Here is a 137108-nt window from a genome sequence, read left to right as displayed (position 1 = left end):
GAGACCAGAAGACACATGCACACACTCCCCATCTCTTGCCAAGTGATGCCTTGTACCACGTTGGGACTCTGCCAGCAAGAAGGCCATCATGAGATGTGGGTCCTTGAACCTACACCTCCAAAATTTTTCTTTATAACTCACCCAGTCTGTCCTGTTGTGTTACTGGCAACAGAATACATAATACCTGGATACATGAAAGGTCAGGTAGTACAGCTCTAGGAGAATAGCTCTGCCATGACACCATGGTGACCTTCCACATTTCCATACAGGCAAAGTGTGTTAGTCTGCTTGCCATCCCTATGACAAAACACCTGAGAAAATCAGCTTGTAAGGTCAGGCGTGATGGTGTGTAATTACACCTGTAGTCCCAGCACTCAGGAGGTGGAGGCAGCCTGAGATCCTGTCTCAAAAAACAACAAAAAATAGTTTATGAGGAGGAAAGGTTTATTTGGGCTCATTGTTTCAAAGGTTTCAGTTCACGGTCACTTGATCTTGTTTCGTATGGACCTGTGGCAAGGAAATACAAAACAGGGCAGGAGTGTGTGGCAGAGGGAGCCTGTTCACCTCATGGCAGCCAGGAAGTAAAGAGAAAGACAAGAACCCATGGTCCCAATGTTCCTTCAAGGCCACATCTCCAATGACCAACCTAACTTCCTTCCACTAAGCCTCACTCTTAAAGGGTCTGTCACCTCTCAATAGTACCATGGGCTGGGTACCAAGCCTTTAACACCTGGGCTTTGGGGGACGCTTATCCACAGCACAGCACAAAGGCTTCATCTGAGTCTTGACAGAACATCCTGCAGTTTCTCCTGAGCCTGGCAAGACAAGAAAGAAGGCTGGTGAGAAGCCACCATGAAGCATTCTCTCACCTGCTTCTCTGCCTTGTGGGAGAAGGCCACAGGTCATGGGCCACCTCACATCCATGTCCCCAGCTTCTATTGAGCACAAGACTTTGCTTCAGGCTTCTGTGTACATCTACAGAACTTCTTGGCTACAGTTTAGAATTGGCTATTTGATGGCAGAGCATTTTAAGGGTATCTTGAAAAGAAAAAAGAATTTGGGAATTAATTATATGTAAGAATAAATATATTTAGTAGAATGATTAAAAGATCAAAGAACTCTGGGAATTTAGAGCAAAACTTCAAAGAAAGAGATGATGAGAAAGAAAATTAGAGAACCTATCCATAAATTCAATTTCTGAAGTTCCAGAAAGAAAACTACTTCTTCTTCCCTCCCCCCTCAAAAAAATACAGGGCAGTCAAACAAAAATCAGGATTTTTGTTTTGTTTTTGTGATAGAGTCCTGCTGAGAAGCCCAGGCTGGTCTGGAACTCACAGTCCTCTTGCCTCTACCTCCAAAGCGCTGGGATTACAGGGATGTACCGCCACTCCTGACTATAAGCAATGTCCTTATTTTTGTTTTCATTTTTGAAAGGGTCTCTGTATGAAGCTCAGGCTGGCCTGGAACTTACTGTGTAGCCCAGCTGACCTCAAACTCTGAATCCTGCCTCAGTTTCCTGAGTGATGGGATTACAAGTTTATACCACCATGCCCAGCAAAAATGTTTTTTAAAAAACTGAGGAAAAGTGTTTCCAGGCAACAAATGAAAAATGAGAGCATATACAATAAAACTACAGGATGAAGTCAAACCCTAACCCTGAATTGATGCTTCAGTTGATTCTTGTAGCCTTGACAGTGATTTCCTGGGGTTTGCACACTCTGGTATCTTCTGTAAATAGGCGTTCCCAATAGCAAGAGGCTGGCTATGAGATGCTAGCTATCCACTGGTAGTCTCTTATAGGTTAGCTTAAAAGGCTAAGTTTTGTTGAAAAACAAAACTTACTTAGCCCATGAGTCCCTTGGTCCACTCCCTGGCAGGGCCACCACGTACAACTGTGTAGGCCACATACAGCAGGATTCCAGGAAATGCCATCCACCTAGACCCTGGCGATGCACAACGAAGCGACGCTTCTTACCAGATTTCACCCCTTCACTAACTCAAGTTCTTTTTTATCCACTCAGAGATAAAAGTTCTTTTTTATCCACTCAAGAGTTGTTTTGTTTTTGCTTTTCTTTTTTATTTTATGGAACTCAGGGCTTCCCTTGCTAGGAAGGAGCTCTACCACTTGAGCCTCACACTCCAGCTTTTAAGTTTTCAGATAGGAACTTGTGGTTTTTTTGCCTGGGACCAGCCTCAGACTATATTCCTCCTTCCTATGTCTCCAACATAGCTAGTATGTCAGGAGCTCAGCTTATTGGGTGAGATGAGGTCCTGCTAATTTTTTGCCTGGGCTGACCTCAAACCATGATCCTCCTATCTCTGCCTCCTGATTAGCTCAGATTACAGGTGTGAACCACTGCAACTGGCCAAGAGTTTATCTGCAAGAGATGAGATTGGGCTGCATTACATGGCTGCTGTATTCCAGTTCTATCCCTCACTATGCATCATTCCTAAGTATCCATGGGTGACTGGTTCCAGGACTCCCTTGCCTACCAAAATCTGCACATGCTCAAGTCCCTTATATAACACATCCTCCTGTATACTTTAAGTCACTTCTAGATGATTTATAGTACCCAGATCTATGTAAATAGCTGTTACTATAGTGTATTGTTTAGGGAAAAATGGTAAGAAAAAAAGTGTGTACATGTTCAGTACAGATGCAATTTAAAAAAAATTTCCCATCTGCAGTTGGTTAAATCTGCAGTTGCAGAGCCTGCAGGTACAGAGCACCAACTTCATATAAATGAATTCTACAGGAAGAGTAGCAGCTGCACTGCTGTCTAGAAGTCCTCTTCCTGGGGCACTTGATTTGGTTCCCAACAGGGCTGTGACCTTGGGACCCACAGACAGCATGGTATTCAGGCTACACTCAAAGGAGTCTCTCCTCATGGAACATGAGACCATCTGTGGAATTTCTGAGAGGCACGATGAGTCTGACACATTTGTATTTCCTCTAGTTAATGCCTTTGTTTCCGGTTTTGGGTAAATCAAAAAGGAAGAATTAGTCATAAGCCTCTGCTTGCCACTTCTATGATTTTTGCTTCACCCATTCATAAAAATCATTTCTAAGACTCTCCCAGAGAAGAGGCCGAAGCCTTTACCACCTGTCAGCAGCTTAAAGGACAGTTTGTCACACAGTAGCTAAAAGTCTAGGCTCTGAAAGATAAAGCATGTATCTTTTCAGCTTTCCCAAGCTCAAGTCTGGTCCTTATAGTTCCACTGAGTTTCTGGGAGCCCGGTTATCTAAACTCAGTGTCCTCGCTAGCAAAAAGGGTGGGTCACTCTATCCTCTGGACCATGGGAACCTGACCTCTCTACAGCTGAATTCTGGTTGCTTGTACAGCCTTATAAGTCTTCCCCTACACAAAGGGCCAATAGCCCCAGACGTGACTGGGAGCCTCTCTTGTCTTCTGTATCAAGTCATTTACACTCCTCTGAACAAAGTTCAAGTCCTGTGTCCTCTATTTTCCCTAGCCCCCACAGCCTGGGGTTATCTCTGAATTCTGACCTTCAAGGTCATCATTCTCAGAATCATTCCACAGACAGCTCATGAATCACAAGAGCACGTCCTGTGTTATCTGGAACCTTACTGACTTGGCTGCCTCAGGGCCTCACCTGTGACTTCCACCAAGATGAATGCAGTCTTTCTGCCTGTAACTGTTGGCAAATTAGAAAAATGTCATCTTAGGTCTGGAAGTGAAAACCAGCTCTGATGTCAGTCAATATTTCATGGATGGATATATTTGTTTATTACTAGTCTCAAATTTTAAAATTGTAGTAGAGTCCTGCTTTGCAAGTCTGAAGCCCTGAGTTCAAACACCAGTCCTACCAAAAAAAAATTTTGTAAGTTGTAAAACTGATTTTAATATATAAAAATAAATAGGTAGGTTGCTTCATGTACACATGAGCTCTGGAAACTGGCTCCACAGCAACTTTCTGTGAGTGCCTGTGCCTTATATACCACCACAAGCACACCTGTGGCTGTGCCCTAGAGTTGTAGTCACCTTGCACACACCCAGCCCTTAACCCTGGCTCTATGGCCAATCTACAAGTACCTGTGCTGCACATTCCAGCACTGTCAGAGCAGCAGGCACAACCTGCGTTGGACACTGTCACCAGTGCTGCACGAGGAGCACCTGTGCCCTAGACACTTTTGCCACTGCAACAGCAAGTGCACCCGCACCTCAGATCTCAGCCACAGTCACTCCACATATCCCGATGCCCCAGACCCTGGCTCCACAGCCACTCCACACACACCTATGTAGTAGACACAGAAACCCGAACAACTGTAACTAGCACAGACACATGTGTTCTGAGAAGTCTTTCAACCATATCAGCATGGTGACATTTTTTTCTTTGTCCTCCGCCCCCTCCCAAGCTCCAATTGTTTTTTTGGGAGATCAGGGGCATTGAGATAGGGGCTTACAACGTGGCTCAGGCTGGCCTCAAACTCATGATCCTTCTGCCTAAGACTTCCGAGTACTGGGATTAGAGGCATGCACCACCACACCTGGCTCCCAAGCTCCTATTTTTTTTTTTTTTTTGGTGGTACTGGGATTTGAATCCAGGGTCTTTCCCTTACTAGGCAGATACTCTACTACTTGAGCCACCTCCTGGCCCTTTTTGCTTTAGCTATTTTTCAGGAAGGGTCTTGCTTTATATCTGGACCAGCCTGGACTGTGATCCTCCTATTTATGCTTCCCATGTAGCTGGGATGACAGCCCGGAGTCACCACACCCTGCTTTTTCTGGTGGAGATGGAGGGTCTCATGAACTTTTTCCCTAGGCTGGCATCAAACAGCCATCCTCCTGATCTCCACCTCCTGAGTAGCAATAATTACATGCTTGAGACACTGAGCCAGACTAAGCTCCTGTTCGTAAATGCAGCTGGAGTCCCAGACACACACTGCACGCAGGTGCTCCCCAGGACAGAACCACCTTTCACGTACAGAACGCTGCTGTCCACAATATGCAATGGTGAAAATACATGTGCTGTAAGTTTTGCGACATTATTACTAGTATTTCTCTACAATTTGACAGGACCTCTGATATATCACACAGAGCACGAATCTCTTCAGTGATTTTACTCGGCCTGGACATGAGTGCCTTTGCCCAAGGCCAGCAGAGTCACAGTCTGCGTCCAAATCCTACAGAGCTGGGTCCCTTGTCCTACATCATATGTCAGTCGGCAGGATTTTGTTTCTTATTTTTCTAGTTATTTCTTTCCTCTTTGACAGTTTAAAGTTTTGCATTGTTAATAGACACTTACTTTTTAACCTCCTGTCCATGAAATATATAAGGCCCCTGTGTTTAATATTTTTCTTTACATCCTTAGCCACTCCTTGGTATGTTTCCAACATGTGTCTACAATTTGCACATCACTTGACTAAACTATTCATTCTTTCAGTGACACCTGACTTCCATTAAAACCAATTCCTTGGAGTGGATCAGTTGTCTTTCAAGGTAATTAAACTCACCTGACTATTTACAGATGTCAAACACAAGAATAGACCCCCAAAAACTGAACATATAAACTTATCATGCCATACCTAAAGAAAGGAGATTATTCCTCTAACTAAAACAATACTTAGGCATATTTTATGGACTTTAAATTTTGTAACTGAACTTTCACCAAAGTAGAACTGGGAAACAATTGAGAAAAAGATGATGTACATTCAGAGGTTATCTCATTTTTATACAACTTTACCACAAAGGCATATCACATAGGCTCAACTCCAAGTTCTTTTGGTTTAGATCTACCTAATAATCTCTATTATTAACAGTGTACATGCTTAGTACCTGACAACTCTTGTTAAATGGTACAAAATATTTACTACAATTTGACAACCCCTTAGGGGCTATTTTGGCTAAAGAAAGATCACTGGGTGACCCCTGATGACTGGCATTTGACTTGTGACACAGGATCTGTTATCTTGGTGAAGTAAAGCCTGCCTTCAGAATAATCCTCAGTATCACCCAGAGTCTGCTTTGCTAAATTAACTCTCCATGTTGGAGAAAGATGTCTTTGAATAATTTGATTCAAGGAGAGAAACTGGACTTTGAGTTCAAAGGTTTTAACCAATCATGAGTAATTTTGGGCTATTTCCTTCTGCTACCATGCCTCTTCCTTCCATACTTTGTAACAATGTCACTAAGGCCACAGAACTCTCTACCTGATTGGTTCATGAAATTAGACACGCAGTGGTTGTACAACCACTGTACAAGATATGACATAGGCTTTTAAGGGTGGAAAAGTGTACTTCCATTCCAAAAGACTCTCTGGAATACTTACTTAACCTTACCAAAAATCTGAGGGAAACAAACAAACACATCAAGGTATTTGGGGTGGGGGGGTTGTTTTGTTTTGCTAGTGCTCTGGTTCTGCATGCTCTTCAGATTAAGATTGGGACCTGCTCTTTTAGTTTAATTTGTATAAACTTGGCTGTTGAATTAGAAGCAGACTACACACTGTGATCATTATTATTCTCCTAGTAATTGTCTGTAGTATGGTGTTCAGAAGCGGCATCCCCAGTCTCCTAAATTCTACTGTACAGCCACTGTCTCGTCAGATGATCCAGCACTGACCTGCTAGTGAAGGAATATGAAGAGCAGACCTTTGTCCAACTGCGGATTATGTGCTCCAAACTATCTGTAGATCATTGCAACCTGGATGATGGTGAGCATCTGAATTTCATGGAATAATGTCTCACAGTTGACCTAACCTGCACTTGGCCAAAAACGAGGAGTGAAAAGCTCTCTGAAACATAAAGAGTCAACTCAAAGTAAGAAGGAAAAAGCTTGCCTTGCACCTTGCTGTTAATTGAGCTGCGATGAGACATATAGTTTTTTTTTTTTTTCTTTTTAGCGGTACTGGGGTTTGTACTCAGGGCTTCACGGTTGCTATGTAGGCGCTCTATCACTTGAGCCACACCTCCAGTCCACATAAAGACAATTCCAAAGTTAACAGGAAACACTGTTTCTCACAAAGTCAAGTAGCAGCTGTAAAACGCCACAATGACACCCTACTCCTTTCAGTGACTATTGCTTTTTTTATCAATGGTGTTCCCAGACTCACTCTGCTTTTCTATTACTGGGGATGGGGATTCCCAATTGCTGAGCTGCCCTTGCCATGACACAGGTAGGGCTGCATCCGCGCGCTCGCCCTGCAAAAACTCAAAACTTCAGTCCCGCCTTTCCATCCTCCCTGATAACTAAAGTCCTGCACACAGGTCAAGCTTCCCACGGGCTTCCTACACAGCCCTCATAGTCCCAATTCTTTTCTTTTCCTCCTGTCCCCACTCGCACGCTAGTCTACAATTCTCCACCATCTCAGCACGGCCTTTCCCATCTCCCCTTTGGGCAGTCTGGCTCACTCAGGTGCGTCCCATTTCTAGAGGATGGGAGGTAGAAGAGGAGTTCAGGGGTCACAGGGAAGCCCGAGTCTCAGCGGCAGGTGCGTTCTTCGGACCAGGTGAGATATGCTTGGGGCCCCGTCCAGGGCCTGACTAGCCAGAGAATCGTACGTTTCCTGACAGGGAAGTGAAGAGCGAATTCCAGCCGAGCGTTCTATGGAGTGGGCGGGGCTTGCGAGACGCTCTACGTGAGAGGCGGGGCAAGTGGTTCGGTCTACGAGGTGGGCGGGGGCGCTCTGAGTGGTAGGTGGGACTGCAGAACGTTCTATGTGATGAGTGGAGAGTGTGAGGGGCGTTCTACATGGTAGGTGGGTCGTGAGGGTGTTCTACGTGATGGGCGTGGCGTACAGGCGTTCTACGTGGTGGGTGGGGCGGGTGAAGAGCGACTGGTACAAGTGGTGCGCCCAGTGGGCGGGGCCGTTCTGGGGGTGGGGTGGGGGGGAGCTGGTACAGTGTGAACGCGCTCGTGTGTCGTCGCTCAGCCTTCAGGAGCTCAAATTGTGCCAAAGGCCCGGACCTCTGACGTTTGTGGTCACCTTGTCCTTTATGTCTCCGTGCCACCGTTTGCTCTTTTGTAACATAGCAGTGGGGATGGTAGCTACCTGAGCTCGGGTACAGAGCAACCAAGGGTTCCAACAAGGCTGTGAACCCACTAAAAAGGAGTGATGGATTTTCTACCGCGAGAAAGGGCTATCCTGCTGGAGGGAGATAGGCTTGTGGTGACAGACATAACAGTTACCACCGCTCCATAATATATATGGACAGGGATATAAACTTCCTTGCCCCTAGTCTCTTTTTAAGTAAATCTTTAGCTGCATTAGCCCAAGTGTTGGCATCTCCAGTACCTCAAGGGAGGGGCTAGAAGAGTGACATCTGCAACAGAACAATTGAATGTCACAACAGCCAAGGCATGCTAGCTGCTTGTAAAGACCACTCCTCCAACAGTGTATAGGGAGCAGACGGCCTAAAGTGGCTGATATACTGCCATGTGGTCCCCAGGGATAAGGATGTCCTCTCCTCTCAGAATCCTCCACATCACACGTGGAACTCCACACACGAGGTCAGGGTAGCCCACTCTCCCTCCAGGGGCCCGCACTGCTCCCCTCTTTGTGTTCAGGCCCCCAGGCCTCACAGTGTTGTGCACTGCCTAGTGGGTTCCCAGATCTATGGCTGACCTTCCTGGGGCAGCTGGCCACAGAAGTCAGTCTTTATGAGGTAATTTCATTTAATTCAAGTACTGATGTTGGCTGTCTACTTGGTCAGGCTGGTGAGGCACAGGAGGAGACCACAAAATATACAGTGTAACACAGCACAGAGCAATGCCATGTCAAACTGTGGCAGTGTCATTCCGGATTCTGAGCCCCACCACTGAAGGCCTTCCACAATCGATCTGCCAATTGATTATCTTACTGTGTAGACCCCACACCAGTTCCTTGATCATCGCCCAAATCCCATCCATACTGCACTGCCTAGTAAGTTTGAGGTTTTGAGGACATGATCATGAGGCATCAGTATTATACAACAAGCTGTGATTTTGGCAGTGCTGGGACAGGTCACATGAGAGAGCAAGCCCTCAGTGCAGAGACCTCCTGAGAAAGTAGCATGGGGTCATCGCCCAGAAAGGCAAGTCTGCAACTGAACTTGGGGTTAAAGGGTAATTACAGGTTACATGTCTAGGCTATTCTTCCCTCACAGTGTTTCATTATGGGCTTTTGTTGTTAATCAACTGATAATCTCCATGTAGATTTGCTTCTGGATTGTTTATTCTGATCTGCTTATCTGTTTGTCTGTTCTTGCACCAGTACTTCACTGTCCTCTTTAGATCTTTGTATTTTTTTCATAGAGTTTTGTAATTTTCTCTACAGAGGTCTTACACATATTTTAAATTTATTCCTATAGGTTTTTTTAATGCTATAGTAAATAGTATCATTTAAAATTTTTCCCTCTTTTCTTAACCTTTTATTCGGGAGCAGACTGTTTTAAGGGGGAAATTAAAGGTAGTCAATCAGCAGGCTTACCTGGGTGGCCTTTGAGTCCAAGATGCAAATATTGGTCCAATTTCTGGATTCCAAAGAGATCCTTCCATTGACATGTTAATAGTGTCCTGTTTCTATGACCGTAGATTCTGGCAGGACATGAAGCCATAGACAGGAAGCAAAACGAAAGCTTGTCATACTGTTGTGGGAATCTCAAGCTGAGTTACCGGTCACTGAGGCAGTTTAGCAGGAAGCAACGCTTTATTGTGCCAGCACAGAAACCCAGCAGACTCGTGTCCAAACGCTGAGCCCTGAGAACAAAGGGGTCTCATCTTATATACCCTTGCAAGCAGGTTACAGAAGCAAAAAGCAAGGTCTAATCCATATATGGTTATATTCGATTCTATAGGCTATTTACCCTAGAGCTACGAGACTTTCCCCCTCCCCAGTGCTACGGGACCCTCTCCACGTTCAGATTCCTCAGGTTTTATCTCTCTGCTATGCCATCCCTACCTCCCTGCTACTTTATCAGAACTCAGGCCTAGTCGGTTTTCTTCCGATCCTCCTCCCTGCTACAATAAATTCATAAATTAGCTAGGATTTTCTAGTATTCTCAATATACACAAATGCAACTGTATATATAGTTTTGTATGTTGACACTTCATCCAGTAATCTTGCCAGATTCACTCATAAATTCTAACATCATCTAAAGATACTTTAAGGTCTTTTGACATTCACGAAAAATATCATGTGCAAGTGATGGTGGCTTTATTTCTCCTCTCCTGTCCTTTATACCTTTGACTTACTTTGTCTTAATTGTTGCATTGGCTAACACCTCTAATTCAATCCTGGGTAGAAATGATGATGGTGATAGCAGACGTGATTTTCTTGCTGTTGATATAAGGGGAACTCACTCATTCTCTGTTGACTACCATGTCTGCTGTAGGTTTTACGTAGATGCCTTTTGCCAGATTAAGGGAGCTCTCATCTATTTCTTCTTTGCTAAGTTTTTAACATGAATGGAAATGCCTCTCCCATTCCCTTCATTCTGGTTGGTTTATAATTTTTTAAATATTATTTTAATGGCAGTGTATTTATATCTTATGAGAGGAGGGTTAAGTGCTCCTGGCCAATTTATCTTTTGAACTGGAAACCTTAGACAGATTATTTACTTAAAATCACTTCTACATGTATAATAATATTCCTTTATTCCTAATGTTATTCCAGGGTCTCATGCTTGCTAGGCAGGTGCTCTACCACTTAAGCCACTCCATCAGCCAATTCCTTCTATTTTTAATCAAATGCCTTTAACCTGCATGCTTTTGTCCTAGTGATTTTGTTAAATGGAACTTTGTATTTTTGTTCAATTTGTTAATATCTCACTTTATCTTTAGTATTTTTACATTATTGGGACCTATTCTGCTGTTGTGTTAAATTTTTTTTGGTTTCTTTCTAAATTCCATTTATAATCTTGGCATTAAACATGTGCCTCTTCCTTTTGATTAAAAAGTCTTGGCCACATCCTATATATTTTGATATGTAATGTGTACTGATTATTGTTCATTTCTACTATGTTCAGAATTTTATTGTTTTCTTTGACATAAAAATAGTTTAGGAGGGCAGAATTTTTCCATTTCTAATTTTACTGCATTGCACCTAAACAAAATATCCCTGTGATTTGCTGCTGGAACTTTGTGATTTTCTATTCAGTCCCCTATAATTGTAAATGTTACTTCTGTGTGTTCATCATTATATTTAAATACATATATGTAACCTAGATCCATGTATCATACATATACCAAGCTTAAAAAGTGTATATTTAAGTTAGTCATCACATTTTGTCTGGCTGCTCCAAGACAGAAGTGTTCATTTCTGAAGTAAAGAAATCAATTTGAAATTGAAAAGCTATCAGGTTTTTTTTATATTTATTTATTTATTTTTGTGGTACTGGGGCTTGAACTCCTGGCCTACACCTTGAGCCAATCCACCAGTGCCTTTTTGTGATGGGTTTTTTCAAGATAGGGTATCGTGAACTCATAAATTATATGCCTGGGCTGGCTTCAAACCTCGATCTTCCTGATCTCTGCCTCCTGAGTAGCTAGGATTACAGGTGGGAGCCACCGGCACCTGGCCTATCACTTTACTCGTTTTTTTTTTTTTTAACAGCTCTATAGACTTTAAATCTACGGTGTTAGGGGCATACAAATGCATTTCCATCATGTCTTTTATTTTCATCAATATAAAATGTCCTTCTTTGCCCTGCTTAATGTTTGCCTTCAAGTTTTATATTCACTCATTTGTCAGCATTTACCCAATTTTTAGTTTACTTTCAAAATTATGAATTTTTTCAACAAACCAAAAATGTAGAGAAGAATACTTGGGCACTGTTCCAGACTGCATGTTTGTGTTATCCCTAAGTCCCCCAAATTCACATGTTGAAACCCTAACATTTAGGCTGTGAGGCTTTTCAGTAATTTGGATTGGATGAGGTCATTATGTGCCCCGGCCTGTGTGGGTATGCTGCGTGAGCCTGACTAAGAGCGACGGGGGAACAAGAAATAAAACACACACAAACACACAGACATACAACATAAAACATAAAAGCTGGGGACGGGAGGGCTGCACGTTCCTGGTAGGAAACGTGAGCGTCTACCTGAGCCAGACTGTTTATTTTATAGGTCAGTACAAGGAAAAGACTCAGGTAAAAATCAAGCTTCAACAATTCTTGATGCAAGGTGAAAGGAATGAGTTTTGGTGGGCTAATTTTCCTAAGGCTATAGAAGCTTAATTACAACACAGCAGTTCTGGAACCATCAAGGCACACAGGACACCTTATCTAAGGGATTGATGAATCTGGCATCAGGGAGTCTCCTAACAGTTCTGGTACTTTATCTAGTTTTGCATCAGGGGGCTGGTATGTGGACACAGCAGGTTGTGTTCTTCAAGGAGATGTGAGAACAAAGGTCAAGACACCAGGTACTGGGAAAAATATGGTGGAAGAGGCTGTGCAAACTCCATTATTCCCAGTTCAGGGTCATGCCTGGTCCCCAACAATGATGCTGGAGCCCTATGATGGGATTATTGTCCTTGTAAGAACAGAAAAATGATGAAACTGAGCTGGTTCAGTTTGGTAGGTGCAGATACCAGAAGATACCATCTGCACACCAAGAAGCCAGCCCTTACCAGACATCAGATCTGCTGGTGCTTTGACTTCAGACTTGCCAGTCTCCCGTGCTGTGAGCGATAAATATTTATTGTTTTAGCCACCCAGTCTATGACACAATAGTGCCCCTTATCTGCAAGAAATGAGTTCCAAGACCCAGTCAATAGCCAAAACCACAGAAAGTAGCAGACCCTATGATTTACTGCCTTGTCCATCCATCCTCTCTAAGCACTTATAAAGCATTGTAGCCATGGCTTTTGCAGCATCACTAGCAGGAATTTCTTAGCAACCTCGACCTAATAATGGTTTATTTTTCTTGTCAAGAGCTTCCAGCTTTTCACATAAAGGAAGTATTGTATGGCTTTCCTTTGGCATATCTGAATTGCCAGCATCACCACTCTTACACTTGGGGGCCATTATTAAGTAAAATAAGGGCTACTTGAACACAAGCATTGCAATACTGTGACAGCTAATCTGATAACTGGGATGGCTACTATGTGTCCAACAGGCAAGTAGCGGATGCAGTGAAGATATGATATATAAAGGGATTATTCATGGGACTGAGTGAGACTTCGTTATGCTACTCAGAATGGTGCACAATTTAAAACTCATCAAGTGGTTTTTTGGGGTATTTTCAGTTTAATATTTTCAGGCCACAGCTGAACACAAGTAACACAAATAGTAGAAAGCAAAACCATGGATGAGGGGGAACTACTGTATTCTGTTATAGCAGGCCAAGCTGACTAAGGTTCTCTCAGGCTAGTATAGACACACATACTTCCTTGGATTCATCTTTGTATTATGTATGTCATTTTCCATCCTTGCTCCCTACTTTTTTGCATACTCATAATGAAGGTTCTCTGCTCTCCTTGGATGCTAAAGGCAGAGGCAATACTACAGTCAGAGCCCTGGCAGAGGAGGTGGTACACAGGCCCAAACATGTAGCCCGAGCCCAAGGGTTGGTGGCGGAGCCTTATACTAAGTCCAGAATACATCCTGTCTTCAGTGTCAGCACCACTTTGCCATGTACTCTTACAAGATCCCCTGAAAGTAACGTGACACCATGCAGCAAGGGCTGTCTTCTCACAAGAATAGAACCTGACCAGGGACCTGTCTGTATGTCCCTGGCCGCAGCTAGTGTCAGGCTCTGGAGAGAGCTTAGGAAACTTGAGGCTGGTCCTCACTTGTGGGATCTAAGGGCAGCACAGAGGACAGCCTTGACTCTTCCGGGTAGCACGTGCTGTAGTCAGGCTTGGTCATCTGCTCTGACAAACTTTTTTTTTTTTTTTTCTGAGATAGAGTCTGGCTTTGTAGCCCAGGCTGGCCTAGAAATCGGGATTCTTCAGCCTCCAGAGTGCTGGGATTATAGATGTGTACCACCACGCCTCACAATCTTGGTGTTTTAATTACTTGGTGCCTCAGCAACTTTGTGATATCTACAAATACCGTCTTTCACATCTTTTTGAGTTGTTCTCACTGGCAGCATTAGTGTGCTAAAAGCTGCTGTGTCTTCACCAAAAAGCATCAGTTTCTCTTAAGATTTATGCTTCCCTCCCCCAATGTATGACAAGAACCAGATGGGATGCAGGCATCCCTTTTTTGTATGAGGGAGAAAAAAGAAGTTCTCGTGTGTCTTTTCCTCATCACTCAGGTCTGACCACTTCAGACGGAGCCATCCCATGTTATTGCAGGATCAGTGGCACTGGGCGATAAGATGGCTTTCAAGTGCTACATGCGATAGTTGGGACTCCCAAATTCCCAGAGAACAGGAGGCTGTGAGTCTCCATATGCCATTTCTATACACAGTCCTCAGGTGCTGCCACTCCTGCTTGGTGAAGTCCTCAGTCTGATCCTCAAATGTCACAGTTTCTTGAGACAATGCATGATGGCAGCAGCCAGCCTTGAGTGGTGAGAAAAAGGCACATGGGAGCCCCTTGCTGACAGTGTTGGAGGGGCAGAAGGAAGGTCCCTTTCCCTGTAGACCCTGGAGGAGGTGTTTGTTCTCTCACCTCCCCAGCAAAATGGCCAGTATCCTACTACTTGAATTACACTATTCCTACATCAACCACCAGTTGGGGATAATCAGTATTGTTCCACTGAACACACAAAAAAACCCTGTCACTCTGCAGGAGGTTAATTGGTGAGCAACAACTGAGGGAAGCAAGTCATGGTCATGGGCTATGTGCATCGTCAGTCTCGAGTTTCTTGTTCAAACCTCAGGTCTCATCCTCAACTTAGTGAGGCTGATGCAGAGACAGACAGAGGTAGAGGTGGAGGCAGAGGCAGGGTCTCTGAACACTGCCTAACAGCGGACTATGGAAATGTGGTCCTTCACCCTGTCTGCACCTTATCCTAAGCATGTTAACTTATCCTGTTTCCTCTGCTTCTTGGTGGTTTTTAGTTTTTTTAAAAATATTTTGTGTTTTTAGGTTGGCTTAATAAGCCATGTGATTTGAGCATTTTAATTTGGTCTGTGAGTCTTTTTGTTCTGGGACCTCTAGGGTAGCTTGTCTGGTAGGTAACATACTGGAGACTTTGTCACCATTCAGGGAATTCCTCACACATTAACAGCCACCACAGGATGAAGTGAGAAGGGAACATTCATAGTTTGGTGATTTTACATAAATAATCATAAAATATAATGATATAATTGGTTAAAATTAGTCCAGGACTAATCTGAGTAGTTATAGGCCAGTCAACGTTCACAGGGCTGATCTTAGAGATCCCAAGTAGTCTTAAGGGCTCTAAGGTTTTAAAAGGTTGACGAAGGATTGTAACTTTAGAAGTTTTAGCTAACTTGAAAAAGAACTCTATAGTTGAAAGGCTGGTTTCTCACCAATCTAATATTTATGGTAATGTCATAAAACTCAACAACTCACGTCTTAGCAAGTTGATGTATGTTGTGATCTAGAGAGAATGAGGTGAAATCTATATTTGAACTCTGTGTGTGTGTATGTGTTGTGGAGGGGGTGGAAGATTACTTAAGCAAATGGGGGATCGTGGAACTCTACAAAAGAAGTTATTTTCACACATTAGTATCGTTGTTTTACCTTTGAATGACTGTGCTAACTATAAATCATGTATGGGCTGGCAGAGTGGCTCCAGTGGCAGAGCACCTGCATAGCAAGTGTAAGGCCTTGAGTTCAAACCCCAGTACCACCAAAAAAAAATACACCATATAAATCAGGCCAGTTTGTTCAATTAGGCAACATTTAGTTAGCCAAGTCCAAGTTATTGTTTGTACTTAACATATAGGGCTGGAGGAGTGCCTGCCTAGCAAGTGTAAAGCCGAGTTCAAACCACAGTACTGCCAAAAAAAGTAGTAAATCTGAATTTCCTTAATTTCCTTGAGCACTGTGTCGAGAGAACAGGCTGTTCCTGGTCATATACACAAGTGGTCAAAGTAGGGTCCCTAGGGCAGCTCCTCTTTGGATAGAAACCCTAGCAGCCACCTCCCCCACTTAGTCCGCCCAACTCCCATTTCCACCACAAGGTCCTGTGTCACTGGTTCTGAGACCCTATAACCTCTAATGCTACAGATCCTTGCCACTTACCCCAGAGAGTACCCACTATCCTACCCATTCAAGCATGGTCCTTTCACCTTGATGGCCCATTCCTGTCACTCTTCAGTCACAGCATGTTGTGTTTTTCCACTCACCTATGCTATAGACTCAACTACATCCTGCACTATCATTCACACCACACCTCACCTCCCGCCCACTCTCCCCACAGTGTCTAAGTTTGCACATGTTCAACTGCCAACCAGTACCTTGCTCCACTGGAGATCCCATTTACCCTCCTCTTCCTCCTCCACCCCCAGACCGCTTGCATCACCCCTTTCACCTACACTTGCTCCCTCATTACCCTTTTTCTCCCCTAGAACTCCACTCCAGCACATTGACTCGAATCATGCAGTTCATCCTCATCCCTTCCTCTCCAGTCTGTGCCTCACTCACCTCCATTTGCCCACTTGTGGCCCACAGGTTGCCATCTGTGTCCTAAGAAGCAGGAGTCCAAGATCCACAGGAAATGGACTGCACTGTAACCTTTAATGGCCCTGAACCCCTAGAAAGTCTCTATCTGTGGAAAATCAAATGGGTGTTGTTAGGGGACAAATGTTAGGGTACCTTTGAGGCTTGCAGCCCACTCAGCCTGAAACCGGCCATGGCTAACATGACCCAAGCCACCACTTACTGGAACTAAGGGAGGTGGGACGGTTTCTGGGAACAGGGACTGTTTCTGGTTAATCTTGCCAGAACGGTATGTGAGTCAATGAGTTAAGACACCTGGTGTTTACCAAATTCCTGATAAATAATCTTCAAGTAATCTTGCCCCACCACCAGGATGTGGGGTGATATCAGAAATATGTGACCCCAGGGACAATAAAAATTGCTGTGTTACCGTGACTAATGTCTAAAAAATATAAAAGCAGCCTGAACTTTGTATTCGGGGTCCTCGTTGAAACCCGCTGTGTCGGGCGGATACCCGCACCCCAGCTGGCTAGAAATAAACCTCGCTTTGTGGCTTACATTATCGTGAGTGTCTTTTGTTCCTCTGAGGGGTGGTCAACTTCGGACCCCAACAGGTGTATCCAGTTCCTTTGGGCACTCCCTGCAGACTGCACCAAGAACAAGCCAGCCAGTCCCACATTTCCCCTCCCCGGAGAGGCACTGAAAGGACATGTCTGACTTAAGAGTTCATTTTAAAAAATGAACCTATGGGCCAGGCACCAGTGGCTCATGCCTGTAGTCCTGGCTACTCAGGAGGCAGAGATCAGAAGGATTGAGTTTCGAAGCCAGTCAGGGCAAATAGTTTGCAAGAGTCTATCTTGAGAAAAACCCTTCACAAAAAGGGCTAGCAGAGCGGCTCAAGGTGAAGGCCCTGAGTTTAAACCCCAGTACCGAAAAAATAAAAAAACTGAACCTATGGTTTTCTTTCAGGATAATTCAGAAATAAAAAGAGGCCTGAGAGGGGACAGATAGTGTCACCTACCATTTTGATAAATGCAAATCCTGTTCAGCTCCAGGTTTTTTCAGAGCTTGAGTTGCCCACTTCCACCAAAGATGGCCCCAGTGAGTAACCATGCAAGACTAGGGTCACACAGTAACCTACAAGAAGGACCTCTTGTTATGCAGTAAATATCCTGTTATGTGGTTTGTGGCTGTGGCTCATCAGACCGTGGGTCTCAATCTTGTCTCTTACCTTGGAAAATGTATCACCAGTAGTGTGACCTTGAGAGGGAGATACTGTAGGTTCATGTTTTATATCTCTTGTAAAAAGTGTGTATGTATGAATGGAGTAAGTTGAATCACCTTAACATATGGAAAAACATTGGTGGGCTTTAACAAAGGATCTTCTCACTAATGTCACTGTGCTCCCTAAATAAGAATATGTTCTAGTCTCAGTTAAGTGTAAGTAATGTGGTTACAGCTGATATAAGAATCACTTTGGGGAAATAATGCCTATTGACCAAATATGTTGTTTTGTCTGCCTGGTTATTCAATTTATTCACTTGAAAAAATTAAACTCCCAAATTGAGCATATCTACATTACATGTTATGAAGTGCTATATCTGGACATTGACTTTATTGTAACAGAAATAAAGTATGCTTTTGAAAGTTTTATTTGTTTTCTGAAAAGGTAGCACAGCTACATAGTACAATTTTCAAAAGCTATGAAAGGATACACAAATGTCTCCATCCCAGTTCCATCCCCCAGATACTCACTGCCCCTCTCCCTTCCCCAGCGTAATCAGGGATACCAGCTTCTTGTGTCTCTTTCCAGAAAAAGTTTATGCATATACAGTCAATGAGGTACTTACCATATTCCCCTTTTATGTACACAGGACAGCATGTTATACTATGCTGCTCCATCTAATAACTTGGAGATTATCCCATGTCACTGTAGAAATAATACCCAACTTCTTTTTATTCTTTTTGACTAACTAGATGTTTGTTGTATGAATATATCAATGTTTGGGGAAGCAGAACTCTGGTGCTGTCGTTTGGACAGCTTACCATCTTGTTTTCACAAACAGTGCATCAGGAACGCCTCTGTGTTCATGTTATCTACATGTGAGTATATACATACCTAGAAGTTAAAGTCCTGACTCAAAATCCATTTTGTACTTTTGAGTACTTCTAAATGATTCTCTTTGAATGAGAAGAGTTGTTCCTGGACTTCCTATTTGCTGGAGATTCACATGAGGGGAAGATATCAGAGCCACATTCTAGGCACATCACAATTTTTCTAGCGACTGAGATCCTCCCCAAACATCTGTTAGTTCTTTCAGGCTTTACTTCTTCCAAGTCAGTAAATAATGGAAGCTCTGTCCCTTCTCTCCACCCCCTAACCTCTCCCCAACGGTTCTTCCTATCCATACAATTATGCTATTATGGTTAGTTTGTGTGATTCCTTGTTGAGGCCACTTCCTGTTTCTCCTCAGACCTTACATGGTCTAGGAAACCTCCTATCTTCCCGTGCACTCATCGTTGTCACAACTGCCCATGGTCCTGCTCAAGTGTGTCTTGACCCTCGGCTGAGAGTCCTTATCCACGCTGCCTTGCATCTCCAGTGCTGAGCATGCTGTGAAATCTCCACTGGTTTTTGACTGCCTCTGCCTCTGTCAAACCTCTGGCTGGAGGTATCTCCTAACTTTGTTAGTTTTGCATTTGGGCAAAAACTGAGAAGGTAAAAAGAAAGGCTGGCTTTATACCCCATGTTTAAAAGAGAAGTTAGAACCCACTCTTTAACATGTTAAATTGACACATCTTTCTAGGATACGTAACTACTGTTGCTTTCTTCCCTAATGAGTGGTGAGCTTTGACTTGCGGGGGTGGCCTCTCCCAAGAACCTTCTTTCCTGTATGAGTCCTCTGATGTACAATAAGGTTGGATTTCTGGGTAAAGGCTTTTCCACATTCTGTACACTTATAGGGCTTCTCTCCAGTGTGAGTTCTCTGATGTACAGTGAATGTGGATTTTTCCCTGAAGGCTTTACCACACTCTGTGCATGCATAGGGCTTCTCTCCTGTGTGCGTTCTCTGATGGATTATAAGCTGTGACTTCTGACTGAAAGCTTTCCAGCACACAGGACATTCATAGGGCTTCTCTCCTGTGTGAATTCTCTGATGGATAATGAGCTTTGACTTTTCTCGGAAGGCTTTGCCACACTCATTACATTTATAGGGTTTTTCTTCTGTATGAGTTCTTTGATGTATGATGAGATAGGACTTCTGGGAAAACGCCTTTTCACATTCATTGCACTCATAGGGCTTCTCTCCTGTGTGGCCTCTTTGATGTAGCATGAGGTAGGATTTCTGAGAGAAGGCCTTCTCACATTCGTTACACTCAAAGGGTTTCTCTCCTGAATGCGTTCTCTGATGCACACCCAGGTTTGACTTTTGGGTAAAGGTTTTTCCACACACATCACATTCATAGGGTTTCTCTCCAGTATGAGTCCTCTGGTGCACAATAAGGGTTGACTTCTCGTTAAAAGACTTTCCACATTCAGTACATTTGTGAGGCTTCTCTCCCGTGTGAGTTCTTTGGTGTATAATGAGGGTTGACTTATCACTGAACGTTTTCTTGCATTCATTACATTCATGGGGCTTCTTTCCTGTGTGAGTACTATGGTGTATAATTAGATCAAGTTTCTGTATGAAAGATTCCCCACATTTAGTGCACTCATAGGTTTTCTCTCCTGTGTGGGTTTTCTGATGAACAATGAGGTTGGACTTCTGAGTGAAGGCTTTTCCACATTCATTACATTCATAAGGTTTCTCTCCTGTATGAGTCCTGTAGTGGATGATGACAGTTGACTTTTCTCTGAAGGCTTTGCCACATTCAGGACACTCAAAGGGTCTCTCTCCTGTATGAGTTCTGAGGTGTATAATGAGCTGAGATTTTTGGCTAAAGGCTTTTCCACATTCAGTACATCCAAAGGGTTTCTCTCCTGTATGAGTTCTCCAATGGACAATGAGGTGTGACTTCTTACTGAAGGTTTTCCGACATGCGGTGCACTCAAAGGGTTTTTCTCCATTTTTAATTCTCTGATGAAGGCTAAGACCTTTCTTTCGCCTGAGGGCTGTCCCAGATTCTTTATATCCATAGGGTTTCATTATAAGATTTGTTTTTTCAAACTCACTGTGGAAGAATAATTTTGCACATCCATTATCAAGTTTCTTTTCTACACAGCTTCTACTAAATAAGTCTAAGTTATCTACCATATTATGTCCAAAGGATTCAAATTTATAGGGTCTTTGTATTGGAAGAACAAGGCTTGTGCTCAAATGAAGTGTGTTCCCAAATTCATTAGAGTAATGGCCACTCTTGGTGGTAATTATGTTCTTGTCAGGGAATCCAACTTGCTTCAACAGATATTTATCTTGGTCATCATCCTGAAGCTTCCTGTCAATCTGTTCATCAATTTGGCAAAGTTCTGGAAAGAAGTACAATAAGTCATCTTTATAGTTTGATTTTAGGGAATGGACCTTCTTTAGAAATGATCTGCTATATGAAAGATGACACCATGATATTTTATCAGAGTCCCTGGAGAGGGTTTTTTAGTAAACTCCAATATACTGCCTTTTGTGCTCCCAAGAATAATCTTACCCAGATATCTTGGGCTCTTACATCTACTTTTACCTCACCTCTGGGGACCTTACCACCCTTAATTCCCAGTTATCATATGAACTTTTAAAATGTACATAACTTCTACTATACTTCCACCTAGGGAGAAATGAAACAAGTCTTACAACAACCCTGAATCCACATTCTCAGTGAGTGACAGAAAAATGTAGAATAATTAACCTGACAAAAACAACACTCTAAAAATCTTTGCCCAGTCTGGGTTCACAATGTATCTACCCAAACTTGCACTCACAGTTCTTCACAACCACCATCTCTGCTCCTGTCTACACTATTTCCTGTAGAAACCAGGCCTCTTATTAACTCCAAACCTTTCTCATACTGTTATCCACATAACTCTGTCCTCTATATTTTGCTATTTTCAGAATCTAAGTAACTTTCAAAAGGCAGTTCTGTCATTTCTATAAAGCTTACTCTGTCCTTCTTTATATAAATTTTAATATTTTATTATTGGGCTATCGGTCCCACTCATTTTAGACAGTTAAAACTGCAAAGCCTTGTCTGACTCATGCCTGTAGTCCTAGCTACTCAGGAGGCAGATATCAGAAGGATCATAGTCCAGCCCAGGCAAAAGGTTTTTGAGACCCCAACTCAACCGATAAAAGCTGGGCATAGTGGCATGCACCTGTCATTCCAGTTACACAGGAAGTGTAAATAGGAGGATTACAGTCCAGGCCAGCAAGGAAATAAAAATGTGAGACCCTATTAGATAAATAAAGCAAAAAGAGCTGAGGCATGGCTCAAGCAGTAGAGTGCCTGCCTAGCAAGGGTGAAGCCCTGAGTTCAAACTCCAGTACCACCAAAAAAAAAAAACCCCAAACTGCAAAGCCTTGCCTTCCTAATTTCACCTTTTAATATCTTTGAATCCAGTTGCACCTTATCATTAATGGCATGTCATAGATTAATTGGTGGCAATATTTCTTTATTTTTGTTTCTTAACTGTACTATTTCTTTCTTTATTGGTATATCTTAAAATCAGTGGTATTTTGAAGTCAATAAAATATGGTAAATATTTTTGGCACATATATAGAATTTTTAATCCTGTTTTCTAGTTTACTTTCCAATTTCCCCATGAAACTTTATGTGAAAGTATCAAGCAGGGGGGAAAGTTGAAAGAAGAGTACAATAGCTACTCATATTACCACTTAGATTCCATATGGCACTTTGCCATAACAGTACTGAATTTTTCAATGGATCATACAGCTGGTTTCCCCTCCCTGTGACTTCCTCTCTCTGAAGAGCAAAGTATTAGTTCTTAGGGATAAACACAGAATCACAGGAAGAGCACCTACATAATGCACTTAGAGGGCCCCAATCTCTCTACTCAAGGTCTGCTGGATGTGAACCTTCGGGGTGGGCAGGAGAAGAATGGCCTATATGGCTATAGTCAAGGGCTGTCTAGCCTCGGAGCATATCCTGGCTCCACCATTCACTTGATCTGTGACCCCAGGCAAATGAGATAATCTATTTGTATCACTTTCCCACCTATCAAACCAAAATCATTAACAGTGCTCACCTAAGTGGATGATGAGAGGATTCGCTTACCTATATATGGCACCTTGCTAGTGGTTTCAAATGTCCTCTACAACAACTGCTATTGTCATTGTGATGGAACGCTACTACCTTACTATAAAAAGAAATACAGAGTACCAATAGACACTTAACAGGTTCTTAAATGTTAAGTAAAAAAAGAAGGCAAATAAAACTGCATGGGGGGGGCTAACATTTTTCTAAGGAAATGCATTTAAGTACATTCAGAGAGACTCATAATGTAAAAAGACATAAAGGAGGACAAATTTTTAAATTTCACTAAACGCTTCCTGTGGGGGAAGGGAAAAAGAGAGTGGGATGCAGAGGAAAAGAAGCCAACCTGCTCTGAAGATACCTTGTCTTCCTAGATTTGACTTCAGAACCAAGTAAATATTTAGTAATTTTTTATAATTATAAAGAAAAACTGAATACACTCCTAAAGGTTGGGGCATGGTGCAAGTGGTAGAGCGCATACCTGTAAGCACAGGTGCTGAGTTCAAGCATCAGTACAACCAAAAAAAAAAAAACTCAAATAAGAATACCCTAATGAGAAATAACCTTTTGTTTGTATTTCCTAACAGCCACACTGAAAATTCTCAATTGTCAATGATGCCAACATGATTACCTCAGTTGATTAACTCACTATATACATGTAACAGTCTTAGAACTAACACCAACAATACTACCACTTGGTGTAAAATTAACACATTAAAAACTTGTAAATCCAGGATTAGAGGTGAGGCTCAAGTGGTACACCTGCCTAGTAAGTTTGAAATCCTGAGTTCAAATCTCAGTACCAAAACAAAACAAAACAAAACAAAACACCTTTAAGTCCAGAATTCAATTTGGAAACATCTATTTAAGTACATAAGGCATCTTTCCTTTAATTTTTTTTTGTGGTACTGGGTTTGAACTCAGGGCCTCATGCTTGTTAGGCAGGCATTCTGCCACTTGAGTCACTCCACCAGCCCTTTTATGTTATGGATATTTTCTAGATAGGGTCTCATGAACTATTTGCCTGGGGCTGGCTTTGAACCATGATCCTCCTGATCTCTGCCTCCTGAGTAGCTAGGATTACAGCAAGAACCACTGGTGTCTGGCTCTTTAAAAGAATTGTGCATAGTTCCCAACATCATCAATGAAAATGCCTAGGAATGCTTCCCTAACATCCAAGTTGTGGATGTTAAACATTATTTAAAACATTATTTCCCACCAAAGAGAACCAGGGATCCCTGGAGAAAATGGCCAATTCCAGATCTGAGACAGAAAATCCACAAAATGACCCTTAACTTGTAACATCAGCAAGGATGCTACCAAAGACTCTAGAGCCAACTTGAGTTTCCACTGGTCAAAGATGTCTTAAGGATTAAGAGATAAAAATGTTTGGCTGGGCTGGGAGTATGGTTCAAGTGGTAGAGAACCTGCAAAGAAAGCAGAGGGCCCTGAATTCAAAGCTAGTACTGCCAAAAGCAAATGTCTGGCCAGATATGGTGGTGCACATCTGTAATCCCAGCGCTCTGAAGGTTAAGGCAGTAGCATTGTGAGTTGTTCAAGGCCAGCTTGGGCAACATAATAAGACATGAAATGTTTGAATCCACAAGCCCATAAATGATACACAAAAAGGACATAAATTATTGGTCATCTTCATATGATGCTACAAAACAAACTCATTATTTGAAAACTGGTACATAAGCAAAACCTTCATCTGACTTTTTTGTATAATGATGACCAAAGAACAGATGAGTGGCAATTTCTCTTTACAGAAATATTCTAGCTAATCAAAAAAGAGGAAATAACAGAATTAAAATATAACCATTTTGTAGCCATTAATGAATTAATGGATCTAAGCAGTCATCAGCAATGACTAGTAACATAGGACAGAGAGCCAACCATGCACTGCATACCTCCTGGTGGAAGTAACTAAGAAGGAACAAAGAAAAATGAAAAAGCATTCTGAATCTGCCAGCTTCTAGATCTTACCCCAGCTTACGAGACAATGGGACAGAGAACTCTGTTAAAATACCATCATAGAAGGGCTGGTGGAGTGGCTCAAGTAGAGCACCTAGCAAGCATGAGGCCCTGAATTCAAACCCCCATACCACCAAAAGAAAGAAAAAGAATAAAAAATACCTTCACAAGGATGTTGCTGGGTGACAGTGGCTCATGCCTGTAATCTTAGCTACTCAAGAGGCAGAAATCAGGAGGATAGCAGTTTGAAGCCAGCCTGGGCAAATAGTTCACAAGACCCTATCTCAAAAAAACCAATCATAAAAAAGGGGCTGGTGGAGTGGCACAAAGTGTAGGCTGAGTTCAAGCCCCAGTACTGCAAAATAAAAAATAAATCACCATAAGGTATTTAACAGCACAATCTGGAATGCAGAAAACTCAAGGACAAATGACTCAGTTACCTTTTTAAAAAAGAGCTACAAGGGAGAGGGAGAGGTGAAGGGGACTCATTCATAGATAACAGACAAGAATCTAGGTAGCTATGAGCACACCTAGCACCCAGATCTTAGCCTCCCAAGTAGCTAGAATTACAGGTGTGAGCCACTGGTGCCCAGAATTTTGTTGTTGTTGTTTTGAAACAGGTCTATGTAGCCCAGGGTGGCCTCAAACTCTCCTTCCTTCTGCCTCAACTTCCCCAGTGCAGGGATTACAGGTGTCCACCACCACATCCAGCTGGGTGAAAGTTTTTGAGAAACAAGATAGTCACATAATTTGGAAATTCCTCAAAATAGTCAATATACAATTGCCACATGGTACATTTCCAATACTATGTATCTACCCAAAAGAAAGGAGAACATCCACCACCACAAAAACTTGTAACTTGAATGTACATGGTAGTATCATTCCCAATAGCTAAAAGTGGAAACCACCTAAACATCCATCAGCAGATGAGTGAATAGCAAAATGTGGTCTAGCTGTATAGCAGAATATTGTTCTCCATAAAAAGGAATAAAACACTGACACACAATACAACATGGATCAGCGTGGATGACCCTGGAAAACATGCCAAGTGAAAGAAATCAGACAGAAAAGGCCATAGTTTGTATGATTCCATTCACATGAAAAGTCCAAAACAGGCAAAAGCACAGAGTCAGAAAGCAGATGAGTACTCACAGGGAATGGAGAAACAGGGATGGGGAATGATTGCTATAAGTAGGGGTTTCTTTTGGGGGCAATGAGAATGTTCTAGAGCTACATAGTAATGATGGTTGCACAACTCTGAATATACCATAACCACTGAGTTAAAAGGCTGAATATTATGGTAGTACATTACATCTCAATAAAGATATTTTTAAAGAGATAATCAAGGAACTAAGAGTATAGCTCAAAAGAAAATCAAGATGGTTGAGGAGAAAAAATCTGACAAAAATATCTACGCTGAAGAAGAAGAATATTCTCAGAATTTAATCTGGAAATACAGCATGAGAGTCCAGGCTTGTGACTAATGTGAGCCTGGCATCAGGTGAGAATCATGGAAGCGGTAGGACCAGGGAGTGGTAACATTTAAAAGACATATACAGCCAGATACCGATGGCTCATGCCTATAATCCTAGCTACTCAGGAGCCAGAGATCAGGAGGACTGGAGTTCGAAGCCAGCCTGGGTAAATAGGTCGTGACACCCTATCTTGAAAAACCAATCACAAAAAAAGGATGGTAGAGTGGTTCAAAGTGAAGGCCCTGAGTGGAAGCCCCAGTACTGACAAAAAAAAAAGAGACACATACAGGATGAAAGGAATTGTGTGGAAATTTGCCACAGAGTGCTAATTTAAGGGGAGTTATCTGGTGGGGGTTGGAGGAAGAGTCAGTTTTAAGTCTGTGGTGTTCTTGACACGCTCCTTCAACAGCGAGCCAAAGGGTCACAACCTTTTCCCTTGCTTAATAGTCTGGGACCTCCCATGCTCAGAGCCTGGGTCAATTCCACATACCTGGAAAGCTCCACATTGGGATTTTTTCATCTGCTGGGTCCAGTTCTTCCACCTCCAGCTTGAGGATGAGGTCTGGTTTAGTAATCTGCTGCCCTGGTAATGAGAAATGGACACACCACCTTGGTCTTCAGAGCCCCTTGCAGTTTAGTGGTAGTACAAGGAGCCTATTGCTTGACACAATGGTAAAATCAAACAATTTAACTGGGGCTTGGGGATTTTTTTCAGGAGAGAAAAAGGGGAAATTGAGGAAGAAAAGGCCCTCCATTGGGTGCAATGATCAGCAACAGCAAAATTACCTGAGGAAGCCATCTTACCCACACAGACCAGGTTGCTATAGGTCTCGAGCATCACGTCTCTGTACAGGGTCCTCTGTGGAGGATTCAGGTACTGCCATTCCTCCTGGGTGAAATCCACAGCCACATCCTCAAATGTCACTAGTCCCTGTAATGGCACATTCCTTTTATTCTAAAATGCTAACCACTGGGCCATGAAGATAGAATGTGGGAGAACTTCTGATTGGGCTCCCAGCTCATCATGAAGACTCAAAATGAAGGAGATGTCTCCTTCATATCAAATTAGTGAACTACTTTGTCGGGGAAATCACAAATCATGAGAAAAAAAAACTATTCCATTAAGTAATAGAATATTTAAGATGTCATATTAGCACAAGGACAGACAGTCCAGTGGAACAACAGAGAATCCAAATGTGTATAGACACCTGATTTAGGACAATGTTGTCACAATGAAGCAGTGGAGAGAGGAGGATCTTTGCAATAAACGTGGACAGACTATTGGATACTTATATGGGAACATCGAAATTGAACCCCTCTCACCATACACAAAAATAAGCTACAGGTCAATTGTAAGTCTAATGTAAGAACTAACACAATGAAGTGTCTATAAAGTAACTATAAAGCAAGGGCCCCCCCCCCAGGTTCCCTTGCTTTCTGTGTCCTGAATGAAAACCTGAGTGCCTTGATTGCTCTGACCCAACAGCAGGTTTTTCTCTGCGGACTTGAGCCCAAGCCCGGGCCTTGAACATTCCACGTTGTTTAGGTTGTTGCCCAGAACACTGAAAGCAAATGGCCCTGACCTTGGGCCCAAATTCCTTAAGTCTGCATGTAAACTCCCCCTCACTGTGAACACACCTATTAGCACACCCCTTTCTTTCACTAGCCCTTGTAAAGGCTTCACAGCCCACTCCGTGTTCCCCCATAAATGCTTAGGGTGGATCATCTGATATTTAGTGCTTCTTTCTTTGGAATCAAAACTGGTCCTCCCTCCAGGCGATCCCAGGCACTCCCGTGTGGGAGGTTCCCCTGCCACCATTTTGGGTGCAACTGTAGTTGTGGGTTCAGCAAGACAAAACAATAATATAGGAAATGGTTTCATAAGCTTAGGATACGGGACAAATTCTAAAACAAGATATGAAAAGCACTCCTTATAAAGGAAAAGACCCATGTTGCAAGATTAAAATTATGACAGTAAGCCAGGCACTAGTGGCTCATGCCTGTAATCCTACCTACTCAGGAGGCAGAGATCAAGAGGATCTAGGTTTGAAGGCAACCCAGGCAAATAGTTTGTGAGACCCTATCTCGAAAAAACCCATCACAAAAAAAGGGCTGTTGGAGTAGCTCAAGGTGTAGGCCCTAAGTTCAAACCCCAGTACCGCACTAAATAAACAAATAAATAAATACATAAATGTATGACAGTGGAAAAGCAAGTCTCAGATGGGAAAATGATCCTCTGTACTCATGAGTGATAAAGGCCTCTTATCAGAAATCTGTAAAATGAGTCAGCAAGAAACACAACACAGAAGAATGGACAAGAGAAGTAAGCAGGTACTTTATATCAAAAAGGAAAACTAAATGACCTATGAAAATAAGAAAATGTACTCAATCTCAGCTGTCAGGTGAACTGAAATGTACTCAATCTCATTAGCACTTAGGTAAATGAAAATGTAATCCACACTGAGATATGACTATGTAGCTATAATTAAGCTAAATAAGACTAATAATATACCATAATGTACTAAACTGGAAACTCCCACACCATTAAGAGGAATGAAACCTGGTATAGTTGCTTAGAGGAACACTTGGCATTATTTGATGAAGTTACTGACTTGCATATGCCATGACCAAGGGACAACAGAAGTCCAGAATTTACTGTGACCTGATCTCCCAAGGTTCAGGAAAACTGCTCAGGGCAGATGGTCTCTGCACATGCCCAGCTCCCCACTCTCACCATGGTGGAGTGACCCCTGGAAAGCAACTCACCCTGTGTTTTATACCTGGGGGGCCAAATGAACCACTGATGGATATTTTGTTTTTAGGGGGTACTGGAACAAAGCCCAAACTATTCTGGCTAGCTCCCCCTTATCTCAGGACATTACATTCCCAGCATATTCTACAGTTATACTAACAACTAAAAGTGAAGGCTGAGGAATACAGCTTAGTGGCAAAACACTTGCCTAGCATGTTCAAGGCTCTGGGTTTGATTTCCAGCACACACACAAAAATGTATTTTGGGTGGCGCATGCCTATAATCCCAGCACTGGGGAGGTCAGCCTGGGTTACATAGCATGACCCTGTTTAAAAACAAACAAAAAAACTACAAGTGAGAAAGAAGTGAGAGCTGTCCTGAGCCATCCAGAATACAACAGATAAGTATACTGATGAGCAAAAGAAGCCAAAAACAGAACATGTTCTATGTTTCTATTTATATATAGTAAGAATGGGCAAGGCTAATCCATGATTTTAGAAGGCAGGATAGTGATTACTTTTGTGGCGGCAGTGATTTACAGAGAGGGCATGGAGGGGATTCTGAGGTCCTGATTATGTTCTATATCTGCCTTACACAATACCTACAGAACGTGTACACATTGTGTAATTCATAAAGCTGTATACTTATAAAATGGTGCACTTTATGTATGCTATACTTAAATGTACTTTATATCTATATTCATAAAATTAATTTTCAACAATTCTGGGGATGTAGCTCAGAGGTAGAGTACTTGCATAGCATGCAAAAGATTCCAGGTTTGATCCCTAACACTGAAAATAAAACTGTTTTCAACAAGAGTACAGAGACAATTCAATAAAAAATGAGAGTTCCTATTTCAACAAGTGGTTCTAAAACAATTAGATATTCAAAAAAAAAAAAAAAAAACTCCAGACAGTACTTCCAACATATATAAAATTAACTCAAAACAGATCTCAGATGAGAATGTAAAATCTAAGCCTATACTATTTCTTGAAGCAAATATGGGAGAAAGTCTTTTAAACCTTGGTTTAGTCAAATATTTCATAGATGTGACACCAAAATTCAAGACACTGTTAAAGATTCAAAAGTCAAGCTATAGAATGGAAGTAAATATTTACAAATCAAATACTGGGCAAAAGGGTATGCACTGAGGATATTTTAAAAAAACTGCCAAAACTAAAAAGTAAAGCAAAAAAAGACACTGCACCAAAGAAGATACACAAATGGCAAATAAATACATAAAAGGCTCAACATCATTAGCCATGAGAAAACCACAAATTAAAATCACAATGAGCTACCACTCACACCTATTAGAATTGAGGGGAGGGGGTGCCTAATGATGCTGGAGTGCTGTTCCCAATTTTGTGTCCTGGCGAAGTCCTTGCAGGACCAGGAGTTGAGTTAAGGCAAGCACAGTTTATTGAAAGGACCCTGATGGGTGGGACTTAGTGAAAGGGCTAAGCCAAACAATGGCTGAAGTCTAGATGATGATATAGGGTACTACCTAGCTTAGGTCCAACTATTCTACTTTGAAACTATAGTTGTGATTGGTTAGTCAGCTGAACTCGGCCACCTGTCCATCTCTCTCTTTATCGAACTAAGCATACCAAGAAGGTCTGGTCAGCTCGTCCTGGCCTTCGGATCCACTACCCACATTGTGTAGCTGCATTCTGTTATTTTGGTGAGGGGCTTGTTATTTCTTGAGAAGCCAGTTGTTTCCCACGTCTCTTTAGATTCTGCTTTTAAAGTGCCTCTCTAATCCAACATGGAGTCACCTCTGTCATTGCTCCTCTTACACTAATGCCAAATGTTGATGTGTAGGTGGGGCAACTGGCCTTTTCCATTATTGGTAGGAAAGCGAAAATGGCACAGGCCCTTTGGAGATTGGTCTTCCACTGTTTGTGAAGTTAAGCATTATTACCACACAACTCTGCAAACACACTTCATGTACATTTATCCAAGTGAAATGAAAACTATGCAAACCCAAAAGCCTATACACACACACACACACACACACACACACACACACACACACAAATGCTGAAAACTGACCCCAGGGCCTTTTGCATGCTAGGCAAGCACTGAGCTATATTCCCAGCCCCTAAAGCTATATTTTTAATAACCAAACCCTGAAAACAACTTAAGTGCTTTTCAGCCATTGAATGGATAAATGATCCCAAAGCCACACAATGTAATATAATACTCAGCAATAAAAATGAAAGAACCAATGACACAGGTCAACACATGGATGAACCTCAAATGTATATTATGCCAAGTGAAAGAAGCTCAAAAGTCTACCTGCTGTATCATTCTATTTATGTAATAGTATGGGAAAGGCAAAACTGCAGAGACTAAAAATATACCACTGGTGAGGTGACAGGGTTACAGCAAGGTGCTGATTACAAAGGCGACACATTAGGAGGTACTAGAACTCATCTATGTCTTATTGGAGTGGTGCTTATATAACCTGTATGAGTTTGTAAAAATCCACAGAACTGCACACTAAAAAGGGTCCACTTGACTACATAAATTATACTTTAGTTTTTTATTTAACAAATAAAGGCGCTTCCAGGTAATTCAGAATAATTGCATCTGTATAAATCCAAATCTCTCCCTATATCTTCCAAAAAACTATACAACACAAAGAGCACATAAAACTGCACATGGCCAGTACTTTCAGTACAATGTATAATACAAAGCAAAGACTATTACAAATATCTAATTACCTGTAGGTAAAGAACAAATACCAAAAATTCCAGCTGAGCTGTCTTTCAAACTCTGGCCAGGAACGGGTTCTGTAGTATGAGAAGAGTCAGAAAAACCAGAACAGAAGAGGGGAGTGGAGATTAAGCATGAGCTGAACTCATGCTTAGAAATGTGCCCACTGCTTTTCCATCTATAGTATGAAAGTACTGAAAAAACTGGCCCGATATATCAGAAGCCAGGTATAGGAAAGGTGTGCAGGACCCAAGGTAGCAGTCAGAAAAACATCACTTCTGGGAGAAAAAGGTAGAAAGGAACAAGGAACTCTTATGTGTAGATTGGATAGTGGCAGGAAAAACTAGAAGAGTAATTTGAGTTCATGTAAGACAAAGAATGGCTAGAACAAAACTCAGACAACACACAGTCCCTCTCTACAGTGCAAAGGAAAAGTCATCCATAAAGGAGGATGCATTCCACATCACTGTGCAAACACAGTGCTCATGAACCCCTAATCCTGTTTCAGAACAAATAGACAAAAAATGTCTGCATCCATTCAAAGCCTCCTTAAGAACAATGGAAAATGAGAAAACATTTCACGTCTGGGGCTGGGGGTGTAGCTCAGTGGTAGAGCATTTGCCTAAGCACGTGTGAGGCCCTGGGTTCCATTCCCAGCAAGAAAATTCACCCCACAATGATGATAGCAGTAGGCCACTCTAAGTTTTCATCTTCCCGCAGAAACATTTAAACAGTTAGAAGCAACACTGTCAGCATTCTGGGAGAGTCACAGGTCTGCTACAGCCACACAAAGATGGTATCAAGAAAAAGGCAACTTAGCTGCCCCTGTTCTCAGTATGGGTCCCAGGTCCTGGAGGAAGCAGAGCAAACCCTATTGGTAAATTAATGTGTATCTGTTCTAACTTGTCTAGGGGCTGCCAGAAGGACTGGTTCAAGGTACTTGTCTCCGTTTTGTCTAACTTGGAGGCAGAATGAAAAGTAGTGCGAATTGCTCTAAAAGACTGCAAGGCAAACTAAGAACCTGCAGAGCCTGGGGCAAAAGCCAGAAACACAAGAGAATGCCTACAGTCTGAGGGGAAAAACTGGGGGAGAGTCTTTGGAAATTAGGACAGTCAAAAACACCTATGTAGGGCTGGAGGCATGACTCAAGTGGTAGAGTACCTGACTCCCAAGCTCCAAGACCTGAGCTTTTTTTTTTAAAACCCTAGGTACAGGGGAATTTAGAAAGCCACGTATCTGCTCAGAATAAGACACACACTCACAAGTGACCCGAGGAGATGCTAACCACTCACCTCAGGCTGACCCATACAATCCATGCCAGTGTGGCTGAGTGTTGAAGTAGTAGCCCAGTACGGTGCCAATTTATATAGACTAGTAAAGATATCTGTGGGGGTGGGGAGAGTAAGGGGGGTGTTGTTGCTTCTCTTTTTGGTTTCTCTTTTGAACTCTTGGTATTCAAGAAACTTATTTTCAATCTAAAGACATAAACAGGATGAAGGTGAAAGGATGAAAAAAGGATATTCCATGCAAATGATATATAAGAGAACTGGCTATACTAGTAACAGACAAAATAGATTTCAAGTCAAAAAACTGTCGAAAGTGACAAAGAAGGACATTATTGATAAAAGGGCCAATTAATCATGAAAATATACCAAACTGAAATGTATATAAACCAAACAACACATATCAAAAAATATGAAGCAAAGTTTGACAATAGAGAAGGGGAAGATAAGCCAGTTCTACAATAATAGCTGGAGACTTCAAAACACTACTTTCAATAATGGATCAAAAATCTACATGCAAGACCAATGATGGAAAAGATCTGAACCAGAGTATGTAACAACCAGATTTAGCAGATATGCATAGAACACTACACCCAATAACAGTAGAATATGTATTGTTCTCAAGGGCACATGGAACATACTTTTTTTAGAACCAAGGTAAAGTTTATTGGAAATTCAATTCAATTAACACAAAACAGGGTATTTGTTACAATGAATTCTGTTGTAATCTTAAAGAAAATCCCAAATAATTATAACATTTCACCTCTAAATATTTCAGTTTACCTCTAACAGATAAAGACTTTCTCTTCTCTAACAGAATCATGATGTCACATTCAATCAAATTTGCAATAATTTAAAATCTAGAATTTATTAAAATAGTCAAGCTTATGATGAATATTATAAAATTATAAGGCTAATACTGATATGTGTTACATTTCTACTATATGCTAGCCTTTATGACTGTTATCTAATTATTAACCCTCTCCCAATCAGCCCCCACCAATTAGTTGGAGTTGAAATATCCTTAATGTAAAATAATTTATAACAACAAATTTCATCAGAGTCTTACAATTTTAGCAGAAAGTCTTTGTGAAGATTTCTGGTGTTCTGTTAACTTATTAACATGAAACATTTTTTCAGGATAGACCACATGTTAGGCCATAAAACAAGTATCAATAAATTTTAAAGGTCTAAAATCATGCAAAATAATTCTCCCAATCATAATGAAATGAAACTTTATAGTTTCAAGAAACTTTATAGTAACAAGAAAAACTGGAAAATTCAAACATATATGGAAATTGAACAACACACTTCTGAATAACCAATGGGTCAAAAAAGAAATCACAAGGAGGTATACTTGTAATCCCAGCACTCAGGAGGCTGAGGCAAGACCCTGTCTCAAAGAAAAAAAGAAATCACAGGAAATCAGAAAATACCTTGAGACAAATGAAAATATAAATACAACATACCAAAACAAAAACTTATGGGATAAAGTAAAAGCAGTGCTAAAAGGGAAATGTATAGCTATAAATACATAAAAAAAGGAGACTTCAAATTAACAACTAACTTTAAAACTCTCAACTGATTGAAATGCTTTTGTTATTCATGGAGGACCCTGAAGGGATTGCTGGTGAAGGGATTGCTGGTGGCCCCTAGATAGCTTACTCTAAATAAAATAATTCAAGATGGGGCAAGGGGCTGGCCAGCCCACAAAGATCTACCATGTCATTACAGGGTATCTCAGTCCATTTTTTGCTGCTGTAACAGAATACCTGAGACTGGGTAATTTATAGTGAACAACAATTTATTGGTTCATAGATGTGGAGACTGGGGAGTCCAAGGTCATGGGGCCAGTATCTGAAGAAGGCCTAATTGCTGTACTGTTCTGTGGCAAAAGGCAAAAGCCAGCTGAACTCACCCTTTTGTAACAGCATTAATCCCTCTCTCATGGCCTAATCACCTCCTGAAAGTCTTCCCTCTTAATACTGTTGCAACATGAAGGGACTAACATTCAAACCATAGCCAGGCTTTGAGCCACATGATGGCAGGCCAACCCCTAGTGAAGGGAGGAGGAGTTCAACCTTGTGGCAAATGATTCAATAAATCACACCAATGTAATGAAACCCCAATAAAAAGCATGGACATGAAAGCTCAAATGAACTTCCCTGGTCAGTACTTTGCATATTGTAATACTTTAATGTGCTTCAAGGTCAGGATCCTCCAAAACTCACCCTACGCATCTCTCCCTTTGGCTGCTTCTATATCTTTTTGCTATAATAAAACAATAATCCTAAGTATAGCACTTTTCTGGGTTCTAGGAGTCATTCTACCAGATTACCAAACCTGAGTGGATAGTGAGAACTTCAAAGTTGGAGGCAGTTTGTCAGAAGTGAAGATGACCCCAAGAACCCTCAATCTGAAGATAGGACAATCTCGTGGAGTGAAGTATAGCCCAACTTCAGACAGTTGGTGGAAGAAGTCATTTCAACACAACATGCATAATAATTGTAACATAAAACAACATGTCAGAGTTAAAACCAAACATACCACTCAAATCAATAAATGTGGTTAGGCTTTACAATGACTAATTAAAAGAAAAACCTTTTTCAGATTGGCTCACAAAGCAAGACCCAACTATATGCTGCATACAAGAGACACACATAAAACAAAGTGATGCAGAAAGGCTGGTAGTAAAAAAGAAAGGCAGTGTGGTATAACACAAATAAAGAGAAAATAAGAATGCAGGGGTTGAGATTCTGACATCAGAATTCAAGCCAAAAACATAGTAAACATCATGAAGGACATTTTAATGTGAAAAGTCATAATCCACAACATATAACAGTTATAAACATCTATGTAACAAATTATAGACAAACTCCTACATAAAGCAAAAAGTACAGAGAATGCAAGGAGAAATAGAAACATACTAATAATAGGAGGAACTACTTCTAGTATAAAACAGATAACTATACAAAAATTAAAGACTACAGAAGACCTAAACAACACATTCAATAAGGCAGATCTTATGGATATAAAATCAAAGTACATCCCAATAATGGATAATAGTCACAAAGATGAAATTATCTCTAAAGTAATTTGCAAATTTAATGAGATCCCAATAAAGTAACAAACTTTTAAATGGTGCTAAAGAAGGTAATACTGGCTGGGTTACAGCTCAGTGGCAGAGTATGTGTTTAGAATGTACAAACACTGGGTTTAATACACAGTACCAAAAAAGAAAAAAAAAAACAAAGAGGTAGAACCAAAGATCATACCAAAAATTAAGTGTGACACCAGACATGGTGACACATCCCTATAATCTCAGCACTCAGGAGACAGAGGCAGGAGGATCAAGAGTTCAAAGCCAGTCTGGGCTGCAGAATGAGTTCACGGCCAGTCTGGACTACATAGTAAGACCCTGTCTCAAAAAAAAAAAAAAGAAAAAGAAAAGAAAGAAGTGTGCAAGAATAGCTAGAAAAATACTGAAAAGTAAACTGAAGGAGTAGCCCTACCAGATACCAAAACATACTTTGATACAGACATTCCCTTAAAGCACAGAGTGAAAGACCCACATCCTAGTTGAGACAGGGTCTCACTATGTAGCCCAGGCTGGGCTCCAGTATTGCAATCCTCCTACTTCAGTCTCCCAAGTGCTGGGATCACAGGCATTCACCACCATGCCTGGCTAAAAGACTTACTGTATAACAAATGGTGCTGAGACAACTGGAGAGCCATTTAAAAATCATAAAATGTTTAAGGATAAACACCAAAAGGATTAGTGAGCCAAATATTAAAAAATGAAACCACACAAAATTCTAGAAAGAAGCCGCCACAGGTGAATGCCTCCATGACCTGGGATTAGAACAAACTTTCTAAATATGAATAAAATCCAGATGTAATAAAAGATTAAGCATAAGCACAAAACTTTAAAAACACTTTTGCAAGTTCAAAGACAAATGACAAACTAGGTGAAAAACTTATTGTAAAATATATCATAGATAAAAGACAATATCCTTAATTTATAAGGATATATCAAGAGGTAAAAGACCAAATACCTGATAGAATATAAAGCCAAAAAAAGAATATAAAAAGATATAAAAATAATAAACATATGAAAAGATAGTCAATTTCACTTATAATAAGGAAAAAGCCAATAAAGTTATAGGTACCATTTCTTACCTAGCAGACTGGAAAAAAATTAAAACTGCTAACACACTAGTGTAGCTATGAAGAAAGTGGCACTCTCATGCATTGTCAGGGACCAAAGAAAACAGCACAACTACTACAGTAAGGAGTTTGGAAATATCTAACAATTTTATTGACCATTCCACTCACTTGTAGGGATGTATATAAAAGACACACATGCACAAACAGGAAGCAACATATGCCCAGGAAAATTCACTGCAGCATTATTCTTAATTGCAAAATACTGGAAACAACCCAAATTCCCCCACACATAACAAAGCAGTTGAACAAACTGGTAATCCAATAATGGAATACTATGCTGCTATAAAAATGAATGAGGAAGATACTTGTAAACATTCCCCAAGTGGTTTCCAGGACCTATTGTTAAGGGGGAAAAGCAAAGTACAAAAGAACCTGTGATATATACTACATTTTATGTAACAAAAAGAAGGAACTTAAAAATACACCTGCTTATTTTTTTTTAAAGAAACATAAGCATCAATTAGAAACTAACAAGCTCTCACTACCTCCAAGGCAGAATGAGAATGGGATAGAAGGTACAGAGGAACAGTGACAATTCTGCATCTTTTTGTATGGCTTTCTCTCTTCAAGTCACAACATTTTATATATTAAGAATAAAATTACATCAACAAAGATGGAAAGAAAGAAAATCCAAAATGAATACAGATCAAAAAAACGAACCTAACTGTATACCAAATGAACATAGGCACACTGGATAGGAAAAAAAGGAAATTGACAAACTAGCCAAAGTAACTTTTGAACAGAATACTTTTTGGCACAAATAATAATAGTCTATTAAACTGAAACAAAGAAACGGTTCACAAATTTTTCAAAATTCTCAAACTGAATTGAAACAATTGTTATTACTATGGATTGCAGTCTTTCAAGTTGCTGCTAAATCAAATTTCCAAAGTGTAAATGTGCACTGAGAGGAAACTCTGGCCTCCATATATTTGTCTTTGTACCTTTGAGAATATGATAGTTCCTCAGAAGATGCCTGGTAACTGAAGCTGTATCAATTCAGGGTGCCCAAGAAAATATGCGATTGGTCCTTTTTCCATTGAAGGTGTGATGAAAGCTCCACATACAGATTTGAATATTAGAGTAGATGTTTTCACCAACATGCTCCTCCCTCTCGTGAGCTATCTGTTCTATTGTCTTGTTTACAATTTTTCACATGGCATCATAGATCAAAAAGTATGTAAGTCTATAAAACATCACTTTGTATAAAAATATGATTACTACTGATTTAATTAATTATTGCAGATGTTTTGTTAATTAGAAACCAAAAAAATCTTGAACAGAATCTTTGACTATGTATCTTCAGTCTAGATAAAAGGCGCACAAAGAAATCACACGCTGTACTAAAGCGGTTCTTTTCACAGTGATACCTGGGCAAGAATCTGACTCTGCTTGCTGTAGGAACTTTTTTTTGTTTTTGCGGTACTGGGGCTTGAACTCAGGGCCTACACCTTGAGCCACTCCACTAGCCCTTTTTTATGTTAAGTATTTTTGAGATAAAGTCTCGTGGAATTAATTGCCGGGGCTGGCTTCGAACCGCAATCCTCCTGATCTCTGCCTCCTAAGTAGCTAGGATTACAGGCATGAACCACCAGTGCCTGGCTTTGCTGTATGAACTTAAGGTGTGTGTGCAGTAGGTATGTGTACACATAGACATGTAAGTAGAAAATACATGGAAACACATGCACACACGCAGAGCTCTAGTTGCTGAAAGGCACCAGCAGTGATGAAGCCCCAGTAGCAATGAACACACCTAGTACCCAGATTTGAGTTCACAATAGAATTATCCACTAACAGGAACCAGGGCTGTTTGGAGAAATGGCTGACTCCAGGGCTGAGGCAAGTAAAGTGAAAAAAAAGGAAAAGGCTTGTGCCAGAGGTAAGGAAGAGCTCAGAAAAATACAGGGACATCAAAATGACACAAAAAGCCAGCTGAATGGGCTTCTGCTGGCCAACTCAGGGACAAGTAACATCAAAATAAATAATGACAGCAATAACCACCAAATAAAATAAAAACTCGATCAAAACAAAGTAAAAATTCTTATTACTTATGAAAATACATAAATAGGAGGAAACTTCTTTACATTAAAATGATAATAAATACAGAAGGAATGATAGGAGAAAACATCATTTGGCAACTGCCACAGTAACTGATTCAGGCAAGATTCATCAAGGCATACTAATAAGTGAAAGGGGTTTTTGTCAATTTGGGGGTTTTTGGCAGTACTGGGGATTGAACCCAGGGCCTTGAGCTTGCTAGGCAGGTGCTCTACTCTTTGATCTACACCTCCAGCTAATAGTAAAAATTTGATGAGGACACTGACATAGCTTCAAAGAATCATCCCATTAATTACAAAGGAAAAAATTATAACTTTACAGTGGAGGTACCTGGCAAATGAGAGAAACTTAGCAAGTGATCAAAGTTAATATAAAAAATGAGACAACCTGGTATCATATGCCCCGATGTTATGCAACAGAAACATATCACTTCTGCAGTTTTTCACCAAAAATACAGTCAATCTAACCATGAATAAACATCAGACAAACCCAAAGTGAGGGATTCTACAATATAAATGGCCTGTATGCTTCTAAAATGGCACAGACATGATGACAAAGAATGCTGATGAATGCTTCCATATTAAAAATATAAAGGTCATATGCTGCCTTTATGATACATAATTATTTTATATATATATCATGTATAAAGGCTACATACTTCCTTTATCATATATTACATTATATCAAACTTAACTTTCTGAGTGTGTTAACTATAATTTAATGAAACAAGAGACTCTCCTTGCTCCTAGGAGACTGAGTTGTCTAGCAACTGGCTCATAGTCTTTGTGTAATTTTTCAAGCCCAAGCAATGACAATTACAAAAACTTTAGCTAGCAGACATTATGGGAGTAAGGTGCCTCCACACCAGACTTGGTATATAGCCAAGACACACTCTCTAAAGAAAATTAGAATCCAGGACTGTATTAATCCGTTTTTCTGTTTCTATAATGAAATACCCGAGGCTGGGTAATATATAAAGAAAAGAGGTTTATTCAGTTCACAGTTTGGAAGTCTGTAAGTCCAAGACTGGACAGCCATAAGGGTATGGCCTCTAGTGAGAGCCCTCTGGGCATATGACAACATGGCAGATGGTATCATGGCAGGAGTGAGAACAAGAGGGAGAGATCACAAGGTGACACAGGAAGACAGAGATTCAGAGCTCACTTTTTTCATAACTTGCTCTCTCAAGAACTACAGGTTCCCTAGAGAACCACATTAATCCGTTCCAAAGCTAATCCCCACCCACCCACTAGGTCCCAGTTCTTTAAAGATTCCAACACCTCAACACTGGGAATCAAGCTTCCAGCACATGAACCTTTAGGTGATATATCCAAACCATACCTAATCCACAGCAAGTACCCAGCTCCTCTGGCCAGCCATGCTCTTATACACAACTGCATTCCTAGGCCAGGCACCTTCTCTGGAGAATGATGACTTAACTTGACTCAAATATCTAGGTTTTTCATGCTGCTTCTGCTGGTTATTGAACAAGGATAACCCTCCTCATGAGTCTGGTCAACTGGTCCATGACGCAATCCAAATCATAGCTGACAAATTCTCAGGCATTTAAAAAAGAGCTACTGCCAAAATAACAAAAATTAACCACCAACAATCAAAATATAAAATATTAATCAGGTGCCTTCCTAAAAAATCTGGGTAAGAACTTTCACAAAAAAACTTGGGCTCTAGTTACTCAATATGGGGTCTTAAGAGAAGAGCTCCTGACTAAAAAATTAATAGCCAGATATTAGACCATGTGGGACTCAACAGACAAAACTATTTCAAAAATTCTACTTATAAAAATCTATCCTATAGAAATGTACCCTCAAAAATGTAGGCATGCCAGGCGCCAGTGGCTCACGCCTGTAATCCTAGTTACTCAGGAGGCAGAGATCAAGAGGATCACTGTTCAAGGCCAGCCCACAGCTCCCATAGTTCGTGAGACTATCTTGAGAAAACTTATCACAAAAAGGGCTGGTAGAGTGGCTGAAGTGGTAAGACCACCTGCCTAGCAAGTGTGAGGCCCTGAGTTCAAACCTCAGTGTTGCCTTAATAATAAAAAACAAGAAAATGCAGGCATACACATTCATTCACTTCTTACCTTTATGGGATAAAATAAAATCGGAAGTAACCCAAAATACTATCAATAAGGGACCAAAGAAAAGAAAAATTATGGAGCTGGGTATGGTGGTGCATGTCTATAATCCCAGCACTTGGGAGGCTCCTGGGCTTCATAGTGAAACTCTGTCTCAGAAAAAGAAAGAAAAGTTATGTTTTAATTATGGGTTGAACTATGTCCCCTGAAATTCATTACCCTCAATGTATTGTCAGGGTGTTTACATAGGTGATTAAGGCTAAATATAGGTCCCCAATACAATTATAAGAGGGGGTAGCGGCACCAGAGATTATACTCGATCCTGTTTTCTTGGCAAACCCACAGAGGAAAAGCCATTTGAAGACACGGCAAGATGGTAGTAAACCAAGGAGAGAGGCTTCAAAATAACAAGAGCAAAATGGATTAGAGGTATGGCTCAAGCAGTAGAGAGCCTACTTTGCAAGCATGAAGCCCTGAGTTCAAACCCCAGTCCTACCCCCACCAACCAAAAAAATCTAGAATTTGAAGCATTTAATATTTCAGGTTTTTTGATTAGGGATGCTACACAAGAAGTTTTCATTTTGTCTTTTCTGACGGCACTGGGGATGGAACCCAGGGCCTGGCACACACTAGGCAAGTGTTCTATCACTCAGCCACATCCCCAGCCCAAAATGGATTGACTTAACATTTTTTTGACACAGGGTCTCACTATGTAGCCCAGGCTGGTCTTGAACTGGCAATCCTTCCTTAACCTCCCAAGCACTGGGATTATAGGCACATACCACAATGCCCAGGTTAGGGATGCTCAACCTATTTGATAATCACATGTAGTTAGAAGGAAAAGAGTTTCCGAGTAAGAGAGAGTTCTCTGTATGGGTTTATTCACTACATAACCCCACTAAGTATAATTCTAGGCCGTGGAAATAATACAGGAAGCAACCAAAAGGAATAAAGTACAAAGCAGTCTAGTTAGGTACCCAAGGACCTCACGAGTAGCAGCCTGTCTTATGATGCTGCCCCCATCCCAACCCAACAAAGACAGACAATGCAGGCCCATGTCTCTAAACCCCCAACTTGGCAACAGAAAGCAAGTTGGTTTCAGCTTCCCCCATATCAACAGGAGACCATCTAACGACATGAGATAGGCCTGGGACACCAGCAAAGGAGATCAATCGAGAGCCCTGCTGACAATAAGCAACAGGGAAAGCACTACCAGCCCCACTGTGCCCAATGCTTCCTGGCAGTCAGGGAGCACTGCAGGGGGATTCCCAAACAACAAGCACCAGCTAGGAAACACCCTCCATGCCTGCTGGCTGAATAACACCTTCTACTGGACCAGGCACTGCACAGATCCAGCGGAGGGAAAACTGGCACAAGTGGCACCTGGCCAAGAAAGCATGGTTTGTCTCCTATGAAGAGAATTCCTGTAATTTTATGTTGCCTAGGCATCCATTTTAATAGAAGTTGGACTTTCTCATACAAGGTGAGGGCTCAGTCACCCTGGCATAGTTTCCAGTTCTCCACCTCCTCAAGGCAGTCAATCCAGTCATCTACCTTATACAACCACTTGCTAGTGACCATCTCCCTAGGGGACAGCTAGTACAGCCTACAGACCCCACGCCCTGCATGGACCATGGATAGGTCAGCTCCCAGTCAGAGAACTCTACCTGCTTGCTTTGACCCCCCTCCCACACAATTAGAATTCCCCTGAGGACAATCCAGCTAAACAATGCCCTGGACCCTAATAAAGGCTTCAGCCCCCTTCCACCCTCAGGGTCCTGTCTCCCTGGCTTTCTCTTCTTGCCCTCTAGCTCCTCACTCCTCCTCATCCTGGTTGAGCTTGCGTGTCCTAGATGGCTCTTCCCTTCCTGTTGACGCCGTGAGGTGTGCTGCCCTCTTCTCTCTGGGATCTGTAAGTAATAAGCTGCTTCTGTTATTTCATGGGTTTTATTTAGCTGACTTCTCAGTACCTGACCTGCTGATACACTTGAACATAACTTCCCTCCACTCATAGCTCTGCCAGACACTGGCTATTGGTGGGAATAGCCTAGACACAGGTCAGAGAAGAGCCATAGGGTATCTGCCAATAGAAACAAGTTTCCTGTGAAAGGGACACCTGGTCAGAGTCAGACATGTAAGCATTATGCCATTCACCAGGATAAAAAAGTATCCCATGCTCAAGCAGTAGAGTGCCTGCCTCAAAAGCACAAAGCCCTGAGTTCAAACTCCAGTGCTGCCAACAAAATAAATAAGTATCCCATGAAAGGTACATAGTAAACATCAATGACTACATCCCCGGGATCTCTCTCAGGGTAGGGTTGGGATTTATAACCACTCTTGTGAGAGAGACCTCATACCCCAAATTAGAAAAAAGCAAAAACACAACAGCCTATGGCATAATAAAAACTAAATATTTGGTCTTTATCCCCAGTACCTGGAAAAAATAAACTCCAAAAACTCTTGGAATTTGCTGTCTTTTATATGTTACGGAGATGACTCATTGGTAGTCATAGATAGCTTGGGATGAGAGCTGGGCATGTGATTAGAGAGCTAGAACTTTCTGCCCCACCCCCAGATCTCTGGGAGGGAAAAGGTGCTGGAGAGTTATCACCAGTAGTCAATGGTTTAATCAGTCGGTCATGCCTAGGTAATGAGACCTCACAGTCTCTAAGTGACAGGGCTAGAGGAGTTTCCAGATCGGTAAACACACTGAGAGGCTGTGGGATGGTGCACCCAGAGCGAGCATGTGAAGCTGCACCCTCACATACCTTCCTCTGTATATCTCTTTCATTTGATTGTTCCTGAGTTGTATCCTTTATAATAAACCAGTAATTATAACTAAAATACTTTCCAAGTCCTGTGAGTTGTTCTAGTACACTACTGAACATGAAGAGAATGGTATGTGGGAACCCCTAGTAGAAGTGTGGGTGCCCTATGCACTCCATTTGTGGCTGGCATCTAAACTGGGGGCATTTCTGCGGGACTGAACCCTTGCGGGTCTTCACTAACGCTGGTTCATACATACGACTTTTGAGGGACTCTTCTGGGACAAATAAAAACAGGAAATCTCAGCAAAGAAACAGAAGTTATAAGAGAGAGTGAGAGATCAAGACAGAGAGTGTGCCAGAGATTATAGAACTGAAAAATATAAGTTAAAAAAATCACTAAATTGGCCTGGAGGCATAGCTCAGTGGTGGGATCCCTCCCTATCATGTATGTCTCATACATGAGAGTTGTATCCCCAGGACCACAAAAAAACCCTCACTAGTTTAGTGGAGATGACAAAGAATAGATTCAGTGAACCTGAGAATGTATGTCAATAGAATTCACTCAAAAAATATTACAAATATATTAAGAGGAGCTGGGTGCCCTTGGCTCACACCTATAATCCTAGCTATTCAGGAGGCAGAGGTCAGGAGGATTAAAGTTTGAGGTCAGGAGAGCTGAAGTTTGAGCTCAGCCCAAGCAAATAGTTCGCAAGACCTCATCTCAAGCAATAGATGGGGGGAACCTGTCATTCCAGTTTGGGAGGATCACAGTTCCAGGCCAACTCAGGCCAAAAAAAAAAAAAAGTTCACGTGACCCCATCTCAATAGAAAAAGCTAGGTGCGGTGGGGCACACCTGTCATCCCAGCTACTGCAGGAAGCATAAATAGGAAGATAGTAGTCCAGTCTGGCCCAGGCAAAAAGCAAGACCCTATCTCAAAAATATCTAGAGCAGGGGGCTGGTAAAGTGGCTCAAGTGGTATAGTGCCTACCTAGCAAGTGTGAGGCTCTGAGTTCAAAACCCAATACCACCTAAAAAATAATAACCACAGCACTGAAGGTTTGGCTTAAGCAGTAGAGTACCTGCCTAGCAAGTGCAAAGCCCTAAGTTCAAACTCCATTACCACCAAAAAAAAAAAATTAGACTAAGAGGTGAGAGGGATGGCCGAGTAGAGGAACACTTGCCTAGCATGCACGACACCTTGGGTTTGATCCCCAGGCACCATAAAAAAAATGTTTTAAATAGACTGATAAAAATGAGCAGAATCTCGGACCCATGAGACTATAACAAAACACCAATATTCATATCCTTGATGTCCCACAAGAAAAGACAAATGTGGCTAAGAGTATTTAAAGCAATAATGGCTGCAAACTCCCCAAATTTAGTAAAAGTCATAAATCTACAGATTCAAAACTAAGAAAACCCATAATAGGGTAAACGTGAAGAAATCCATGGCAAGACATGTCAAAACTAAACTTCTGAAAACTACAGACAAAGGAAAAAATCTTGAAAGCAGTCTGAGAGAAACGATGTAGGGAAAAAACAACTTTAAATGATACATTTCTCTCTGGAAACCAAGGAGAACAGAAAGAAGTTACCTAATACTTTTCAAGTGCTAAAAGAAAAGAACTTTCAATCATGAATTCTATATCTGGCAAAATCATACTGTAGGAAAGAAGAGAAAAAAAAATCAAGACATCCTCAGATGACACAAAAACTAAAAGAATTTGTCACGAAGCCAGGCCAGGTGGCATGCACCTATGCTACTTGAGAGGCAGGAGGATCTCTTGAGCCCAGGAATTCAAGGTCAGCCTAGGCAACATAACAAGATCCCATCTCAAAAAAAAAAATACCTAAATGAAGTCCTTTGAACACAAAAAAAGTGATAAAAGAATGAATCTTAGAACAATGGAAAGAGCAGAAAGATGACTAATTAGATAAATACATTAGGAGAAGGAAGGGATTCAGAGGCAGAGGTGGACAGAGAGAATGAATGAGGGCTGCCCTAGGGGTATCTACCAAACCATGAAGACGAGTCCTCTCCAGAGTGTGATTTAATCAATCATGGCTCTTGATACTCACATCCTTTTTGTATTCCTGAGTAGTATGGATTTTTGCAGGGTACATCTTGTCCATTTTCAATGAGAAAGATTTCTACTGCTTTTATAAGAGCAACAGAAGAGAAAATACTTGGATCAGAGACATCATCCAGTAAAACTAGAATAAAAAAGGCAACATCAAGCCTCCCACCATTCACCACGGGAAGGCAGGCAGCCCAGCGACATGGCAACTACAGTGATAAGAAGCTGCTGAGGTGGCAACTTGGTACAGTCTCATCTAGTCGGTGCTAGGCAGCTGGAACACACAAGCACATACCCGGGGATGGCAAGCAGCACAGCACTTGAATATGTGTTACAAGATGGAGCAAGTACATTCCACCCTGTCTTGCCCACTGAATACAGGCATGATACCTGGCTGGACAAAATGGCAATTTGATGATTCTGAAAAGTTAAAAAAAAAAGCAGGTAGATTAGGAGAAAGGCTAGAATTCAAAGTAACACCAAATGGAGTTCACTACTTTGTTCTCTGGAAGCCCTTGGCCCAGGATCAAGGGAGCATCACACCAAGACAGTACAGGCATAGAGCAAGAAGGAACCCTCTAGAACTGACTTCAAGGGTAGTAAGGAAACTCCTGACATTCAGAGAGAGGAAGAGACATCCATTTTGCTTTCTGTCACACCACAGAGCAGAAAATCCAGTAATAGCAGTGATAGCAACAACAGGACCCATAACTGTAGAGTCTGGTAGTCACATAAAACCCACAGGGAAAAGGGTCTTCCCTCCCCCACCCCATTGGTGGCTATGGTCCCAAGAAAGTGGAAAGAAACTTCATCTTTATTTTTTTTTCTCTGTCAATCTGCCACTTGTCTCTACCCACGGGTGCAGCTGGGAAGTGTGCAGCATAAAAGGTAAGAGAAGTCTCAATTTTCTGTAAGGATGACACAAAACAGGGGCTACAGGAAAGCAACCCCATAAAATCACACATCAACTCCTGGGCTCACCCTCAAGCTGCGCATGTGTGGATGTAACCCTAAACAAAAAAGCAGGGCTGGCAGAGTGGCTTAAGTGGTAGAGCGCCTGCTTAGCAAGTGTTGAGGCCCTGAGTTCAAACCCCAGTACCACCAAAAAAAAAAATCTTACAAAAAACCAAACACTTTGACAACTGAACTAAGAGACAGACCACTGCCTACATCCCAGAATAACCATAAGGTGGCACACAGATAGGATAGGTCCAAATGAAACTGACAGAAAGCACAAACCACAGAAGGCTAATTATAACTTGCAGTCTGAACTCAACTGGGTCGATTGCCTATCACAAATAAAAACATCAACATTCTCCACAGGATTTAAACAAAACCTGGGTATACAAATATCATGTTTAAAATGCCCAGGAAATGAGCCCAAATTACCTGGTACACAAAGAACCAGGAAAATCTCAGCTCACATGAGAGGAAACAATGAACAGATACCAACACTGAGCTGACACAGACAGACACTGGGATTATTTGAGAATGTCTTCACAGCAGCTATTATAAAACACCCAAGAAGTAAAGGCAAACCCTCAGGAAACCAACAGGAAAATAGAAAGCCTCACTGAAGAAGCAGAAGAACTGAAGAAAAACCTAATGGAAATTTGAAAATTGAAAAGGATAATAACTGAAATAATTCCCACTGGAAGGACTTAGTAGCACAATGGAGAAAACAGGTAACAGAGAAGAATAAGCAAGCTTCAAAGTAAATAAATAGAAATGATCCAATCTGGAAAATGCGGGGCTGGGGAGGGGAGGAAGAAAAATGCTTCTGGAACCTATGGGACAATACCAAGTTCAGATTGTCAGAGTTCCAAAGGAGAGGAGAAAGAGGGTTGTTCAGAAAAAAGATTTGAAGCAGTAATTCCTGACCATTACCCAAAGTGGCAAAAGACATGGGCCTGTAGATTCAAGACACTGAACAGGTCCCAAGCAAGATGAACCCAAAGAAATCCACACTGACACACTGTCATAAAGCTAAGGACAAAGGAAAAACAACACACACAGGGGAACAACTTTACCCAAAGGATTTCTCATCAGAAACCACAAAGTGCAGAAGAGGTGGAACAAGTGCGAAAAGAAACTGGGCACTGATGGTTCACACCTGTAATCCTACTTCAAAGAAATCCACACTGACACACTGTCATAAAGCTAAGGACAAAGGAAAAACAACACACACAGGGGAACAACTTTACCCAAAGGATTTCTCATCAGAAACCACAAAGTGCAGAAGAGGTGGAACAAGTGCCAAAAGAAGCTGGGCACTGATGGTTCACACCTGTAATCCTGCTTGGGAGGATGAGATCAGGAAGATCAAGGGTCGAGGCCAGCCTGGACAAATAATTCACGAGAACCCCATCTCCAAAACAACCAGAGCAAAATAGACAGGAGGTGAGGCTCAAGCAGAAGAGCGCCTGCTTTCCAAGTACAGAGCCCTGAGTTCGAAATACCAGTCCCACAAAAAAGATGACAAAAGCAACAGAATTTATACACACTGAATAATTTCTTCAGAAATGAAAGTGAAATAAATAAAAACACAATGAAGGAAAACTAAGAATGAAGGAAACCTGAATCATCAACAATGAAGGAAGAACATCAGAAGTGGTAAAAACCTAGATATATACAATAAGTTATCCTCCCTTTAAATAAATAAATCCTCTCTTTAAAACATATTGATGGTTAAAGCAAAAATTATAACATTGTAAAGCCAGATACAGTGACATGTGCCTGTAGTCTCAGCTACTCAGGAGGCTGAGGCAGGGGAATTGCTTGAACCCAGGAGTTTGAGGCCAACCTGGGCAACATAGCAAGACCCCACCTAAAAAACAATTTTATCCAGTGGGGTTTCCAATGTATGCATATGTAATATATAAGACAAGTAAAACAAAAAGGGGAGAGGGCAAGGGAACTTATAAAATTATAAAGTCTATACATTCCACTTAAAGATGTAAAATATTGACTCTAAGCATATCATGTAAAGTATGTATGATAACCTGTAGAACAATCACCAAAGAAACTATGCAAATAGATGTAGTGAAAAATACAACAGAACCAGCAGCTGGTGGCTCACGCCTGTAATCCTAGCTACTCGGGAGGCAGAGATCAGGAGGATCACAGTTCGAAGCCAGCACGGGATATAGTTCTCAAGACTCTATCTTGAAAAACCCTTCACAAAAATAGGGCTGGTGGAGTGGCACAAGGTAAAGACCTTGAGTTAATGCCCCTGTACCACAAAAAAAAAAAGAAAAGAAAATGAAAAAGAAAAACAACAGATCTGGCTGTGGTGGTTCACACCAAGCACTTGGGAGGCTGAGGCAGGAAGATCATGAGTTCAAGGTCAGGTTGGGCTGCATAACAAATTCAAGCCAGCTTAGGGGCTATATAGCAAGACCAAGTCTCAATCCCCCCTCCAAAAAAAAATTAGGTAAGAAGCTCAGTGATAGAACACATGCTTAGCATACACAAGGTCCTAGGTTCAATTTCCAGCACCACAAAAAGAAATTCAACCCCAAAGAAGAAAAAGAGAAACAGAGGAAGAAAAACAGGAATAAATAAAGAAATAGTACACCTAAATCCAAGAGTACCAATGATTAATTAAATGTAAATGGACTAGGGCTGGAGGTGAGGTTCAAGAGGTAGAGCACTTTCCTAGCAAGCATGAAGCCCTGAGTTCAAACCCCAATGCAACCAAAAAAAAAAAAAAAGTAAATGGACTACATATAGTAATTGAAAGACATAAATTTTCAAAATAAAACCTAGCTGTTAGGGACTGAATTGGGTGCCCCCCACCCTGTTTATATACTGAAGTACCAACACTGTATTAGGTTCAGGTCTTTATTGAGGCAATTTAAAAATTAAGTGGCGGTCAGGTGTGGTGGTACACACCTGTAATGCTAGCTACTTGAGGCATGGAGATCAGGAGGATTACTTTGCAAGGTCATCCCAGGCAAAAAGTTTTTGAGCCCTTATCTCAACAAAACAAGCTGGGTGTGGTGGCATATACCTGGATGTCCAGCTATGTAGAAGGTGTAGGTAGGAGGATCATAGTCTGAGGCTAGCCCTGGGCAAAAATGTGAGACCCTATCTTAAAAAATTAAAGCAGAAAAGGATTAAGGATGTAGCATAGGTGGTAGAGCACTTGCCTAAAAGCATGAGGCCCTGAGTTCTAACACCAGTAGTTAAATGGGCTGGGCGTGTAGTAATCTCAGCTACTCCAGAGGTAGTGGCGTGGCTCAAGTGGTAGAGTGGAACGAGCTCAAGGCCCTAGGTTCAATCCCCAGCACACAGAAAAAAAGAGAAAATGTATACTATTGAAACATTAATCAAAGAAAAGCTGCAGTGACCATGACCATATTCATAATAGCCAAAGCAAACTTCAGAGCAAAGAAAAAGAAATTATCCAGGACGAGTGACACTACGCAAGGATAAAAGGTTTATTTACCAAAAAGATATAACACTCCTCAAAGTGTGTTCCTAACAGGGCTTCAAAATATATGAAGAAAAACTAAAACAACTGATAAGAGAAATAGGCAAATCTGCGGCTATAACTAAACACTTCAATACTTCTTAGAAACTGACAGAACCAAGACACAAAAAATAAAAAATACTGAATTAACACCAATTAACTATACAAAACTGACATACATGTAATACTCCACTGAAAATCAAAATATACATTTTTTTCAAGTGTATGTGGAATCCCAAGAATCAAAAAACAAACTTTAACAAATGTAAATACGTGAAATCATGCTAAGTATGTTTCCAGACAATAAAGGAATTAAAGAAAACAGTAACAGATAACAGAAAAATCATGAGACACTTGGAAATTAAACATCATTCTTGAGATGGAAGAGTGGCTCAAGTGGTGGAGTGCCTGCCTAGCAAGAGTGAAGCCCTGAGTTCAAACCCCAGTACCACCAAAAAAAAAAAAACCCCCACATCATCCTTGTAAATAGTACCCTGGTCAAAGAGGAAGTCTAAAAGAAAATTAGAAGTACTCTGAATTGAATAAAAGTGCAAATACAACGTATAAAAATTTTTGGGATGCAGCTAAAGCACTGCTTAGAGGACATCTTACAGTATTAAATGTATGCACTGAAAAAAGTTTTAAATCAATAACCTAAGTTTCCTCCTTTAGAACTAAATAAAGAGCAAAATAAACCCAAAACAAACTAAAGAAAGTAGTAAAGAGCAGAAACCAGTGAAATTTAAAATAGAAAAATAACAGAACAATCAACAAAGCCAAAAGTTGATTGTTTGAAAAGGACAGAAAGATTTATAAGCTCCTCATGAGACAAAGGGAAAAAGAAAAGACCCAAATTACCAACATCAGAAATGAAACCACAGACATGAAAAAGATAGCAAGGGAATGCTATAAGCAACTCTCTCCATACATAAATTCAACAACTTAGGTGAAATGGATCAATCCTTCATAAGCCGTATGTTACCAAAACTTCCAAGATGGGTAGTTCTAGAACTAATAAAGAAATCCAACTTTTAGTTTTCATTTATTGAATTAAATTTATGTATTTACTTTTGGGTTTGGGGGATAGAACTCAGGGCCTTATCCACACTTGGCAAGCACTCTACTTGCTGAGCTACTCCCCCAGCTCCAGAAATTAAATTTTTAGATAGAAGCCTCCTCCAAAAAGAAACCTTCGGGCTGGAGGAGTGGCTCAAGTGGTAGAGCGCCTGCCTAGCAAGTGTGAGGCCCTGAGTTCAATCCCTAATACCACCACACACACAAAAAAAAAGTCTTGGAAAAGAAACCTGAAGGCAAAAATTATTTCATCAGCATAATCTATCAAATATTTAAAGAAATGACACTTTCTATACCATATCTCCCAGAAAACAAAAGCAAATACTTTAAAACCAACCATTAAAAAAGACAGTATAAGCAAGCAAAGACATACCTCTCATGAACACAGGTGTAAATGTTCAAAATATTAGCAAATCAGCCAGGTATGGTGGCTCAAATCTATAATCCCAAGTACTCAAGAGGCAGAGATCAGGAGAATCTTGGTTCAAGGCCAGCCTGGACAAAAAAAGTTCACAAGACCCCATCTCAACTAATGGCTGGGCAAGGTGTACACAACTGTCATCCCAGCCTTGCATGAAAGCACAAATAGTAGGATCAAAGTCCAGACTGGCCCAGACATAAATCGAGACCCTATCTCAAAACTAATCAACACATAAAGGACTAGAGAAGTGGCTCAAGTGATAGAGTGCCTTCGTGGCAAGCACAAAGTCCTGAGTTCAACTTCCCCAGTACCACCAAAACCAAAAACATTAGCAAATCAAATCTACCAACATACGAAAGGAATAATATACCATGACCAATAGGATTCATTTCAGGAACCCAAGGCTAGTTGTATATTCAAATTGTAATCAATGTAATCTGTAAGTGCAGAGGACAGCCATATGATTATATAAGCAGGTACAGAAAAGGAATTTGAAAAATTCAAAAGTAGCTCATTATACAAATTCTCAGGAAACTAGAAAAAGAAGAATCTTTTTTATTCATTTTCCCCCAGTGGAATTGGAGTTTGAACTCAGGGCCTTGTGCCTCCCTGGCAAGCATTCTACCACTTGACCCACACCTCCAGACCTAGAAGGATCTTTCTGAACCTAATAAAAGGCACCCTTACAATATCTCAAGGACTTGGGGGGATGGCTCAAGTGGTAAAGCACCTGCCTAGCAAACATGAGGCCCTGAGTTCAAGCCCTAGTACCACCACCACCCCCCAAAAAAGAAACAAAAACTCAAGAGAACATCAAACTGAATGGTCAAAGTCTGGATGTTTCGCCCTAAAACCTAAACACAAGGTCAGCATGTATACTGTTCCCACTCCTACTAAACATTAGGCTGGAAATGTTAGCCAATGCAATATTTAGGGAAAACAGAAATAAAAGGCGCACTGCTTAGACAGGAAAAATAAATGTCTCCGTAGAAAACCCAAAGGAAGATGGGTGTGGCAGCTCACACCTGTAATACTAACTATTCAAAGGCAGAGATCAGGGGGATCAAGGTTGGAAGCCAGCAAGGAGACCCCCACCTCAACCAACACAAAGCTGGGCGTGGTGGTGCACACCAGTTATCCCAGATATGCCAGAAGCATAAATAGGAGGATAGCCTGGCATAAAAGCGAGACCCTATTAAAAAGACAACAAAAGTAAAAAGGGCTGGCAGAGTAGCTCAAGTGGTAGAGTACCTGCCTAGGAGCATAAGGCTCTGAGTTGAATCCCCAGTACCACAAAAAAAAAGGAATGTACAAAAAAAATTTGCTATAACAAATAAATAAGCTTAGCAAAATCACAGGATATAAAGTTAGCAACCAAAAATCAATCATTTCTACATACTGGAAATGAATATTGAAAGTGAAATTGCAAAAAGAAAATTGTTATAACTTTAAAACTGAAATACATATAAATATAACAAAAGACATTACTATAGATTGAATTATGTCTCCTCCAAAATGTACATGTTGAAGTTCTAATCCCCAATGTGATTACATTTGGAGACGGGGCCTTTAAGGAGGTAACTGAAGTTAAGTGAGGTCAGAGGGTAAGGCTCTCAATTGATAGAACTGCTGTCATTATAAGAAGAGGAAGACATCAAGTTCTTCTCCGTGTGGACACACACAGGAAAGGCCATACAAGGACATAGCACAAAGGCACCTGACAGTAATCAGGAAGATACACCTCACCAGAAACCAACCCTGCTGACACCTTGGTCTTGGACTTCCAGTCTCCATAACTATAAAAAATAAATTTCTACTGTGGTGATTTCTTATGGAATCCTAAGCAAACCGAAATACATGTATAGACTCTATGCTAAAAATTATAAAATATCAAAGATCTAAATAAATGTAGAGACATACTGTGTTCTTGGATTGTAAGTCTTGATACATCAATTCTCCCAAAATAATCTACAGGTTTAACTCAATACCAATCAAAATCCTAGCAAGATAATTTTAAATATTTACAAGCAAGATTATTCTAGGGCTGGGGTTAGTGATTAAGTGTTTGCCTCGCATGTAGAAGGCCCTGGGTTTGATCCCCAGTACTGCCAAAAAAAAGTAAAAGATTATTCTAAAGTTTATACAGAAAGGCAAAGGGAAAGTAACAAAAATAGCCAAACAACTTTAACAGATGGAAATAAAATTGGAGACCTCACACTACCTGATTTTAAAATGTACTATAAAGCTGCAGTATGGAGACAGAATGGCACCAACAGAATGGAAAAACTGTAAAATTCCTTGAAGAAAATACACGAGCCGAGCAGGGCGTCCGGTGCTCACACCTGTAAGTCTAGCTACTTGGAAGGCTGAGATCAGGAGGATCGTGGTTCAAGGTCAGCCCAGGCAAATAATTCACATGACTCTATCTCCAAAATAATCAGACCTTGGGCTGGTGGAGTGGCTCAAACAGTAAGAGCACCTGCCTAGCAAGCATGAGGCTCTGAGTTCAAACCCCAGTGCCACCAAAAAAAATAAATAACCAGGCCAAAATGGATTGGAGGTATGGCTCATGCAGTAGAGTGCTTGTTTGCAAGCTTGAAGCCCTAAGTTCAAACCCCAGTTTCACCAAAAACAGAAAATATACAGGCCATACATGGTGGTACACATCTGTAATCCCAGCACTCAAGAAGCTGAGACAGGAGGATCCACAGTTAAGGCCATCCTAGACTATATAGCACATCCCCTATGGATTGGGAGAAAATATTTGCAAACTATACTTTTGATAAGGCATTAATATTCAAAACATAGAAGGAACTTGAACAGCTCAACAGCAAGAAACAACTTGATTTGAAAATGGGCAAAGAATCTGAACAGAGACGTCTCAAAACAAAAGACATACAGTCAAGCATAGTAACATATATGTAATCCCAGCACTTGGGAGGCTGAGGTAGGAGGATCACAAGTTAGAGTCCAGCGTAAACTACATAGCAAATTCAAAACCAGCCTAGGATTCATACTAAGACCCTGTTTCAAAAAAAATTTTTTTAAGATATGCAAGCAGCCAAACATATATAAGAAAACAAGTTCAACATCACTAATAGGGAAATATGAATTAAAACCACAATGAACTATTATCCTGTACTTGTAAGAACGGGTATTATAAAAACTACGAAAGACAAGTGTTACGAAGGCTGTGAAGAAAAGGGAGCCCTGTACTGCTGGGGGAAATGTGCATTAGTACAATCAGTATGGAAAACAGTACAAAGGTTTATCAAAAAACTGAAAATAAGGATGGATGTGGTGGCTCAAACTTGTAATACTAGCTACTTAGACTGCAGTTAGAAGCCAGCCTGGGCAAAATGGAAAGCAAGACCCTATTTCAAAAATACCCAACAAACAAACAAACACACACACACACACACACACACACACACACACACAAAATGACTGGCAGAGTGGCTCAAGTGGTAGAGTGCCTGCCTAGCAAGCATGAGGCCTTGAGTTCAAACCCTAGTACCACAAAAAAAATTGGAAATTTTTTTATAACTACCATATAATCTAGCAATCCCACTTCTGAGTATATATCCGAAGAATTTGAAATAATTCTGTTGAAGAGATATCTGCACTCTTATGTCCCCTGCAGCACCATTCACAACAGCCAGGCTGCAGACTCAACATTTGTCTACTAACAGATAAATGGATAAAGGAAATGTGGTACATGCACACAACAGAATACCATTCAGCCCTTAAAAAGAGGAAATTTCTGTCATTTTCAACAAGGATAAACCTGGAGGACATTATGTTAAATGAAATAAGCCAGACACAGAGACAAATACTGCCTGTTCTTACTTACATATGAAAGCTAAAATAATTGAAGTCATAATAGCAGAGAGAAGAATGGTGGTTATGAGAGGCAGGAGGGTGAGGATAATGGGGAGATATTGGTGATGGGTATGTTAATTAGCTTGAGATAATCAATATTCCATAAGTACATACAATTACAATATATGAATATTCAATAAAAAACAAAATAGAATCCAGAAATAGACCCTACAGATATGACTAATTTATGGGGGTTTTTTGTAAATTGTTTTGTTATTTTTTTTTGCAGTGCTAGGGATCGAACCCAAAGCCTTGCCCATGCTAGGCAAAGGCTCGTCCACAGAGCTACAACTCCAGCTCCTGGACTTTTGAGACAAAGTCTCACTATGTAACCCAGGCAACCCTCCTACTCAATCCACTTGCCTCAGCCTCCTGAGTGCTTGGATTACAGACATGAACCACCACACCCAGCAACAACTGATTTTCTACAAATCTGTAAAAGCAATTCAATGGAGGAAGGATGGGGTCAGAACAATTAGAAATCCATATGCAAAATAACGAACCTCGACCTAATCCCAACAACAGAGAAAAATTAATGCAAAATAGATCCAAGATACAATATATAAAACCTAAAGCAAGCCAGGCACCAGTGGCTTACACCTATAATCGTAGCTACTTAGGAGGCAGAGATCAGGAGGATCGCTGTTGGAAGCCAACCAGGGCAAATAGTTTGAGAGAACCATCACAAAACAGGGCTGGTGAGTGGGAGAAAATATTTGCCAGCTACATATCAGACAAAGGACTGATAACCAGAATATATAGGGAATTTAAAAAACTAAATTCTCCCAAAACTAATGAACTAATAAAGAAATGGGCAAGTGAACTAAACAGAACTTTCTCAAAAGAAGAAATTCAAATGGACAAAAAACACATGAAAAAATGCTCACCATCTCTAGCAATAAAGGAAATGCAAATTAAAACCACACTAAGATTCCACCTCACCCCTGTTAGAATAGCCATCATTAGCAACACCACCAACAGGTGTTGGCGAGGATGTGGGGGAAAAAAGGAACCCTCTTACACTGTTGGTGGGAATGTAAACTAGTACAACCACTCTGGAAAAAAATTTGGAGGCTACTTAAAGAGCTAAACATTGATCTACCATTTGATCCAGCAATACCACTCTTGGGGATATACCCAAAAAACTGTGACACAGGTTACTCCAGAGGCACCTGCACACCCATGTTTATTGCGGCACTATTCACAATAGCCAAGCTATGGAAACAGCCAAGATGCCCCACTACTGATGAATGGATTAAGAAAATGTGGTATCTATACACAATGGAATTTTATGCAGCCATGAAGAAGAACGAAATGTTATCATTCGCCAGTAAATGGATGGAATTGGAGAACACCATTCTGAGTGAGGTTAGCCTGGCCCAAAAGACCAAAAATCGTATGTTCTCCCTCATATGTGGACATTAGATCAAGGGCAAACACAACAATGGGATTGGACTTTGAGCACATGATAAAAGCTTTAGCACACAAGGGAGGGGTGAGGATAGGTAAGACACCTAAAAAATTAGCTAGCATTTGTTGCCCTTAACGCAGAGAAACTAAGGCAGATACCTTAAAAGCAACTGAGGCCAATAGGAAAAGGGGACCAGGAACTAGAGAAAAGGCTAAATCAAAAAGAATTAACCTAGAAGGTAACATACACGCACAGGATATTAATGTGAGTCAACTCCCTGTTTGGCTATCCTTATCTCAACCAGCAAAAACACTTGTTCCTTCCTATTATTGCTTATATTCTCTCTTCAACAAAATTAGAGATAAGGGCAAAATAGTTTCTGCTGGGTATTGAGGGGGTGGGGGAGAGAGGGAGGGGGTGGAGTGGGTGGTAAGGGAGGGGGTGGGGGCAGGGGGAAGAAATGACCCAAGCCTTGTATGCACATATGAATAATAAAACAATAAAAAAAATTAAAAAAAAAAACAGGGCTGGTGAAATGGCTCAAGATGTAGGCCCTGAGTTCCTGAGTTCAAGTCCCAGAACCAAAAAAAAAAAAAAACAAAAAAACCTAAGCTATAAAACTTACAAAATAGGTGAAAAGGTTAGAAAAAGAGTTCTTAGACAATCCATAAATTATTAATAAATTGGACATTTTCAAAATTAAAATGTCTTGCTTTGCAACCCACTGTTAAGAGAAATGAAAGGCCAAGTCACACATTTAGAGAAAATATTGACAAACCATATGTCTGACACAAAACTCAATAGTAAGAAAACAATCCAATTTTAAAATAACCAGAGCCTGTAGTCCCAGCTATTCAAGAGTCTGAGGCAAGAGGGTGGCAGAAGCCCAGCAATTCAAGGTCCACCTGAGCAGCATAGCAAGACCCCATTTCAAAATACATTAATTTTTAGGGCTGGGGAGTGGCTCAAGTGGTAGAGCACCTGCCTAGCAAGCATGAAGCCCTGAGTTCAAACCCAGGTACTGTCAATAAATAAATAAATAAATAAACTTAAAAAAATTGTTAGACGTTCTTGAACAGACACTTCATCAAAGAAGATATGCAGAAGGTAAATAAGCACATAAAAATGCACATAAAGCACTCAACCTCTTTTGCCATTAGAGAGATGCAAATTAGAACTATGATGAGCCCCACCACTGACGAATGGATTAAGAAAATGTGGTATCTATACACAATGGAATATTATGCAGCCATGAAGAAGAACGAAATGTTATCATTCGCTGGTAAATGGATGGAATTGGAGAACATCATTCTGAGTGAGGTTAGCCTAGCCCAAAAGACCAAAAATCGTATGTTCTCCCTCATATGTGGACATTAGATCAAGGGCAAACACAACAATGGGATTGGACTTTGATCACAAGATAAAAGCGAGTGCACACAAGGGAGATATGAGGATAGGTAAGACACCTAAAAAATTAGCTAGCATTTGTTGCTCTCAACGCAGAGAAACTAAAGAAGATACCTTAAAAGCAACTGAGGCCAATAGGAAAAGGGGACCAGGAACTAGAGAAAAGATTAGATCAAAAAGAATTAACCTAGAAGGTAACATACATGCACAGGAAATCAATGTGAGTTAATGCCCTGTATAGCTATCCTTATCTCAACCAGCAAAAACACTTGTTCCTTCCTGTTATTGCTTATACTCTCTCTACAACAAAATTAGAAATAAGGGCAAAATAGTTTCTGCTGGGTATTGAGGGGGTGGGGAGGAGAGGGAGGGGGCGGAGTGGGTGGTAAGGGAGGGGGTGGGGGCAGGGGGGAGAAATGACCCAAGCCTTGTATGCACATATGAATAATAAAAGAAAAAAAAATAAAAAAAATAAAGTGGATTACTAAAAAAAAAAAAAAAAAAAAAAGAACTATGATGAGGCTGGTAAGCTCTTGCCTAGGCTGTGGGTTTGAGCCCTAGCACCACCCCACAAAAAAAGAACCAGATTTTGCTAGTGTGCTGACACACACTTGTAATCCCAGTACTCAGGAAGCAAGAGGACCATGTCTTTGAGTTCAGTCTAGGCCACACAGCAAGACCCTGTCCCAGAAAAAAAAAAAAAAAACTGGACTGGAGGCTCGGTTAAAGTAGTAGAGCACCTGCCTAGCAACAAAAAGGAAAGAGCACTGACAAACAACCTGAATGTATCTCCAAGGAACTGAGTTGCATTTAAAACAAATCCAATCCCCAGCTGGGCACCAGTGGTTCATGCTTGTAATTGTAGCTACTTGGGAGGCTGAGATCAGGAAGATCATGGCTCAAGGCCAGCCCAGGTAAAAAAAGTTCAAGACCCCATTTCAACCAGTAGCTTGGTACAGTGGCACACACCTATCATCCCAAGCTACACAGGAAGCTGAGATCAGGAGGATCATGGTTCTAGGCCAGCCAGGGCAAAAAAAGTTCTCAAGATCCCGTCTCAATGGAAAAAAAGCTGGTCATGGTGGTGCATACCTGTCATCCCAATAACGACAGGAAGCTTAAAACAGGAGGATCTCAGTGCAAGCAGACCTGGTCAAAAAGCAAGATTATCTCCAAAATAAGCAGAGCAGAAGGGTGTGGAGGTATGGCTCAAGTGGTAGGGCACCCGTCTAGCAAGTGTAAAGCCCTGAATTCAGTACTATCACCTAAAAAATTCAATCCCAAAAGGTCGCATACTGTATGATTCCATTTAAATCATACTCTTCAAATAACAAAACCTAAAATAGAGAATGGACTAGTAGTTTCCAACAGTCCAGGAACAGGTATGAGGGAGGAAAGGCAGTGAATTTGGCCTTGAGGGAGCATAGAAATGATGCAACTATTGTGTACCTAATCATATCAATGTCACTATCTTCATTGTGATAGTGCACTAGTTTTGAAAGATGTCATCATTGATGAAAACTGAGGAACGAGTACACAGGACCTATTATTCTTCAAATTGTGTGTAAATCAATGATCTCAAAAGGAAAAGGTTAATTTCAAAAAAAAGGTGACATAGTACATGAAACTTTTTTCGGTGGGACTGGAATTTGAACTCAGGGCGTCCCACTTGCAGAGAAAACACTCTATCACTTGAGCCACACCTCCAGTCCATTTTGCTCTGGTTATTTTGGAGATGCAGGGGGGTCTCACATACTATTTGCCCAGGATGCCCTCACACCAATAGACTCCCAAGTAGCCAGGATTACAGGTGTGAGCCACCTGCACCTGGCTACATGACACTCTCAAGAAGACAAACATATAATTACATAGAACAGATCTGCAGTTGCCTGAGGTCACAGGGTGAGAGGACATGACTATGAAAGGGTACACAAGGCAGTTTTTTAGAGTGATGAAACGATTCTCTATCCCATGGATCAGTTAGACCACTCTGTATGTGTTAACATTTACCAACTTGTACAACAGCAAAATCAATTTCACTATAATTTTAAAAATAAAAAGTTAGCCAAGCATGTTGACACGCACTATAATCCCAGCTACTTCACAGGCAGAAGCAGGAGGATCATGGTTCGAGGACAGTCCACGTAAAATTGGCAAGACCCTACCTCAAAAACAGTAGTAGAGTTTTACCTAGTAAGAACAAGGCCATGCGGTCAAGCCTCAGCACCAAAAATAATAAACAATTTTTAATCGAAAATTGAAAGAAAAAGATGGAAGGCTATGGATATCTCCAGGACTTTGTCTCTTGGCTAAAAGAAAACTGAAAGTCCAACTGAGAAAATTTTTTCACGAAAACCATTTCAAACACAAGAGAAGTTCGCTAAGAGATTTCATTTCTGAATTACATTTTGACCACATCTCCAGGTCGCTGGGAGTGTTGTGAAAATTAACTGGAGGAAACTGGGAACTGCATTTCTCACCAGGCTGTGGTTGAAGACAGTTTCACATGAAGACCCAGCAAAGAAATACCCCGAAACACAATTCCAGGAAACTGGTTTCCCAAGGCCTTGGTATGCTCTTTCCTGGTAAGTAAGGCAAGACAAGATACTGGTTACACTTGCCTTTGGCTGCCAAAGGCTCAAAGACAAACCAGCAGCTCAACATTAATACACAAGGTTCCCAACTAATGACTTAACAATTTTCCAACTTCATGATGATGCAAAAGTGATATATATTCAGTAGAAACCATACTTGGAATTTTGATCTTTTCCTGGGCTGTGGACATATAATACTTTATTATTATAACACTAGGAGGCAGCAGTGAGCCTCAGCTCCCAGTCAGCCACATGATCTCCAGGGGGACAAGACCTACCTACATACACTGTAAGGTACTGCCATGCTATGACGTTCAGTAGCTTAGGTGTATTATATGAATTTTCAACTTATGATGAGTTTATCAAAGCATAACCCCTCCTACGTCAAGAAGCATCTGTATCTGTTATTCTTAAGTCCGCTACCCATTAACACTCTAACTTGGCCTTGATCAGCTGTCTCTCATTTTCCCTGATCCCAATCCTTATTTTACAAATAATTTCCTATTTTATGGCAGAGATCCCTACATATGCCACCACATCTATGATAAAATAGAGGGACAGACACACAACAAGCTTACCTGGGATTTGGCCATTTCGTCCTATTCTCAGGAGAAGGCAGAGATGTGTGAAGGCTGAGTTGGAACAAACAGAGAAGAGTAGAGCATATGAGGAGAATACCCTCAGGTTGTTCAGGACCCAGAATTACCTGCCTAGAAATCCCCTCCCATAAGCTGGCCAGGAGGCCACAATCTAGAAGAGTTTAGGCAACAATGTGGTTTTAGTAATAACCTGTGTATTTTTGACTCTGTCATGTGAACATTGAATACAAAAGGCTTTTAATACATATATATGTATGCAAAAATTGTACATAGATCCAGAAATTGTGCTTCTAGGTATTTTCCTTAATGAAAAAATTTATCATAATGTATGATTTCTCCATAATACCTTCTTCTCAGCATTTTTTCTTGTGCTGCTGAGGATGGAACCCAGGGCCTTGCAGATGTTAGGCAAGTGCTCTACCTCTCAGCTACAACCCTAGTCCTTAGTACTGGTTTTAAAAATGCCAAATATAAACGATCCTATCATAATAAGAAAATAAGTACATACAAGGGATGACATGGTATAGAGCTGTTAAAAATAATGTTTAGGACTGTACGCTTATTATTTATGTAATCTGTAGTACATATAACTCAATTCAGAGTTTATACAATGTTAGAGAAAATATTAACTTGAATTAAACTTTTTTTTTTTGGTTTTTTAGACAAGGTCTTGGTATGTAGTCCAGGCTGGATTCAAACTCGTGATCCTCCTGCCTCCACCACCCAACCACTGGGATTACAGGTATGTGCACCATGGCTGGCTGAATTACATTAAATTTCTAAATGAAAAAGTAGGTTATAAAACTGCAGGAACCCATTTTAAAACTATACGTTAAATGTTTAAGATATGTGTAAGAACAGACATTTAAATGAGTTAAAAATCATTTTTTCCTCTATTTCCCAATTAATTTATAATTTAAACGTGTTATTTATCAAACGCCAAAAAACAACCCTGAACTTTAGCGCTGCCTATTATCTGAATGATGCTTTTCCCTTCCCACCCCACCCCTCCCAGGTGACACTCTGTGGCGGAGGCCTAGGGCCAGGTAAGCCCTCTCAGGTGCCGGCCTCTTCCCTCTCCTCACCTCACGGGGATGTCTTGCCCAGGTGCCGCAGAGGCCTTCAGATGCGGATTCACTTCAGCTGGGCATTCGCACCAGGCCCCTGCCTCGGACGAGGGAGGACGGACAGAGGGACAGGCGGGGCGCGTGTAAAGAGGGGCCTGGGGGGATGCGCAGGAACACTCGGCGCGGGTCACTTGCTGGAAAACGTGTAGAAGTCAAAGTTTAACGAGCCCCACTCAATCGTAACTAGCCCTATGGGTGGGCTTTGCTTGAGCCCGCAAGACCCTCATCCACTGACCTGTCGGGCCCCCATCTCCCAACCCGCAAGCCCACCCATCGATGACCCCCACCAACCTCCCTTCACTCATCTGCCAGAACTCCCTTCCCTCGGCCTTCAATCTCACTGCCTCCACAACAGATCTACTGCTTGCTGCTGTGGAGACCGCTACAGGAGCTGGCCCTGACAAGCACTTCCGCTTTGGACTACCTCGCAGCCCTGCCGCTCCACGAGCCGCAGCGACCGGCTCTGCGCATGCTCAGTGACGGCTGTGAGTCCGCATCCGCCAATAGTCAACATGAGGCTGCGAAAGTCTGGGGCCGCCGCGCAGGCGCACAAGGAAGGTGGCCTCGCTGGTGACGTCACTGGTCCGAAGGGAGATGGCTGAGCCCACTGCGTCTCTTGCCCTCCCGGGTGGCAGTGTAAGGCAGGTGTTCACGTTGTTCTGCAGAGGCCGGCATTTCTAAGACTTCAGACACCAGTTTTCTTATGGCGGCGCAGAGAGAAAAAATGCCCTAATTAAGGGAAAGATTCCAGCGGGCGGGAATTTCGTGTCTTGAATTCAGAGGGCAGCAAGGGAGCTTCGGCTGCAGGTGTACTTGAACGGGAAGACTGGATGTGGGCGGAATGCTGTGCCTGTGCAGATTAGGAGGGTGGGGGAAAACCGCTGGCTCCATCCAGTGGCCAGTGCTGGGAGTTTTACCTTCTAGCGTCTAAAGGACATTGGACGCTATGCAGACAACAGTCAAGGGTAACGGGGAGGGGGAGGGGGATGTATGAAGCGGTGGCTGACAGGTTGCTTTCTCTGGATGGGCAGAAACACTGTCAGCGTGTTGGGAATGTAGACGGTGTGGGCGGCGGCTAGGCGTAGCCAGGAATAGGGCTCATTTCATTCTGGACATAATGGGAAACCATAAGATCAGTACGAAGCAATCTAGCATTATACATTAAGTTAGGAACACATATATATTTGACTTGTTTGCTTATTACCTGTCTTGCCCCACTAGAATGTGACTTCACAGGGATTTGCTTAAGCACCTCCTGTATGCCAGGCAGTGTTCTAGATATTGGAATTACAGCAGGGAAAGAAACAGATATAAACAAGCATGATGGAAAGGGCCTGAGTTCAAACCCCTCGCCCACCAACTATGCAACGTAAGGCACAGCTCTTAATTTCTCTGCGCTGTTTTTTCATCTACAAAAAAGGGACAGTAGCACCTCATTAAGGTGGTAAAAATGAACTGACAATTACAAATGGGTTTTAGAACAAGGTCTGCCACATAGCAAGGCCTGTGTGTTTTTATTATTATTTAAATAAAATCGGATGTGTGTAAATAAATAACTTTTTAACAAGGAGGAAGAAATAGATGACTTTCCATGGCCAGGAGTGGTGGCTCATGCCTGTAATCCCTGAGACTCAGGAGGAAGAAATAAGGAGGATTGGAGTTCAAGGCCAGCCCAGGCAAAAAGCAAGACCCCCATCTCAAATCAATAAGCTGAGCATGGTGGTTCACACCTGTAGTATAAGCTACAGAGAGGTGTAGGATGGAGGATCTCAGATGGTAGAATCTCATCTGAACCTGGCCCTGGGCAAAAACACAAGACTCTATTCAAAAAATAACTAAAGCAAAAAAGGGCTGGAGGCATGGCTCAAATGGTAGAGCATGGGCTTAGCAGGTACCACCAAAAAAAAAAAAAGACTTGTGGGCTGCTTTATAGAGAAAAGACTGTATAGGGCATGGTGGAAACAGGAAGAGCAGTGAGGAGGCTCTGACAACAGAGCAGCAAGTGACAATTGCAAATCTCCTTTGTGCCAGGCACTGTGTGAAGCACATGATATAACCTGCCTCAAGAGTCCCACAGTCCCCACTTGTCAGAAAAGGAAACTGAATCCCAGAGATAAGTGATTTGTTCAGGGTCACAACGTTCCCAAACTCAGATCCATAACTTCCACCTAATGATACTCTTCTTTTGCTTATTCAATATTCCACAGAATTTCCGGGAGATAACTGAGCCTCAATCTAGAGCCATTAAAACTAGCTAAGGAGGCTGGAGGAGTGACTCAAGTGATATGAGCGCCTGCCTAGCAAGCATGAGGCTCAAACCCCAGTACCGCCACCAAAAAAAACAAGAAAAGAAACTAGCCAAGGAATGGAGATTTCATGTAGACAAGGCAAAAAGAGAAAATAGGAGAGGGACTCAGATATCTTGCTGATGTTCCTGAATAACAGAGCCTCGTACATATAAAACTTGTCCACTCAGTGCATTAGGAGGTGGAAAACAGGGAGAAATGTTTTTGAGCCAGTGATACTCCCCTCAGAAACTGTCTCTGGGAGAGTTGGGGGCGTAGCTCAAGTGGTGGAGCACTTGACTAGCATTCAGGAGGCCCTGGGTTCAATCTCTAGTATGGCAATATAGAAATAAATAATAAATAAAACCATTAAGGGGCTGGGGATGTAGCTCAGTGCTAGAGCACTTGCCTTGCATGCATGAGGCACCACATAAATTTTAAAAATGCACACTTATTTTAAAAATTAAAATTAAATTTAAATTTAAATTTTATTTTTTAAAAAAGAAGGAAACTGTGGGCCTACAGAGCGCATCCTCAAGCTCCTGCTCAGAGCCAGGACACCCACTCTCTGTCCTGGGCCTCCTCGACCATTGCTCCCTACAGGTGTGACCTCCTCATCTGTAGCCTAAGCAGCAGATGGCTGGGTAAAGGGGTGTGGAAAGCTGACAGGTAAGTCCCTCGGCAGAGTGCACCCATGATATGACACTCCCACCCAAAGGCAATGAGAAAGGCCTCCCACCTGGATGGTGAGTCATCACTACAATTGCTCTTAAGGTAACATCTTATTTTTATTAGCATAAATTAATTATACACAGGGGCTTCCTCGTGATATTTCCATGCATGCATATAATAAACTTTGATCAAATTCACCCCCTCGATTCCTCTTTCTCATTCTTCTCCCCCATGATGCAGCTTATTAACAAAGGACGTTTGATGCATGTATGGAAGTGTCATGAAGAAACCCCTTATTACATCCAATACATGCCATTTCTTTTTAAGATCAAGAAACAAATAGGTTACAAGGTCTGTGGACTGTTGGAGCTGAGCAGTTCATTCCTGCTCCAAGTCCTGTCCACTGGCCCAGCACCTACCTATCAGAGGAGCTAACGAGCCCAGTGAGATTAAGAGAGTTGAAGGAACAGTTTTGTTACCCTTGTCCAAAGTTGCCTCCAGGTACTGGGCCCAGGGAGGAACATTTTCCACATGTCATGTAGGTTGCCCAAAGTGGGTTTTGTTCACCACTCTCTTACACCTTTTGTTTTTCTCCATGCTATTGTCTCAATGTTTGTGTCCTCCCAAATTTACATGTTGAAATCCCAACCTTCAATTTAATGGTGACAGGAGGTGAGGACTTGGGAGGTGATTATAATGGCCATGAAGGTGGAGCCTTATGAATGGGATTAATGCCCTTATGAAAGACATCCCTAGGCCAGGCATGGTGGCACACATGACTATAATCCCCATACTCACAGAATCTGAGGCAAGAAGATTGTGAGTTCGAGGGCAGCCTCGGCCTCAAAAAAATAAAAAAGAAAACAGGTTCCAGAAAAGTCATCTGTCCCTTTCACCAGGTTAGGACACAGAAGAGAAGGTGCCACCTATGAATCAGAAAGTGAGCCCTCATCAGACATTGAAGATGCTGACATCTTGGACTTCTCAGCCTCCAGAAGAATTAAATTTCTATTGTTCATAAACTACCCAGTTTATGACATTTTGTTACAGTAGCCGAAATGGGCCGGCACTTGATGACTCAGCTTACCTTGGAGCATTGGCACCATAGAAAGAAAAAGCCTTTTGAAATCAAGCAAATTTCGACTGAAAACTCGGTTCTTTATCCTTGAATATCTATGTAATTTTAGGAAAGTTACTTAATATTCCCTCAATCTCAGGGGTTTTATTTTTATAGAATAAGGTACTGACCTTGCTTACTGCTTTAATGTTCTAGTGCTTGCATTCTGAACATTTCTAACACTCAGTCTTGAATTCCATATCTCACATTCACCAAGTTCTCATACTGAGGAACAACAGCTTAAGTCTTGTAGACGAGTTCTCAGCACAGAGGGATCTGGTGGGAGTTCCCTAACTGGAGAAATGCCAACTTCCAGCCTGCCTAACCCACTCAACAATGGAATGAGAAAAGACAGAGCGCTGGCTTTTGCCTCATCCTATTTAGTATCCAGACTTCCAGTCTGGAAGGGAGGTCTACAAGGTTAGCATTCTTTGTGTAGCCGTCTGTGAATCAGCACTATCACCTCTCAGCCTAAATAGAAGAGGAAATTTAATTTGAAAAATTCCAATAATCCCAGCCCTGACCAGCATAGAAACATAGAAGAGAGAAATGGTCTAGGAGTACAATTCTGGTCAGTGTACTCAAAATTCAAGCACAATAGATGCTATTTAATAAGAATTCACCCAGGAATTCATGGACATAGCAAGACTAAGTCATCCACTTAACTGCCTTGCAGAATCCGTCTCAAGATCAGTAGTACCCAGGGAACTAAGTAACGGCCTAAAAATTCAGAGACTGTAGAATTTTCACACTTATCAAATCCTTCAGTGCACAACAGACCTGTGTTAAAATCCCTAAGCAAAGGTCTTGGATATATGGGGAGAAATACAGCTAATGGAGTTGGGATTGGGGGGGAGTGAAAATGTTTCAAAATTGATTGTGGTGAATATCTCCAAAAAACTGAATGGGTAAATTTTATGCTGTGTAAATTATATCTCATTAGCGCTCTTACAAAAATTCCTAGGCCCAAAAAGGACATATCTTATCAAGACTACAAAAAGTGTTGCCATTGTGAGCAGTCATTTTGGACCATGAAGAAGCAAGTGGGGATGGCAAAGCAACAGCACAGAAGGTGCCAGGTCTTTGGTGACCTTGGAGCAACTACACCAGCACTGAACTACCTACCTCCAAGAGAGAAATTGCCTTTTCTCTTTTTTGTGTTTTTGTTTGTGGCAGTAGTGGGGATTAAACTCAGGGCTTCTTGCTTGCTAGGCAGGCACTCTACCACTTAAGCCAAGACCCCAGCTCTTTTTGCTTTAGTGATTTTTTTGGGCTAGGGCCTCACGTTTTGCCCAGGCAAGCCTGGTCTGAGATCCTCTGATTTATGCTTCCCACCTAGCTGAGATGACAGCTGTGTGCCACCATGCCTAGATATTAGTTGAGACAGGTTATCAAGAACATCCCCTACCTCCAGCTGGCCTCAAATCATGATCCTCCCAATCTCCACCTCCTGAGTAGTTGGGATTACAGGCATGAGCCACTGGCCTGGCCTTCTTACCTCCTCTTGGAGCCAATGATACTTGTGGTAGTATTGATCTATGCAGCCAAACCTAATCCTGAACAATAATCAGACTTTTCCATTTTGGCCAATATGTCAGTAAGCAGGATGCAGGAGACTGGTGGGGGTGGTTAATAATGGGAGTGAAGGCCAAATTGGGAGTGAGTCGGGGCAGGAGAGGCAATGGGCAATGGAATGATGAATGAGCAGCAAAACAGAGTGACATATGGGGGGATAGACTGAAGGACTGACTGTTAAGGTTTGGATTTTAAATATCCCCCAAAAGCTCTTGTGCTGAAGGCTTGTCCCCAGTGCAGCAGTGTTTCAGAGGTGGGGCCTTTGGGAAGTGACTGGATCCTGAAGAATCTGACCTCATGGATGGATTAATCTATTTATAGATTCATAGGTTAATAAGCTATTGGGTCGTGGTGGAAACTTGAGGAGATGGGGAGGGCTGATGGGTCACTCAAGTGGTAGAGTGCCTGCCTTAGCAAGTGTGTGGCCCTGAGTTCAAGTCCCAATACCCCCCAAAAAAGGAGAGATGGGGCCTAGCTGAGAAAGTAGGTCACTGGGGGCATACCTCTCTCCCCACCACAGGCCCAGAAACAATGAAGCCAAGTAATCATGACTGAAACCTCTGAAAATCATGAAACCATGAGCCAGAATAAACCTTCCCTCCTTGTAGGATGTTTTCCTTGGGTGTTTTGTCACAGTGACAGGAAGCTGGCTAACACAATGGCTATGCATTAGATTTTGAATTAATTTGAGATCATGGTGAGGCTGAGGCTGTGATGAGACAATGAGGCATAATCTAAGTGGGAAGAGGTAAAAGCTGGAGCACGCTGTGGGCGAATAGGCAATGAGAGGTAGACCGAACAGACTTGACACAAATGCTCAGGATGAGACTGTGACTGAATGGAGCCTTGAGACACAATATGAGAAAGGAGAGGTGAGTTTAGGGAGAAAGTAGGAGTGTATGCACGAGGGGCAAAACAAGAAGGAACAAAGATGAATGTGAACCGGATCGAGATCGATCAAGAACAGTATGAAGGAGAAGGGGAGTCACTAGAAGTGAATGACAGCAGACAGGTGATGCAGGGTAGTAATCCAGGAATGTGGGGGGGTCCCTGCATCCCAGCAGGAATCAGCAGATGTGAATGAGCTAAAGCACGTACATGAATGGAGGTGACGGTGTGCAAAGCGAGAAGGAATGGAAGTGAAGAGCAGAAGGTGAGCGAGTGTGGGTATTGTGAGGCAAACAGAGAAGGGATGAAGGTCACATGGCCCAGAGTGGGTAAGCAGGAAACTTGGGGCCAAATGTGAGCAAAAAGTGGTGATTTCAAGGCACAGTGTGACTGAACAGGGTACTGAGGCATAGTAGGAGCAACTAGACATGAATCAGGAGCGGAAGGTGGGTGAGAAGTGGGTACCAAGGGTTACAATAGGAGCAAATGTAAGTGAATAAGAGGCCAAGTGAGAGGGAATGGGACGAATGAAGAGAAAACTGAGCAAGAACAGAGGTGAGCAAGCAGAGTGAGGACATATGGGTAGTTTGAGCTAGCATTTGGAAACAGTACAGGGGAGTAAAAGGGGGTGAGGGGCACAGGGTGAGGCTATGGTCGTCATATATTCTGCAGAGCACGAGGAATCCAAGGTGGCAGTAGACACGGTGTAGTGAATGGCACTGACCACTCAGCAGAGGGGGAAATGGAGACGACAAGGGTCAGATTGAGTAGAGATGGAGATGACCAGTTGGTAAAATGTTATTCGTGACAATAGAGTGGGACAGTGGGAATGGAGGGGGACGTGGGCCCAGCGCGAAGCCTAGCACTCAAGTCCTGTCTGTCTTTTGTCTCTCCCTGCATCCCTTTCTGATATCTCTAGGTTTATCCCTGTCTTTGTCTCCTTCCATCTCTGTGTAGCTGTCACTATCTTTCTTTTCCCTGTGAGTGTCTCCCAGTCTCCAACAGAGCTGGGACTGGGGAAAATGGTGAGGTGCTCAGACCTCTGGCTTCTGTGTTCTAGAATCTATCATTTAGACCAGTGCTCATAGAGCCTAGAGTTCCAGAATGCCCTGAATTCTAAACATTTCAGGGTGAGCCTGCAGCAAGGAATCAGCTGGCAAGGCTTATGGGTGTCAGAATGCAGGCCTGGGGCACTGTGCTGGTGACCATGACCACACTGATGATTACCACTATGGATGCGAAGATTTATGAGCGCTGTGAGCTGGCAAAGAAGCTAGAGAAGGCAGGCCTCAATGGCTTCCAAGGCTACAGCGTCGGAGACTGTGAGACTCCAATTGCCCCAAGTCCCACCCATACCCCAAACCACCCACTGCACTCAGACCCAGGCCTTGGTTGTCATCTTTCACCCCCCTTCCAGCAGGGCATGATCTTTCAGTCTGACTGACTGATGACTGGTTTAACCCAATTCTAATGTCATCATTATCATCATTGCCTTTACAACCATCACCTCAATCTCTATCATCAATACCATCACTAACATCAATATCATCACCATGACTTACATCTCACCAGAATCACCAACATCAACACCCTGCTACCAAATCCAGGGCATTACCCTCACAACTATGTCAATGATTATCCCAGTCTTCACTCGCTATTCCTATGCCCTAAGACTACCTCCTATTTCCCCTCTCTGCCCAGGGCTATGCATGGCACACTATGAGAGTGGCTTTGACACCTCCTTCGTGGACCACAATCCTGATGGCAGCAGTGAATACGGAATTTTCCAGCTAAACTCGGCCTGGTGGTGTGACAACGGTGTCACACCCACCCAGAACCTCTGCCACATGGATTGTCTTGGTAAGACAGCCCCAGAGGACACATGGAAGCCCTCCCTGGCACCCATGTACAAAAGAAAAGTGAAGGGAAAAGGAGAAAAGTTGCTTGGGCTGTTAGAGACAGCGTCCTGAATCCATAACCAGACTACATTGAGAGGTTGTCTAGGTTGCAGAGTTCCCAAACCTCATCAGAATGGAAGCTGCAGTTTCCTAAGACTCAGGAAACAGAAAACTTAGCTCCATGTGAAATAGAGGGAGACTGTCCTGATTTTTGGATTAAGGTTGTCTAGGCCCTGAAGGAAGAAATAGATGTTTGGAAGTAGGAAAAGAAACAAACTATCTCTGGGAAGAAAAGAGAGAACTTTCCATATAAAAGTGTAGTGTTGTTGAGGACAAAAATAGAATACCAATTGAAATTTCTCAGGGTTGGCCAAATGATGATTGAGGTTGTCCAAGATAGGCCAAAATGGAGACTTAAAGTTATTTCAGGCAAGTCCAAATGGAGGTTGAGGTTTTTTTAAGTCCTGTCAACATGACAAAAGAGGTCACCCAGGAAAGGCCAGATTGAAGGTTGAGGTTGCTTAGGACTGGCCACCATATAGGTTGAGATTGAGTGAGACAGGGTAAATGAATAATGAGTTTTTCCAAGGCTAAAATGAAGGTTAAGGCTATTCAATTAGAGACATGGAAATTGAGATAGTCCAGAAATAACGAAAATGGAAGTTGAAGTTACTCATAATCAATCAAAATGGCAGTTAAAACTGTCCAGCACTGAGCATGAGGCCCTGAGTTCAATCTCCACTACTTCAAAGAAAAAAAAGATTGCTGGGACTGGTCTACATGGGGGTTAAGATCATTGCTAACTAGCCTAGTGGCAGTTAAAGGTCCTCCTGGTCCAACCAGCACAGCAGTTGAGATCATGTAGGACCAGGCAACATGGTGGCTAAGGTTAAACAAGACTAGCCAATATGGGACATTGAAGTAATTCATAACCAGTCAAAATAGGAGTTGAGTAGATCCAGGACCTAACAATGTACTGTTTGAAGTCACTAGGACTGACCAGCATGGCAGTTAAGTAGCTTCCCAATCAGCCAATAGGTGGTTGGACCAGCCAGCATTAGATCATTCATAATCAGCCATTATGACAGCTGAAATCACCCAGAGATGGCCAACATGGAATCTGAGGTTGTCCAGTACCAGCCAATGTGATGGTTAGAGTTATTCATAGCCCGCCAACATGATAGTCAAGGACAACCAGGATCAGTCAACATGAGATAAGGTTGTACACAACCAGCCAACATGGTGGTTGAGGTCATTCATAAGCAGCTGGCAAAAAGTGAAGGTCATCTGCAATCAGCCAATGTAGTGACTGAGGTTATTCAGGACCCAAGGAACCCAGAAACTCTGGGTTCCATACATTATCACCCTGTCCTCAGTTCACCAGATCATCTTGTTCTCTTCTTCCCAGACCTGCTCAACCACCATATTCTGGACGACATCTTGTGTGCAAAGCAGGTCGTGTCCTCATATAACAGTATGAATGCCTGGTAAGTTCTGGACCCTAGACAGCCAAAGATGAGGTGGTACTACCATCCCCATCAATTTGTCTACTTCATTCTCACTCTCGCTCTCTCTCCCTTTGTTTCCCAGGGACTCTTGGGCCCAGCACTGTTCTGGTCATGATTTATCTGAATGGCTGAAGGGGTGTGATATGTATGTGAAAAATGACTCAAGGAAACACGGTGACTTAGATTCCTGGGGATAGAGATTTTCTTTTTCTCTCTTTGTTTCTTTTGTGGATTCAATAAAGGATGATGAATAATACAAAACCCACTGCTTATCAGAGAAGTCTCTTTATTTTCCCAATGCCTGAGGTAACCCTATTTAATCACTTCGATTCTTTCACAGCTCTAATGAAGAGACACCAGAGCACCTGGGGTGGGAGTTGTGGGAGGATAGTGTAGTGATTAAGAGCAGAAATGCTTCTGATTCCAATACCACAGGGTTTCAAGGCTGTGTTGCCACGAAAGAGGCACTTAATTCCTCCAATTTCCTCATCTGGAAAATGAGGATTATAATGCTATTAATGATCTCACGGTGTTATTGGGAGAATTAAATGAATTAATGATTGTAAAGCACATACAGTGCTTGCTATAAAAGTCAGTAATAGAGCCAGGGGTAGTGGCACAGACCTGTAATCACAACACTTGGGAGGCAAAGGCAGGAGGACTGCCAGGTTTCAGGCCAGCCTGGGTTACATGGTGAGATCCTGTCTCAAAAAAAAAAGTCCATCATAGGCTTGGAGATTAGAGGAGTCTAGTGGAAGGACATGAAACCTGGCTTCCTTTAAAAAGGACCAGTCTCAGATGAGGTCACTACAGGGTCTTTATTTAAGACATATACAGTCTCTTCAGGGGAGAACGGAAGTGGATTCAGCTTACACAGGAAGCTCAGAGGGAATTGAGAGTTTAAAATATTCACATTCTTGCACATCCTCCTACATATCGCCATGCTAACTCTCGGGCCCCATCGCCTTGTTCACAATCAACATCCTAAATTGCAAATGATAGACTGGGAATTTAGTCAAGGAATTCAATGATGCACAAAGTAATGATGTCTTTTTACACAATGCTCACGTTTCAGTCTGTGTCTTGGGCAGACCATTTAAGAATTGGAGCTTGACATTCTTTCTTTTGTCACTGGCAGTAGCCACTCCTATGAGGAAGCAGTCCCTCACATACTTTACAGTCCTTGCTTGGGGGTGGCTACTCATGCAAAACCTTGCTTTCAGCGTTCACTTCATCCAAAACAAGCACAGATAATCACTGAAGCAGCCTAGGGGCCACTGCATGCCAACAGAAGTTCAAGAACCCCCACCTTAATGTCAAATGGATTTCCCCTGTGTTCAGCCCCAACCAACACAGATAACTAAATGTCACATCTCCCTTGGGGTCCATAAAGGGTGCCATCGCTCTGGGTACTGACTTCTAAATATGATCATTATTCATCCAAGGCAGAAGAAATAAGCACTGCTGAATTTAAGTAAAAAATGAGTCTTCTAAAAGCCAATCAGGCAGCTTTTAGTCTTTCTGGGAAGGCTGCCCAATCAATCTCAGAAAAGGGGAAGGTCCACGTAGAGAAAAATAACTGAAATCTTGCCCACAGAACAGGCTGGGGTGGAATCATTGGCTTTTGCGACTGTTGCTACTTCTGGAAGCTGGATTTGAAGCACTAGAGGTGTGGGACTTTTTTTTTTTTTTAGATAGTTCTGATTGTGCACTCTCTTTAATAATTAAGAACATTTATAGTATATTCTTCATTGCTGTTCCTTTGGTAGTTATCATTAAATCTGTAATTTCATATCATTCGATAAACCCATTTTTCTATGAGAAATGACAAAGTAGGTATTTCAAATAAGATTTCATGAATTTTTTTCTATGAGACTTTGGTATTAAATTTGGAAACCTATTTCCCTCATATCATTTCCAAGGGACTATGCTTATTGAAATTAGTTAAATCGGGCTTCCCTTGATACCTCTGCCCAGATTTATGATGAGGTTTGGCTTCCAACTGACAATTCTCATATATTCAAGGAATCAAAAGACTTCAGTGTTGACCAACCTCTTCGATGTGAAATGATCATTCAGTACACCCATGATACAGGTTCAAAGGCCAAGTCTTTACTTCAGGACCTTGGATCTTGCTACTCCTTCTACCTGGAATGCTCTTCCCCCAGGATGGCTGGTGCTTCATTTTCAGGTCTAAGCTCAAATGTGATGTCATCAAAAAAGCTTTCCCTGATCTCCGCAGGTAAATAAAGCACAATCTCCCACCTCACCTTTTGCATTTTCTTTCTCTTTGACTTTTCTATGAAAGATCTTCTGTTTTCAGTTCTTTGGTTTCTATTCTCTCTGAGTTCTCTAACCCATGCTGAACCGTGACTCTGGGAGGGTTTCTCTCATATTCAGGACAGTCATAGGGTTTGTCTCCTATGTGAGTTCTCTTATGTACAGTGAGTTTGGATTTCTCTCTGAAGGCTCTGCTACACTTATCACATTTATAAGGTCTCTCTCCTGTGTGAGTCCTTTGATGTATAATGAGATATGATTTTTGGGAGAAAGCTTTCTCACATACATTACACTCATAGGGTTTCTCGCCCGTGTGAACTCTTTGATGAATAATGAGATATGATTTCTGGAAGAATGCTTTATCACATTCATTGCATTCATAGGATTTCTCAAATTTTTCTCTTGTATGAGCTCTCTCATGTAGCATGAGATATGACTTCCGGGAGAAAACTTTTCCACATACTGTGCATCCATCTGTCTTTTCTCCTGTATGGATTCTCTGATGAGCACTGAGGCTCAGCTTAAGTGTAAAGGCTCGTCCACATTCTGAGCACACGTAAGGTTTCTCTCCTGTATGAATTCTTTGATGCCTGCGTAGTGTTGATTTTTCTCTGAACGACTTACCGCATTCATTACATTCAAAAGGTTTCTCTCCTGTGTGTGTCCTCTGATGTACACTGAGATGTGCCTTTTGGTTGAAGGCTCGCCCGCATTCTGAACATTCGTAGGGCTTCTCTCCCGTGTGAGTTCTCTGATGGATAATAAGCTTTGTCTTTTCTCGGAAGGCCTTGCCACACTCATTGCAAACATACGGTTTTTCTCCCGTGTGAGTTCTTTGATGTATATTCAGTGTTGATTTCTCTCTGAAGTATTTACCACAATCCGTGCACTCAAAAGGCTTTTCTCCTGTGTGTGTTCTCTGATGTACACTGAGGTGTGCCTTTTGGTTGAAAGTTTTCTCACAGTCTGAACATTTATAGGGCTTCTCTCCTTTGTGAGTTCTCCGATGGATGATAAGATTTGTCTTTTCTTGGAAGGCACTGCCACACTCAGTGCATACATATGGTTTTTCACCCGTATGAGTCCTTTGATGTATGTGCAGGGTTGATTCCTCTCTGAAGGATTTACCACATTCATTACACTCAAAGAGTTTGTCTCCTGTGTGCACTGTCTGATGTATACGGAGGTGTGGCGTCTTGTCAAATGCTTGCCTACAATCTGCCCACTGATAAGGTTTCTCTCCTATATGAGTGATCTGATGAACAATGAGGAGGGAATCCGTGCTGAGGGTTATTCTGCACTCAGGACATTCATAGGCTTTCTCTGCAGCTGAAGTCATATCATACTGAACAAAGTTATGACTGGGACCTTTCCCATATGTACTGCAGTCATGGGGTTTTATTCCATCATTTATGCCATGCCTGCCATGAATTAATAATTTCCCACACCCATTACATTCATAACACTCCTGAGCTGCAAAGTTCAGACTGTTAGGGCTGAGTAAGCCCAAATTATCTTTAAAAATTTTCCCATATGAGTCACTCCTATAGGGAGTACGTCCTGAAGAAACTCCCCATGTGCTCTGAGGAAGTGGAAGTGGGTTTACAAATTCATCACATCCATGAGCTCTTTCCTCAGTCACATTTTTCTCAATCATGGATAGAGTTTGCCTCAGGTGTGTATTTTGGTTTCCCTGGTGCCTCTGCAGCTGGTCTTCAGCTTGCCCATATTCTGGAAAGAAGAAGAATACACCATATTCTAGAAATACACCTTTGTCAGAAGGAGAGCTCCGGCAGGGCTGATTAATTTCATTTAAGTCTAGATACCAGTCAGAAAGAAATTCCAAGCACATGTCTCTTCTACACTCAGAGCTTGAGGGGAGAAAACAAAGTTGATCTAATAGACACTGGAATTGGAAAGTAACGATAAATATATGTAACATGATTGTTTAAAAAAATAGCTTAAAACTAGAGAGAGAAGGTAAAAATAAGTTTAGGTAGCCATGAATAGGGAAAAAAAGGATACTGGAAAGGTAGAAGGTTCAGGAGTTGGGGGAAGGGAGACTCAGAATGCAAAGAGCCTTTCAGAAAGGCTGACAACAATTCAGGTGAACAAAAGAAGATGCAGAAGAATGTAGTCTAGTTCCTCACCATTGCACTCCAAGAGCAGCATGAGACAATAACTCAAAAAACTGACAATTTGTAGTTAGCAATGATAGTACATAGCCGTAGGGAGGTATTTTGGATCTTACAAGATTGCCACCCCTCTAGGGTCTTACTCTCATTATCTCCCAATTCTCCTTTCTTACCTGTATAACTTGGGCTTGGGATTTCTCTCTTTATGATCCCAAGGACTCCCTGCTCCAAAGAGGCAATTACTTCTGGTTTGGTAATAGGATATCCTGGAATGGAAAATGATACAAGACTTGGGTAACTCTGTTACCCACTGCTTTCAGGGCTTCAAAACATTAGGAAGGTAATTTTAATGAGGGTAAATGTCACATAGGAGGTGAAAGTAAACCTTCACTTTTAAGAGGGAATAAGAATCTTTAGTCCCTAGAGTCTGAGGTCAAAGTATTGAGGCACATCAGAGATGGAAAGTTACTATACTGGGGACACTGTGAATTACTCAGGGAAGCCATCCTCACCCAGAGAGACAAGATGGCTATAATTCTCTAGCATCACATCTCTGTATAGGGTCCTCTGAGTAGGGTCCAGTTGATTCCACTCTTCCTGGGTGAAGTCCACAGCCACATCCTCGAATGACACTGATCCCTGTAATTGCATACTTTTATTCAATCAGTTTGATAAAAATTAAAGTGATGGTATTTTCCCCAAAATATTATTAAGTCTTTATTTGTAGTGCTTTTTAAAAATTCGCACATATTATACATATTTATGGAATACAGAATGATATCTATCTTATCTATCTATCTATCTATCTATCTATCTATCATGTATACTGATCTGACCAAGGTTGTTGGCGTGATGATGGGGTTTTTTTGTTGTTTTCCTTTTTGGCAGCCCTGGGGTTTGAACTCAAGGCCTCATGCATGCTAGGCAGGTGCTGTACCACTTGAGTCACTCTGCCAGCCCTTTTTCTGTGATGGGTTTTTGTTTTGTTTTGTTTTGTTTTGTTTTGAGATAGGGTCTTGCGAACTATTTGCATAATGATGTCTTTAAAATAAAAGGAATATTTTTCAGAAAGAAGTTACTGTTGAATCACTTCAAAAAGCCTTCTAAGGTTCTGGGTGTGGAGCTTGGTGGCACAGTGCTTGAGTAGCTTGTGTGAGGCCCTGGGTTCCATCCCTACCACTGCAAAAATTTAAAAAAATAAACAACACTTTGCTAAGATGTTTGCCAAGATGCTACAGAAACTACAAAGAACTCCTATGAATTCATAAGATGAATATAGATAGCCCAATAGAAAAACAAAAAAAATTTTAATAGACAATTTCACAAGAAAAGGATATCTAAATTATCAACGGACATATGAAAGGATGCTGACCATCATTAGCCATGAGATAAATGTAAACTTAAACCACACTGGGACACCAATATACACCAACAGAGTGCTAAAACTAAAACTAACAACCCAAATGTTGGCAAAGATGTGTAGCAACTACAATTCCTCTACGTTGTTGATGGGAGCAATATGGTACACACACTTTGGAAAACAGCTTGACAGAATCTACTAAAACTGAAAACACCCCTAACATAGGGCCTAGCAACCCCACTTTTTTTTTTTTTGCAGTACTGGGGCTTGAACTCAGGGCCAACACTTTGAACCACTCCTCCAGCCCTGTTGTGTGTTGGGTATCTTTTAGACAGGGTCTCATGGAACTATTTGCCCAGCCTGGCTTCGAACCTCGATCCTCCTGATCTCTGCCTTCCAAGTAGCTAGGATTACAGGCGTAAGCCACCGGTGCCTGGCCCTATTCTTCAGTATATATCAATGAAATACACACATCTATTCATCAAGACCTGTATAAGACTTCATAGAAGTATTACTTGTACTAGCCAAAATGGACACATTCCCCAGCAGTGGAACACGTGAACAACTGTGATTCACTCATACACTGGGCTAGTACACACCTTAATGGAAAGACAACAAACTATTGATCCATAGAGCAACAAGGAAGAATCTTAAAAACACAGTGGTGGTGGGAGTGTAGCTCAGTGGGAGAGCACTTGCCTAGTGTGCAAGGCCCTACCACCACAAAAAAAAAATTAGGATAAGTCCCAGAAACCAGACTCAAAAGCATAATAATGTATGATCCTATTGATGACATTCAAGAAGAGGCAAAAAATAATCTATGGAGATTGAAATCAGAGAGTGGTTACCCATAATGCAAAAGACTGGTTGGAAGTGGCATGAAGCCTTCTGGGTGGCATGTCATTTCCTTTTTTTTTTTGATCCAGGTACCGATCACATGGGTGTTTTCAATTTGCAGATATTCATGAAAATGCACACTTAATAAACTTTTCTCTGTACCTTATGCTTTAGTAAGTCTACCCCCAAAGATTTTTAGCTAAGTTTCCATAAAAGAGTTAACAAATAATAAGACAGATTTTAAAAACCCCCACAGGAGCAGGGCATGGTGGCTCACACCTGTAATCCCAGATACTCAGGAAGCAGAGATAAGATGGATTGTGGTTCAAAGCTAGCCTGGGCAAAAGGTTCAAGAGATCCCATCTCATTCAATTAAAGCTAGGTGTGGTAGTGTGCACCTGTCATTCCAGCTACACAGGAAGCAAAAATAGGATGATTGCAATCCAGGCCAGCCCAGGTATAAATGTGAGACCCTATATCAAAAATAGACAAATCAAAAAGGGCTGGGGTGGCTCAAGTGGTAGAACAAGTTCAAGGTCTAGCAAGTTCGAGGCTCTGAATTCAAACCCCAGTGCCACAAAAAAGAAAAAGTTAAAAAAAAAACAGTAAAAGAAGCCATGTATATCAAAGAACAGTTCACAAAAGAAATATAAAAAGGATACTCAGGAGGCAGAGATCAATAGGATCATGGTTCAAAGCCAGCCTGGGTAAATAGTTCATGAGGCCCTATCTTGAAAAAACCTTCACAAAAAAGGGATGGTAGAGTGGCTCAAGGTGTAGGCTTTGAGTTCAAACCCCAGTACCACAAAAAAAAAAGAAAAAATATAAAAAGGAAAACCATAGAAAGAGCTCAACCACATTGATAAATAAACACATACCAATAAAACGGAATATTTTCAACTATCAAATAGCAAGGCTTAAAGCTATGGCAATGGACTTGCTGCATGGTTCAAGTGGTAGACTATCTGCCTAGCAAGTGCTAGGCTCTGAGTTCAAATCCCATACTGCAAAAAATAAATAAAAATAAAACCATGACAAGAGAATTCAAAAGGGTAACTGTGATTCATTATTAGTGGATGTGTCAATATGTATGAACATTTCAAAAGGCAATTTGTCAATGCATATGTCATGCATGTGTGTTCACACAGGTCACAGGACAAATTACTACCACACTGCAATAGACATCATGGAAGTCCTCCAATATGGAGCTCATTAATAAATCATGGTACGAGCATACCAGAAAAAATGGAGCTGCTAAAAATCTCTAGGTGTTCAATCCCCAGTACCAACCAAAAAATACCTCTGACAGCTGAGAGAGGACGTACACACCTGTAATCCCAGTTACTCAGGAGGCAGAGACAAGAGGATCAAGGCTGGAGACCAGCCCAGGCCAAGAGTTATCTAGACCCTATCACAAAACCAAGCCAGGCACATTGGCACAAGCCTGTGGTCCCTGCTACTCAGGAGGTAGAGAAAGGACAATCTAGGTCTGAGGCCAGCCCAGACAAAGTTAGCATGAGATCCTATCTGAAAAACAAACTAAAAAAGCAAAGAGGACTGGAGACATGGTTCAAGTGGTAGAGCACTTGCCTAGCAAACACAACACTCTGAGTTTAATCCCCAGTGGCACAAAAATATAAATATCTCTATGTAGCTGAGCATGTTGGTGCACACCCATGTCAGCTACTCGGGAGGCAGAGGTAGAAGAATCAGAGCTCAAAGCCACCTAGGCAAATGCATAACATTCTGTCTGAAAAACAGGCATGGCTGAAGTGATAGAGTGCTTGTCTAGCAAGCATAAGGTCCTGAGTTCAATCCCCAGTACCTCAAAAAAAATCTCTATGTGAGCAAGATGTGGTAGTGCATACCTATATGCCCATTTCTCAGGAGGCTGAGACAGGAAGATCACAGGTTTGAGGCCAGTGTAGCTACCTAGCAAGAGCTTGTCACTGAAAAACAAGGCCAGGAGTAGTGACTCATGCCTACAATCCCAACTACTCAGGAGGCAAAGATAGGGAGGATCACAGTTAGAGGCCAGCCCCGGCAAAAAGTGGGAGAGACCCCATCTCAATAAATTGTGTTTGGTGGTGTGTTCCTTTGATCCCAACTACAAAGAAGGCTACAGGTAGGAAGATGGAGGTCTGAGGTCAGTCCCAGGCAAAAACATAAGACCTTGCCTCAAAAATAATTAAAGCAGGGGCTGGTAGAGTGGCTCAAGTGGTAGAGTATCTGCCTAGCAAGCATGAGGCCCTGAGTTCAAACCCCAGTACCACCAAAAAATAATAATAATAATAAACAACTTTTTAAAAATAACTAAAGCAAAAAAGGGCTAGGCGTATGGCTCAAGTGGTACAGCACCTGCCTAGAAAGTGTGAAGCCCTGAATTCAAACCCCAATATCACAAAAATAAAATATTTATGTAGGTATAGCTTAGAGGTAGAACACTTGCCTCCCATGGCTCAGCACTGAAAAAAACCAAAACAACCCATTAAAAAAAAACCTCTAGGTGGATGCCAGTGGCTCACGCCTGTAATCCTAGCTACTCGGGAGGCAGAGATCAGGTGGATCTCAGTTCAAGGCCAGCCCAGGCAAATAGTTCTCAAGACCCTATTTCAAAAACAATGGCTGGTGGAGTGGCTCAAGTGGTAGAGTGCCTGCCTAGCAAGTGGGAGGCCCTGAATTCAGACCCCAATACTGAAAAAAAAAAAAAAGAAAACCAAAAATCCTTTATGTCCTTATGTCCTGATACTGAAACAGCTTTAGCAACAAATGCTCACTGAGTAGAACTATCTCAGCTTTGCCAGTGGTACAACATTGTGTCACTTTGCTTATCCACTCTGGGACTTGGCTCCTCACCTGCACAATGCACGCAATGACACCCTCTCTATAGGGTTATTGTGAGAATTAAAGGCCGTCACGTGGCTGGTGGAGTTGGAATAAGTGGTGGAATGGTCACTGCCTAGCAAGTATGGGGCCCTTAGTTCAAACCCTAGTACTGCCAAAAAAAAGGTGACCATGCATATACAGTGTTTAATACAGTGCCACGCACAGTGTAAGCTACCTTACCTGTCGGCTACTCTTCTGCCACCTCTATTGTCATTAGTACTATCATTCTTTTTTTTTTTTTTGGTGGCACTGGGGTTTGAACTCAGGGCCTCATGATTGCTACACAGGTACATTCTACCACTTGAGCTACTCTGCAAGCCCTTTATCAGCATTCTTGTTTCTAGTACAGGTTGAGTATCCTTTAGCCAAAACACGTGGGACCAAAAAATAGTTTCAATTCTGGATTTCTTTTTGTTTTGGAATATTTGCCTACAGGAGCTATGCTGGGGATGAGACATAAGTGTAAACATGAAATTCACTTGTTTCATATACACCTTATATACATTTTAAAGGTAATTTTATACAGTATTTTTAGCATGTCTGCATTTTTTTGGTGGTACTGGGGAGTTAACTCCAAGACCCCACTTACTAGGAGACACTCTTCCTCTTGAGCCACCACCTCCAGCCTTTTTTGCTTTAGTTATTTCTGGGATAGGGTATTGTGTTTTTGCCCAGGCTGACCTAGACCACAATCTTCCTATTTATGCTTCCCATGTAGCTGTAGCTGGGATTATAGTGTAACCCACTGTGCCCAGCTATTAGTTGAAATGGGGGACTCACTAACTTTTTGCACCAGCTGGCCTCAAACCATGATCCTCCTAATCTCCGCCTCCCAAGTACCTGGGATTACAGATGTGAGCCACTGCATCTGGCAGTGTGCCTGCATTTTGACTGTGACCCATCATATAAGGCTGGATAAGGAATTTTCAACTGGGGCATTGTGTCCTCAAAACAATTTTCAGCTTTTGAAACTTTTTGGCATGTTCAACTTGTTCTACTATTATCAATATTATTCTGTAAAGGGAAAACAGACTTGCAAAACAGTTTTAAGTAGTGAGCAAACTGTAGCTAAAGGAATGCTTATGTTAACCACATGTTCAGAAGCATATGTAAATATAAAGAGAAGGGATACAGGAGGGAGAGAGAGAGGTGTATAGGCCGAAATTAACCAAATCCACTGGAGAATTGGTTATCTGGAGTGAGAAGTTGATGTAAGTTTCCCTTTTTATTTGTTATTTTATTTTATTTATTTTTGAATGGTACTGAGGTTTGACCTCAGGGCCCCACACCTACCAGGCATGTAATCTATCACTTGAGCCACACCTCCAGCCCAGTTTTCCTTCTTAGTTTTATTGATTTATTAATATTTTTATGTGTTGCTGGGGATGCTTGCACATACTAGGCAATGTTCTACCCTACTGAGCTGCATCCCAGCCCTTCATTTCTTGAGACAGGGTCTCACTATGTAGCCCAGGCTGGCCTCCAACTTCCAATCCTCCTACCTCTGCCTCCAAAGTGCTGGAATGACAGGCACCACACCTGGCCAAAGAGTTTGAATTTTTGGTGCCACTCCTATCTCACTTCTGTAGAAAGAGAAAAATTATGAAATAATTGAGACTTTTAAAAGAAGAGTAGGAGGGAAAGAACTGAAAATGGTCAGGAATGTCATGAATTCTCAACTTTAGAAGGAAAAAGGCAGCCCTGTGAGTTTCACAGGCTGCACTGAAATCCCAGATAAGAAAACAACATGTATCAGAAAAGAATTTGAAGGACATGGATTTTTTTTCCCTGTGTGAACCAGAACAAAAGAGAACTGTTTGTGCGAGCATGGCTTTGTTCTCCTGAAGAGTTACATCCCTTCAGCTCTGCTGTGGCAGGACACCTTTTGACTGCCATTAAGACATATTTTAAGTCACAGCAGAGCAATCCTAGTCCTGTCTAGTACAGATTGCTGATGGGGACTTGACTGATCCATCAGAGAACTGTCTGATCAACAGCAGGAAATCCTGGTGTCTGAGGAAGTGGTTCACTTTCTCTGTATGGGTGAGTTAAATAAAGCAAGTGTGTTTCCTTCCCCTTATGTAGTGGCTGGAGGAAGCTCAGGAAAGTAACTCTAGCTCAGTGTAAGCACACAGAATCCTCTGATCTACATATATACATTTCAGTCATGCTCTGGTCTTGGTCTACCTTCCTAAATCTAACTTCGTGTGTTTTGCTTTTTTTTTGCGGGGGGGGGGGGTTGAGACAGGGTCTCACTATGTAGTTCAAGCTGGCCCAAAACTCTCAATCCTCCTGCCTCAGCCTCCTGGGTACTGGGATTACAGGTGTGCACCACCATGCCAGGCTCTGTATGTGTTTATACATATCCATTTTATGGTATAAATAATAAAATGATAATATCAAAGTCATAGTTAAGCCTTATTATGTATGTGTCAGGCTTGTTCTAAACACTTTGATTAACTCAATTGATCTTCAAAACAGCCATACCAAGTAGGTATTATCATTATTATCATCACCATCATTATCATTCCTACTTTACGGTTAGGGAAACTAAGGCACAGAGGGGCTAGATGACTTGCCTAAGCTCATAAAAAACACTGAGCTCCAGAGTCTGTGGTCTTAACCACTATACAATACTGCTTTCTCCCTGGTGCGCATCCTAATATGGGGAGGGGGAGGGGGAGGGGGAGAAGCAAGTAAGAACTTACCCGGAACTCAGTCATGTCTGACTGTTGTGGAGACAAGGCAAAGGCCTAAAAAGGCAGAACTGTTGAGAGGGAGGAGAAGAAAAGAGAAGAGCTGCAGATGGCAAGGAATACCCAGATTGAAAGTTCACCAAATCACCAGGCCAGAAATCCACAAATGCCAGCTGGTAAAATGGCCACGCTACAGCTAAGAAAAAAGGGAAAGGAGACATTTGTTTTCCCCACGTATCCCCATCACCCAACAACTCAGCCCGTTCATGGACCTCAGAGGCGATCCAACATTCACCACCACAGATTGCCCATCGCTGACTCAAAACCCCCATCACACACTCCACAGAGGCCCTCATCACTCACACTACAGACCCCATCACTCACTCTACAGACCCGCTCTTCCACACCCCGCAGCCCCTCGGTCACAGACTCCACAGACCCCATCACTCCTCTTACAGCCCCCTCTCCCAGACGTTCATTACTCATTTCAGAGCCCCTCCCCAAGTACTCACCCAGTGAATTCGTGTCTTTAGATAGTCCACACTCTCCCGTGTCACTCCGCCCGCAGAGTACCAGCCCTCTCACTTCCGCTCTGAGTGAACTCTGCCCTCCTTCATCCCCTGCTCTGATGTTAAAATCCCAAGTCTTACTCTGCCAAAGTCTCCCTAATGTTTCCAAAATCAGTCATAACTTCCTGTGATAGCCACTTTTTCGTCCTTTACCCCGCCTTGGTTACTGTCAGTCACTACACTTGTTCATGCGCAGTAGCCCTTCCTGAAGCCAACGGTACTAGGAGCCCAAATTATTTTGATTACCACAATGATCGTTTTGGGTGGTAGGAAAAATGGCCGCGCCGATAAGCCGGGTTGTCAAGGGAGCAGACATCTTTACAGCCTTTACCATTCCGTACAGCGGAGAAAATCCGCCTCTTAAAGTTTGGAAGAGATATGATTTCAGGAAGAACTTAAAAACCTGGCGATAACAGTGTACACGGACAGACTAATTATGGGCGAATTATGGGCGTGATTTTTACAAATTTAGAGCTGAGGACCACAGGCCCCCCCCCCCCGCCTCCGCGGGGAGCTACAACGGGGGGGGGGGTGCTGGAATGGTACAATCCTCCCCGGGAGCTGTTCCGAAGAGAAAGCAATCAGAGCAGAGAATAATACATCTCTCGATAGACCAGTACGACTATGGAGATGAGGAGAAAGTATGGAGGTGGCAGTCCTCTCAAAGAAATAACACCAGGGAGAAAGGTACTGTTGGGCTGCCTGTGGAGAAGGCCCGGGTTGGTACAGTCCGCGGTGGAAGATACCAAGATGCAGATGTGGGACTGGTAAAATTCTGTCCTCAGAGAAATACATGCGAAGTGACACCGGCAAGCACCGGTGCAGAGAGAGTTGGAGACAGAAGGTCCGAGGGAAAGGGAGTTGGACAAAATGGGATCTTAGTAAGAGAATAGAAGAGAATTCAGATAAGCTTGACAGTGATTCCCCCTCCGCCATGCCCACATTCCTGAGAACCTGCTGCAGAGGGATTTGGGAATGCCAGGATGCCAGAGCTCCTGTGGGATCTCTACTCAGGACCTGCTTGAAGCCTGGAGAATGGACAGGAAAGACAACGCTCAGGTTCAAGACCTCAAACAGACTCCCCTCATTAAGCACACTATCATTTGACCATGTGAAAAGACAAAATGCAAGGAAGAAGAAAGGAGATGATTCTTTTCAGGCTATTGCAATAGAGAAAACTCATTAATGAGGAACATCCCAAAGACAAGGAAGGAATCCTGGAATTTTAGATAGACAGATCAACGAAGTAGTCAATCTTGAGCCATCAGGAAGGATGGGCACTTACTTATCTCAGAATGTGCAAAAGCACTGGGAACTGGTATGGACTTGTGTCCCCTTCCAAAATTCATATGATGACACCCTAATCCCCAATGTGATGGCATTTGGAAATGAGGCCTTTAGGAGGTAATAATTAGGGTTAGATAAAGTCATAAGGGTGAAGCCCTGGTCCAATGGAATTAGTGCCCTAATAATAAGTGATATCCAAGAGCTTGCTCATTTTCTGTTTGCAACAAAAATGTCACGTGAGGACACAGCAAAAAGGCAAGCCAGAAAGAGAGCCCTCACCAGAAACCACATCAGCTGGCACCTTGATCTTGGACTTTCCAGCCTCCAGAACTGTGACAAAGCAAATTCCTGAGCCCTAATGCACCCAGTCTGTGATATTTTGTTAGGGCACCCAGAGCTGACTAAGAGAGAGACCTGTGCAGTTAGCCCTTTGCTGGAACACAAAAGGAAGGAGGGATGCAGGGGGCTTCATAACCATCTCTGCTTCCCAGGAGCACAAAATTCACTCAGATATAAAGTAACACTGCACCCCCATGGGTGTGTAGCTCAGGGTAGAACGCTTGTCTATGATGTGAAAGACCCTGGGGTTTGATCCCCAGCGATGAAGAAAAAAACAAAAAACACGAGCTATTTTAATGTGGCGAAAATGTACATAACATGAAATTTACTATTTGAACCATTTTAACATGTACAATTCTATTTAGTACACTCACAGTGTTGGGTGACAATTACTACTGTCTACTGTTCCAGACCATCTTCATCACATCAAAACAACACACAACACAGCCAGTAAGCAATCATTCTCCATTCCTCCCTGCTCCCAACTCCTATCTACCACAGAATCTGCTTTCTGCCACCATGGATTTGCCTATTGTGGGCATGTGAACAGAATGATACACTTGTGGCCTTTTGTGTCTGGTTTTGTTCACTTAGCATAGTGTCTTGGTCTTGGTCCGTTTTGTGACATCATAACAGAATACCACAGACAGGGGAATTTATAAACAACATAAATTTATGTAGCTTATGGTTCTGGAGGCTGGGAAGTTCAAGATCATGGCACAGAATCTTGCCAGGGCCATCATGCTGCAGCATAACATAAAGGAAGGAGAAGCAAGTGTGCTAAAGACAGAGCAAAAGAAATCAGGAAACTTTATTCATTTTCATCATGAACGGCTCTCTCAATAATGGCATGACAGCAAAGAAAATGGAAGGATTTCTGGAAATAATCCTGAAATAGGGAACCACCAGTCAGTCAGACAATCAACTGGAAAATCGATCCTGGAAGGCCTCAAGCAGTGGAACTCAGAATCAGAAAGGTCACTGTGACAGTTTGTGCTGTGTTACACTCTATCTTTGGTGGTCTCCTTCTGTGCTTCACCAGGCTGGCCAAGCAGTAACACCAGTACTTGAGTTGAACCTACCTCATGACTGACTTTGGTGGCAGGGGTGTTAGTGATGCCCAGCTGCCTAGGGAAAATGGCTACCCATCTGGGTCCCCACTATGCAGGTGTTGGACCCTGTGAGGCCTGTGGACTTGAACACAATGAAAGGAGCAGAGTTACTCTGGAACAAGGGTGGGCTACCCTGATCCAGTAAAGGCTATGGTGGAAGGAGCGGTATGCATGGGCCACTGATTTGGGGGCCTATGAGACAAGTGTAGGAGGCAAACAAGGCAGAGCCACAGTCTGAGATGGACCTTGAAGTACAGTTTCAGGAGGGGCTTTATAAACAGCTATCATGCATCTTTGGTTGTACTTGAATCCATTGTGCCAAATGATATCCTTCCAGAGCCAAATCAAGACCTCAAGACCTCAGATTTGGGGGCTGGGTATGTGGCTCAAGCGGTAGAGCGCCTGCTTTGCAAAGCCCTGAGTTCAAAACCCAGACACATTGGAAAAAAAAAAAGCCGGCACCAGTGGCTCACACCTGTAATCCTAGCTACTCAAGAGACAGAGATCAGAAGGATAGCAGTTTGAAGCCAGTCTGAGCAAATTGTTCGTGAGACCCTATCTTGAAAAACCCTTCACAAAAATAGGGCTGGTGGAGTGGCTCAAGGTGTAGCACTGGAAAAAAAAAAACCCTCAGATTTGGGCTGAAGTGGCTACAGCATTACTTAAGGTGATTAAATAAAAACAAGGAATTTGGGCTGGGGGAGTGTAGCTCAGTGGTAGAGCACTTACCTAGCACGTGCAAGGGCCTGGATTCCATCCCCAGCACTGCTAAAAAATAAAGAAAGCTTATAGTCCTGCTGCTCCCAGGACTCTGAGGGAGGTGTTCAAACTATTCAATCCAAATTAGAAGACCCAAGCTGGGCCTAGCTCCTTGCTGCTTCTCACCAGGAACCCAACCTCCCTGATACCAGATGAAGGGAAGACCCTGGGAAAATGACTGGCGCCCTCTAGAGGAACAGGTGGCACAGTACCACCATGTGAAGACAAGTTTACCAGCTCCTTTGCTGGTAACAACCTGCAAAATCAAAAATACAAACTGGAAGGTCACTAAGGAGAGGCCTCATTTGGAGGAGACACAACTTCTCTCTTTCCCTCAGGCCCAGTGTCTCTTAAGGACATAGCCCAGGAACCAATGAATAAAGAAGCTGCCCAGCTAGAAAGTCCCTGACAGGGGCTGAACTGACACATTCAGCTGCCACTGGCTGAACTGGGACACTGGTGTCCTTACGGCAGCATTCTGCACAATCAATGTGGAAGGGGGAATGACAACCCCCAGGAGGATTTTGACACGGTCCACGTCCTCCTTGTTTATGGCTTAGAGAGCTGCCCACCTTACGTGAGGCCTCATAATCTCCTGGGCAGAATTTCAAGAGAAAACACTAGCTGACACCATAACCAGTGATGTCTGAGTGGACTTATCAGGTGACAGATGGCATTTAGCATGATGACTTGGCAAGTCTGAGGGGCTGAGTCCAGAGTCCACACAGTTGTTTCTCAGGAGGCTCCTGACCAGTACGTTTTGTTGCTGTCCATGGTGGGTCATGCTGGAACAATCCCAGAGGCCAGAGCTGCCCTGGATTTCACAGAAACTCAGGAAGGACAAATGCACAGCCAAGAGTTGCCTGTAACTCTCTAAGCAATGTCCACCTGGCCCAAATAAAAATCACTATGAACTACAGGACACCCACCTCCAGGTCCAAACAAACCACCCACAGCCAGGGCCTGCTTAGGGAGCCCTTGGAGGAACAAGAGAGTTGTGGATCAGGCAATGTCCTCCAGAGAAACAACCAGCAGGGCTGATGGAAACACACACACACAATCACGCATGTGGAATTTATCATAAAGGCTCACACAGTTATAGAAATTGACAAGTCCCAAGGTGTGTAAGTGGCCAGCTGGAGATCAGGAGAGCTGGTGGTGCAGTTCCAGTCTGAAGGGCAGGAAGAGCTCACATTTCAGTGTGAGTTCCAAGGCTGGAATATCCGGATTTCACAGCTCCAGCAGTCAGGCACAAGGAGCTACCTCTGCTCAAGGCAGGATCAGCTTTTGTTCTACTCAAGTCTTCTACCAACTTCACAGCCCCCCACCCCCCTCAGCTTCACTCAGCCTACCCAGCCAAACTCAGCCTCATCCAGAACCAGCCTCACAGACACACTCTGAATGAGGCCTCACCTGTGGCCTGGTCAAGCTGACACATAAAATTAATCATCACAGATTATACTGAACCTTAAGGAATAAGAGGACCCCAAATTGGATGTTCTCTATCAAATCAGTGGAATAGCACAATACTTCCAGGACTGGGGCACAGCCCTGGCAGGCGCCCTCTTCAGAGGCATCTTCCCCTTCAGCCCCTGTCCCTGACCTCTGCCAGTGACAGGGACCAGGCCCCATAGGGGATCTGGTGGTCACAGAAACGGGTTGTACTGGCAGACTATCATCCCTTCACCACATTGACTGTGGTTTGGACTCCAAAAAAGTAGACGACAGTGGTCTGGTGTGTTGGTCACAGGTGCTCAAACCTCCTCATCCCAGAACACACTCAGCATTAAAGGGCTCTTCCCAGGAGATAACCAGTTTAGAAAGATGTTCAGAGGGGGTAATTAACCAATTGACTATTAAAATTGGACCAGTTTTGCTAACAAAAGAGTGTCCTCACTGTTACCGACAGAATATACCTTTCCCCATCAGTGGAATGAAACTTTCAGTCAGCAGGTGGCTTCTGGGAACCAGTCTGAGATGTCTGTGTCATTGGTGGCACTGCCCAGGAAAGCTGGTCACCCTCTCCTCCCAGCATGGAATAAACGCATACAGCACCAGCTCAGAACGGGGGGCGGATTCCTACCATGTCACCTTACAGTTCCCAGATCTGACTTGAGCTTAAAGCCATGACTGGTGAGAGAAGGCTACATACAAGCCATGGAGGGTGAAACATGGTTGTTCCCTTTAGCACAGCGCCTCTGCCAGACATCGTCAACCCAATGACATCCGAGTTAACCTGGGGAAACGGTGTGGAGCAACAGACTTGGCTGATGTGCTCTACTCAGGGAGAAGGTTACCAAGGGCCACCCCTATCGTCTTCAACTTTGAGGGTCACCAGTCCATTTTCCTGGTTGACATTTGGGAACGAACTGTTACAACCTGGCAATTTTCAGTGTAGCCAGCTTGCATTCTGCCCAGGTTACTCTGCTTGTTAATCAAACTGACATTTTCCCCCTTTTGTCTCCATGCTGAAGACCCAAGGAAATTAAACCAGGTAATCTTGTACCTCTTACCTCTCTCTGACCACCAGAGAAGAAAACCTGCCAGCCAACACATACAGCTTCAGAGATGTGGCACCAGGGCACTGGAGAACCAAGGCCAGCAGCCATCCTGGGACATGCATTTCGTCACGTACTTAAACTGAGCTCCTGAACTCCCCTTTAAAAAGCAGACATTTTCTCTCAGACGTGGGATGACAGAGCTTTGAGAGGTTCACTCTTCCTGTCCTCTTCTTCATTTGACAAATAATAAACTTTATTTCCTTTTCTTCAAAACCCTGCTCTCATTATTTGTGAATTAGCACTGAGGCCAGGGGACTGGCTTTCTGGTAACATATGGGACTCCATTTAAAGCATGCCCAGAAGGAGCAGGCACCCAGCATTCCAACCAGGGTGCTCATGATTGGTGCAATCAAATGAAGAACCCTAAGCTAAAAAAAAGTTTTAGCTTTTTTTTTGAAAGTACAGTAATGATTACTTTAATTTGAAAGTACAGTAATGATTACTACAGATTGGGAAGGGTGTGGAGGGAGAGGGTTAAAATGGGAGGCTGGATTTGATCAGTGCATGCTGTACACATGGAAATATCACACCGAACCCCATTAGTATGTACAATTAATGCACACTAATAAAAATTTTTAAATAAAAAAGAATAATAGAGCTATCTGATTATATATCAAATTTTCAACATAATACCCCTCAAGAAAAGACATTAACAAAAGAGAATTATAAGAACATGAAAAAATTGAACCCTTTAACCCAGAGCCAATCCCAACAGAACTATTTGATTACAGAAAGAACATTCTAGCAATTTAGAATGCCTGCAGTGACTGCAAATGTGAGCCCAGCCAACAGTGTATTCCATGACAATGACTGACCTTTTTCCTACTTACGATAATGCCCTCTTCTCCTCCAGTACAAACCCCACTTAGAGACACAGAGAGAAACCACAGTAACCAAGTGGTCAGAGGCACCTTTCCATTGCCATCTCCTCCATGGCCGTCCCCATACACACAAGGAAAGCAATGCTATAGCCCGCTACCTGTGCCAGGCATATAAAATATCAGGGGCCACACCCAGCTTGGGAATTCTTCCCTCACCCACCTTCACCATTACCAAAGGTGACTTTTACATCACACTCCATGGAAGTGAGCTCTGTGATCACAGCTGGCTGCTCCAGGGACAGTCCAAGCTTGGGTGCTGCTGCAAAGATTTTCATAAAACCATATTTGATCCCATGGGGAAACCTAAGCTCTCGGTGCATGAGAGGCTCTCCACCCAAAATGGACTACTTCCTTACAGCTATTCTATAATGTCACACCTTACAGGATGCAAAAAAGAAAAAGTTCAGAGGTGAAACCAACATGGGAGGAAGTTTACTGGTGCCACCACACCACCTGTTCCTGAGTGCCACCCTTGAGGCTACTGAAGCTGTACAAATAGTCATCCTTGGAAAGCTTTTTCTAGAATGGAAGCAATGGAACAGACAGTCCCCACTGAAACACAATGTTCTGATGACCAGGGACGGAAATGACCCAGACTTACAGTACAATTGATGTCTGTTTTTGAAATGCCTTGTCCCCTCCCATGAGGACTCCATATATGTGTGCTCCACAGTCCAGTTTGTACTTGAGTACGGGGCTAAATTAACAACTTTTTTTCAAATCAGTGAGAGTACCTGCAAAGCTTACCCACAGCCCTGGAAACATGTTGATGCTACTTACAGTTGGCCATCAGGAAGGAGGATGCTCAAGCACCAGCGTACACCAGTCCAAGCAAGAAGGAACATACGATTGCCCGCACACCAAACTTACCTACAGCCTTGGGCACAGCCACTCACAGGTGGCAGATTTAACTTCATGCTGGGCTGGCTTCTGCCAATCCTACTTTAGTACACCATAGTGTAATGTCTGCCTCCTGACCAAGATCCTCTACCACCTTCACTTGTTAGGATGAACCTCCTCCCCCGGATGCAGACAGCCAATGCCAATATCCATAAGCTAATCCCATGCAAATAGGCAGAAAACGATATGTTCAGCCCACGCCCAATTGTAGCGACCCAGATGCTGAATACGAGTGGCTAACATGCACATTTGTTTGGCCATCAAATGTTAAACTCTTAATGCCACCTGGAATTACACTCACCCACGCTATCTTACCTTCATAAGAGGGTGGTGGAATCACAAGGCTTGTCACAAGCTTCCCCTCTTCAGACGCTGGACAATATTTCCTGAATTTGGATTTGGTTCAAAATTCCAGTAGATTTTTCTCTCAAGGGCTTGCTCCTGTAAGCCACACTAGCCATAACTCTGTAATGCCACAAACAAGCTTTCCAGATAATTCTCCTGTTACTAGCCACACTAGAATCGCTAGTTTGGGGGGCAGTGGGAACAGCATGTATACAGAATACCACATCGCAGTTGAAAAAACGCAAGTACTGGGGGTGTAGCTTAATGATAAATTGCTTGCCTAGCAGGCACAAGACCCTGGGTTTGATCCCGGAACAACAACAACAAAAAAAAACCAAGAAAGAGGAACTGGAGGCCTGGCCAAGTGGCAGAGGGCTTGCAAGGCCCTGAGTCAAACCCCAGTAGTGCCAAAAAGAAAAAGAAAGAGGTCACGTTCCATGGCTCATGCCTGTAATTCTGGCTGCTCAGGAGACAGAGATCAGGAGGATCGAGGTTCAAGGCCAGTCTGGGTAAAAAGTTCATGAGACCCCCCTCCCCATCTCAACCAATAAAAAGCTAGGTATAGTGGCACGTGCCTGTCATCCCAGCTGCAACACCAAAAGCATAAACAGGAGGATCGCAGTCCAGGCCAGCCTGGGCCCAAATGCAAGACCCTATTTGAAAAATACCTAAAGCAAAAAAGGACAAGGGGGCATGATTCAAGTGGTAGAGCAAGTGCAAGGCACTGAGTTCAAGCTCCAATACAGAAAGAAAGAGAGAGAGAGAGAGAAGAAAGAAAGAAAGAAAGACAGAAAAAGAAAGAAAGAAAGAAAAGATGAGATGAGATGAGATGATTTAGTTTGGTCAGAGGTTTGCCATAGGCAATTACCAATGTTTGGTCTATTCCCCTGGGGTTTGTTTTGTTTTGACTTGGTTTTGGGGTGTGTATGTGTATGTGTGTGTGTGTTGCTGGAATGGAACCCAGGGCCTCAAGCATGCTAAGCAAAGGCTCTACCACCGAGCTCCATCCCCGGCCTTTCTCCTTATTGCAGAACTCCATCCTGCAACGCTGTTAGGGCTGGAATCAGAGTCACTGCAAGGTTGACTCTGATCCAAATCATTAGCACGGCTGTGTTAGCCTTCTCGTCCTTGCTTCTGAAGGATCACCATACCACTTGTTGGGCACACTGTCAGAATGACAGTGGTCAGTGGGTCTCAGACATTAGGCATTTAGCTGGAAGTATACCTAAGATGCAAATAAAATAGCAGTCATGAAGGATTGAATAAAGGAGTAAAATCAAGATTTGAGGATTGGAAGGAGCCAATCGAGAAGATTCCTGGACATTGGCCCAAAGTGGAGTGAAGGATGACAACAGTGAGCCCCATATTTCCAGGGTTGCAGTCTGAATATTTTTGGTGATTACATCAACATTAAGGAGGTTTCAGGGGACATATACACGTCAGTCCATAGCTAGGATCATGTCCTACGCCACACGATTCTGAAGGCCACTAGGAGGCGTTCCTATAATTCTCTGGCAATGACATTAGTGGTTATTTTCTGTAGCCAAGCATGGGAGATGCAAGAGTCCCAGTGACCTTCTGGGTGGCCCACACAGCAGCAGCTCAGGCATGAAGGTCACCATCCATGACCTGCTACCACAGTCGGTTCAGGTTCTTCCCGGTCTGTGCCCTTCATTCTAAGGTGTCTTGAGAGCCTAATGGGAAAGGAAGGCTACAGCCTCCCTCTGAGGCTGCCATTCTGCCTGAGCTTGGAGTTGTAACACGACAGGTAGGCCTCTTGGCTCATCTGGTGTCAGGAAATTTTAAATCAAAGTTAATAGAGTAGTTAAGGTGACAAAAGAAGGCAGTCTGGGGAAGCCTGGATTGCCTTTTCGAAGTGTTTTAAAGTTGAGGGACGTCCTGTCAAAGCGTAAGGAGAAAAGCAAAAGGGGTGCCCTTCAATCTCAGACAGGTATAGGAATTTCGAGGAAACTAGAGGCTTTCAAAGGAACGGAAACACATAAATAGCAATCAAAGGTAGGGATATGAGCCGGGTGCTGGTGCTCAGACCTGTAATTTCAACTACTCAGGGAGCAGAGATCAGGAGGATCACAGTTTGAAACCAGACCCCAGGCAGAGTTCTCAAGACCCTATCTTGAAAATACCTAACACAGAACATGGTTGGTGGAGTGACTCAGGTAGTAGAGTGTCTGCTAGGAAGCGACGTGTGAAACCCTGAGTTCAAACTCCAGTACCACAAAAAAAAAAAGTAGGGATATAACCCAGGCATGGTACACCCAGAAAAGAGGAGGCAAAGGCAAGAAGATCTTGAATTCAAGACCAGCTGGAACTATTTAGGGGGACTCTGCTTAAAAAAAAAAAGGAGGAATATGAGTCTGAAGCTGTGAAACAAATTGAATGAAAAAAATGCCATAAGCTGGGTGCCAGTGGCTCACGCTTGTAATCCTAGCTACTCCGTACCACAAAAAAAAAAGCATCATAGGTTCTAGAGTCCTTGTAGGGATGCTGTTAAGGGGAGAATACAAAGCCATGCTCACGATGGAAAGCCGTGGTTGGTTACAATGGGGCAGTCATGTGTGCGAATGGAATTGATGACCCTGAAGGCGATCAGAAAGAGGAGGACATAGCAAAGAAGGACAGTGAAAGAGCTCAACTCTTACTCTACATCAGCGAAATCACAGTGGAGAAAAACCCTACAAATGTAACAGATGTGGGAAATCATTTAGCCAAAGTACATACCTTATAGAACATCAGAGACTTCACTCTGGAGTAAAACCATTTGAATGTCATCAGTGTGGAAAAGCTTTCAGTAAGAATTCCTCTCTTACTCAACATCGGAGAATTCACACTGCAGAGAAACCTTACAAATGCACTGAATGTGGAAAGACCTTCAGCCAGAGTTCATATCTTATTGAGCATCAAAGAATTCATACTGGTGAAAAGCCCTATGAATGTGAGCAGTGTGGAAAAGCCTTCATTAAGAATTCTTCGCTTATTGTGCACCAGAGGACTCACACAGGAGAGAAACCTTATCAGTGTAATGAATGCGGAAAAGCCTTCAGTCGGAGTACAAACCTTACAAGACATCAAAGGACTCATACCTGAGGGCCCCTTCATCCTGATTAACTCTTCAGTAATAATCAGATAACTCATGTTGATATAGATGCCCAATAAACGTAACAGTTGTGGGAATGTTTTAGTTGAAGTTCAATGTACTGTATCACATAATACAGACTACAGCAGACAAATTGTACGAAAATGGAAAAATCTTGATTCAGAAGATCAAACTTAGTTTATATCAGAAGGTTTGGATAGCTAATATATAAACAATGAAGGGTCATGCTGAAGATAAGTTCTTTTGTGTCATACTTCAGATTCCCCTTTGGACATCAGAAAGTTCACAATTGAGAGACAATGTGACAGTACTTAATGGAAGAGCCATAAGACCTGGTATATAGTCCTTAACTGCAACTTGGACAAGTTAACGATTGTCACTAGGTCATAGTTTCCTTATCTATTAAATGGCAGATTTTGGATTTAGAATGTCTGCAGTATCCCTATTAACTAAATTTCTATTAACCTAGCTGTTGGGAAATCTTTGGTCTTCTACTCTCTTATATATGTTTTCTAGATGCTTCTACTTCACAGTCTGGTGTCCTTGGATGTTTTGAGTCAAAATTCTCTACTTCTACCAACTCTTGTTACCTTCTGTGTCTTTCCCCTTCTCTTTGCATTAATTCCTCTCCAAAAATATAGTCCAGTTTCTACAAGATGATAGATTAATTGTACAGATTTTAATGTAGTACAATGTTTTGAGTTCTCAATTACTAGTCATTAAATGTTTGTTAAATAAGCTATTTGGAAAACAATGTAATTTAAATACAGCCTTTAAGTACATTGGAATCAAATACATATCTTTGTGTCATTTGTCAGTGGAAAGGAGGAGAGAGAAGTTGAACATAAATGTGGAAATTTGGCATATTAATAAAGACATGCAACTCAAAAAAAAAAAAGGACAGTGAAACTGGTGAGAGTAGGAAGTAGGCAAGGGAATACTACTGGGGAATGTTCCAGTACCTCAGATGGAAGCTGGCAACTTCATGATGTCACCTATTTGGTCTACAGTTCTGAGGGAAGTTGCCTACCTCGTGTACTGCTTGTTTCTTGGGACTCTTGACAGATTTGCAGTTGGAAGTCTTTAGTTGGGATAGACTTCCATTGAGAGTAGCCTGTAATATCTTTTCAGTTGAGAAGCATCGGTCCAGAGTTGGACCCCCAGAGTTTGACAATACTGTTAGTGATGTAAAGAGAACAATGCAGGGGCCCCTGTTAACAGGTTTCTTTTTCTTCTTGGCAACACTGGGGTTTTGAACCCACAGCCTCACACTTACTAGGCACTTGAGCTAGCTTGCCACCACTTGAGCTTGCTACTGCTTGAGCCACTCCACCAGCCCTTTTTGTGTTGGTTTTTTTTTCAAAATAGGGTCTGAAGCACTATTTTCCTGGGCTGGCCTTGAACCGTGATCCTCCTGATCTCTGCCTCCTGACTAACTGGGATTACAGATGTGAGCCACCGGTGCCCAGCTAGCAAGCCTTAAGTTTAATAACCTTTATCTCAATCATTCCAAATAAGTGAGGGAATGTTAAGGGCAATGTATTTTTTTAAGATAAATAAAATGGTGTATTGCAATAAATAGCACAGGAAAAGAGTCAAAATAATACATAAACAGGTATTTAAAATTTTTTTCCACCAGCCATGGTGGCACATTAGTAAGCCCAGCTACTCAGGAGGCAGGGATGAGAAGGAGCACAATTGGAGCCCTGCCCAGGCCCCATCTCAACCAAGAACTTGAGTATGGTGGTGTTTACCTGTCTTCCCAGTTACTTGGGAGGCCATGGGTAAGAGGATCAAGGTCTGAAGTTGGAAAATTAGAGATAAGGGCAAAATAGTTTCTGCTGGGTATTGAGGGGGTAGGGGGGAGAGGGAGGGGGCGGAGTGGGTGGTAAGGGAGGGGGTGGGGGCAGGGGGGAGAAATGACCCAAGCCTTGTATGCACATATGAATAATAAAACAATTAAAAACAAAGATGAGCTTAAGAACGGGGCTGGCGAGGAGCAATTTACAGGTTTTTTGTGCACAAAGCATAGCTACCCCCGCCAAAGTCAACAGTTTGGGGGCTTTTTAGATAAATTTAAATTGGGCCAAAGAAACTTCCTGGCAGATACAAGGGATACATACTGCAGCTCTTGTGAGGTGGTGAGAGCTGGGAGTCTCAAGTGTGGCAGAGCCCCTATAGTCTGGTTCTTGAGTGTCTCCCAAAGGCCCATGTGCTGAAGGCTCTGTCCCTTCCCTGCCCATGGCACTGTTAGGAGGTGGGGGAAATTTTAAGAGGTGGAGCCTAGAGGGTGGTCTTAGGTCATTGAGGGTGTGCCCTTGAGGGGACAGTGGGTCTCCAACCTTTTCTTCCTCTCTTTTGCATCCTGGCCATGAGGTAAATGGCTTTGCTCCACCAGGCACTCCTACTGCAGTTCTAAAGCAATTCTCCCCCTTCTAGGACTGACATATCCAAAACTGAGCCAAAATAAACCTTTTCTCTGCAAAAAAAAAAAGGTCTGAAGTTGGCCCCCAGGGGAAAAACTCAAGGCCCTACCTGAAAAATAACTAAAGTAAAAAGGGCTGGGGTGTGGCTCAAGTGGTAGAGCACCTGCCTAGCCAGCACAAAGCCCTGAGTTAAAACCCCAGTAGCACAAAAATAGTAATTTCCCACACATTGACATTGGTATGTCTTCAACTAATCAAAAAAATCTTATCAATTCATTTTCTCTTAATGGGACTTCAATAACAACAAATCCCAGAATTTTCTCCTTTTTAAAACATTGCTTGAATTTAAGCATACTGCAATCTTACTCCCAGATACATGCTTCACCACTACTTTTCATGGTGCTAGGCATGGAAACCAGGGTTTCGTGCATGCTAAGAATGTGCTCTACTACTGAGCTACACCCCCAGCTCTTGTGCAACAATTTTCAACATTTAAAAATTAACATTTGGGGCTGGGGGAGTGGCTCAAGTGGTAGAGCGCCTGCCTCGCAAGTGTGTGGCCATGAGTTCAAACCCCAGAACCACCACCAAAAGAAATTAACATTCAGAAGAGGCTGTTTGATTTGCAAAAATTATATTAAAACACCCTCCCCCGCAAAGCACAAAAAAACAGTTCACATTAACTGAGAGAAGCTAGACTGCTTCAAATTCATGGTAAAAGTATGCATGAACAAAATTCTCCTAAAAGTAGACATTGGTGGAAACATACAGACATTAAGAAAAGAATTTGAAGGTTACTTCATATTCTTTACATACAACCAACTCTAGTGAAGAACCTGAAAAGTACAGACTAAATTTTTATAAAATCTGAAGACCTAATTATAAAAGCCCAAACAACAGTTTTGTATCATTTAGCAAGTAGGGAATTCCCATCCCTCAAAAAAGGTTAATTTTGAAAAATATGTTAAGTTTAAATGTGTAAGTAAAATGCAGTTCCATGGGATATGAAAAGAATGCAGTCACTTCATTAAAAAAATAACACTTCAGCCTGGTGTGATGTTACTCACCCATAGCCCCTGCACTGGGGAGGCTGAGGCAGGAGGAGATTGAGGCCATCCTGGGCAACGTAGTGACACCCTGTGTATAGTTAGATAGATATATGGATAGATGGATGGATGGATGGATGGATGGATACATACATGCATACATGCATACATACATACATACATACATAAACAGCATACTTCGGAAAAATGGAGGCCAAAAAACACAAGTAAAAATGCTCACCATTCCTACCCATGAAGGAAATGCTAATCAAAACCACACTAAGATTGCACCTCACCCCTGTTAGAATAGTTATCTTCAAGAACACCAACAACAACATGTGTTGGCAAGGATGTGGGGAAAAAGGACTTCTCAGACCCTGCTGGTGGGAATGTAAGCTAGTACAACCAGTGTGGAAAGCAGTATGGAGGCTCCTAAAAAACTAAAAATAGAACTGCCATATGACCCAGCAACACCTCTTCAAGGAATATATCTGAAGGAATGTAAGTCAGATACAAATAAAGGCACGCATGTTTAGTGCAGCACTATTTGCAATAGCTAAGCTAAGGAAACAGCCAAGATGCCCCATTACTGATGAATGGATTAAGAAAATGTGGTATCTATACACAATGGAATTTTATTCCGCCACAAAGAAGACTGAAATTTTGTCGTTTGCAGATAAATGGGTGGAACTGGAGACCATCATCTTAAGTGAAGTTAGCCAGGCTCAGAAGGCCAAGGCCGCATGTTTTCTCTCATCTGTGAATATAGACCTAATATAAATAGAGCGATATTATGAAAAACAGGTCATGCTAAGGAGAGGTCACATATGACAGAGAGAGAGTAAAAGAAGGAAGTTAAGAAGGTGAATATGGTTGATGTACTTTCTATACAAGAATGAATATAGAACTTTTGAGCCTGTTGAAAACACCATAAAAAGGAGACTTAGGTAGAAAGGAGAAAAATAGAGGGGATGAACCAATCCGGGTTATAATACATATACACATGGAAATGTCACGATGACATATAGCTATGTTAAACAAACAAAAATGTCTTTTTTCAAAAACAGAGAATGGGGTGAATTCAATTATGACATATTGTAAGAACTTTTATAAATGTCACAATGCACCCCCACCCAGAACAACAATAATACGATAATAAAATTAAATAAATAAATAAGAAAAAAGACAAAAATTAAATATAAAACAGAACAGACAGGTAAAACAGGTCCTATCTGGGGGGGTGCCAGTGGGAGGGGGAAATAAGGAAAGGGGGAGAGGGTGAATATGGTGGAAATGCTATGTGGTCATGTATGAAAATGGAAAAATGAGACCTGTTGAAACTGTTCCAGGAATGGGGGGGGAAAGAAAATGATGGAGGAGGTGAATTCAACTATGATATATTGTAAGAACTTTTATAAACGTCACAGTACAACAATAATTTTTTTAATTAATTAAAAAAAGAAAAATGGATTGAAGCATATACAAAAAACTGTTTAACACTGATAACAATAAAATAATTTGAAATAATGCACAAGTATGCAGTCAACATTTTCCATTTTCATAGGACAGTATATTTCTGTGATAAAGAAAGAGCCAGTTCTTGGATGACTTTGCTAGTGAAATGGGTCCCTCAGTTACGTTAAACTATACCAGTAGAATTGTCCACATGCAGGTCCCTTGTCCTGAGAACAGTTGAACAATGGCAGCCACAGTCATCTCACAAGTGGAAGTTTTAAACTGGAAAGAGAACATACATACTGCAGTAAGAACATATTCATAACCATGAGAATCCAGAGCTGAGGAAAGGCCCAATGAAAAATAAAAAACAAAGGATACATAAAGAACTAAAAAAGAAAAGAAAGAAAGGCCCTAAAGACTGGGGTGTGGCTCAAGTAGTAAAGCACTTGCCTAACAAGCACAAGGCCCTGAGTTCAATTCCCAGTACTGCCAAAAAAAAGACAAAAAAGGCTAAAGTGGTAGCTGGCCCGCCTAATAAGTACAAGGCTCTGAGTTCAAATTCCAGTTCTGCCAATAAAGAAAAAGCCCTAAACATCTATATGTTAATAAAACTACAAGTAAGGACGTGGAGGCCCAACTGGAAAGCACTGGGCCAGGACACACTGGATTTTAGAAGATAGGTCTGTGGGCTGGGGATGTAGCTCGGTGATAGAGCACTTGTTTAGCATGCCACACACAAAAGGAAAACTGTGACCAAGTTAAACTCTTTTAGATTATTGAAATTACAACTGATAACTTTGTTTTGTGGCTGTGTAATATAAGATAGGGTGGCATTGGCACTCTACTGCATACAGCGTGTCACGGGCAATAAGGGCAATGAGAAACCTCTAAGAATGTGAGACGGTAAAGCACCTGTCTAGCAAGCATGAGGCCCTGAGTTCAAGCCCCACAGCCGCCAAAAAAAATAAATCCTCTCCAATTTTTGAAATATTACCCAAACAATTTTAATGTAGGGAAGGCTCAGATTTCTTAACAATGCTCCCCATATCATTTATATAATATTAAATAAGCCTAATTATTTCAGACCCTTTTCTACTATGTGAAAGAAAAAATCCTTTTGTGATTTTTCTGGGGACCCTGTGGAAAATCCTGAAGTCAATTTTAAGTGTAGAAGATACCATTTAAGGGGTCTGGAGTGTAGCTCAGGGGTAGAGCGTGTGCTTAGTATGCATGAAGCCCTGGGTTCAATCCCCAGCACCAAGAGAAAAATATCATTTAGTATTAGATTTGGAAGGGCAGCAAAATGCCAAAAGTTGTCAAGATATTTGGACAATTGCTTAAACTGGATCCTGGGTCACTGAAAAACAACACTTGACTATTCTTTTAACCAAAGTGACAATGAAAGATTTTAACAGCAAATACAGACAGCAACATAACTGTAACAAAAATCTTGGCTCTTTAAAAAAATGGAAAAACTTGTTTCTCTTAAATAATTCAGGATATTATAAAGCCCACAATAAAGCACGGGTGTAAAGAAATGGGCTGGGGGTGTGGCTCAATGGTAGATCGCCTGCCTAGCATGCAAGAGACCCTGGGTTCCATCCCCAGCACTTCAAAAAGAAATAGAAACTGGTTTTTTTCTTACTCTCACAAGCTCAATACTTCATCTCTGGTCACCGAAATGTGTGTGTGGATTTCTCCCCATCAAGAACCAATGCTTTCGCAGATGTGCCACTATTCTGACCCATCTACCTGGAAAAGACCAGATCCCACAGGGTGAGAGCTCAGTCCCACATGACTGTCCCCTTCCCACTTCAGATGCCAGTCCCAAGTACAAGTTGTGACCTGGGCTTCTGACTGCCTGGCAATTAAGTCAGAGTTCCCACCACTCCCTCCTCAGGTTCCCTTAACCTGCTAGAGAAGTTCGTAGAAGTCAGGGAAGGACTTCACTTACAGTTGCCAGTTTATTAGTACAAGATATAATAAAGGGGCTGGTGGAGTGGCTCAAGTAGTAGAGCGCCTGCCTAGCAAGCCTGAGGCCCTGAGTTCAAACCCCAGTACTACCAAAAAATGTAATAAAGGATACAGATGAGGAACATAGAGCAGGAAAGGCATGGGAGCAAGGGAGCAGAGCCACCCTGCTCCCTCCGCCATCCTGGAACCTTCAGGTGTTCAGCTATCTAGAAGTTGTCTGAACTCTGTCCTTTTGGGTTTTTATGGAGGCTTTTTTTTTTTTTTTTGGTGATACTGGGTTATGAACTCAGGGCCTCAGGCTTGCTAGGCAGGCACTCTACCACTTGAGCCACTCCTCCAGCCATTTTTTGTGTTGTTCATTTTTCCAGATAGGGTCTCTTGAACTATTTGCCCGGCTGGCCTCAAACCTCAATCCTCCAGATCTCTGCCTCCCAAGTAGCTAGGATTACAAGTGTGAGCCACTGGCACAGGGCTTATGGAGGCTTCTTGAATAAGCATGCTTGATTGCATCACTGATCATTGGTGACCAATTTGACCTTCATCCCTTATCCCCTTCCTCGAGGTTGTGGTGGAGCTAAAAGTCCCACCCCTCTCATCACAGGGCTGGTTCCCCTGCAACTAGCCCCACCCTGAGGCTATCAAATAAGAGCCTTCCAAGGGTCATCTAACTAGAACAAAAGATTGTTCTGTCATCCAGGAGATTCCAAGGGATTTCGGAACTCCGGGTTAGATAACTCCTATCACTCAGGAAATTACAAAGGTCTTAAGAACTGGGGATGGGAGCAGAGACCAAATTCAGAACAAAAGATTCTCCAAGTGCCCCATATACAAGGGTTTTAGGAACTCTGGGCCCCAATGGAGGGACATAGGTCAAACATATTCTTCTTATTTATTATATCGCAATATCACAACTGGAAATTCCAGTGAAACACAGAATCTGTGCATTCTAGACCCATTCCTCAGAAGGTAATTTTAAACCTTTATGATTTAGTTAGTGCACGGAAAAGTTTTTCATTTAAACAGAGAGAAGACCATGTTTTAGTTCTGCCTCAGTATGCTCTCTGACATGAAAGCCCTCCAACAACTTAATCTCATACATGAACCCATCCAATTTTACCCAACTTCAATCACAAGTAACAAAACTATTTCCTGCAGTCCTTCTGCAGCTTTCTGTATCCATTCAGGTTTTGTCCTACACTTTCCTGTTTCTCTGTTCCTCTCTGATTGGAAACAACCAGCCATTTTACCTTAAGACAAAATTACTCCCTCTTTTTTAAATTTCTTTGCTTATTTGTTAAGACAGTTTCTCACAAGGTAGCCCAGACCAGTCTGGAACTCTGTATGTAGCCAGGCTGGCTTCAAACTCATCATCTTCCGCCTTAACCTCCCAAAACCTTACATGTGTGAGCCACTACACCAGGCTCTCTTTTACTGTAACTGCTATGGTTTGGAAAAGTTGCCTCCGAGGCTCATGTCTTAAAGACTTGGTCCACAGCCCGTGATACTGTTGAGAGGTTGTGGAACCTTTAACAGGCAGGCCCTAGTGGGAGCTCTTCCAATAATTAGATCATGCCCTAGACGGGGATATTAGGACCTGAGCCCCTTTCTCTTTCTCTTTTTCTCTTCCGACCATGAGATGAGGGCTTCCTTTGCATGCATTCTTACCATGATGTTCTGTCTCACCACAGGCCCAAAAGCAACAGGCCAACTGACCTTGGACTTCCAAAAAAAAAAAAAAGCAAACCTTGCCTCTTTTTAAGCTGATTAGATCAGGTGTTTTGTTGTAGTAACAGAAAGCTGACTGACACATTAACAAACACACATTTGGCTGCAGGAAGAGGAGGAGCCCACCACTGCCCGGTAGACTTTGAGGTTGTGTTGTCAGAGAAGAGGATGAGGCAGATAGATCAGGGAAAGTGAGGCATGGGAAATAGCAGATGGAAATTTACAGATAAGCATTGTCCTAACAAATAGCTTGATTAAAAGTGTACAGATACTGTTTTCTTTAAACTTTACAAGCTACAATATTTAGTAAAAAAGGAAAAAAAGAGGAGTTCTTTCCCTCTGACCTTGCCTGCTTACATAATAATTAGTGCGCTCTGGGAACAGAGCACAAATATCTTAAAGAAAGACACTTAGAAAAATGACTTCTCTGGGCACAAAAAAATGTCCACAAAGGAAAGTACTTATCACAAGGATGGACACCTGTCTTGAAGGGAGCATGTGGCAGGACCCATCCTCTGTTTAAAGGGATGCTCAGACATCTATGTCACAGTGACCCAAATTTAATAAGTGGACCAGCCTTGAAATCTTTGGGCCCAATTGATGAAACTGTGTAACAGCAAGAATGATTAAATATCCCAGGTGTCAGAACAAAGGGAATCAATCACTCTCCCTAAGGTAAATTCGCACCAAACTCCCCACCCACTTTTTCACCATAATGCCCTGATGTTAGCCCACTCATACTTGTCAGCAATGTGCCCGCACCCGTATCTGGGCTGTGTACTGTCTTTCTATCTTTCCTTTGCTTTACTTTACTAATACACTTTCTTGGTCCCTACCTCAATGTATCCTAAAATTCTTGTCCTTGGTACCCAAGGACAAGGTGAAAGCCTCCTCCCTTTCAGAGACCTCCTCCCTGGAGCATCACCGGATTCTGGTAACAAGGAGACCTATAGAGGGACTAGGGGTGGGGGTGGGGAGCAGGAAGGATCCTGGAAGCGAAGGAAAGAGGACTGACGGCAGTCACTGAGGCAGAAGTCAGGGCAGAGAGACCTCACAGAGGAATGTGGAGCACGAAGGTCAAAGGTGAGCTCAGGCCACATTTCCCAAGACCTTGCACCTGCAAGCAAGAGTGGACGCTCCAGCAGGATGCCTGGGGCAGTGGTCAGAGACATGCCTGGGAGCTACATGGATGGCTCAGGTAGCAAGAGGCCTGACCCCATCAGGTCTCTCCTTCACAGTCTGTAAAGTGCTTCCTCCTCCTGGGATTCCCATGAGGACCAAGTAGGACTGTGCCGGAAGACTTTAGCGCGATGGAGCAGAAATCCATCAGCCTTGGGTTGCAGTTAATGGTATCCACGAATAACAGCTGGCTCCTGTGTACGGAGGGCAGCCAGGTGGGCATGACTTTATTCGTATGATGTTTGTAGAACAAGTTAAATAATCTATGGTGACCAAAGTTGGCGGACGCTTGCCTCTGGGGGAGGTGGGGTAGCAGCAGCAGAGGAGTGACAAGTCAGGGGCATGAGGGACCCCCTGGAGTGCTGGAAAGGCCTGCTGTATTTATAGGCTCACATTTGTCAAAACTCCTGAATGCACACTTGAGATGTGTACATCTCGCTGTATGTAGATTTTACTTCCAGCTGTCAGTGAATATTGGACTCTAGTGATATGCATGCTGAATTATTTATATTTCTTACTTGGAATTCCACCCCAAAATAACATGGATTGATGAACAGAGATGGAGAGATGAACAGAGATGGGCTAAAGCAAGGTTAGCAATGTCAACAGACCAGGGTGGGGAGAGTATGTGAGTGCTCACTGGACAGGTCTTCCTATTGTGTGCGCTTGAAGGTGGTGAGGGGAAGGAGGAGAACAGGAGATGGGAAAGGGAAGATTTGAGATGACTTCATTTGGAGAGATCTCAGCTTTCCCAAAGAGGCCACTGAAGTTCCAAATTGCCTGGGGTAGTTTTTGCTGTTTATGAGTACGCTAAGCAGAGGCAGGGTCATAGTGGAGAAGTATATAGGAAGCAGGGAAGAAGCAGAGAATAACAGAATTAAGCCGATTTGGGGGAGCACAAATGCTTCTTGTGAGCTGCAGGGCTGGAGTCTAGGGTACTCCCACTCACCCTCTCCAGGGTGAAGGCTTCATGGGGTCTCCAGGGATGGGAGAGCATAAGATGTTCCCACACTTAATCCGTGCTTTGGGGAGTCAAGAAAGAAAAGAGGCCTCGCAGAAAGGGGAAAGAAAAGTCTCTTGCGAAAAGAATTAAAGTAACTCCTTACTATCACATTACAACAGACAATATCCAAGACACTGGATTAGAGTAGGAGAAATGACTCCCCACCATGAATCCTGATCTTTCTAAGCAAAGAAGACACGAAGGGCCCAGTAAACTAGCATAAATACCTGGTGAGGACGGCTGGGTCTGAGGGGCAGTCAGCTGTCTGTCTAAGTCACACACTATTAATGTTCAAAGAGAAACAAATCAGGACTTAGTAAGGAGAGACTTTTTTTTTGGTGGAACAGTTTTGAACTCAGGGCTTCCCACTTGCAAAGCAGGCACTCTACCTCTTGAGCCACACCTTCCATCCACTTTGCTCTGATTATTTTGCAAATGGGATTTCTCTAATTATTTGCCCAGGCTGGCCTTGAACCTTGATTCTTCTGATCTCAGACTCCCAAGTAGCTTGGGTTACAGGCATTGTTGGATGAGGGCTCAGATAGAGACAGAGAGGGCACCAAAGCTTTCAGGAAGCAAGTTTATTAAGCAAGTCGGCGGCGACTCAGCGGACTCATGTCCAAAGGCTGAGCCCCGAGAACAAAGGGGGCTTTCCTTATGTACCATTTAGAGCAGGTTACAGAAATGGAGGTACAGCTTGTCCCATGCAAACTCACATGCCATTTCATTGGCTGCTTTAACCTCTGGGGAGAGGTGACCCTTCTCTGGTCTCCAGGAAACATTCCCCAACTCCGGTTTTCCTTTGTTTCACTGTAGCACTCATTAATCTCTCTTCCCCCTCCCTGCCTTCCTGCCACATTCCGCCCCTGTGATGCTTGGACCCTCTTCTAGGTCAAAGAGCATCATCTTGATAAAGACCATAGTACCAGAGGATTAGGCAGGGTGACATCAGGCATGCTCCTAAAACAAGGAACGTTGACCCTATTAAGCTCTTGAACCCACCTAGGGCTGAGAACCAGCCCCCAATAGGTCATTGGGATTTACCCCTTTCAGGTCTGCTTTTTCCTTGGTAAAAAACAAAAGGAAATTTTATATATTGTTGGTAATCTCTCTAATTACCTTTTCCTCATCATCAATCTGTAAACATCAGCTACTCAGATTGAGATTATTCCAGGCTATTGCAAGTTTAGGGAAGTTAGCCAGCGGGTGAGGTGGGGGCTCCGTGTGATTGGGAGCCCCCACCACTGAGTCTCCTGAGTAGCATCCTTGTAAAACTTTTATCCCGAGTGGATCAAGTCCCCTACCGGGGTGGAGAACTAATGGGCCGTTTGGACAGGAGATAGAGTAATTTCAATAATAGAGGTTTGTAGGAGCCAAATGCTCTCCCGTGACTGGGGGAGTGGCTTCATTAAAGGGCTCTTGTGGGTTCAGCTCTTTTGCCTCCCAGGGCCAATGGTCTCTCACGTTCATTCCTCCACAAGCATCAGCTAGTGAGAGGAACAGGTTTTTGGTCGTAACTGCGATGGAAACTCACTTTGTATCTCCTCGTAAAAGGAGTGAAAAGCCTCCTATGAGGAGCTCTTGAGTCGAAAATGTAGCAAAGTACTGCGGTCTGTTTTTGTTTTTTTTAAGATTAGAATGTCAAACTTTTTCCCAACTTCCCAGCCTGTTTCATTGAGGTTGAAAATAGTGAAATTTACAGGGTGACAGCCACCAAGAGTGCAGTCGGGGGTTGCTTTCCTTTGTGTAAAAGAGCAGCAGTTCCACGTGAGGTATGGGCCTCCCCTCCAAGCCAAGTTGCCCGCCTTTCACACCCCCAGGAAGGGCAGTACAGTTGTTCATAGGACGCACAACTGGATGTCCCACTGTTATCTTTTGGGCATGTATTTGTCATTTAACCCGTAGGTTCTTTCCCAGGCTAGCCCCCACAGTTGCCCAAGGCCCGGTGTTTTAGCTGTTGCACGCGCAGCACAGGGTACGGACACAGGCGTGGTCAATGAGCTTCCGGTGCTGGTGAAGCTTTGCACCGCTAGCCATCGCTCCCGAGGGCGACAGATGGGGTTAAACGGACACACTGACCATCATGGAAGCACACTGAGTGGGTGGTACGGCTGTGGGTGCATGACCCAACGATGGTGCCTGCACAGAATAATAAGTGTGGAAAGCCAGAGTTTCGGCAACAGCACTCCCTGCTTGGGCAGTGTACATACGTGAGTGACAGTCCAAAGCCTGGAGTCCCCCAGGTAGAGAGCTGACCAAGACTAGCAAGAAGAAAACATGGAAGCGACTCAGTCCTCAAAGGTGAGATGGGCGACGACTCCAGCTTCCACCGTGCATAGACCAGCCAGCGTCTGGAATGACAAGAGCAGGCAGACACCTCCTTGTCCATGGCTCCTGCTTTCTCCTGGGAAGCAGGGTCCCGTTGGGGAAGGGCACAGGCATTCTGAAGGGTGATTTTGTATGGTGAGACTGGGTCAGGGTGCACTCCCACTCGAGGGAAGATGGCCTCACTCGGCTGTGGTGGATCCAGGGAATGACACCACCTCAACTGTGGTGGGGGTGGACAAAACAACAACAAAAGGGCCTCTCCAGTGGGCTTTAGGGGTTGAACATTCCATTTCTTTACCCAAACAGCATCCCCTGTTTATAAGGGTGTGTGGGAGTTGTCCGGTTAACAGAGCGTCTCTCTCTTACCCAGTCATTGAGAGAGTCAACCCAAGGGCCTGTATCTGCTGTCTCAGGGTGAGGTCACTTCTTCCCTTAAGGTCCCCTTGCAGGCCCTTGACTAAAGGTGGTGGACACCCAAAAAGAATTTCAAAAAGGGTGAGACCCATTCATTTGGTGGGGCTTGACCTAATCCTGAGGAAGCCTATGGGGGCAACAATTGATCCCACTGTAGGTAGGTCTCCTGGCATAGTTTTTCTAATTGTAATTTTTAGAGTCCTGTTTATACATTTTATTTTCCCTGAACTCTGGGGGTGGTAGGCTTTGTGTAGCTTTTAAGATATTTTTAATCTCTTAGCCATTAACTGTACCACCTCAGCCACAAAGGCCAGCCCAAAGGCCGGCCCATTGTCTGACCCAATAGACACAGGTATTCTGAATCAAGGGATTATTTTCTTTAACAGGCACCTACCCACTTTTTGGGCTTTCTCAGTCTGAGTGGAGAAGGCTTTTATCCATCCTAAGAAGGTGTAGACAAACACCTGCAAACATTGGGGATTGTTTCTGGCACACAAACTGCACTTTTCACACAGTGTCTTACTTATGCTGGAGAGCTTGGGGACATAAAATGCTGGCCCAAGGTGGTCTCAAGAGTTATTTGTCCTGAGTGAGTTCCTTCATGGAACTGTTTGACAAATGTGGGAGCCAGTGACTCAGGTATGGCAATGCGGCCATCAGTAAACTTCCACCATCTGTCCAGTAGAAAATTTTCTCCTTCAGTCTCAAACCAAGCCTGTTCTTGTGAAGTATACCTCGGATCCCGCTCAGATAAGGAACACAGGAACAAGGCAGCTGCCAGTGAGGCTGAGGTTTGTCCTCCTGTGAGGGCTGCTTGCTTGGCTTCCCATCAGCCTTTTGATTTCCCCGAACAATTGTTGTCTCCCACTTCTGGTGACCTAGGCAGTGTATGACTACTTGCTTAGGGGCCCATACAGCTTTTAGTAATTTTAGAATTTTTTGTCCATATTTAACACTTTTTTTTTACCTGAGTTAGAAGTCCTGACAGTGGTTGTGTTTTTAATGACAGCATCCAGAGTCACTACTGCATATCTGGCAAAACGTCTTTTCAGACAGAGCTGTTGCCATCCGTGAAACACTCAACATCCAGATGACTAATGGCCTGGTTGGTCAAGCCTGGCCGGCTGGAGAATGCCTCATCCGTAATCTCTATGCAGTCATGCTCTGGTGGGCCTGAATGAACCCATAATAGGGTGGCTGGGTTTAGAGTCTTAACAACCTCTAGCTGGATGTGCAAGTTTTTACATAACATGCTTTGATATTTGACTATTTGGGAGTTTGTTAGCCAATAATTTTCTTTATATTTCATGAGAGTCAAAGCAGAGTGGGGAACTCAGACTGTGAGTTTTTGTCTCAATGTAAATTTGTCTGCTTCAGCCACCAACATGGCAGTAGCTGCCAGGGTGCACAGGCAGGGCAGCCAGCCTGGGGAAACTGCATCAAGTTGCTTTGATAAATAGGCCATCAGGCAGTGCCAGGAACCTAGCAGGTGGGTTGAGACTCCTACAGCTCTCAGTCTGTCATGTACATATAGGAAGAAGGGCTTCCTCACATCTGGCAGGCCCAGAGCAGTGGCATTTGTGAGTGCCCTCTTAATTTTTTAAAGGCCTTTTTTTTTGTTTCTTTCCCCATACCACGGGTTCCCGCTCTCAGGTTTTACCAAGAGAGAGTAATTGGGGATCCAGATCCGGCAGAAATCTGCAGCTCCTAGAAATTCTCTAATCTGTACAGTGGCACATAAAATGGGGTCCCCTAATAATATGGCTTTTTACATTTTTTTCCCTGTACTTGGAAGCTGCTGCCACCCTGGCTACCATAACCTTACACGTTTTCTCTAGCTGAGGCTTTAGCCACGTGGGCTAACTGAGGACTGTATCCTGCCAACAGTCAATATAAGGAACCATGTGGATGTTCCAGGCTCCCCTACAATCACTTTAAAAACTCTATTGACTATGACCTTATCTAATGACCCCTCCAAGCACCATCCTAAACCAAAAGCAGGCCAGTCTATTTCACAGAAGGTCCTAAGCCTGCTAGGAGTCAGCTTGACCCCGTAATCTCCATTAAATCCCCTCTTAAAGTTCTAGGGGGGTGTTCTTACTCTGACCTCCTCCCATTCCTCCCATTTGCCAGATGTCTAGACAGAGGCAAATATGGAAGGGATGAGGGCTGTGGAGAGGTAAGGGGTCCTTCTCTCCCGCACATAGGGGAAAACAAATAACACCACTTGCTTTGTCCATCTCCCACTGCTCCCCTCAAGGGGATTTAGGCGTCTCTTGGCCATAGTGAGTCCATATAATCCCCAGACTGGAGGCCCTGTTAGTGCTCACCCCAGACTATATGATTTCACCACAGACCCTTGGATGAGGACTCTACACTCACTTCATAACCAGGCTACGTCTCAGGCTCGCACTTTCACACAGTACAGTACTTCCGCCCCACTCCCTGAACCTGACATGGTTTCACCCCTAGAAAGGGCAGTTACTAGGGTGCTTTTTGAGAGTTGATCAGACTCCCCTTTCTGCCTCCTGAGGCAGACCTGAATTTGAACCTGGGTTCTTACCAGTCTGATGAGTTGGGCTCCCAGGTTTCTTTGTGCAACTGGGTATTTCCTCTTCAGCTCACCAGGAGAGAGGCTCCCTCCCCCGGATCAACAAGGTCCAGTGGCCAGTGGCACCTGGTGGGGCAGCACTCCCAGCAGGCAGGTGACAAGGAGGTGAAAACACCACCCTCCAAATCCTGACAATCCTGACAATCCCCCATAAATGTTATAAATGTTATAGGAGGGCTCAGAAAGAGACTGAGAGACAGAGCACCAAAGCTTTCAGGAAGCAAGTTTATTAAGCAAACTTGCAGCGACTCAGCAGACTCATGTCCAAAGGCTGAGCCCCGAGAACAAAGGGGGCTTTCCTTATGTACCATTTAGAGCAGGTTACAGAAATGGAGGTACAGCTTGTCCCATACAAAATCACATGCCATTTCATTGGCTGCTTTAACCTCTGGGGAGAGGTGACCCTCCTCTGGTCTCCAGGTAACATCCCCAAGTCTGGTTTTCCTTTGTTTCGCTGTAGCACTCGTTAATCTCTCTTCCCCCTCCCTGCCTTCCTGCCACAGCATGAGCCACCAGTGCCCAACTAACTGGAGACTTTTATTAAAAGATTATTTTACAAGCTTGATCACAGAAACTAATAAAGTATTCTCTAAATTATGAAAAAAGATTATTGCAAGAGAACGAGACTATTGACATAGGGAAGGAGGACAACTGGAATAGGAAGAGTTCTGTGACTATAAGATCTTAAAAACAAACAGCAAGCCAGGCACTGGTGGCTCACGCCTGTAACCCTGGCTACTCAGGAGGCAGAGATCAGGAGGATTGAGGTTTGAAGCCAGCCCAGGCAAATAGTTCATGAGGCCCTATCTCAAAAAAACCCATCATAAAAAAGGGCTGGTGGAGCGGCTCAAGGTGTAGGCCCTGAGTTCAAGCTCCAGTACAGCTACCCCCCCAAAAAACAGCAAAAATGCTTTTATTTTAAGGGGTATGGAGGGGGCAAACAGAGGCCAACTGAATCACTGGAAAGGAATCTGGACACGGAAAGGGAATGGCTAGTGGAGTCTCACAGGAGGATCTCACAGAAGGGTGTCCTGTTGTGGTCAGCTGGTTCCCAGGAGAAGCTGAGAGCAGGGGTGCACTCCATTTTGGTTGTGATTACTCAGGCTTGAGGTAAGCAGAGTTCAAGGCCTGTAAAAAGAGAAGCCTGACTCAAGTTTGGTCAAGTCCGAGCAGCAGTGTGCCATGGGCAACTGTGAACACTTGGTCAGGGTAGATAACACTCACCAGGTTTTACAGATAGCCAGACACATGAAGGAACCATACTGTCCTACTTGCTAGACAGTCTTCTCCATTTCTCATCTGTTCTCCTGCCTTTCCCCCACTAAATGGGCAGACTATGTGAAAATGAGCTTTGAAACCCTAGTGTATACGCTTATAGGATTCTGGGTCTTAAAGGTGCCTTATCACTAGCTCCAAATTCAGTTTGCCTGAGGCCAGTCTGGGCAACATGTTAGACTCCCATCTCAAACAACAAGCTGGGTATGGTGGTATAATCTGTAATCCCAGCTGCTGGGAACATAGATAGGAAGTTAAGGGTAGAGGCCAGCCTGGGGAAAAATGTGAGACCCTATCTAAAAAATATCCTAAAAACCAAAAAGGGCTAGAGGTGCAGCTTGAGTGGCAGAGCACTTGTTTAGCAAATACAAGGTCCTGAGTTCAAACTCCAGTATCACCAAAAAATAAAAATAAAAAAAACCCAACCCTGGGGTCAGGGGATGGATTGGTATAAATAAGTCAAAGATGGCCTCTGTGGATTAGCCTCCCACTTGTTTCTTTGCTGCAGACCGAGATCTGGGAGCCCAAACACCTTCTAGGGCCAAATTTAAATAAAGACAGTTCCTAATTGATGAGTTGACTTAGGATTCTTCAACTTTACAATGGTGCAAAAGTGTATCCATCTAGTCAGTCCATCTGTTTTTCACTTTTAGTATAGTATTCAGTACATTACATGAACTAATCCACACTATGTTGTAAACCAGGCTTCCTATTAGATGAGTTTGCCCAACTGGAGGCTAGTGGAAGTGTTCTGAGCATGCGTAAGACAGGCTAGGCTAGGATGTTTGGTAGGGTAGATGGATTAACTGCATTTTCAACTTAGGATATTTTCAACTGCCGATGGGTTTGTCATGACATAACTCCACCCTAATTACATATGCAATTATTATTCAAATAGCCCAAACAGATTGGCAGTCATGTCAAGCCCACCTAGTTTGCCTACCCATAAAAACTGGCCTCCCACCTGTTGGCAACAGATAAACCGGGCCCTGGACCACAAGACACGATGGCTGTGCTGCCCTTCTGAGCCCTCTGACTCAGACTCTTCAACGATCTGCTGAGCAACACCATCCAGACACACAAGCCCCCAAGACTTCCCTTGCTCAACTGCTGGGCACTCTGTAGTTAACGTTGGTCATAAGGATGTCCCATGCCTACATCACTGACTCTCCCATGAAAACCCTGGACAGCACGCCTCCAGTAAACTGCCCTGGTTGACCACACTTCTTACATGTCGTGTCGTCGTATATCACTGCTGGAAGATCAAGTGCTATCCATGGAGCACTGTTCAGAGAAGATACATGAACCTCTGCCTACTTCCTCCTGAAATCCACTCTTCACACCCCTTTTTCTCTAATTTTAATCTGTGCCTTTTGCTGTAGTAAACCATAATCGTGAATAATGTAACAACTTCTCTGAGGTCTTTGAGATCATCTAACGAATCATCAAGCCTAAGAAAGGTCTTGGGAACCCCTGACACACTATTCCTCATTTATTAATTCACATTAAAAAATGGCAAAAGGCAAATAACAATTGCAAAACACAGAGAAATTTAGAGAGAATAAGGAAGTAAGTAGTTCCCATGACTTCGTTTCTATATAAACTGCACATTTGTCTGTGAGCTTCCTGGCAACCACAGTGAAAAGGGCAAGCAAGATCAGCTACATGATTTGCACTCTCGTTAAATAGAAAACAGGTCAGCTTCTTAGGAAGTAAAGGTATCCAGGCACTTTGCCCTAAGGAACTTTATTGCTGATTTTTCTAATAGTCAGTGATTTTTAGGTCAGGATTCAGCTAATGGATGCATTTTAATCAAAAATTTCTAGCAGATGCTTACAGGGTAGAGGATGGGTTTTCCTTGGTTTCTATTTGTGGGTTCATGCCCCAACTCAAGGCAAATTCTTTCTCCTGTGCTCTTCCACTTGAAAAGTCTTTGGTATTTTTTTCTCCCCACAAAAACAATCCATACATGGAGAAAAATGAACAATACAAATAGGTAAATATTAGGGAGGGAAAAATCTCTATAAAGGATAAGGAAAATCCGGGTGTAGTGCCACACACTTATAGTCCCAGCCCTGGGGAGGCTGAGGCAGAAGGATTTGTGAGTTCAAGGCTAGCCTGGGAAATGCAGTAAGACCCTGTGAAAGAAGGAAGGAAGGAAGGAAGGAAGGAAGGAAGGAAGGAAAGAAAGGAGGGGAGAGAGGAAGAAGAAAGAAAAAGAAGGAAGGGAGGGAGGGAGGGAGGGAGGGAGGAAGTCCCACCATAATCTAACTGACTGGGAAGCATAGTGAGTCCCGTCTAAAAAAGAAAGGAAAAAGGTCCACTGATGGCAGGATTTCACATTGGTCCTCCTACAAAGCGCAAAGCAATATGTAGGTGCACAGGGAGCACTGGACGCATTTTTCCTGGTAAAAACGATCAGAGTGACCACTTCAGACTGAACAGGTGCGCACTGGACACGAATCAGTGACACTCTAAGCACAACTTGGACTTCTCCCGGAAAGAGTGACAGGACTTCGGTTTTGCTCGGAGGATCCAAACAGGGAAGCGAAGCTGGGGCTTTCAGCCACTCAGCGTCTGCGCCTGCAGTTTTAAAGTATCTCAACCCCGTTCTCTGTCCTTTCAAGCTGTCAAGGCCATGGTCTTCATGCTTTTCCTTTAATGGGATATTTCTTCTTTCACAACGTTCTGGATTTTTAAATATTTACCTTTTGTTTCATCTAGAATTTGTTTGTGTGTGCTTTCTTTCTTTCTTTTTTTAAAGATACAGAGTCTCACTATGTTGCCTATACTGGCCTTAAACTCCAGGGCTCAGGTAATCTGCCCACTCTTGTCTCCAGAGTAGCTGGGACCACAGGTGCATGCTTCTGTGTGGGCAGGGATGTATTTTTTTTGGGGGGGAGGCAGTACTGGGGTTTGAACTCTGTACCACTTGAGCCACTCCGCCAGCCCTGTTTTATGTTGGTTATCTTCAAGATAGGATCTAGCAAACTATTTGCCTGGGGCTGATTTCGAACTGCAATCTTCCTTATCTCTGCCTGAGTAGAGTAGCTAGGATTACAGGTGTGAGGCACGGGTGCCTGATGGGCATCTATTTTTGATAAGGAGCCCAGTGGCCCCTTCATTGTGAGGCCCTGAAACCAATCTTTCTCTTCATGAGCTTCTCAACTGTCAAGGCAAAGAATAAAATGACTTTCCTTAAATAGGAAGCTTTGTATATTAACAGAAACATTTTGGTTTACTGCATTTCATTTACTCTAGTTATGCATGATCCAATTTGTTTTGTTTCTGGTGTGGGGATCAAACCCAGGGCCTCACACTTGCTAGGCAGGCGCTCTACCACTTGAACCACTCTGCCAACCTTTTTTTTTTTTTTTTGGTAAAGTATTTTTAAAGAACTATTTGCCCAGGCTGGCTTCAAACCATGATCCTCTTGATCTCTGCCTCCTGAGTAGCTAGGATTATAGGTGTGTGCCGCTGGTGCTGGGCAAGACTATCTATTGACTGTGCAAACTCTGTGCCTCAGTGTCCTCATTTGAAAATGAGAAAAACAATAGTACCTAGCACAAAGACTCCTGGGTGAATTACATGAGTTGATTCTGTTCAAATTTATTATTATTGCACCTGGTATACAGTAAGCATTCAGCAAATGGTGGCTGTGACTTTTATTATTATTATTATTATTATTATTACTGCTCCTACTATTACCATTACACTTAAAAGAAAACACCGATCAACAAAGGGCCAGTAGCCCATGGATATTAAAAGGACAATAAAAGAATACTATGAACAATTTTGTGCCAAGAGTTTGATCATGCAGACTAGGGGATAGCAAACTACAGCCTGCAGATCAAATTTAGCACACTGCCTGTTTTCGAATGGCCCACAAGTCATTGGGGTTTACATTTTGGGGAGGAGTTCTAGGGTTTGAACTCAGGGCTTCTCACTTGTTAGACAGGCACTCTACCACTTTTGAGCAGTGCCTCCAGAACTTTTTGCTCTGGCTATTTTGGAGATAGGGTTTCAGTTTTTTGCCCAGGCTGGCCTGGACTGTGAGCCTCCTATTTTAGGCTTCCCGCTGTAGGTGAGATGACAGGCACACACCACCATGCCCAGCTTTTTTCCGTTGAGATGGGGTCTCGCAAATGTTTTTGCCTGGGCTGGCCTGGAGCCACGATTCTCCTGTGTTCAGCCTCCCACATAACTTGGAATGACAGGCAGGAGTCACTGTGCCCAGCTATTGGTTGAGATGGAGTCTCATGATCTTTTTGCCTGAGCTTCCTCAAACTGCAATTCTGCTGGTGTCAGCCTCCTGAGAAGTTAGAATTACAGACATGAACCACCAGTCCTGGCTGAGTTTTACATTTTCAATGGTTCTAAAAAAGAAACTCAAGAGCCAGGGATGGACTGGCTCAAGTGTTAAGTGCCTGCCTAGCAAGCATAAGACCCTGAGTTCAAATCCCAGAACTGTCAAAAAGAAAACAGAAACAAACAAAAAGAGCCTAGCATGGCGGTGTGCACCTATGATCCAGGACTTGGGAGGCTGAGGATCATAAGTTCAAGGCTAGCCTATGGGTTATACAGCAAGAGCCTGTCTCAAAAAAAGAAAGGAAAGAAAAGAAAAAGAAAAAAGTCAAAAGAAGAACATCTTGTGACACATGAAAGTGATATGAAATCCAACTTTCAGTGTCCATAAAATCTCACTGGCTCCCAGCCGTGCTCGTTGGTCTCCATATTGACCTGGCTGGCATCCATGAGGTGAACAGCTTCCCTCTGCCGTGCCCTCTGCCGTGATGCTTCTGCCTTGCCACAGGTCTAAGACCAGTGGAGCCAGTCAACCATGGACTGAAACCTCTGAGACCATGAGCCAAAATCAGTCTTTCCTCCCTTAAGTTGTTCATCTCCTGTATCTTGTCACAGTGATGAACAAAAACTGACTAACACAAAGTTACATCCATAAAGAAGAGTGTAGAAGGATCATCCCCAAACCAGGTAATCCTAGTTATGTCAGGGAAGGAAGCAGAGATTATATTATATGGACACTTCACTTTCTTACTTTTTTAATTTACTGTTTACATTCTTTGTCCTGTGTATAAATTACCTTTGCAGGGAGGGGAAAAAAGACTGCAAACAGAAGAACAGAGAAGGAATTGGCCTTGAGTTGAGTCAGGACCCCCACAAACTTTCCATGGCAAAGGAGCTGTGGAAAAAATCAGGAAGGCACTCCAATTTCCAAGCTTCTGCAGGAGAATTTTAACTAAAAACAGCCTCTTTAGAATAATTGTTGATCCTAAGCTGAAAACCACTGGCCTTTAGGAAAATCCAATCATAAAATTTCTTTTGCTAGAGTCCTGGAAACCTTGACTTCCTGAGAAGCTGGACTGCTTTCTGTTCATGAAGAATGCAAATCACATAATGATCACGTTGCCCTTTTCACTGTGGCCACCAGGAAGCTTGCTGTCAGTGTGTTTAGCTCAGTTTGCATGAAGTAAGACCAGGCAATTTGTGTCTCTTTACAACAATTTTGCCTGTGTTCTGTCTAAATTGTTCTAAACCTTATCTTCAATGAATTGCCCTTTCCCATTTTCTTTTGGAAAGATCAAGCAAACAACTTACCTTAAACTCAATCATTTTCTGTTTCTCTTTCGAAAGCAAAGAGGGTGGGGCAGGAGCGCAGAAGTCATCAGAAATCAAGTTGGGTTAGCCGCTCTCCAGTGACTGGGTGTGAAAATGTGCCACTTGTTAACTCACTGATGACCTGTGTTTCTCCTCTGACCCAGAATTCCATTTCTGGAAACTTTGTCCTAAAGTAAACGTCACAGATGTCTACAGAGATTTAACCACTGGAACCTTCAGCACAGTTTCATGTTTAAAACCGTAATACTGAAAATAATCTAAATGCCCAGCACTGAAGACTGAGGAATGCAATAAGGAGGAAAGGCAGGTGGCCATTAAAAGTAACTTCTAGACTGGGGTTCAAATGGGACAGGGCATACCTTGCAAGCACGAGGCCATAGGTTTAACTCCCAGTTCTGGGAGAAAAGTAACACTTTTTGAGCTCAAAAGAATGATGACAAGAATGATTAATGAGATGAAAGACACAAACACCTCATTGAAACCAAAGAGAATACAAACAAGCAGCTAAATAATCACAACGAGGGTATGTAAACAGCTGAATGAACTCAAGGAGGAGAGACATAGAGAGCAAACAAGAACAAGCAATGCAATGCAAGTCATAAAAGGTGATTCAATAAAGGTATGGAAAGCCAGAAAAAAATCACATTGAAGCTCTGGAAATGAAAAGCTCCTTAATTCAAATTTAAAAAGAAATCAATTGAAAGCCTCTCCAGCAGACTGGACCAAATGGAAGACAGAATATCAGGGCCCAAAGACGAAGTAAATGTGATAGAAAAATAAGATGAAGATAAAGATAAAATAAATGAAAGAATAAAAATAGAACATGCAAGAGCTCTACGACTCTAGTAAAAGAACAACCTACAAATCACGGGCATTGAAGGAGAAGAGTTGCAAGCTAAAGGCACAGGAAATATGCTCAACAAAGTAAAGCAGAAAAATTCCCAAATCTTGAGAAAGAGACGCCCATCCAGGTATGGCAGGCCCTAGGACACCTCTCAATGGCCTTTATAGTTTAAAATAGTAAGTACAGAGAACAAGGAAAGAAAATTGAAAGCTGCAAGGGAGAAGCACCAAGTCACCTATAAAGACAAATCCATCAGAATAACAGCAAGTTTCCCAACAGAAACCTTAAAAAGCAAGAAGGGCATGAAATAATGCATTTCAAGCACTGAAAGAAAATAACAGCCAACCTAGATTACTCTGCTCAGCAAAGCTATCATTTAATAATGGAAGGAGAGGTCAAAAAGAGCTGTCTCTCTCACTGAAATGAACAACGCTCGTTCGTTGAATATAAGGATTTTCAGCTGGCCTGTCAGCAATATATAGCTTTCTTCATTGTAACTGGGGTTAATGATACTGAGAACAAGGTGGCTGTTTATGCATTCATCCACAATTTTGTGGAACTTTTAAATGAATACATCAGCCAGGTGAGTGAACTAGATATAATGTTTAATTTGGATAAAGTACACAGCATTTTGGATGTGATGGTGCTAAATGGCTTCATTCTGGAAGCTAACTGGGCAGGAATTCTTGCCCCTCTATTAAGTCTTGATAAGATGTCAAAAAGCTAAATGGGTGTCTGTGCCACACAACATGGATTTACAGGAAGTGTGAACAACCTGCAGCCCAGAAGAATCTGGGAGACCACACATAGCAAAATGTGGTGTCCTTCCAAAAACTAAAAAAAGGTGTTTTCCACAGTTCCTAAATGGAAAACAAAACTGTATTTTGAAATATATACAAAATGGGCTGGCGTAGTGGCTCAAGTGGTAGAGAGCCTGACTAGCAAGTGTGAGGCCCTGAGTTCAAACCCAGGGCTACCAATCAATCAACAAATAAATAAAACACAAAGAATAAATACCTAGAATAAACTGGGAAACAACAAAATGCCTCTCAACGCTTAAAGTTTACTTGTATTTGCCCTAGCCCTAGTAATTCCATATTTAGATAATGCTTTTATTCCTTTATGGGTTTTTTGTTTTGTTTTTTGGTGGCATGGGACTTGAACTCAGAGCTTCACGCTTGCTAGGCAGGCACTCTACTACTTGAGCCACTCATCCAGCCATAGCCTTTTATTCTATATGTAACTAAAAGGCAGGGCATGATATTAAAAGCTCTTATTCAAAGATGAGAAAATTCTGCAGCCTGTGATTTATTTCTCAAAACTATTAAATGAGGTCATATCCAAGAATATTCTTCTTAGATTCATGTCACAAAAATAAAAACCCTACTTCTCTTAAGTTCTCCTACACAAAACAGGGCTGGCAGAGTGGCTCAAGTGGTTGAGTGCCTGCCTAGCAAGCGTGATGCCCTGAGTTCAAACCCAAGTGCCCTGAGTACTGCCCCCCAAAAAAGAGAGATCTCAAATAAATAAATAGTTAAGCTTCTAGAAAAGCAAGAACAAGACCAAACCAAAATTATTAGAGGGAAAGATATTTTTAAACTTGGGAAAGAAATTGATGAAACGGAGACCAGGAAAAAAGACTATACAAAACATCAATGAACACCCAGGGAAAAAAGAGAAACTGAGTAATAAGCAATAAGAACAATTAAGACACGGGCGCCCTGAGCGCTGAAGATTGGGGGAAGGGAATCCTTTCCGGGACTATAAATAAACAAGCCTGGCGGCCACAGAGCCTCTGGTGGGAGGGGGGGTGCATGCCCAGCAACCAGGAGTGGGAAAGCTTGTGAGAGTGGCAGAGGGAGGAAAACTCCACAGGAGAGGAGGGAAGACCCACTTCCCAAGTGAACTGTAAATAAACATGGCCGCCGGCAGGAGCAGCAGCACCACCCAGTAAGCAGGAGCAGGAAAGCTTGTGAAAGTGGCTGTGGGAGGAAAACTGCACAGGAGAGGGGGAAGACCCACCTCCCACATGAACTGTAAATAAGCACGCAGGCCTGACAACGTGGGTGCAGTGTCCCCTTCCCCAGTGCTTGGAAAGGGGAAAGCCTGTAGCAGAGGCTCCAGCAGAGGAGAACTCTGCACAAACAAAGCCTGCGGGGCCAGGTGAGTTCTAAGCTCACCCCAGAGATCTGCATAAATAACGCCGCCAGCTACAGCAGGCTGAGAGCAGCGGGCAGGCAAGCCAAAGTTGCAGATACCATTCTCAGAACTGTCTCCAGACTCTTTTTTTTTCTTTTTCTCCCTACCTTTGAAGAGAGAACAACCGAATTACACCTGCAAGCTGAAAAACTTACTGAAACTGTATTGCATTTGAACTTGGGGCACTTGGTGGGGCTTTTTTTTTGTGTGTGTGTGTGTGAGTGTGTGTGTGTGTGTAGTTTTATTCTACTTTATGCATCCCCTTTGATGAGACAACTACAGAACAACATCTGAGGCACCATCTCCAGGACTGGAGACTGAAACGGACACCCAAATTATTAAGACTGAAACTGCATTGCATATAAACTTGGAGGTTTTTTGGGTTTTTTTATTAATTTTCTATTTTCCATTTTATTTTAATTCATTTTTATATATAGATATTTCTTTCATTTACTTATTTTTTATTTTTTTATCTTTGATTTTCAGTCCTCTCTCTGTCTCTCTAATGTCTGTTCAGCTTACTGTCAATTAGTACACTAACGCTCCCTGTTTATACCTTTGAAACTTTCTTATCTGAAACCTTGTTCTGCTTTCTCCCTCTTGTCTGTGTATTTGTTTTCTCCTTTTCTTTAACTTCTTGCTTTCCATCTCAGCTCGCCCTTCCATTCTAAATATTACCATTGTTATTATTACAAGCTAGAAAATACTTAATTGCACACAGTACAGGGACAGTAACAACACCAAAGACAATGATGGGAAGACAGAAAAAACAGGGAAACCAGTTTCCCCACAGCAAAAAATTAGTACAGGAACCAGAGGGAAATGAAGAGAACAGAAACTCAGATCCAGACTCCAACAAAATGAAGATAAACTATGCCAAAGGACCCAATGAAGCCCACAAGAATAATTTAAAAGAAGACATACTACAAGTACTCAATGAGAATTTTATAGAGATGATACTGGATAGGGTCAACCAAAATGTACAGGAGACACTCAAGAAATTCCAAGGCAACAAAAATAGAGAATTTGAAAAAGCAAAAGAAGAAATAAAGGAAACCATAGAAGCACTGTATAAACACCAAAGTGAAAGAGAGAACACAATGAATAAATGGATAAATGAACTCAGGACAAAAATAGACAACATTAAAGAGGAAACCACCCAGGATATGGAAAACCTCAGAAAAAAGAACGAAACAACTGCAAAACAAAACGGAAGGCCAATCCAGCAGAACAGAACAAACAGAAGACAGAATCTCAGAACTTGAAGATGAAATGGTAATTAAAGGAAAAACCGAAGAACTATTAATTAAACAACTCAAGACCTGTGAAAAGAAAATGCAAGAACTCACCGACTCCATCAAAAGACCAAACTTGAGAATCATGGGCATCAAAGAAGGAGAAGAGGTGCAAGCGAAGGGAATGCATAATATATTCAACAAAATAATAATGGAAAATTTCCCATATCTAGAGAAAGATATTCCCATACAGATGCAAGAGGCCTCCAGGACACCAAACAGGCCAGATCAAAATAGAACTACTCCACAACATATCATCATTAAAACAACAAGTTCAGAAACTAAGAAAAGAATATTGAAGGCTGTAAGAGAGAAAAAACAAGTAACATACAAAGGTAAACCCATCAAAATCACAGCAGACTTCTCAACAGAAACATTAAAAGCAAGAAGAGCATGGGGTGAGATCTTCTGGGCATTGAATGAAAATAACTTCAACCCCAGGATACTCTACCCAGCAAAACTATCATTCAAAATAGATGGAGCAATAAAAGTCTTCCATGATAAGCAGAAACTAAAACAATATGTGGCCACAAAGCCACCATTACAAAAGATTCTGCAAGGGATTCTTCACACAGAAAGTGAAACCCAACTTAACCATGAAAAGACAGGCAGCACCAAACCACAGGAAAAGAAAAAGCAAGAAAGTAGAGAGTAACCTCAACTTAGGTACACACAATCAAACCTTCAAACAACTAAGACAACTAAATGGCAGGAATCACCACATACCTATCAGTACTAACGCTTAATGTTAATGGACTTAATTCACCCATCAAAAGGCACCGTTTGACAAAATGGATTAAAAAGGAAGATCCAACAATTTGTTGCTTACAGGAGACCCATCTCACCGACAGAAATAAGCATAGGCTTAGGATGAAAGGCTGGAAGAAGATTTACCAAGCCAATGGCCCCCCAAAACAGGCAGGAGTAGCAATACTTATCTCTGACAAAGTAGACTTCAAACCTACATTGATCAAATGAGATAAAGAAGGACATTCCATACTAATAAAAGGGGAAATAGACCAAAAGGAAATAATAATCATCAATCTGTATGCACCCAATGTCAACACACCCAATTTCATCAAACATACCCTGAAAGACCTAAGAGCATATATAAACGCCAACACAGTGGTTGTGGGAGACTTTAACATCCCATTATCATCAATAGATAGGTCATCCAAACAAAAAATCAATAAAGAAATCCAAGATCTAAAATATGCAATAGATCAAATGGACCTAGTAGATGTCTACAGAACATTTCATCCAACCTCTACACAATATACATTCTTCTCAGCAGCCCATGGAACCTTCTCCAAAATAGATCATATCCTAGGACACAAAGCAAGCCTCAGCAAATATAAGAAAATAGAAATAATACCGTGCATACTATCTGATCACAATGCAGTAAAAGTAGAACTCAACAACAAAAGTAAAGATGAAAAACATGCAAACAGCTAGAAACTAAATAACTCATTACTTAATGAAGAATGGATCATCGATGAAATAAAAGAGGAACTTAAAAAGTTCCTGGAAGTCAATGAAAATGAAAACACAACCTACCGGAACCTATGGGACACAGCTAAGGCAGTCCTGACAGGAAAGTTTATAGCCATGAGTGCATATATTAAAAAGACTGAAAGATCCCAAATCAATGACCTAATGATACATCTCAAACTCCTAGAAAAACAAGAACAAGCAAATCCCAAAACAAATAGAAGGAGAGAAATAATAAAAATAAGAGCTGAAATCAACGAAATAGAAACCAAAAAAACCATACAAAGAATTAATGAAACAAAAAGTTGGTTCTTTGAAAAAATAAACAAGATCGATAGACCCCTGGCAAACCTGACTAAAATGAGGAGAGAAAAAAGCCAAATTAGTAGAATTAGGAATGCAAAAGGGGAGATAACAACAAACACCATGGAAGTCCAGGAAATCATCAGAACTACTTTGAGAACCTATATTCAAATAAATTTGAAAATCTAAAAGAAATGGACAGATTTCTAGATACATATGATCATCTAAAACTGAACCAAGAGGAAATTAATCACCTGAATAGACATATAACACAAAATGAAATTGAAGCAGCAATCAAGAGTCTCCCCAAAAAGAAAAGTCCAGGACCTGATGGATTCTCTGCTGAATTCTATCAGACCTTTAAAGAAGAACTGATACCAACCCTCCTTCAACTGTTCCACGAAATAGAAAGGGAAGGAAAACTGCCAAACACATTATATGAAGCCAGTATTAAACTTACCCCAAAACCAGGCAAAGACACCTCCAAAAAGGAGAACTATAGGCCAAATTCCTTAATGAACATTGATGCAAAAATCCTCAACAAAATAATAGCAAACCGAATTCAACAACACATCAAAAAGATTATTCACGACCAAGTAGGCTTCATCCCAGGAATGCAGGGGTGGTTCAACATATGAAAATCAATAAATGTAATAAACCACATTAACAGAAGCAAAGACAAAAACCACTTGATCATCTCAATAGATGCAGAAAAAGCCTTTGATAAGATCCAACATCATTTCATGATAAAAGCTCTAAGAAAACTAGGAATAGAAGGAAAGTTCCTCAACATTATAAAAGCTATATATGACAAACCTACAGCCAGCATTATACTTAATGGAGAAAAACTGAAACCATTCCCTCTAAAATCAGGAACCAGACAAGGATGCCTACTATCTCCACTCCTATTCAACATAGTACTGGAATCCCTAGCCAGAGCAATTAGGCAAGAAAAAGGAATAAAAGGAATACAAATAGGTAAAGAACCTGTCAAAATATCCCTATTTGCAGATGACATGATCCTATACCTTAAAGACCCAAAAAACTCTACTCAGAAGATTCTAGACATCATCAATAGCTATAGCAAGGTAGCAGGATATAAAATCAACATAGAAAAATCATTAGCATTTCTATACACTAACAATGAGCAAACTGAAAAAGAATGTATGAAAACAATTCCATTTACAATAGCCTCAAAAAAAATCAAATACCTAGGTGTAAACCTAACAAAAGATGTGAAAGACCTCTATAGGGAAAACTATACACTTCTGAAGAAAGAGATTGAGGAAGACTATAGAAAGTAGAGAGATCTCCCATGCTCATGGATTGGTAGAATCAACATAGTAAAAATGTCGATACTCCCAAAAGTAATCTACATGTTTAATGCAATTCCCATCAAAATTCCAATGACATTCATTAAAGAGATTGAAAAATCTACTGTTAAGTTTATATGGAAACACAAGAGGCCACGAATAGCCAAGGCAATATTCAGTCAAAAGAACAATGCAGGAGGTATCACAATACCTGACTTCAAACTATATTACAAAGCAATAACAATAAGAACAGCATGACTGGCACAAAAACAGACATGAAGACCAGTGGAACAGAATAGAGGACCCAGATATGAACCCACACAACTATAACCAACTTGTCTTTGACAAAGGAGCTAAAAATATACAATGGAGAAATAGCAGCCTCTTCAACAAAAACTGCTGGGAAAACTGGTTAGCAGTCTGCAAAAAACTGAAACTAGATCCATGTATATCACCCTATACCAAGATTAACTCAAAATGGATCAAGGATCTTAATATCAGACCCCAAACTCTAAAGGTGATACAGGAAAGAGTAGGAAATACTCTGGAATTAGTAGGTATAGGTAAGAACTTTCTCAACGAAACCCCAGCAGCACAGCAACTAATAAATGGGACCTCATAAAGCTAAAAAGCTTCTGTTCATCAAAAGAAATGGTCTCTAAACTGAAGAGAACACCCACAGAGTGGGAGAAAATATTTGCCAACTATACATCAGACAAAGGACTGATAACCAGAATATATAGGGAACTTAAAAAAATAAATTCTTCCAAAATTAATGAACCAGTAAAGAAATGGGCAAGTGAACTAAACAGAACTTTCTCAAAAGAAGAAATTCAAATGGCCAAAAAACACATGAAAAAATGCTCACCATCTCTAGCAATAAACGAAATGCAAATTAAAACCACACTAAGATAACACCTCACCCCTGTTAGAATAGCCATCATCAGCAACACCACCAACAACAGGTGTTGGCGAGGATGCGGGGAAAAAGGAACCCTCTTACACTGTTGGTGGGAATGTAAACTAGTACAACCACTCTGGAAAAAAATTTGGAGGCTACTTAAAAAGCTAGACATCGATCTACCATTTGATCCAGCAATACCACTGTTGGGGATATACCCAAAAGACTGTGACACAGGTTACTCCAGAGGCACCTGCACACCCATGTTTATTGCAGCACTATTCACAATAGCCAAGTTATGGAAACAGCCAAGATGCCCCACCACTGACGAATGGATTAAGAAAATGTGGTATCTATACACAATGAAATTTTATGCAGCCATGAAGAACGAAATGTTATCATTGGCTGGTAAATGGATGGAATTGGAGAACATCATTCTGAGTGAGGTTAGCCTGGCCCAAAAGACCAAAATCGTATGTTCTCCCTCATATATGGACATTAGATCAAGGGCAAACACAACAATGGGACTGAACTATGAGCACATGATAAAAGTGAGAGCGCACAAGGGAGGGGTGAGGATAGGTAAGACACCTAAAAAATTAGCTAGCATTTGTTGCCCTTAACACAGAGAAACTAAAGCAGATACCTTAAAAGCAACTGAGGCCAATAGGAAAAGGGGACCAGGAACTAGAGAAAAGGTTAGATCAAAAAGAATTAACCTAGAAGGTAACACACACGCACAGGAAATCAATATGAGTCAATGCCCTGTATAGCTATCCTTATCTCAACCAGCAAAAACCCTTGTTCCTTCCTTTTATTGCTTATACTCTCTCTACAACAAAATTAGAAATAAGGGCAAAATAGTTTCTGCTGGGTATTGAGGGAGTGGGGGGGAGAGGGAGGCGGCGGAGTGGGTGGTAAGGGAGGGGGTGGGGGCAGGGGGAGAAATGACCCAAGTCTTGTATGCACATATGAATAATAAAAGAAAAAAAAAGAAAGAAAAAAAATCAATGAAACAAAAAATTGGTTCTTTGAAAAGATAAATAACACCGGGCGTTGGTGACTCCGCCTGTAATCCTAGCAACTCAGGAGGCAGAGATCAGGAGAATCGCGGCTCGAAGCCAGCCCGGGAAAATAGTTTTCGAGACCCTATCTCAAAAAACCCTTCGCGAAAAAGGGCTGGCTGGTGGAGTGGCTCAAAGTGCAGGCCATGAGTTCAAGCCCCAGAACCACAAAAACACCAATAAATAAATAAGTAAATAAATAAGATTGATAAACCCTTAGCCAATCTGACTAAAAGCAGGAGGAAAAGACCCAAATTAATAAAAATAGAATGAAAGGCAGATATCACGGCACGTTCCAATGAAATCCAGAGGATCATCAGGAAATTTTCAAAACCCTATGTTCACAAGGCACATACAGGTGTAATACCAAGACAAAAATCCCAGGAAACAACCAGCAGACAGCTAAACAATGAAGGACAAGAATGAAAAACAAGTCACACTAAGAGAAAGGCATGAAGAGGAGAGGGAGGGTAAAAGAAGAAAGTAAAGTTAAATATGGGTGATGTACTCTCTACACAAGAATGAGAACAGACTATTTAAACCTGCTAAATCACCATGAAAAGGGGACTAAGATAGAAAGGAGAAAAATGGAGGATATGAGCCAATTCGGGTTATAATACATACGTACATGAAAGTGTTGTAATGAAACTCCCTGACAGCTATCTAAAACAAACAAAAATGTCTTTTTTCAAAACCGGAGAACAGGAAGGTAAATCAGATCCTGTCGGGGGTGGGGGGGGGTTGCCAGTGGGAGGGGAGAGGATATAAGGAGAGGGTGTAGGAGGTGACGATGGTGGAAATATTGTGTACTCATGTATGAAAACAGAAAAATGAGACCTGTTGAAACTGTTCCAAGAACTGGGAGGGAATACAGGAGAATGACGGAGGGGGTGAATTTAAGTAAGATATATTGTAAGTACTTTTTTTTTTGTGGTACTGGGGTTTGAACTCAGGATCTTGCAGCTGCTGGGCAGGCGCTCTATCAGTTGAGCCACATCCCAGCCCTGTAAGAACTTTTATAAATGTTACAATACACCCCTAGTACAGCAATAGTATGATAATAAAAATACAACAAAATTTTTTAAAAACCTAAGGGGAAATAAACTGGAAAATCTAGAAGAAATGGATCCATTTATAGATGCATTTGACCTACCAAAATTGAACTGAGTGAATATTAACCACTTAAATAGAGCTATAACAAGCAATTTGAAGCCGGGCATCAGTGGCTCACGGCTGTAATTCTAGCTACTTGGGAGGCTGAGGTCAGGAGGATCGAAGTTCAAGGCCAGCCCAGAAAAATAGTTCCTGAGACCCCCATCTACAAACTAACCAGAGCAAAATGGACTGAAGGTGTGGCTCAAGTTGTAGAGAACCTGCTTTGCAAGTGTGAAGCCCTGAATTGAAACCCCAGTTCCACCACAGGGGAAAAAAGCAATGAGAGCCCTATGTCCCTTTGTGGAGCAGCCTGCCATCATCTCCCTTTTTAATGGCATCCTAATAAATCTTTGTTTTTTCCAAAAATGAAAAAAAAGCAACGAGATTGAAGTACTAATAGCCTCCTAACAAAGTAGAGCCCAAACCCAATGGATTCGCTGCTAAATTCTACCAAACCTTTAAAGAACTAACATCAATAGTCCTCAAACTTTTCCATGACATAGAAAGGGAAGGAACACTACCAAACTCATTCCATGTAGCCAATGTTACACCAGACAGACACAACAAAAAAAAGAGAGTTGTAGACCAATCTCTTTAATGAATACAGATGCAAAAATTATTAACAAAATACTTGCAAATCAAAGTCAACAGCATATCAAAGAGATCACACACCATGATCAAGTCGGCTTCATCTCAGGGATGCAAGGATGGTTCAACATACACAAATCAATAAATGTAATACAGCACATAAATAGAAGTAAGAACAAAAACCACATGATCCTCTCAGTAGACACAGGAAAAGCATTTGACAAAATTCAACACTCTTTTATGATTAAAAAAAATAACCTGAAGAAACTAGGAATAGAAAGAATGTTTCTCAACATAGTAAAGGCTAAATATGACAAACCTAGAGCCAACATCATACCAAACAGGAAAAAACTGAAACCATTTCCCCTAAAGTCAGGAATGACACAAGGGTGCCCACTCTTTCCACTCTAATTCAATAGAGTACTAGAATTCCTCGCCAGAGTAATAAGGGAAATGAAAACAATAAAAGGGATTCAAATAGGGAAGTAAAGAGTCAAATTTTCCCTATTTGCAGATGATATAATTCTATATTTTAAAAAACCTAAATACTTCACCAAGAAACTCCTAGATCTGTTCAACACTTTTGGCAATGTAGCAAGACATAAAATCGACATACAAAAATCCATAGCTTTTCTATATAACACCAATGAACAGCCTGAGAAAGAAATTGAGAAACAATTCCATTTGCAATAGCCTAAAAAAAATAGGTATAAACTTTACCAAAGAGGTGAAAGACCTCTACAATGAAAACCACAAAATCTTGAAGAAAGGAATTGAAGAAGACACCAGAAGGTAGAAAGAACTGACATGTTCATGGATCAGCAGAAATAATATTGTGCAAATACTACTGAGAGCAATCTACAGATTCAATGCAATACCCATCAAAATCTCAGTCATTCTTCAAAGAAATAGAAAAATCCATTCTAAAATTCGTATGAAAGCATAAAAAAACCCTGCCTAGAAAAGGCAATCCGGAGCAAAAGGATCAACGCTGGAGGTATCACAATACTGGACTTTAAATTACATTGAAATAGTCTTTACTCCCATTTTCTGCATGGGGAGCAGGAAATGTTTCCCCCGCCATTTGTCTCTATTTTTATACTGAATTTCTTTCCAAATAAACTTTGCTCTCATTTCACTACAAAAAATTATAATACAGAGCCATAGTAACAAAAACGGACACGAAAATCAAAGGAACAAAATAGAGGACCCAGAAATCAAAGCACACAGCTACAGTCATTTGATCTTTGACAAAAGAGCCAAAAACATACAGTGAAGAAAAGACAGGGCTGGCAGAGTGGCTCAAGTGGTAGAGTGCATGCCTAGCAAGTGCAAGGTCCTGAGTTCAAACCCTAATACCACCAAAAAAAAAAAAAACCAAAAAACAGAGGAAAGACTGAACTGGTGGAGTGGCTCAAGTGGCAGAGTGCCTGCCTAGCAAGCATGAAGGCCCTGAGTTCAAGCCCCAGGGCTTCCACAAAAAAACATCTTTTGCAAAGAAAAACAAAAAAACAAAAGAAAAAAGAAATAAAAAAGAAAACAAAAATAAATAAAATTTTTTAAAGATTTGAAACTTTAAAATTGCTGCAGGAAAAAATAGGGAAACTGCTGGAAGACATAGGCATGATTATTTTTTGAATAGGGCTCCAATTGCCCATGAAATAGAAGCAAAATTTGACAAATGGGACTACATCAAATTAAAAAGTTTCTACACATCAAAAAGAAACAATTATCAGAGCCAGATGCTGGTGGAATCAGCCTGTAATCCTAGCTACTTAGTGTGAGAATCAACTAAAGTCAGGGGCAGAACTGCATGAGGCATATAATCTGAGTGAACTTCCCACTCGATGTGCTTGCTTATCAGACTTAAGGTTTATAGCTGTACCCTTTTCCAGAAGTAAAACTTTTTGCTTTGCTGAGTGACTCCCAAGTGTTTCTTCAATCATGGTTTGGGAATACTGAAACCCCAAACGTTATTTCTAACATTAGGAGGCTGAGAACAGGGGGATCGAGGTTCAAGGCCATCCCAGGTAGATAGCTCTCAAGACCCCATCTCTAAAATAACCAGAGCAAAATGTACTGGAGGTGTGGCTCAAGTGGTAGAGCACCTGCATTGTAAGCATGAAGCACTCAGTTAAACCCCAAACCCACCGAAAAGAAAGAAAGAACTACCAGAATCAAGAGACAACCCACAGAACGGGAGAAAATCTTTATCAGCTATTTGATAGATAAAAGATTAATACCCTGAATATATAAAGAACACAAAACTAAACAGTAAGAGAACAAATAATCCAATTAATAAATGAGCATACAAATTGAACAGTTCTCAGAAGAAATACAAATGGCTAATAAATACATGAAGTGTCCAACATCCTTAGTTTTGAAATGCAAATTAAAACTACGCTAAGATTGCATCTCACCCATGTCAAACTGGCAATCATCAGAAAAACAAATAACAAAATGACCCAAGCCTTGTATGCACATATGAATAATAAAACAATAAAAAATAAATAAATAAATAAATAAAAATAAAGCTATTTAAAACTTAAAAAAAAATAACAACAGGGCTGGTGGTGTGGCTCATATGGTAGAATGCTTGCCTAGCAAGCATGAGGCCCTGAGTTCAAATCCCAGTCTTGTCCCCCCATACACAAGAAAGAAAACAAACAACAAATGCTGGCAAGTATGCAAGGGGAAGAAATGTAAGCATGCATATAATAGAGAGCTGCACTCCCATGTTTACTGCAGTACTATTCATAGTAGCCAAGTACAAAATCATCCTAGGTGCCATGAATAAAGAGAAGTGGTATATATACACACCATGGAGTATTACTCAGCCATAAAGAAGAATTAAGTTACGTCATTTCATATGAATGGAACTGGAGATGATCATGTTAAGTGAAATAAGCCAGACTCAGAAAGACGACACAGCATGCTTTCTGTCATATTTGGAAGCTAGTTCTAAAGGGGGAGAAAAGGACTTGAACATAAAAGGAAGGGGGACTGTTTGGAGAGAGGAAAAAGAGAGCAAGAGGGAGGAGGAATATGATCGAAGTGCATTGTATGACTGTACAAAAATGTCATAATGAAACACATTTTAAAAATTACAAGAAAGAAGCTGGTGGCTCACGGCTGTAATCCTAGCTACTCAAGAGCCAGACGCGGCAAATAATTCTCCAGACCCTATCTCAAAAATACCCATCACAAAAAAGGGCTGGTGGGAGGGGATGGGGGAAGGGGGGAGGAATGACCCAAACACTGTATGCACATATGAATAAAATAAAAATTAAAAAACAAAAAAGGGCTGGTGGCGTGGCTTGAGGTGTAGGCCCTGAGTTCAAACTCCAGTGCCACAAAAAAAAATTGCAAGAAAGAGGCAGGGTACAGTGGTGCACAGCAGCTCTGGGAGGTGTAGGGAGGCAGAGCGCAATCCAGGCCAGCTGGAGCAAAAATCACCAGACAGTATCCGAAAAACAAAAAAAGCAAAAAGGGCTTGGGGAGTGACTCAGGTGGTAGAGCGCCTGCCTCGCAAGCACAAGGCCCTGAGTTCAAATTGCAACAATACCGGCAAAAAAATAGAATTAAAAAGAAAAAAAGGGAAGCGGGGGGAAAGAAAGTAGTAGAGTGGCGAGTGCAGTGAAAGTATATTCCATATGTATGGAAATATCACAGTGAAACCACACATTCCACAATTAAATGTGCTAATTTAAAAAATCTAGTAAATCATGAAAAAAAAAGTGCAAAAGCGAGAAAGTTGTAGGTATCAGCAGTGAAAAAGCTAGAACCCAGCCGTCCTCGTCGCCGTTCCAATGTTCCAGGGAACACCACGCTAAGGGATCGGATGCTCTCAGCCGACACGCGGCCCAGGACATCTTGGACATCGCGGGACACATGGTCCTGAGCCAGGTCCCGGAGGTCAGACGGCGGCTGGGCAAAATCAAAGGCACGTGGTCTGGACTGCAGGAGCTCTGCTAGTCCAGCGTTCTGTGCTCCGTGCCTGCCCGCAGCTTCCAGGGTAAAGAAATAAGACCTTAGAGACCTCATGCCAAGAGAGGGGGAAAGGAGGGGGAGAGGGAGCTGCACCATAGGGGAGGGGAGAGCTGAGCACTTGGTGTCTCATCTCCCAGTGGTTTGCAGTGAATTGCTTCATTCAAGTCTGGAAGTGGGCAGTTGCACAAGTGACCAAGGACACGTGCATCAGGGACAAGTGTTTAAAGGCAGATGTCAAATGTTTGTGGTTGTATTAGGGCTTGGACATTGACTGGAGATGTAGCAGTTAATACCTTTCATCAGAGATTTTCATTTTTCTACACTATATTTTAGGATAAAGTATTAAATAAGGGACACATTAAAATTATGACTATGGGGCTGGGGATGTAGCTTAGTGGTAGAATGCTTGCCTAGCATGTACAAGACTTTGGGTTCAATATCTGATTCTGCAAGACCGAAGAGAGAGAAACAGAGACAGAGACATGGTAAAATGGAGAATCTGTGGTTAACGCCAAGCTCACTGATTAAATAAACAATGTCAGAGGGCTGGGAGTGTGGCTCAGTAATACAGCAATTTGCCTAGCATGTGCAAAGCCCTGAGTTTGATCCACAGAAATGCAAGCTAATAATATCCGAGATGACATGCTCATCTATATAGGAAATCTGATGAAATATATTCAAAAGCTACTACATTTGAGTTTAGTAAGGTTGCAGAATGTAAGACTGATATACGAAAAACAATGCATTCCTGTATACTAACAATAAACAATGAGAAATTGAAATTTAAGGATGGGGGCCATGGCTCAAATAGTAGAGCACCTGCCTAGCAAGCACAAGGCCTTGAGTTCAAACCCCACTACCACTAAAAGAAAAAAAGAAAGGAAATTTAAATTTAAAAACCAATACCATTATGCCACCAAACATATGAAATACTTAAGGACACATTTAACAAAGGATGAAAAAGACCTGTGCAATGAAAATCAAAAACATTGCTGAGAGAAACTAAATAAGACATAATAAAATGAAGAGATACACTTCGTTCAGAGGTTGGAAGATTCAATACTGTTAAAACATCAACTCTCCCCAAATATATCAATACATTTAATATAATATCAATCAGAACCCTAGCAAGATTTTTGGTAGACACTGAGACACTGGTTCTAAAATTCATATGGTAATATGAATAACCAAACAACTCTTTTTTTTTAATATGGAACTCTTCACGAATTTGCATATCATCCTTGCGCAGGGGCCATGCTAATCTCTCTGTATCATTCCAGTTTTTTAGTATATGGGCTGCCGAAGCGAGCACTCTTTTTTTTTTTTTTTTAGTGGTACTAGAGTTCAAACTCAGGGCCTCACACTTGCTAAGCAGGCGCTCTACCACTTGAGCCATTCTGTCAGCACAAAACAACTCTTAAAAAAAGAAAAAAGAGTTGGAGGACTAAACACTGGCCTCAAGAGTTATTATAACGCTCCAGTAATTGACAGCATGTGGTATTGGTGGAAAGACCAAATAGACAACCAAGACACAGTGGCAGGAACCTGTAATCCCAGCTACTCAGGAAGCTGAGAAGGGAGGATTGTTTGAGCACAGGAGTTTGAGGCCAACCTGGGCAACACAGTGAGACCCCATCACTTAAAAAGAAACCAAAGATCAAATGGGTGAGAACAGTAGACGTCCCAGACCTAAACTTACACATATATGCACAGCCAATTTTTGTGTGGGGGAGGGGGGTTAAG

The 137108-nt window shown here is 42.2% G+C and overlaps 3 protein-coding genes and 1 non-coding gene across 10 annotated transcripts; 1 reads left to right on the top strand and 3 right to left on the bottom strand.

Annotated features, from left to right (window-relative positions):
• Positions 1-18614: 18614 nt before the first annotated feature.
• On the bottom strand, positions 18615-63559 carry LOC109675635 (uncharacterized). 2 transcript variants are annotated; one of them, XM_074062851.1, is made up of 7 exons: positions 63433-63559; positions 63100-63275; positions 61994-62047; positions 61302-61403; positions 26958-27102; positions 26662-26754; positions 18615-20989 (listed from the first exon to the last, which is right to left on the bottom strand). In XM_074062851.1, exons 3-7 carry the CDS (start codon positions 62006-62008, stop codon positions 19356-19358), a joined length of 1989 nt encoding a protein of 662 aa, XP_073918952.1. In that variant the 5' UTR covers positions 62009-62047; positions 63100-63275; positions 63433-63559; the 3' UTR covers positions 18615-19355. The 2 variants fall into 2 exon arrangements, with proteins under 2 accessions (XP_073918952.1, XP_020007893.2); XM_020152304.2 differs by having other exon boundaries at positions 26976-27102.
• Positions 63560-67820: 4261 nt separating this feature from the next.
• On the top strand, positions 67821-73342 carry LOC109675637 (sperm acrosome-associated protein 5-like). The gene is made up of 5 exons (XM_020152307.2): positions 67821-69943; positions 70808-71000; positions 71380-71538; positions 72985-73063; positions 73167-73342. The coding sequence occupies exons 1-5, from the start codon at positions 69893-69895 to the stop codon at positions 73279-73281; spliced, it is 597 nt and encodes a 198-aa protein (XP_020007896.2). The 5' UTR covers positions 67821-69892; the 3' UTR covers positions 73282-73342.
• A 1382-nt stretch (positions 73343-74724) lies between these two features.
• Positions 74725-86261, bottom strand: LOC109675636 (uncharacterized). Of its 6 annotated transcripts, XM_074062854.1 has the most exons (6): positions 85791-86260; positions 85291-85474; positions 84085-84165; positions 78012-78138; positions 77673-77765; positions 74725-77095 (listed from the first exon to the last, which is right to left on the bottom strand). In XM_074062854.1, the coding sequence occupies exons 4-6, from the start codon at positions 78043-78045 to the stop codon at positions 75384-75386; spliced, it is 1839 nt and encodes a 612-aa protein (XP_073918955.1). In that variant the 5' UTR covers positions 78046-78138; positions 84085-84165; positions 85291-85474; positions 85791-86260; the 3' UTR covers positions 74725-75383. The 6 variants fall into 6 exon arrangements, with proteins under 6 accessions (XP_073918955.1, XP_073918954.1, XP_073918953.1 ...); XM_074062853.1 differs by lacking the exon at positions 84085-84165 and having other exon boundaries at positions 78012-78151; positions 85791-86261; XM_074062852.1 differs by lacking the exon at positions 84085-84165.
• A 50308-nt stretch (positions 86262-136569) lies between these two features.
• On the bottom strand, positions 136570-136677 carry LOC141420057 (U6 spliceosomal RNA). The gene has a single exon (XR_012444765.1). It is a non-coding gene; the product is annotated as a U6 spliceosomal RNA (small nuclear RNA).
• Between the last annotated feature and the right edge of the window lie 431 nt (positions 136678-137108).

Source organism: Castor canadensis, chromosome X, assembly GCF_047511655.1.
Source record: "Castor canadensis chromosome X, mCasCan1.hap1v2, whole genome shotgun sequence".
Lineage (NCBI taxonomy): Eukaryota > Metazoa > Chordata > Mammalia > Rodentia > Castoridae > Castor > Castor canadensis.
Note: the sequence above shows the minus strand (reverse complement) of the source record. Positions and strands in the feature narration are given on the sequence as shown.

What these genes read in the sequence shown, in the direction of transcription:
- LOC109675636 (XM_074062852.1), bottom strand. An exon ending in TAGCCATCTTGTCTCTCTGG is followed by an intron (nt 77,766 to 78,011) that starts GTGAGGATGGCT and finishes TTTCCATTCCAG; the next exon opens with GATATCCTATTACCAAACCA. An exon ending in CCCAAGCCCAAGTTATACAG is followed by an intron (nt 77,096 to 77,672) that starts GTAAGAAAGGAG and finishes TCTTCTTTCCAG; the next exon opens with AATATGGGCAAGCTGAAGAC.
- LOC109675637 (XM_020152307.2), top strand. Translation starts at nt 69,893, where the DNA reads ATGGAGGTGACGGTGTGCAAAGCGAGAAGGAATGGAAGTGAAGAGCAG. An exon ending in AGGCTACAGCGTCGGAGACT is followed by an intron (nt 71,001 to 71,379) that starts GTGAGACTCCAA and finishes CTCTCTGCCCAG; the next exon opens with GGCTATGCATGGCACACTAT. An exon ending in TATAACAGTATGAATGCCTG is followed by an intron (nt 73,064 to 73,166) that starts GTAAGTTCTGGA and finishes TTTGTTTCCCAG; the next exon opens with GGACTCTTGGGCCCAGCACT.
- LOC109675635 (XM_074062851.1), bottom strand. An exon ending in CTGTCTTCAACCACAGCCTG is followed by an intron (nt 27,103 to 61,301) that starts GTGAGAAATGCA and finishes GTGCCATTACAG; the next exon opens with GGACTAGTGACATTTGAGGA. An exon ending in GGGTAAGATGGCTTCCTCAG is followed by an intron (nt 26,755 to 26,957) that starts GTAATTTTGCTG and finishes TCTCATTACCAG; the next exon opens with GGCAGCAGATTACTAAACCA.